This window comes from Myxocyprinus asiaticus, chromosome 19, assembly GCF_019703515.2.
Source record: "Myxocyprinus asiaticus isolate MX2 ecotype Aquarium Trade chromosome 19, UBuf_Myxa_2, whole genome shotgun sequence".
Taxonomy (NCBI): Eukaryota; Metazoa; Chordata; class Actinopteri; order Cypriniformes; family Catostomidae; genus Myxocyprinus; species Myxocyprinus asiaticus.
This window is the reverse complement of record NC_059362.1, coordinates 33476876-33613830: the sequence shown is the minus strand read 5'-3', so window position 1 is coordinate 33613830 and position 136955 is coordinate 33476876. Positions and strand designations below refer to the sequence as shown.

Below are 136955 nucleotides of genomic sequence, written 5' to 3'. Positions count from 1 at the left end.
AATCTGAAACGTGTTCTCTAAATCCTAGGGGGCAATTGTACCACTCACTATAGATTGTACTTTACTGTTACTGTAGACTGCGTAATCTGCGTATATAGAGTGGCGGAGCTGCAACTCTGTACATGTCGTAAATGGGTCATTCCTACAATTCGGTGACATTCCGGCTTTGAAACCTTTGAAAAATAAAACATACTTTTACAAGTTTCTTCATGTTTCATCATTACAGGGACATATTAAAGATTGTATTAGTCATACTGGTCAAGCTAAATTACTAAAAAATTCAGATGTCCATCCAGTTAAATGGGCAGCATCAGGGTGGACAATAACAGGGTGGACATTCAGTGGATAAATTAGCCACTACATGGTCTGTGATTGATATCTAGGAAACATATTTGTAAACTAATATTTACGATTTTATTTCCGTTAACATAAATACTGTATATTTAAATGTTACATATATCTTCCCATAACAAGGTGGACAGATTATGCTTGACCACATATGACTAACACCACAAAATAAAGGAAAACATAAATAAACAATAGAGTTATAAACTTCAAATAATACAAAGTAACACAAACCTCCAATGTGTGTGATGTAATTTCCTAACATAGAGTATATCTTCAATGAAAGGTCATAATATCATGACATAACAGGGTGCGCAATAAATCAAGGGACACCCAAAAATCTTCACAATCTGGGTTAAAATTACACATTTACCACAAATGTAATGGGGACTTAAATGACACAGATTTGCTTTACATTGAAAAACAGCTCAGACAGACGCAAAAACGCATTCAGTGCAAACGTCCCCTACTAAACTTAAATGAAAAATGCTGTAATACAACAACCAGGAAGAAGACAGATAGGGAGAGAAAAGGCTTAACGTGAAAATAGTGTATTTCTCCTTGGATTAGTGTTGTTGTTTTGGCAGTAAAGAGTGTTTATCACAAGGGAACTGTAAGAAAATCATGTTAAGTGTTTTAACTAAACCTGTACTACTGTACTTTTATTTTGAATTAATGCAGTAATGCAGTTTTCTTACCTCTCTCTCTCTCTCTCTCTCTACCAGAACGAGCTCTGACATATCAGAATCAGAATCAGCTTTATTGCCAGGTATGCTTACACATACAAGGAATTTGTCTTGGTGACAGCAGCCTCCAGTGCACAACAATAAAATACAGCAACAATACAGAGATAATAATAAGAAAAAATAATTAAAATGAATAAATAAATAAATAGAAATAGAATAAAAATAAAAATTGGATAGAAAATAAAGTATATATAGAATACTCAATAAGACTAAATATATATATATATATATATATATATATATATATATATATATATATATATATATATATACGTAGTGCAAATACAAATCTGTTATATACAGTGCAAGGGAATGTAATGGCAGAAGAGGTATGTAATAAAATGTAATGGCATGTCATGAATAGGTGCGTTTACCGGTGTTTTAAAATCCCAATGGTGGGAAATTATTAACATGCACTCCAATGCTATATTATTTTGACAATATCATTTTGCTTCTGACAGAAAACACGAGATGATTGTCACTGATTGTTTGTGTAAAGCAACATCTGATATCTCACACAACTCACGCGAAAGGTGTGTGTATTTCAGGTCAATTTCTCTCGATTTGTGAAACTTTCTCAGCGGTTTGGGTGTGTGACGCTAAAATATGGGGCAAACGGCAACCCAATTTTTTCCCTTAATTACGGGACGATTCCTTATTTTACAGGATGTTTGGCATATTTTGTTAATTATTTACCTGATACTGCTTAAGCATGAGGGTGACTCTCTCTCTCTCTCCACTCATTGTCATAAATTCCCTCAACTGATGATGGCGGCGTCAATGTTTGTCAGGGGTGGGGAATGGCAGAATTCAAGTGATAATGCACCAATTACAACAAAGAATCGCCCCTTTCACAAAACAGCATCCAACACAGTTAAAGGGAAACTAACGACAGTAGATTATGGACTTCTGAAGCAGCAAAACAAGTGGGTATACCAAGGGTATACGCAAATAAGTCATTATACGCAAACAGCCCTGGGAAAAAAAGTAAGCATACAGCATATGGCCCAGACTACATCACTGGTGTGAATAGCCCCTTACAGCACACATTCTTACATTCAAAAACAGCTAAAACAGCTTAAAGGTGAACTTCTTTTAACTTGACACATCTTAAAAAAGCAGAGCTAACGGCACGAGTCGCAACAGACAATGACATCATCAAATGCATGTTTACAAACTATCTAAAAATAGAGCAAACGGATGCAATAATTAATCTAGGGTGAATGGCCCCTATTCCCTCCTCTATTGCTTATGTTATGCTGCGTCATGCACTTCATAATGGACATGAACAGAGGCACAATTTCCAGCTTTCTCTCTGCTCTTGCCATACTAGCAGCTTGTTACCCTTGAGTTTTCGTAAAAAAAAAAAAGTCACTTGGCAACATGCTGACGTCATGTACTGTACATTAAAGCCATCCGAAAAATGGCTATATACTTCCAGAAAAAACAGTTCCAATATCTTCACTTGAAATTGATTTAATAACAGAAAGCCTATGTCTACCTCCCATCTAAGTCATTTCACATTGTTCTTACACACTCAGCTGTAGATATGTCAGGTCTAATAGGCAAACTGAACCAGTGACCTCACATCAAAGTGAGAGATGCATGGCACAGATCGTGGCCATGAGTAAAGCTTCTGACAAGAGGCATCCGATTAGGCTCTGTAATTGTCCGAGTGATTATTACTTTGCATTTGTGATCATCAATGGTCCTGCGGGGGCTCGGATTTTCCAAAGCTTTACTGTATAAGGTCCAACTAGCTCACTTCTGTGGGAGGACTCAGGGACAGTCTCCTATTCTCTGTAATTAATTGGCGTGAAATTGGCACAGCAGGCCAGAGAGGGGAAGATTGCGATGCGCATGTTTCCATTGCTTCAGTACAGACTGTCTTCTGTGATTGATAGTGTAGGCTGTTTTCCTCCCTGGTTACAGGACGTGTTGCTGAGAAAGCCTGTGTGGCCGTGAGCCTCGAGAGGAGATACGTGCCATCTCACAAGTGATGAGAATGAGGGGCAGTTGGACTCAGTCCCTGGTCAGTCCCAGTGTGAGAACTTGGCAGAGAGAAATAGATCCTGAGAAAGAGTACTAATCAACTGTCATTTTATTGTTAAATACAACAAACTGGGGGGATATATATATATATATATATATATATATATATATATATATATATATATATATATATAAAGAGAGAGTGAGAGAGTGTGAGAGAGAGAGAGAGAGAGAGAGAGCAAAGTCTTTCTAGCAAGTCAGTCCACCGGCGGCCATATTTGGAACGGTCCCGGGAAGCTATTTTCAGTCATGAAAGTGCAGCTCCTATCCACTTGTATGGGGAAAGACCGAAATCTCCAAAATGGTTGGTCAAGATTATGATCAAAGTACATATTTCAAATCAGCAGAAAATCTGACAACAATGGTAGCATAAATTGTGCTTCTTTACCTCAGTTTATGATTAAAAAAAAGGCAATTTTCCGGCTTGTATACCTAATGTACATCTGCGTTTTCAAGTTTATTGTCTCTAAAAGGTGACTGGCTATTTTACCAGTAAGGTGGGACTTCATTTCTACATCCGTTGACAATTCTTCTTATCACGTGGCTTGTTGAGCGCGTTACCGCGGAGACATAGTGCGTGTGGAGGCTTCACGCCATCCACCACGGAATCCACACACAACTCACCATGCACCCCACCGAGAGTGAACCACATTATGGTGACCACTAGGAGGTTACCCCATGTGACTCTACCCTTCCTAGCAACTGGGCCAGTTTAGTTGCTTAGGAGACCTGGCTGGAGTCACTCAGCACACCCTGGGATTTGAACTCGAGAACTCCAGGGGTGGTAGTCAGCGTCTTTACTCACTGAGCTACCCAGGCCCCTCTCCTCTCTACCCAGGTCTCCCATTCATTTTAAAGGAAGTGGCATATCTCTGCTACATAGTCTCTGGAGAGAGTGAGCAATTTGAAACAGATCAAAGACCATGTGTGGGGTTGTTTACATTTGAAATTTTTGACGGTTGGAGTTTGAATTAATGAGCATTCAGTTGGCCTGTTTGAACATTCCGTCAATGCAAGTCTACGGGATTGTTGTGAAAACCATAAATCCGATCAGTTAGAAAAGATATAGGACACTATAGAGTGGAACAGGCTGGTTCCGGAAGTAAAAATCCCATTCATTTATCCCATAGACAAATTGATTTTCAAAGATAACTTATAAACCTTTAAAGACAGACCTACCATGATCTCCGAGGTTGTTCATCGATGGTATATGCTTCCGTTGAAGTCATCTGTCTGCATCATCTCAACTTCTTTGTTTAAAAATCGAGTTTACTTGTGGAATTCATGGTAAACAACTACATTACCCATGGTACAGCAGAGAAAGAGCCACCAATCAGAGAACTGCATCCAACGAAACCCAAGAAAAGTGGCTCGGAGTGACCGCGTGCTCCCATGATGCACTGTGAATGACATAATCAAGACGGTCTACTTATATATTTGTACATATCGGGTTATTTTGCAATAAATGTAAAATATATTGTTTCTATACTTATAATCAACAACCTAAAATCAATAGATTTATAAACTTTCAGCAAAGTATCTGATCGAAAACATACTTGAGTAAAAATGTACACAGTGTTAATTGTACTTGAGTGTTTAGAAGCAAAAAGTAAAAATGTCACGCTACATTAAGGCACAGCTGACATTACTGTTATTTGACTTTAATATAATTGTTTATGATTTATCATAATTGGGCAGAATGACTCTGAAAGTGAATGGTGACTGGGACAAACATTTACCTTTCTCTGTATCAGGGCTGTGTATATGAGCATATTTGGAGAAAACTGTATACCTGTCACTGCTTGCCCTTATGTGTTTCATGGCAGCATCTCTCACACGCAGGCTACTTTCAATAGATTTGTGCGGGCAAAAAAGTGATTGAGGGGTTGGTCAAAATTTGGGCGGCTTTGGAATGATTTTGGCAGGTTTTTAAAATGATAAAATAAAAAATTTCCATTGCCCATGCAACTAAAATAAAGAAAATGTCTCCACACACAATCATTCACTCAAATAGCCAGAACACTGATTGACAGAAAATGTGTTTAATCCTGTTCAGAGGAGCTATGAGTTGCCACACCCACCAGTGAGTTCTGAATGTGCACGATTTGCAGGTGTTGCTCGTTCATTTTTGTGATAGAAATGAGACAATCTTAACAATGACAAAGTGGTAAAAATGTAAGAGAACATATCGAAAATGGGGGAATGACCCTGATATCAAATGGTGGTTAATGCCAGGACTTATCTGTGGAGTTTTTCTCCCATGACCAGGCCACTGATGCCTTTTGGCTAGAAGTTTAATGCTGTTGAGAACACTGTGGGATATATCCTGAAGTTGGCACTCATGGTGATCTTAGTAGTATAAAAAAATAACACAACTTAAAAGTGACTTTTGAATTTGCTGCTCTTCCTTGACTCATCGATGTTGTAGAAGAGAAACCCAACTCTGCCCTCTGAGTGACCCAGGTCTTGCTCATGCACTGATCACGCAGGAGATCAGCCAATGGGGATTCAGCATCGGGTGCAAGAGCTCTAGGTATGGAATAGGTGGGACTAAGCAGAGTTTTGGGATAGCCTCTCTTACTGATCATGCACTGATCACACGAAAGGACAGCCAATCAAAATGCAGCACTGGCCCAAGGATATTCTCAGTTAGTCAGAGTCCTGCAGAGAGTCAAAGCTAGATTTTCATGTCCATCCTTTCCATTCACTTTGTTTACTTGTGTGCGTTCATGATTGAAAGTAAGTGCTTATTCATCTTGTCTTTGATAGAGTCATTGTTGCTATTTATGTCTAGGATATATTTGTTGACTGTTAAATATCTAAATATAAGTTTAGGCGGAATAGCGGAAGATTAGTGGACTCGTGGTGCGCCAGTGTTTAACTAAAATAGGTGCTTATCAAGGAGACATAAATGTAACAGACATCATTCCATATTACTCAAAATAATACGTGGCTAATTGGGTTCAATTTCCGCCTATTTATCTGTGTGCTTTAGTTGTAATTTTCTGTTGAATGAAAAGTTTACTGTAATGTAAGTCTAAATGAATATTGTACACCATGTATACTCAGTTTTATGTTTACATGCCTGTAATTGCCTTTATATGCCTTTGCAAGCCTGGTAGTAAATATGTGTATAGCAACACAGTGTTATTTGGAAATAAGTGTAATATCTATCATGTTATTATGTTTATTGTAGTTTGTTAATCTTATATATATTTTCTCTTCTTTTAGACCACACACACACACACACACACACACCTTCAGATTTGTATGTAGCCTATACCCCTTATAAATACTTGAAGGACATTAAAGATTTAAGATTTTAGTGCTGCTACACAGCACTCCACGAGCATCACCCCAGTCGTCACGAGCGTCATCACGGCATCAGACACCTTGGACCCGGATCCTGCAATCAGTGGAGAGGAAACAGCCGAAACCTGATACTAGCCCAAGTGATGTCAGCTCAGACATTCCTCCCTGGCTGCAGTCTGCAAGACCCCAACCACCATTTGTTGAAGAATTGTCTGAGTGCTGAGGAAAACCAGAGAATTGGGCAGAGAATCGACCTTGTCCGAGCACCGGTATGCCTCATCATGCGGCACACTGGCGTCAGAGCCCTGGATGAAGCAAAACTGAGCCGACCCACACAGTTTCCTTGCTACCAAGAGCCACCACCAGATGCAACTCCAGCCCATAGCCAGTCTGTTTCAGAGACTGGGCCAATGCCACAGCCCTCACACCCAGTTATAAGCTCCCAGCTTAATGCTGATGCAGTGCCCTATTTTCCTCCTCACATCCCACCATACTGGCTTCCTGCAGTAGAGGGCCCCACTTTCCCAGACTTCATCAAAGAGGAGAGAGCCCAGTATGTGGAACTGCGAATGGCTCTGGGTAACTTGTTCCACCCCCATCTACCATTATAAATGGTAGATGAACATTATAAATACTTCATCCTTCTCAAACATGTGAAGGTGCCGAATGCCCACAGACTGGTATTAGCACATACTGAGTCAGCCATGCCTTACACCCATGCCTTACAAGCCCTTGACAGAAGGTATGGTCGACACTATCAGTTTGTGCTAAGGGAAATAGAGACTCTGGAGAACTTACCTCCCATCCGTGCTGGAGATGAGTGAGCATTTAATGATTCCTCCCTTAAAGTGCAAGCCATAGTCGGCATGCTCAAAGCCCTGAAGGAGGACAGGGTTGAGGAGCTGCACAGTGGGTTTAATGTAAAGCACCTCCTGAACAGACTGCCACATTCACAACAAACCCAATTCAGGAGGCATCACCTTAAGGGCAACCCCGACAAGGTGAAGTTTTCCCTCACTGAGTTTGTAGATTGGCTACAGCTGGAAGCCAACTGCATGGAGTTTGACCCGACTGATGGGACCAGAGATGCAAAGACGGATCAAAGGGCATCAATTAGGGGACAGGGCAAACAGACCACCATACTGCATGGAGCAGAGCAGGGGAAGGCCACAGCACCACCAGCCAAACCCAGTGTGGCCCGAATCAAAGCACCAACCAAGTTCAAAGCCATCTGCCCATACTGCAGTGCTGAACACTACCTCAGCCAGTGCACTGCATTTGCAGCACTAACTAAAACCAAGTAACTGGATGGATTAAAGACAATAAACGGTGCTAGAGGTGCACACAGCCCCATGTGGCAAAGGACTGTGACCTCAAGAAACCCTGTCATCTTTGCCAAGGTAAACACCTTTCTGCACTCCACAACATCAATCAGCGGAAAGGTGAGGTCACCAATGAAGGCAGCACCCTTTACAACTCAACCACGGAGACTCTTTACCTAGACCAACCTCGCTGTGGTGGCAAAGTGTTTCTGAAGGTTGTCAAAGTCACCCTCCATCACCAACAGAGGGCTTTGGAAACCTTTGCAATACTTGACAATGGCTCAGAGCACACCATTCTGCTTGCCACAGCTGCACAACGCCTCGGCTTATGGAGCAGCCCAGAGCAGCTGAAGTTACGATCTGTGCATCAAGATATTAGAACACTGCATGGTACCTCCGTAACCTTTCACTTATCCAACCCAAGTAACCCCCAGGAAAGGTTCACAATCCAGAGAGCCTTTACAGCAGACCAACTTGGACTAGCAGAGTACACCTACCCTGTGTATGCCCTCCAAGACAGATACAGGCACCTCAGAGGGATACCCATACCCCCTCTGGTTAAGGCACACCCTCTGCTCCTCATTGGTTCAGACCATACTGAACTCATCACCCCAATTGAGCCAGTGAGAATGGGTCCACCTGGAGGTCCAGCAGCTGTCAGGACCTGTCTTGGCTGGACTTTGCAGGGCCCATCCAAGCACCTGCAGGAACAACTCCCAGTTTCACAGTGTCTGTTCTCTTCCAGCTGCTCTCCATCAGCTGAACTGTGTCGCCAAGTCGAGAAGCTATGGCAGATGGACATCCTGCCTTACCGTAGTGAAAAGTTGGTGATAAGGTCACAACAAGACGAAGAAGCATTGAATATTCTGGAGATACAGACTGTACGGGTGAAAGTAGATGGAGTTGTTCGATATTCCACCCCCCTTTTGCAAGTCAAACCCATGCCTGTGTTACATGCTCCAAAGGAGGCTGTGATGTGCCATTTCCACAGCATTGAACGCAGACTAGCAAAGAACCCACTGTTAGCTAGCAAGTACCAAGAAGAGGTCCAGAAACTGAAGGAAGCTGGCTATGCCATTAAGATATCACCACAGGAAGCAGCCTTGTCTGAGGAATCATGGTATCTGCCTCACCATATCGTAATGCACAATGGGAAACACAGAGTGGTGTCCAATTGCTCATACACCTACAATGGGGTGAATCTCAATAAACTGTTGTTACCTGGACCTACATTGGGGCTTTCCCTCCTGGGAGTGTTAATCCGTTTCAGAGAACACCAAGTGGCCATAAGTGGAGACATTAAGGGGATGTTTCACAAGGTCCACCTCCTCCCCAAAGATAGACCACTTCTAAGGTTTTTATGGCGGGACCTAAAGACTGAGCAACCACCTGATGTATACGAGTGGCAAGTCCTTCCATTCACCATACAAAGACACGTCTTCACCCATTGTCAGAAGGGTGACAAAACACGGCAGTCAGTTGAATGCTGTTTTTATGTCAACAACTGTTTGCATAGCACTACATCTTCAGTTGAAGCTTGTGAGCTGATTGACAAACTAAGATCCCTGCTAACATCAGGTAGATTTGAAATCCATCAGTGGGCGAGCAATGAAGCTTCAGTTGTTAGCCATCTCCCTAAAGAGGCCATATCAGAGAGCACTGAGTTGTGGATCTCCCACAGTCAGGCAGACCCCCAAGAAATGACCCTTGGACTTATCTGGCACTGTGTACCTGACACCCTTCATTACCGCCATCGTCCACTATCCTACCAGGAGGTAACAATGAGAAACATATACCAGGTCCTCGCCAGTCAGTATGACACCTTAGGCTTCATACTTCCATTCACCACCAGAGCCAAGATCTTGGTGAGACAGTTGTGGGTAAAGGAATGAGAGTGGCATGATCCACTTCTCCCCTCTGAACTGCTCCAAGCTTGGAAAAGCTGGGAAGCCGAACTGGAGCACCTACCTCTGATCACCGTACCTCGGTGCTATGTGTCTGCTACACTAGATATGCCAGGAGTACAACAAGAACTCCACATCTTCTGCGACGCACCTGAAGCAGCCTATGGGTCAGTGGCATACCTCCGTACTGAGCATCAAGGAGGGGTGGAGCTGGCATTCATCCTGGCCAGACCCAGAGTGTCTCCCAAAAGGCAACAATCAATGCCTAGGCTGGAACTCTGTGCTGCACTCACTGGAGCACAGCTAGCCAAGCTACTCCATAGCGAAATCTCATTAGAGATTAGGAGCACATTCCTATGGAGTGACTCAACAACAGTACTCACCTGGCTGAAATCAGAGTCCTGCAGATTCAAAGTGTTTGTGGGAACAAGAGTAGCTGAGATCCAAGACCTTACTGAGGGTCACTGTTGGCGCTATGTGAATTCGGCAAACAATGCAGCAGATGACATCACACGTCCTGGAAAGGGTCTTTGCAGAAATTCGAAGAACTTACTAGATTCTTACTGGAAGAGAAGCCATACAACACCACCAGCATTCCTGCATTGAATGCCAAAAATGGAGGGCAAAATCTAAAATTCCAAAGATGGCAGAACTCCCTGCAGCTCGACTCCGTCTCATGAAACCAGCCTTCTATTCTACAGGAGTAGATTGCTTTGGCTCATTTCTGGTGAAACGAGGGAGGAGCTATGCATAGAGGTGGGGTATCATTTTCAAGTGCATGTCCACCTGCTGTGTCCATCTGGATCTGCTGAGTAATATGGATGCAGACTCCTTCCTGTTGGCTCCTAGACGGATGATTGCTCGAAGAGGAAGTCCCTTTGAAATTCTGGCTGATCAGGGCACCAATTTCCGAGGGGGAGATAGAGAGTTGCATGAAACCTTAAATGCCATGAATTCAGATCTCCGAAACCAACTAGCCAAACAGAAAATACGGTTCCATTATAACCCCCAAATGCTCCACATTTCTGAGGTATGTGGGAGCGTGAAATCCGCTCAGTAAAGGCTGCCCTTTATACCACAGTAGGGTCCCAGGTACTCACAAAGGAAGTCCTCAGAACACTTCTCATAGAGGTTGAGTCCATACTCAATGCAAAACTGCTGGGGTATGTCTCCTCTGAAGTGGCAGATCCAGATCCAGTGACTCCAAACTACCTGTTGATGGGGCAGCCAGATGCATCTCTACCGCAAGTAGTTTATCCAGAGTCAGAGATGCTTAGTCGGAGGAGATGGCACCAATCACAGGTTTTGGCAGATCAGTTTTGGACCAGCTTCATTAAGAATTACCTGCCCACCTTACAGCCATGGCAAAAGTGAACAAGTGACCCCAGTAACCTCAAAACTGGGACCACTGTAATGATAATGGACCACCAGCTTCCTCGAGCCCTATGGCCTGTGGGCAGAGTGACAGCTATATACCCTGGATCACATGGTTGTGTCCGCTCAGCAGAGATTCAAGTCAAGAATAAACACTACCATCGACCGGCAGCTTGTCTCATCAAACTACCAACCATACCGAAGGAGGATAGCCCTTCTTCACCCTCTACAAGGATTACAGAATGTACATTTGCGCAGCAAATGTAGGTGCGGCTGTAGAAGAGAAACCCAGCTCTGCCCTCTGAGTGACCCAGGTCTTGCTCATGTACTGATCACACAGGAGATCAGCCAATGGGGATTCAGCATCGGGTGCAAGAGCTCTAGGTATGGAATAGGTGGGACTAAGCAGAGTTTTGGGATAGCCTCTCTTACTGATCATGCACCGATCACACGAAAGGACAGCCAATCAAAAAGCAGCACTGGCCCAAGGATATTCTCAGTTAGTCAGAATTGTGCAGAGAGTCAAAGCTAGATTTTCCTGTCCATCCTTTCCATTCACTTTGTTTACTTGTGTGCGTTCATGATTGAAAGTAAGTGCTCATTCATCTTGTCTTTGATAGAGTCATTGTTGCTATTTATATCTCGGATGTATTTGCTGACTGTTAAATATCTAAATATAAGTTTAGGCGGAATAGCGGAAGATTAACGGACTCGTGGTGCGCCAGTGTTAATCTTATATATATTTTCTCTTCTTTTAGACCACACACACACACACACACACACCTTCAGATTTGTATGTAGCCTATACCCCTTGTAAATACTTGAAGGACATTAAAGATTTAAGTCTGAATTTCCGCCTCCGTATCCTTACCGACACTCCATGGTGATGACCACATTTGCCTAAGAATCAGTTTACCCTCACCTACAGATGTGCACACAGAAACACAGAATGATTGAAAATCAGCTGCGTTATGTCATGATGACAGCTGTATAGGAACTTTGACTGTTCTGTGTATTAGCGAATTCACCTTACTTAAATGACTACAAAGATTTACAGTTTTCTTGGAATTTGGAATGAGTCATAACAGCATAAAAAGGTAGGACGGAATATATATATATATATATATATATATATATATATATATATATATATATATATATATATATATATTTATGTAAAGGCAATGATGTAGTATTATGGTTAATGTGCATTTCATTTTCATATACACTATTTGGGAGGTTTTTTATGCGTTCATACGGGTTTTGAGCAATCTTTGGGCTGGAAAATGTCAAATGAATCTGGCAACACTGCTCACATGTATGAGGTAATGATTGCAAAGTTGCTTTCGGTTGGGTGCTGGCCATATGACGGAGAGTTAACTCATCAATGCTAAAACTTCACCGTGCCACACTAATTGTGAATCTCGATTTATTGCTATAAACATTCTCAGACCATAAAATGGGAGTAAAATGTAAACTATCCTCAGTAGGATGAGCCAGTTGCCTCAGGCCTCATCTGATCAAATGACACAATCTGTTGTCACTGACTGACTTGTCTTTTGTTGTTTTGATTTTGTAATATCTTTGTTTGAATATGGAGAGGAGGACAGTGAAGGACACACAGAGAGAACCCCTGTGAACATGTAATAATATACCTCTCACATTCAAATTGAATTTACTTTCCTCTAAGGAAGAATGGAAAATTACCAGTTCTTCATAAGCCCCTCTTTGTGTTTTTATTTATTTTATTTTATTTTTTACAATAATAATAAAACTTCTGTGTGTGGTCCATTGTACAGAAGATAAAGATTATCAGTATAATGAACAAAAACACATTAAGCCAGGGGCTTTAATTTATCTATGCCAAAAAGCTTCACTTGACCTAATAATGCAAAGTTTATTTAGTTTAGCTTGTTTTTTGTCATTTGATTTTGAACATACACTACCGTTCAAAAGTTCACTTGCCTGAAAAGTTTCTCATGATCTTAAAAACCTTTTGATCTGAAGGCGTATGCTTAAATGTTTGAAATTCGTTTTGTAGACAAAAATATAATTGTGCCAACATATTAATATACAGGTGCATCTCAATAAATTAAAATGTCGTGGAAAATTTCATTTATTTCAGTAATTCAACTCAAATTGTGAAACTCGTGTATTAAATAAATACAATGCACACAGACTGAAGTAGTTTAAGTCTTTTGTTCTTTTAATTGTGATGATTTTGGCTCACATTTAACAAAAACCCACCAATTCACTATCTCAAAAAATTAGAATATGGTGACATGCCAATCAGCTAATCAACTCAAAACACCTGCAAAGGTTTCCTGAGCCTTCAAAATGGTCTCTCAGTTTGGTTCACTAGGCTACACAATCATGGGGAACACTGCTGATCTGACAGTTGTCCAGAAGACAATCATTGACACCCTTCACAAGGAGGGTAAGCCACAAACATTCACTGCCAAAGAAGCTGGCTGTTCACAGAGTGCTGTATCCAAGCATGTTAACAGAAAGTTGAGTGGAAGGAAAAAGTGTGGAAGAAAAAGATGCACAACCAACCGAGAGAACCACAGCCTTATGATTGTCAAGCAAAATCGATTCAAGAATTTGGGTGAACTTCACAAGGAATAGACTGAGGCTGGGGTCAAGGCATCAAGAGCCACCACACACAGACATGTCAAGGAATTTGGCTACAGTTGTCGTATTCCTCTTGTTAAGCCACTCCTGAACCACAGACAACATCAGAGGCGTCTTACCTGGGCTAAGGAGAAGAAGAACTGGACTGTTGCCCAGTGTTCCAAAGTCCTCTTTTCAGATGAGAGCAAGTTTTGTATTTCATTTGGAAACCAAGGTCCTAGAGTCTGGAGGAAGGGTGGAGAAGCTCATAGCCCAAGTTGCTTGAAGTCCAGTGTTAAGTTTCCACAGTCTGTGATGATTTGGGGTGCAATGTCATCTGCTGGTGTTGGTCCATTGTGTTTTTTTGAAAACCAAAGTCACTGCACCCGTTTACCAAGAAAGTTTGGAGCACTTCATGCTTCCTTCTGCTGATTTTGGCACTTGCCCACACTGCCAAAAGCACCAAAAGTTGGTTAAATGACCATGGTGTTGGTGTGCTTGACTGGCCAGCAAACTCACCAGACCTGAACCCCATAGAGAATCTATGGGGTATTGTCAAGAGGAAAATGAGAAACAAGAGACCAAAAAATGCAGATGAGCTGAAGGCCACTGTCAAAGAAACCTGGGCTTCCATACCACCTCAGCAGTGCCACAAACTGATCACCTCCATGCCACGCCGAACTGAGGCAGTAATTAAAGCAAAAGGAGCCCCTACCAAGTATTGAGTACATATACAGTAAATGAACATACTTTCCAGAAGGCCAACAATTCACTAAAAATGTTTTTTTTATTGGTCTTATGATGTATTCTAATTTTTTGAGATAGTGAATTGGTGGGTTTTTGTTAAATGTGAGCCAAAATCATCACAATTAAAAGAACCAAAGATTTAAACTACTTCAGTCTGTGTGCATTGAATTTATTTAATACACGAGTTTCACAATTTGAGTTGAATTACTGAAATAAATGAACTTTTCCACGACATTCTAATTTATTGAGATGCACCTGTATTTAATTACAAAACAAAAATGAATAAAAACTTTTTTTTTTTTTTTTTTTTTTTTTAAATGGATGACTTGGACCGAATAATTAAGAAAAGCAGCCACTAAAAGCCCAGCATATAGATGGGAACTCCTTCAATACTGTTTAAAAAGCATCCCAGGGTGATACCTCAAGAAGTTGGTTGAGAAAATGCCAAGAGTACATTTCTGCAAAATCTAAGCAAAGGGTGGCCACTTTGAAGATGCTAAAATATAACATAGTTTGGATTTATTTTGGATTTTTTTAGTCACAACATATTTCCCATATTTCCATTTCTATTATTCCATAGTTGTGATAACTTTACTATTATTCTAAAATGTGAAAAAAATAAAGCATGAGTAAGTGACCCTAAACATTTGAATGGTAGTGTATACAAATATGCCATGGAATAAAAATTTCTTTGAAGATTACACTGTTAACATCTACAGAGTACACAAGACAAGAGGTCAAAGCTTCTCTTGTGAATTGTGATAAAATCATGTTTTGTGCATTGTGCACTGATTTATTAAATGGATAAGGAGAAAACTCTAAGAATGAGGATACTAGACTCTGGGGAAATCAAACCAAAAGCATAAATTATATGAGGGTTTCTTTGATAAATATCTTCCTCCATTCTGTAACATTATTTTTCTTTCTTTTCTTGTGTTTTCTCTCTTCCATTTTTTCTTTCACATGTTTCAACTTTTAACAAGTAGAATTTTAATGTATGCCATATTCTGCACTCTTCACCTTATTAATACCATGTGTCCTTTCATGTGGAGACATCAGTCCTAAGACCTGTGTAGCTTTATAGTTAGGACATCCAGATCCACAAGCATCAAGAACCACCTCTCAAGATCAACCCTCAGTTCTTCCACAACCATATAAGTCTACTGATGGACCTCCATTCAATATTCACTGTCAGAGCAACTGGGTAATGGCTGGACTGTGTTTACACTGCATCAACAGATGTACCAGTTTTACCACTCATCATACCACTGATGGCTAAGACAGTAACTATAGACAATGCGTGGCTCAGACTACATATGACTACAAATGAGTCATACTGGTAGTCCAACATGAATGTGATCAGGCTCTCATGAGTGGTAGAGAGAAAAAAAAATGCTGCCTATACAGTGCATCTGGAAAGTATTCACAGCGCTTCACTTTTTCCACATTTTGTTATGTTACAGCCTTATTCCAAAATGGATTAAATTCATTATTTTCATCAAAATTCTACAAACAATACCCCATAATGAGAACGTGAAAGAAGTTTGTTTGAAATCTTTGCAAATTTATAAAAAAATCAAAACAAAAAAAACCCCCACATGTACATAAGTATTCACAGCCTTTGCTCAATACTTTGTTGAAGCACCTTTGGCACCAGTTACAGCCTCAAGTCTTTTTGAGTATGATGCTACAAGCTTGGCACACCTATTTTTGGGCAGTTTCTCCCATTCTTCTTTGCAGGACCTCTCAAGCTCCATTAGGTTGAATGGGGAGCGTCGGTGCACAGCCATTTTCAGATCTCTCCAGAGATGTTCAATCGGGTTCAAGTCTGGGCTCTGGCTGGGCCACTCAAGGACATTCACAGAGTTGTCCCGGAGCCACTCCTCTGTTATCTTGGCTGTGTGCTTATGGTCATTGTCCTGTTGGAAGATGAACCTTCGCCCCAGTCTGAGGTCCAGAGGTTTTCATCAAGGATGTCTCTGTACATTGCTGCATTCATCTTTCCCTCGATCCTGACTAGTCTCCCATTTCCTGCTACTGAAAAACATCCCCACAGCATGATGCTGCCACCACCATGCTTCACTGTAGGGATGGTATTGGCCAGGTGATGAGCGGTGCCTGGTTTCCTCCAGACATGACACTTGTCATTCAGGCCAAAGAGTTCAATATTTGTTTCTCATGGTCTGAGAGTCCTTCAGGTGCCTTTTGGCAAACTCCAGGTGGGCTGTCATGTGCCTTTTACTGAGGAGTGGCTTCCGTCTGGCCACTCTACCATACAGGCCTGATTGGTGGAGTGCTGCAGAGATGGTTGTTCTTCTGGAAGTTTCTCCTCTCTTCACAGAGAAATGCTGGAGCTCTGTCAGAGTGACCATCGGGTTCTTGGTCACCTCCCTGACTAAGGCCCTTCTCCCCCAATCACTCAGTTTGGCTAGGTGGCCAGCTCTAGGAAGAGTCCTGGTGGTTCCAAACTTCTTCCATTTACGGATGATGGAGGCCACTGTGCTCATTGGGACCTTCAATGCTGCAGAAATTTTTCTGTACCCTTCCCCAGATCTGTGCCTCGATACAATCCTGTCTCGGAGGTCTACAGACAATTCCTTGGACTTCATGGCTTGGTTTGTGCTCTGACATGCACTGTTAACTGTGGGACCTTATATAGACAGGTGTGTGCCTTTCCAAATCATGTCCAATCAACTGAATTTACCACAGGTGGACTCCAATCAAGTTGTAGAAACATCTCAAGGATGATCAGTGGAAACAGGATGCACCTGAGCTCAATTTTGAGTGTCATGGCAAAGGCTGTGAATACTTATGTACATGTGATTTTTTCCCATTTTTTATTTTTAATAAATTTGCAAAGATTTCAAACAAACTTCTTTCACGTTGTCATTATGGGGTATTGTTTGTAGCATTTTGAGGAAAATAATTAATTTAATCAATTTTGGAATAAGGCTGTAACATAACAAAATGTGGAAAAAGTGAAGCGTTGTGAATACTTTCCGGATGCGCTGTGTGTGTGTATATATATATATATATATATATTCGCTATATATTTCAGTCTGTTTTTAAAGGTGCAGTATGTAACAATTTTCATGTAATATTCGCCTTTTTTTTTTTTTTGCCAATGTGTGAACGGCTTGTAACGCAACTTAAAAAATGAGCCCTTCCCGGACTTCCTAGGTTGCCTATTAAAGCCTGTAGACTGATTTTCATGCGAAGGGAGAGGGTCGGTTTTTATGCGCTCTCGAGTGCCTTGCCTCAGTGCTTCGCTTCCGCTATTCAACAGCGACAACAAAGCGCAAAACTAGGTAAAATTATCTTAGAGATGGAATCCAGCAAACGTCCGGCTCCCAGCACAACACCGACTCCTACACAAACTCAGAATAAGCCCCCCCAAAAAAATAAAAATAAAAATGTAGCAACTGAATCCCATCTGGCTAAGCGGGAACGTGATCGTGGTCGAGCGAAAACTAGAGTGAACATCGGCAGGGCATTTGATTCCTGGAGGGACCTTCGTTTGGTTTTGGGGATCAAAACCGACCCTGAATTGGCATTCTTCTTATTGGACAGGTAAGCTTACATAACTGCAAAGCATGTGAAATATAGTGCCATAAGGATTGATCTGTATAATTTTAGCTAACATGATCTTGCCTGCTAACGCTGATGAATTGCAAGCCACCTTGCTTCGTAACTTTCAAATAATTTCAACGATCTTCTCTTTATACTAAAAGTCAGGTATACAGGATAAATTTAAGCAAATACACTGGTTTCTTGATCATAGTACAACATATGACATACAAAACATACAATAGTGCAACAGTAAACTGTCTAGTATAGTTCAGTAGTATGTAGCTGTATGTGTGTATCAGTATGCTATGTTAGCTGATAAGTAGTTTTAGATTAGTCTCAAAGTTTGTAGTAAAACAATCATAACTGTGTAATTTTAATTATGCTACCTCATCGGTCAGCATGATGCCGGTGAATCATGTTCAGTCTCTTTGTACGTTAAGTCATTGTTTTGGCCAATGCTTGCTTGTTCACGTCCCTATGGAGCGTGTGCACGAGCTTGAGCACGAGCAACAAGTAGCTGGCTGCAGTTCACTTAATGGCCACAGGTGTCATTAATAACAAGGGTTTCTGAATCTTACATACTGCACCTTTAAGGTTTAATTTCAACTGTATGACAAATTTCCATCAAACTGAGTTCTTTAAATAGTGTGCATATATTATGAATTCAGAATAAATGTGAAGTATTTAATTAAAATTAATGATGAATCTGAACTTTGAAAACTTAAACAAAATTCCAAAGTTTTAAACAATACAATTTGGTAATGGCAACTATACTTTCTCTGGCATTAGTTGAAATAATTTTATATTTAGAAAAGTTACATTTTACTTTTGCCAGGAAAATATACAGACTCTCTCTCTCTCTCTCTCTCTCTCTCTCTCTCTCTCTCTCACACACACACACACACACACACACACACACACACACACACACACACAGTGCATTCAGAAAGCATTCAGACCCCTTCATTTTTTCACATTTTGTTATGTTGCAGTCTTATGCTAAAATGCTTTAAATAAAAAATCTACACTCCATACCATCATGAAAGGCAAAAACCAGATTTTTGATAACTTTGGAAATTTAAGAAAACCTGAAATATCACATTGACATAAGTAATCAGACCCTTAACTCAGTACTTAGTTGAAGCACTTTTGGCAGCAATTACAGCCTCAGGTCTTTTTGGGTATGATGTGACAAGCTTTGCAGACCTGGATTTTCTGCCATTTTTCTCTGCAGATCCTCTCAAACTCTGTCAGGTTGGATGGGGACCATCGGTGGACAGCCGTTTTCATAGGGTGACCATATTCTGGTTTTCCAAAAAAGAGGACACCATTTTTTTCGGGGTGATTGGGGTGGGGTGGAATAATAGGTTTCAAAAAAGTGTTACTATGAATGCAAACTTTAATACAGTGAAAAAGACACTCTATTAGCATAACATAAATATATATAAATAAAAATTTCCAACATTCTTTTGAATGTCCATGTACTAAAATATTACATAAATAAAATATTAACTGTGTGTGTTGTAATATGCATCAGTGCGTGGATGTTTATGCTCATTTTAAGCAAGAATAAATCTTTCTTTTACAAGATTTACCTCTGAAGAATCTTCTTTGCTTGACTTGATAGTTTCTGTCAACCTTCCTTTGTAATTTGTGATAACATTAAAAATTCACACACCTTGTCCGTATATTTTTTCAACTTGGGAAATTTCATTCAATGTCTGTCTTCTGAGTAGGTTGTAATGAGTGCCTGAGTCACCTTAATAGCTCCAAACTAAACTAGCTTTTATTATAATTTTCATTCTTAGTTGTTTCATGTTTAAAGCAAGGATCAATACCACTATTGCTCATACTTGGGGTAAGGGATTTAAATGACTCCCTATCCATCACTAGGACCATTACTGTGCTATACAGTGGTGGTTCTAGAGGGGGGCCCCACCATGTGGGGGCACGTGCGTCATATTCAAAGTCTGCTAAAGGCAGATGTATGGGAAGAATATAGTATCAAAATTCACACTTATCCATCAATTCGATAAATGTCATACATGCATCTTACTGTCCACACACATATGCCTTTCAACTTGTGTCTGTGAAATTATTAATTAAATGAATGTGCAGCTATTTGTACAAATAGAGACATATTTGTGAATACAGATGTTCCCTTTTGTATAAATGTAACACAATGTGCATGTCTAACCAAATGAAGATGTTCCAAATTAAACACAAAATGGCCTTGTGAAGCACTGAATGTGCATTTGTGGATCAAGTGACAAGCGTGCATTCATTGACAAGTTTTGTGTCTATTCTGTTTTATTTATTTGAGTTTTGAGACTTTTGTTTAGCTGTTTTCACCATGGCTGACCCACACACAAACTACTACCAATAAATAAGTCCTAAATTCATCCATAAGTGTGGTTACATCTACCCATCAATTTGGGAAAACTTCACAAATGCGTGTTATTAGCCTTATACAAATGTCTTTTTACTTGTGTCTGTATAATTTATTATTAAAGGAATAGTTCACCCAAAAATGAAAATTCGCTGATCATTTACTCACCCTCATGCCATCCAAGATGTATCAGAGTTTCTTTCTTCATCAAACAGAATTTAAGATTTTTAGGATTTCATTTCAGGCCTCCTCCTTTAAACAATGCAAGTTAATGTACTCCATTTTTTTGACGGTCCAAAATGCATATTTATGATGCATCAAAATAATCCACATGCCTCCAGTCGACAAATAAAGTTCTCCTGAACCCAAACGATTGATTATTTTTAGAAACAAAACAATACTTATTTTTACTAAGTACTTTTTAACTTCAAATATTCACTTCCGTACATCACTGTGACATGCGCTCATGAGAGAGATGACGTAAGCTCGTTGTAAGGTCACGCATCAAGGGAGGAGTCAGGAAGTGCATCATTGTTTACAAGAGAAACTTGCACATATTACAGACCAAGCGCCATTCACAAACCAAAACAGTCCAAAACAATTTCAAAACAATATAAAATAAAATAAAAAATAATTTCCAAATAATAATAAAAAAAACAATGTAAATGCGCTTCCTGACACCTCCTCCATGCGAAGCGTGACCTTACCAACGAGCTTACGTCATTCCTTTCAAGAGCGCACGTCACAGAGATGTATGGAAGCAAACATTTGTAGTTAAAAAGTATATAATATACAATACATTGTTTTGTTTCTAAAAATAATCAATCGTTTGCGTTCAGAAGAACTTTATTTGCCGACTGGAGTCATGTGGATTATTTTGGTGCACCCTAAATATGCATTTTGGACCGTCAAAAAATGGAGGACATTCACTTGCATTGTTTAGAGGAGGAGGCCTGAAAGTCTTAAATTCTGTTTTGAGAAGAAAGAAACTCAGATACATCTTGGATGGCCTGAGGGTGTCAATTATCAGCAAATTTTCATTTTTGGGTGAACTATTCCTTTAAATTGAGTTTATGTAATTTAAGATTATGTTGACTGTTCTACCGGTTCCCTCCTCCTCTTTGCCCATCCTTTACTCATTACGCATACATACATTTATATTAAGGTTTGTTCAAGATCTGCTGTTGTAAAAAAAAAAAAAATTAATGTTATGTAAATGTATTAAATTAAAAAGAAATTCCAATAAGGCTATAAAAATGAATTTCAAAAGCGTATCACGGTAATGGTATATATCACAATATAATATTTTTTCCTGAAAAAAAAAAAAAAGATTAAATAACCATGTGATGGGGTGGGCGATATAAGCAATAAAGTATATGGTAATAGTATTTAAATTTCTGGTCAATAATGATATGTATGATATGGAACATAGCCTACACATTTTGATGGAAGTGATTCAAAAACATATGAAAAAATAATAAGCTCCTTTTTTATTTAACATTATGCCCAATGTAGCTTAATGGAAGCCTGTCATGTCCATTACAATGAAAAACTTTATCAATAAATACATATTAAATATAATATTTGATCTTATTTATCTACTCTGCATCGCTTTTCAATACAAGCACAAATAGGCTTTTCTATTTGAATATAAGCATTTGCTTTGATTCTGAAGCAAAGCCCTCAATCACTGTTTTGTTTTGGATTTTGTCTTCCATTAGATACTGGAAACCGTTTTGGTAACTATATAGTTTACGTGATATAAATGCACTGTTGACAAAGGTGTTCTTTATTAATTCCTGATGTAATTGCGATTGCTTCTCTCTCCGTGCTTGCAGGAGAACAGTCGGTTGGAAAGCTTGAAGGTGTCAATGGTAAATAATTAACAGCAGGTGAGGCACGCTGTGTACACGTCATAAACAGGGCTCTCATCCAATAACGTGAGACCGCACCTTCTACTGACATGTATCACAAACGTATTGTCACCAGGACTTACACTCTAAAATGGGATTTTTTTCGCCTTTTACAATGTGCCAGGACATTATCCTTGGTTGTATATGAGAAACATTTAGACAAACTTTTGATTCTTTCTGCTGATCTCAGATGCTGTTTGTTTGAAGTGGCACTTGTAAACTGCACATGTGAGTGAACTTGTGAATAAACCAGCCCCGTCTGATAGTACATCTGTAAAATGAGACCGCCGCCTAGTGGTATCTGATTTTATTACACAAAGTTACGTGTGGATCGTGCAAAGCAAAACCAGCGGAAAGGAATCTCAAAATTCAAATGAATTAAACAGAAAACACACAAAAAGAGGTCAATGAATGCATGCATGTCACTTGATCCACAAATGCACATTCAGTAATTCACAAAACCATTTTGTGTTTCATTTGGAACACCTTCATTTGGTTGCATACACAAACGTGATTTATTTGTACAAAAGGGAACATTTATAGTCACAAATATGTCTCTATTTGTACAAATAGCTGCACATTCATTTAATAATAAATTACACAGACACAAGTTAAAAGACATTTGTATAAGGCTAACACACATTTGTCAAGTTTTCCCAAATTGATGGATAGATGTAACCACACTTGAATTTAGGAATTTAGGACTTATTCATTGGTAGTGTGGCTCGGCCATGGTGAAAACAGCTAAACAAAAGTCTCAAAATTCAAATAAATAAAACAGAATAGACACAAAAACCTGTCAATGAATGCACGCTTGTCACTTGATCCACAAATGCACATTCAATGCTTCACAAGGCCATTTTGTGTTTCATTTGGAACATCTTCATTTGGTTAGACACGCAAATTGTGTCACATTTATACAAAAGGGAACATTTGTATTCACAAATATGTCTCTATTAACAAATAGGTGCACATTCATTTAATTTGGAATTTCACAGACACAAGTTGAAAGGCATTTGTGTGTGGACAGTAAGATGCATGTGTGACATTTATTGAATTGATGGATAAATGTATACGCATTTGTGAAACATTTTGATACTATATTCTTCCCATACATATGATTTAAGTTTAAGAAATGCAAATCATTTTTTACACAAGCGGTAAAGCTTGTTCACAGTGGCTTGCATGTTCACCGGAGAACTTGTGTTGTTTAATGTTAAAAAAGAAATATAGAAGAACTGTTTGTAACTATTCCTTTAAAATAATGAATAAAGGTTAAAAGTTTGCTGCCTTTCACTAAACTAAACCCAGACATTTTTGTTACAATGATGAGAAAATGTTTCCTCTATGTAGCTAAATTTATCTCCCAGATATCAGCAAATGTATAAAAAGTTTAAGAAAAGTTTACATTTATGTCTACATGATAAAAGATAATGAGCAATGTCACTTGCTAGTCTCAGGTTGCATGGAGCAGAGAGATATAATGGTCAACTAAACCTTCTGACCTATTATTAACAGGTTGTGGGGTAATCATTAATTTTTTGGATTACGGTGCTTAAATATTTTTTGTCACCATTTTGTAACAGTTTCAATTAGGCTATGCAGATATATCCATAAAATTACTTTTACATTAAACATTAAACTTCTATTAAGTTAATCTTTAACCCTTACTTTTCCTGTACTTGCACTAGATTCTTTACATTAACATGATATTCTTATTAAATCCATTCAGCAGTCAATTAGCATATTTTTTTGGCATGAACTAACAGGACTTCTGTACAGAAAATAATTGTTAATTGGCATTCACATAACTACTGGGGTTTTCATCCAATTCGTTATACAAACACACCCACACGCACGTACGCACTGAGATATGTGTGTTTAATTACTGATAGTTGGCTGGCATCTCTGGTTTTGTGATCAGTCACCTGAAACTAGAATTCTACATCTCTAAACTAAAACAAAGAGAAGGAAATGCCCATTCATACATCAATTTGGAGGTCACTTTTGTTTGGAAGTCATTTTAGGTAAACACATACACTTGTGTAGACCTCAAAGCTTCTTTGATTTAACCCCATTGCCTTAGCAGAGTACACTGAGACATTTGTATGCACATACTTTTAGATTTGTTGTTTTATGTGACTAATGTAAAAGACTAACATGTAGGTCAAGTTTTCTCTATCTTATGTTCTCACTGATTTTCAATATATTGATCAAATGGATTAGTTAGTGGTGACAAGGTTGTGTTATGTCAACAATGCATTGATTGGATCATTTAACAATTCCATATTTGATTAGAAGTGTGTAGTAAAACATGGAACAGGTCGCCTTCATAGTCATTTGCAGTCATTATCATAATAAAGTAATCTGTGGGAATTTACTGCATGACTGCATCTCAAATACAACTGATGCATCTGACACAAGGTAAATTCTGAAACAAGGAGTCCTTGTTTGTGCCATCATCATTTAGTGATAATTCCTGCACTCTGTTTGTATAAGGGGGGGGGGTGCGGGGATGTTTCCATAACAATGAGCCATACACAGATCAACATGCCATCCTGACATATAGTCATAGCTTGAGCTGCAACATTATGTACATGCTAACTGCATAAACTTCCTCTAATCATCAGGTGTTTAAGTGTAAAAGAGTTAAGAGTACATATATGTTAGAAAATGATAAACCTACTGGACAATTTTTCCAACATTTCAGTTAAAGGGATAGTTCACCCAAAAAATGAACATTCTGTCAACATTTTAGACCACCTCCTGGGTCTTTATATTATAAGATTGGAAGGCTTACATTAATTTCTTCAGAACATTTTCACCTGAACCAGCTGGGCACCAAAAAGTAATAGTGAGCTGCATTCCTGAAAACTGAAATGAAAACAATTGTATGTGATTTGCATAAACATCATTCTTCATATGTTACAAATAACCAGGGTTGGGGAGTAACGGAATACATGTAACGGGAATACGTATTTAAAACACAAAATATAAGTAACTGTATTCCACTACAGTTACAATTTAAATAATTGGTAATTAGAATACAGTTACATTCCAAAAATGTTTTGATTACTGAAGAGATTACTTTGCATTTTATTGTCATTTGTTTCATTTAATATTTAGTCCTTTGAGATGGAAAACATTTATACATATAAATGATACGATCCAAAGTGCATTTGAACAGCGGTGAAACACTTTCTTATGATGTGATACATTCATACGAGCAGACAGAGAAGTAAGTATGAAGTAAGTTTGGAGCAGAAGAAATAGAAATAAACCTTGTGTAAATTGTCAGCTTTATGCTAACCTAAAATGCTATTTCTAGCCATTTCACATGCACATGTTACCAGGCACAAACATATTTATTTATCAAGAAAATTCACATTGGATCATAATTTTTTTTTTTCTAGTAAGACCTTTGATATTAGGGCAAAAATCTTATTCTTGATAATAATTTTTGTATTGTTTTCCTGTAAAAATATCTAAAAATCCTTAAAACAAGATCAATTTGATTTATTTTGTTTTAGAAACAACACTGCATGAGATATTTAGGTTTTTCAGAGAATGTATTTTTAACATGTGTATTTTGTCTTACTGTACTGGCAAAGTTTTTATAGTCAAAACAAGTGAAAAAAGTTACCAGAGCTGAAGAATCAATCCAAAGTATTTAGAATACGTTACTGATCTTGAGTAATCTAACAGAATACATTACAAATGACATTTTACAGCATGTATTCTGTAATCTGTAGTGGAATACATTTCAAAAGTAACCCTCCCAACCCTGCTAATAACCTATGAGTACTCAGATGCAAATAAATTAAGAAATAAAGGGAAAGAAGGAGGGATGAGAAAATAAATGGGATGTGATTTCTTATGGGCACAGAAAATAAAAAGAGCTAATCCTTCCAAACTGAATTTATTCAGGGACTTTTTAGGAGATGGAATTCATGTTTACTTGTATTAAAATAGTGTCCTTTTTGGTGCATAAATACAGTCTAGGCACAGCTCACATGTTTACAATAGGATTATACTGAATTACTGTATGTAAACATTTGTGGTTTTAGAGGAGATAATTTGTGTATTTTTAGCAGGCGGTGTGAATGCGAAAATTGTAGGAGAAGTAAATGGCTGGCCACTTCTGGCAAAACTGAATTTGATTAATTTAGTTTATTTATCATTGCAAACAGCCAAAGACATACACAAAAATACTAAAACCTTGACGTGAAGACTTCGGTAGGTCAGTGCACACACATATGCTCATGTAAACAAATGAACACATAAACAAAAAAGTAATAGTGTTCAATGGACGGCAAATAACTCACATACGATAACCTAACTGGAGAATAGCATAGTATTTATAGACAATTGGAAGAGTTTTTGGGCTAGACCTGACCTGCTAAAGAGAAATGAACTCCATCCCACCAGGGAAGGTGCCGCTCTCCTCTCTAGTAATTTGGCGCATAGTCTTAATAATAATAGTATTTGACTAACTGGGGCCCAGGTCAGGAAGCAGACAAACTGTTTAATCCAAACATCTGCTAGCTGCCTTGAGACGTCACACAGGTCACATAAACTACAACACATAGAGACTGTATCACTTAGATATCACATAGAGACTGTGTCTGTTCCCCGAACTACTAAAAATATAATTAAGGTCAAATTTGAAAAATAAATAAATATTGAAGATAAACATCATATAAAGGTAGGGCTACTAAACATTAGATCTCTTTCTACCAAAGCACTAACTGTAAATGAAATTTTGATGCATTCTTACTGAAACCTGGCTGTGGCAGCGGGGGCTTGGTCAAGCATCTCTCCGGAGAGAGAGAAAGCGGTAAGGGCGCTTACACCTGAGCTAAATTATGTCTAACACCTGTCTCTAATTTCAGTGAGCACGGGGAGAGTGGCATAAAGATGGCCACACAGCACTCAGATGAAAGAGAGAGCCTGGGCACTAGAGACCTCATTGTGAAGCCAAGAGCTTATTATTGCGAAGCTGAGAGTTTATTTTTCTGAAATAGTTGTTTATGTTTAGACTGAATTATTGAACACGGTGAAAGCCCTGAAAGAGAGCATTTGCTGCAGTAGGGAGAATAAAAGGCTTACCTGAACCACAAAATCTGCTTCTCGCCTCCTCCTTTAACCGAGAAGTGTTACGCTGGCTTAAACCATTTGAATATATTAGTTTAAATGAATCTACTCCCCCAGGTTTTTGTTATAAACATGAGCCTTGTCTGAAGGGTCGAGGAGGAGGTGTTGCTACAATTGACAGTGAAGTTTTTGGTATTACTCAGAGGACAGGATATAAGTTTAAGTCTTTTGAACTAATAATGCTTAATATGCACCGTCAGATATAAATAAAAAATCTCTGTCGTCTTTTGCCCTTGCTACAGTATATAGATCACTCGGGCCTTATTCTGATTTCCTTGGTGAATTTGCTAATTTTCTATCTGCTCTAGTAGTTAATGTAGATAGAGCTTTAATTGTTGGTGATTTCAACATTCACACTGATAATGAAAATGACACGTTGGGATTAGCATTTATCGATATTCTCAACTCTCTTGGAGTCAGACAAATGTGACAGGACGAACTCATCGTCATAATCATATGCTAGATTTAATTCTGTCTTATGGAGTTGATATTGATACTATAGAAATTCTATCACAGAGCGATGACATCTCAGATCATTACCTCGTCTCTTATATGCTGCGATCAGCTAATGTTACTCAATCTACACCATGCTATCGTTCAGGTAGAACTATTCTTTCGACCACTAAAGATAGCTTCACTAATAATCTTCCAGAATTGTCTCAAGCAGCTTGGAAAATGGAGCGCAAGTGGAAGAATACAAAATTAGAGGCATTTTGTGGTGCATGGAAGGATAGTGTCTGTAGCTACAGACAGGCACTAAAAGCTGCCAGGTCAGCATATTTTAGCAAACACATAGAAAATAACTACAACAATCCTAGGTGTTTATTCAGTACTGTGGCTAAATTGGTTAGGAATAAAGCATCGACTGAACCAGATATTCTGTCGCAGCACAATAGTAATGACTTCATGAATTTCTTTACTGATAAAATTGAAATAATCAGAAATGAAATTGGAACTATGCAATCAACTGTCACAGCACCTCATAAAACAGTGTCTCATAATTTTGCTCACCAGCAACTTCAATCCTTCGCTGTCATAGGTCAAAAGCCACAACATGTATGTTAGATCCAATACCAACTAAGCCCTTAAAAGAGGTATTCCCAGTAATCTCAGAACCTCTTCTTAATATTATTAACTCCTTGCACTGTTCAGGATGCAGACACACTCATTCAGTTTAAGTCTAGACTAAAGACTCATATATTTAGTCAGGCATACACCTATTTATCCTTCAACTCACAATTAGGCTGCTTTAGTTAGGTCTGCCGGAACCAGAAATATCCATCATGATCTATAACTGCATAAAATTGAATGGCATCTATACTAATATTATTTTTTTTATTTCCATGTCTCAACCTTGGGATTCATATCCCGAGGTAACCAGAGCCAGCCAGATCCAGCTCCATTCCTGCTTGGTGTCAGACTCCACTGCTACGTGCCGCTGAAAGATGCTGACAAACTACAGCCAGTGCCAGCCAGATATCACTTCAGTCTTTTGACTTCAGAGGATGAACTGATGCCAAATCCACCTGTAAGACATGGGATACTTCATATGCCACTGCCTGAACCTTGAATTTAGGATGGAGCCCACCGAACCTCACCAAAATGACCTGCAGGTTGAACTGTGATGCACCTCATTAATCTCTGCCTGCATCACTTTTGTCTATTGATGGACTACACTCTTGAAATGGAATACATAGACTATCATTTAATTGCCAACAAAAACCTTCATCAGCCAACTAACAAAGGACAATGCATCAATGTGAACTTCTGCAGTTAATCCAGGATGGACTTCAAAGACATTTGTTATTTATCTTAAAAATTTGATCCTTTTATTTATTTTTTTTTATTTTTTAAACAATGGACCTTAATGCTTGCTTAATTTACAAATTTAAAATCATGGCTTGCACTGCACATAAATAACTAATATTGGCATTATATTCATGTTGTTTAGCCAGATGGGAACTGGCCCCCACAGTGAGCCTGGTTTCTACCAAGGTTATTTTTCTCCATTAAACAACATCTTATGGAGTTTTGTGTTCCTTGCCACAGTCGCCTTCAGCTTGCTCACAGAGGTTCTAAATACAATATTATTAAATTATTTAATTTCTATACACAATTCACAATCCTATTTAATCAAACTACACAATGATCACTCTAAGACTTTATAGATATTACAGTATAATTTTTTGTTAATGCATGATTTCTTGTAAAGCTGCTTTGAAACGATGTGTGCTGTGAAAAGCGCTATACAAATAAACATGACTTGACTTGACCCTAACCTATCCTAACTGAACAGAACCAAACCCTAACCTAACTCACATCCAGAAATTTTATTTATTTTATTTTACTGTAAGTTCTGTAGGTACCAAGAAAGATGTTTCCGCGGACCGCGGTTGACCTTCATACATCATAGGTTAAAAAAACACATAGGTCACACCTGGTGCTCATAATTGTATATTGCACGTTAAATATATTTGGATTGGCTGTGATTGTGTAACGTCACACGGCAGTGTGGACAGAAAACTTGCTTGTGACTGGAAACTTGTTACCTGGTTAAGACACGGAGTGAGACCATGTCTTTTTCTATACGAGTAAAAACAGCATCTAAGGTGTAAGACAATCTACATTTTCCCATTAGTGTTACTGGCTCTCAATGCTAATAAAGGGGAACATTTGGCCTGTAGCATTAGGTTGTACTGCTCTAGATATGTGGGTGACAACTGTCTAAATGCTGGATTTTGTCACATCTCCACTGAAGGTGTGATGGAGGGGTGAGGGTTGTGACCATGCATAGGACACCTGTAAAGTACAGATGATTTTAAGCTGCATCATTCAATGTCATAATATATTCATGACAGTGACTCTGGGGTAGTTAAATGTTTTAAGATCTGGGCTGGTAAACAAAAAGGTTTGAAACCCACAAGGGGTGAGCCATGAGTTGTCACCATTGTGCCCTTGAGCATTTACACCTATGTTGCTTTGGATAAAGACATCTGATAAATGACAAACTACTTACAATGCCATAAAGTGTTTGTTTCCTTCAGTTTAGCAGAAAACAGGACATGGTTATAGTGGCCATATTTTTATGCCTATGTTAGGACTGGAATACTTGCTTACTACAGACTGAATCCTATGCAGTATACACTACATAATGCTTATTGTTTAAAAATAGTATTTAAACCAGTTGGCATATCCCACGATAAAAAGTTTTAAACCATGTCACATCACATGACCTGATCACGTTGCAAGTTTATTTCAGTGAGCGGCATCCGGTTTTAATCTTGGAAATAAAAACAGTTGTTTTGCCTTCATTATCCAATTTTTGTGTGAAAATGTCTTAAAATTGGGCAGTCCTATCAAAACTGAGTAAAGAAACAGATGTTAAAAATATATTGCTCAAGCCAAAGACTTGCTAAATTTGGATACAGTATTCTATGCATAAAAGGGAGAATTCACCCAAAAATGAAAATTCTCTCATCATTTACTCACCTTAATGTAATCCCAGATGTGTATGACTTTCTTTCTTCTGCTAAACACAAAGGTTTTTAGAAGAATATTTCAGCTCTGTAGGTCCTCACAATGCAAGTGAATGGGTACCAAAGTTCTGAAGCTCCAAAATGCACATAACCCCAACATAAAAGTAATCAATATGACTTCAGTGGTTAAATCTATATCTTCAGAAGTGATATGATAGGTGTGGCTGAGAAACAGATCAATAATTAAGTCAGTTTTTACTAAAAATCTCCTTACTGCCCAGTAGGTGGCAAGAACGCAAATCACCAAAAATAGGGGGGCCTGGGTATCTCAGCGAGCATTGACGCTAACTACCACCCCTGGAGACGCGAGTTCAAATCCAGGGTGTGCTGAGTGACTCCAGCCAGGTCTCCTAAGCAACCAAATAGGGGTACCCTCCTCGTGGTCGCGATTAGTGGTTCTCGCTCTCAATGGGGCACGTGGTAAGTTGTGCGTGGATCGCGGAGAGTAGCATGATCTGCCACATGCGGAGTCTCCGTGGTGTCATGCACAATGAGCCACGTGATAAGATGTGTGGATTGACGTACTCAGAAGTGGAGGTAACTGAGACTTGTACTCCGCCACCCGGATTGCGGTGAGTAACCGCGCCACCATGGGGACCTTCTAAGTAGTGGGAATTGGGCATTCCAAATTGGGAGAAAAGGGGATTAAAAAAAAAAGAAGAAGAATGTGAAAGTGGAGAGTAATAGTAAAAAAGGGCTTAAATATTGATCTGTTTCTCACCCACACCTATCATATCTCTTCTGAACATACGGATTTGACCACTGGAGTCTTATAGATTACTTTTATGCTGCCTTTATGTCCTTTTGGAGCTTCCACATTTTGGTACCCATTCACTTGTATTGTGAGGACATACAGAGCTGAAATATTCTTCTAAAAATCTTTGTTTGTGTTCAGCAGAAGAAATAAAGTCATACACATCTGGGATGATATGAGATAATTTTCCTTTTTTGGGTGAACTATCCCTTTAAGATCTGCTGTATACTGCTCATTTTGGCAAATGAAGGTCATCTGGGTCTTATATGCATATAGAGAATGTACATACTGTACACAGTATAAAAATTACTGTAGCAATAATTTTTTCGAACATAAGTTAAGAAAAACTGTGGAATAACTTATCTGATGAATACTTGGGTAGATTCTGGCCTTTTCGAGCATGTAGTGCCACCTGGTGGCAAAAAGGAGACAATCCATAAATAATGTATTTTTCCAAGAAGTGTGAGTAAAAGGGGGCCTCGGCCAAAACAAAGAAAAAAGCTTGTTTTATAAATGTGCATGAGTCATCATTGAGAGTAAGTGACTGAGATCAAGAAGTGAAAGGAAAGAGAAAAATCACGTCCCTTACGTAAGCACCCGCTAACTGACCACTGAGCCACTGGATTGAACAATACATGTGCACGTGCACACAAGCACTCAGACATGGCATTATTACACATAGACACAGAATCAGTACACTCAGACATAATATCACCAGTAGCATTGTTGTATGACTATGTGTTCACTGAATGGCAACGGCTTGTATTGAGGAGAAATAAAGGGTACAATGCCATGAAGCTTTAATGATGCGTGGGTTTACGTGTGTGTATGTATGCACGTGTAAGTATTTTCCTAGATTCAGCAAAACCTAAAGAAGTGTTCTTCCCATGACGTATCTTGTGATCTACTTCCTAAAGCCTTCCACTCTGGCTTAGTCACAGCATGTACACTATTTAACAAATGAATTATCTTGTAAAAAATATTAAGTGGAGACATAGGAAAAAGTGCGACACAAGGCAGGATTCGAACCCAAAACATCATCATGACAATTCTTATTAAGCCTTGTTACACCCTGAGCCACTACCGCAGAGGATACACATTGTCATAAACTCTTGTGTTTCCACCAGACTATTGGAGTGCAAATTGGAGTGGAGTCACTCCATTCTCTTAATCCACTAAACGTCTAACCAGTTCAACGCCTTTGCTCCATTGTGAAAAATTCAAATATGCCTTCTTCATTTGACCAGCAGTTGGCCCCAAAGAAATTTGTTGTGGCTGTCTTGAGCTTGGTCTCAGCATTGGTGGGCGGAGTTAGTGTAAATAGCCTTTGCCAACAAGATGGGCTATTTGCACTCAGTGTAAACAGACACTCCGTTATTTTTATTAACATGTAATGACGAAAATAACATTTCACAATTCTTTACAAGTTAACACACATAATTGTGCATTTCATTATAATTTAAAAGGTTAGTATTACTTAAAATATCAGGGGGTACTCCCAAGTAGGCCTAAATGGTTTTTAGGGTATAGGGGTTCAGCTAACAAAAAGGTTTGGAAGGCCTGCCCTACATGTCGATAACTGCTTTCTGCACCCTGTGTTCTTTAAAATCCCCTTTAATCTTTTAACCATACCAGAGTCTTCATTCGGTCACTTCATAATTCTTGTGTTTTGTCGGCATGTCTTTGAGCAATGAAAGATGCTGTATCACAGTTTTATTGCACATAGTTTCCTGGTAAAGATGAGACCGATTTGTGGAACTGGCTATAGGGAGCATGACTCTGTTGTTGGACAGTCCCTAGCAGAAATACGTGTGAACAAATGTTTTTTCAGTAGGGCCAGAGGAAATGAAAAGGCCTTGAGGAATTCACTTGCTATGTCTGCTTTGTTTTAATGCACTATCGGACTTACAGATAGGTCAACTACGACTTCCTCTTCACTGTTAATAAAGAAGTGGGTGTACAGTATGAGTGTACAGAGAGGTGTCTTTTTGGGCCATTATGATGCAGCTTCATTCATTTGAAAAGGTAAAAAAAATAAAAACTCCAGTGTAGACATCTGACTCTTTCTGAGTCAGTGGTTCTCAAAAAAAAAAAAATAAATAAATAAAAAAAAAAAAAGAAGAAGAAAAAAAGAAAAAAGGATGACCCATAAAGTGTATTGAAAATTTGCAAAACACTAAGCATATGTTTTGAAATATACCTGTATGTAGTGGCTTTCCTTTGATGTGTAGAAAGGCTAAGAGAGGGTATCTTTTTGATACCTGTCCAGTGGCAGCACTTTACAAAAGCCTACTCTATGGAACAAAAGTGTGACATGTGAAAGTAATAGAACCAAAACACATGAAATATAAAAAAGAGTTATATAAAGCTATTCATACCATAAGGACGCACAGACAGAATTTTAGATGACAGCAATAAGAAAAGCAATACAAACATCCACATATGTACCACAGGAATGCTTACTATTATAAATACTGCTATATTTAAATACTGCCTTTTTAAAGCTGCGGTGTGTAATTTCTGAAGCCAGAACAATTGAACGGCATTGCAAAAATCTTACTTTTCATAAACAGGTTGTAATCATTCCCCAACATTTAGGCGTTTACCATTTTTCAGCTAAACAGGTACATTTAAAAAAAAAAAAAAAAAAAAAAAACAACTTTAATTTACGATAAAATACCGGAAGCTGTGGTTGCCAGAAATTTGCTGTAAAATACAGTGACCAAAAAATACTGAGACTTTACAAGATGTCATTTTGATGCCCATATATTTTACGGTTCACTACCATTTACATTATTAAATGATATAAACTTAATATACTAACCTTCTGGAACAGTAAAAGACTGCTTTTCACTTACATATGTATTGTTAATCACCATAGTTACTACAAAAGGCCGTATGATAACTTAAAGATCATCAAGAGTGGCCCTTCCAGGAGCAATAATTAATGTAGAGATAGTGCACAGTGTCACTCAAATAAACACAAAACACCATCAGGGTGTGACACTAAAATAATGCAATAAACATAAAATGTTGCAATAAACTATACAACATAATAAACTAAACTACATCAAATGTAACACAGAACACCCTAATGTACTGAACATAACTGAATTTTAAAATAAAAGAAACATAACTATTCCCATAAAATATACAGTATTATATATATATTGTATATACGTACAGTGCTGTGAAAAAGTATTTGCCCCATCCTGATTTATTCTGTTTTTGTGTATATCTCATACTAAATTGTTTCAAAGGCAAAAAATGCAAATGTTTTGTAAACACAAAATACAGTTTTTAAATGATGATGTTATTTACTGAAGCAAAAAAGTTATCCAATACCAACTGGGCCTGTGCGAAAAAGTATTTGCCCCATTCATAATGGAGTTCAGCTGGACTAGACTCACCCAGGTCTGATTACTGACAGTCCTGTTCAATCAAATCAACACCTAAATAGAACTTTTGCAGCAGCATGAAGTTGGCTAAAAGGTCTCATCCAGTAGCACACTATGCCAAGGATGAGAAAAAAGGTGACTGAAATACATCAGTCTGGGAAGGGTTACAATGCTATTTCAAAGGCTCTGGGAAAAAAACACAGCCATTATATCCAAATGAAGAAAATTTGCACAGTAGTGAACCTGCCCAGAAGTGTCAGATGGTGTGGGGATGCTTTGCTGCCAGGGCATGCTGGGACAGCTTCATGCAGTAATTGAGGGAAACATTAATTCTGCTCTTTACCAGAAAATCCTAAAGGAAAACATCCGGTCACCAGTCCGTGAGTTGAAGCTCAAGCACAACTGGATTATGCAGCAAGACAATAATAAAAGAAGCTAAATTAAAGTTTTGGAGTGGCCTAGTCAAAGACTAGTCCTGACTTGAACCCGATTGAGATGCTGTGGCAGGACCTTAAATGAGCAGTTCATGCTCAAAAACCCTCCAATGTGGCTGAACTAAAGCAGTTCTGCAAAGAAGAGTGGGCCAAAATTCCACCACATCATTGTGAAAGACTGATCTCCAGTTATCAGAAGCGTTTGGTTGCAGTTGTTGCTGCTAAAGGTGGCACAACCAGCTATTAAGTTTAAGGGGGCAGTTAGTTTTTCACATGGATGATATAGCTGGTTGATAACTTTTTTGTATCAATAAAATATATTGAAAACTGTATTTTGTGTTTACTCAGGTTGCCTTTGTTTTATGTTATATCTCATTTGAAGATCTAAAAAAAATTGTATGAAAAATACACAAAAATAGAAGAAATCAGGATGGGGCAAATAATTTTTCATAGCACTGTATATATATATATATATATATATATATATATATATATATATATATATATATATATATATATATGTATATATACACTACCGGTCAAAAGTTTTGAAACACTTGACTGAAATGTTTCTCATGATCTTAAAAATCTTTTGATCTGAAGGCGTATGCTTAAATGTTTGAAATTAGTTTTGTAGACAAAAATATCATTGTGCCATCATATTAATTTATTTCATTATAAAACTAAAATGTAATTAAACATTTTTTTTTTTTGGACCAAATAATAAAGAAAAGCAGCCAATAAGTGCCCAACATAGATGGGAACTCCATCAATACTGTTTAAAAATAATTCCAGGGTGATACCTCAAGAAGTTGTTTGAGAAATTGTCAAGAGTACATGTCTGCAAATTCTAGGCAAAGGGTGACTACTTTGAAGATGCTAAAATATAACACAGTTTTGATTTATTTTGGATTTTGTTTAGTCACAACATAATTCCCATAGTTCCATTTATGTTATTCCATAGTTTTGATGACTTTACTATTATTCTAAAATGTGAAGAAAAAATTATAATAAAGAATGAGTGTTTCAAAACTTTTGACTGGTAGTGTATATATATATTACAGATTACAGAATACATGCTGTAAAATGTAACCTGTAAAGAATTCCGTTAGATTACTCAAGGTCAGTAACGTATTCTAAATACTTTGGATTACTTCTTCAGCACTGGTAGATTTTTTGTATCGATTAAGACAATGTATTTACATGCATTCTATAGTATTAAGACACTGACCATCTCATTTGCATATGCGTGTGCTGTGTGATTAAAGAGTTACTCAGTCTGTGTGCAGGTGCAGGAGGATGTTGAACGATATGCTCTCCCTGACCTTTATTATACTTTTATGTTTTGTGACACTAATGGTTTGTTAAATTTGTCATGTATGAGAAGAGCGTGCAGCCTGTGTATCTTGCATTAAATGTGTGGAATACAGACTTTTGCTGTTTGGCTCCGTGATTTGTCGGACTAAACCATTTATCTTTGGGGAAAAGCATTACAATGCCTGGTAACTTGTGCAAGTAAAATGGCTAGAAATAGCAACAATTTACAAGTTTATTTCTTCTGCTCCAAATTTACTTCAAACTTACTTCTCTGTCTGCTTGTATGAATGTAACACATCATAAGAAAGCGTTTCACCGCTGTTCAAATGCGCTTTGGATCACATCATATATATATGTATAAATGTTTTCCATCTGAAAGGACTAAATATTAAATGAAACAAATGACAATAAAATGCAAAGTAATCTCTTCAGTAATCAAAATACTTTTTGAATGTAATTGTATTCTAAATACCAATGATTTAAATTGTAACTGTAGTGGAATACAGTTACTTATATTTGTATTTTAAATACGTAATCCCGTTACATGTATTCCGTTACTCCCCAAAACTGTATATATATATATATATATATATATATATATATATATATATATATATATATATATATATATATATATATATATATATATATATATACACACACTGACGGCAAAAAGTTTGGAATAATGTACAGATTTTGCAGTTTTGGAAGGAAATTGGTACTTTAATTCACCAAAGTGGCATTCAACTGATCACAAAGTATAGTCAGGACATTACTGATATAAAAAAACAGCACCATCACTATTTGAAAAAAGTCATTTTTGATAAAATCTAGACAGGCCCCATTTCCAGCAGCCATCACTCCAACACCTTATCCTTGAGTAATCATGCTAAATTGCTAATTTGGTACTAGAAAATCACTTGCCATTATATCAAACACAGTTGAAAGCTATTAGGTTCGTTAAATGAAGCTTAACATTGTTTTTGTGTTTGCTTTTGTGTTGCCACAGTATGCAATAGACTGGCATGTCTTAAGGTCAATATTAGGACAAAAATGGCAAAAAAGAAACAGCTTTCCCTAGAAACTCATCAGTCAATCATTGTTTTGAGGAATGAAGGCTATACAATGCTTGAAATTGCCAAAAAACTGAAGATTTCATACAAAGGTGTACACTACAGTCTTCAAAGAGAAAGGACAACTGGCTCTAACAAGGACAGAAAGAGATGTGGAAGGCCAGATGTACAATTAAACAAGAGGATAAGTACATCAGGGTCTCTAGTTTGAGAAATAGACGCCTCACATGTCCTCAGCTGACAGCTTCATTTAATTCTACCCGCTCAACACCAGTTTCATGTACAACAGTAAAGAGAAGACTCAGGGGTGCAGGCTTTATGGGAAGAATTACAAAGAAAAAGCTACTTTTGGAACAGAAAAACAAAAAGAAAAGGTTAGAGTGAGCAAAGAAACAGACATTGGACAACAGATAATTGGAGTGTTATGGATCTTAACCCCATTGAGCTTTTGTGGGATCAGCTAGACTGTAAGGTGCATGAGAAGTGCCCGACAAGACAGCCACATCTATGCAAGTGCTACAGGAAGCGTGGGGTAAAATGTCACCTGAGTATCTGGACAAACTGACAGCTAGAATGCAAAGGATCTGCAAAGCTGTCATTGCTGCACGTGGAGGATTTTTTGATGAGAACTCTTTGAAGTAGTTTAAGAAGTTCTGAATTTTTTTTTTTTCAAATTGTTATAGTAATTGTTCATGTTATTAATGTCCTGACTATACATTGTGATCAGTTGAATGCCACTTTGGTGAATAAAATTACCAATTTCTTTCCAAAAGAGCAAAATTTGGCTGCCAGTGTGTGTGTGTGTGTATGTGTATATATATATATATATATATATATATATATATATATATATATATATATATATATATATATATATAAATTATTTTTTTAACTTTTATTTAAAACCACTCTTAAAATGCAGTGCACATCACCAGTGTTGTGTGAAAAGGCATCAATACGATCAAAGACATCCATATATAAAAAAGACCAACAATTAAAAAGCACAGATGCATTCCAGGACGGCTTCAAATAAGCACAACAGCATGACAGTGCAGCTGAATGAAACACAATGGGGGTCTCCATTTTAGAGTTATAACTTGACATTGTGTCCTTTAAAAGCAGCGCGAAATGTATGATAATGGTCAAAGCCATTTGTCTAGTGCACGTTTATGTAGAAAAACATTTAAATCCAGATAGGCACATTAAGGTGTCATGTGTATATCCACTTTGGATGAATCTCCCATGACAGGCCCAACTCTCACCTCTTCAGCTGAGTGACTGACTGAGCACCAGTAGGCGGGGCCAAGGGTACAAGGATGAAAAATAGGCACTGATATCTTGCTGAAGAGGCAGTCATATACAGATGTATCTGGTCCTTGTGACGGCACAAGTTCCACAAATTCCAAACAAGCCGTTTTTGCAGCCTAGTTTAAATAAATGCTCTTTTTCTATTAAAGAGGAAGTTTTCAGTTCTGAAACATTCAGTATTTTTTTATTGTACAATGACCTCTTATATGTCAAAAAATCAAGGAAAATTTGATGACCCCTTTAAAATTAAATGTATTGTCTTTTAAATATATTATTATTTTTTACCATGTATTGTATGTTAAGGTAACTTCCCGTTAACCAACATTCTCCGGCCATTTTTCACAGTGATAGTTTCACCCCAAACTCAAGCCATTGGTTGTGCCAAAAGTTCACAAGACATCCACTCAAGTAAACAGAGCAATGTTTTGATAGCAACATTTTTGTCTCTTAGAGGATATTCACAACAGAAGCATCCTTGCACCAAAAAAGCTAGACGCAGCGACACAAATGCAGGTGTCACAAAACATGTTTTAAAAATGTAAATGATTTTAAATTAGCATGGCTTCTTAAAACACAGCACTCCTGTATCAGACAGTGATGAAGAAGAAAAAACAGCGAGACATGGTGCAACGGTTCACAGAGATTCACAGAGAGCAGTGTGTGAAAATTGTAGTAACTACAAAATCCGCGCTAAAACCAAGCAACTTTAATGCCATTTTCCTCAGTTGCACAGCATTAGCACAGTACCTGGTTTTGCCTTTCTAGTGCAGTATAGTCCCATAACCTGGGCAATGTATTTAAACATCTAAAATTACTCATTCTTCCCAGTTTTTGAAGAGATCACCTGTATTTGCACATCTTATCATAATTTTTGCACAGGATCCTAGCTCAACTGGGATAGCTTCATGTAGTGGTTAGAATTCGCCATTTTTAATTTTGTTTAACCACTGATACTGCACACCCTGTAGAAGTACAAACCAATTTATAATAGCCATGTCTATTCTTAGCTGGTCTACACCATAATCCAATATTCCTAAATACTGTTTGGTCAAAGACACATTGACGAACAAACAAATGAATAAATTAATGACTCTCAGATGCTTTTCACACAGCAATGTCAACAACACACTCAGATTACAAGGATAATGTTGCAACATGAGGCATACCTCAACCACAACCTATAACAGAGCCGTAATTGCACTTTTGACATTACAGTGACCAAACAAAAAAAGAAGCCTAGAACAGCTTTCTAACTACACAACTCCCTGTTGTTATTGCGGTGCCATAGCAACCCCTGATAGGAATCCTGACAACACTGGGGTTTACCTACAATTGCACCACACCCAGTTACAATGAAGTGAAATACCTTTGAAGTGTTGGGTGGGGGGAGGGGGGGGGGGGGGTGAGTTTCACTCTCACACATGCTGACATGGGTGTGCCCTATACATGTAAGTCTCAATGAGCAGATAAATGCAGATAAAGACTTTTCAACTTCACATGAATAATAATAAAATTGACCCCATTGCCATGATTAAAATAGGTTTCTGGTTTTTGCCTGAGCAGATAATTTGACTCACGTTCTGTTGACCAGTCATGCTGTCCAGTTCAGTCATTTCAAAAACCCCATTCCTTCATGGAAAAATTCTGTGCAATTACATCAATAAGAAATATAGGAAACTACAAATGGCTAATTCCAGTAAGGCTTTCATCATAAACTATGATGTGTGTAAAAAGAATGAAGTGTTTTGATTGAAATGAAAAGCTGGAGCTGTGTAGTCATGTCTAAATGCATCAACATTTGTCATTTCCCACCTAATTTAAAAGAGGACTTTTATGGTGAATCAATCTACAAATGGCTTACTTACTGTAAAGTTCTCATATTATGCTGGAAAGTAATATAACATTGAAAAAATGACACTTATCATCTTTTTAAATCCCTTTTGTTTGTGATGTTAGTAGAAGGAAAGAAGCTTGGAGTAATAGTTAGTCTGTGAAGATGTGAGCATTTGCGCACTGATGAGGTCAATCCTATTTATGGACCATCTGTACGTTTACATTCTCACTGAACCAGAACTGTCAAAGATGTGATATCTCATCTCTTTCTTTCTTCCTCTTTCTCTCTGTCTCTCTTTCATTAACCCAGATTCTCCTCATTCATCTGTCAACTCATCCATCCAGCCAGTCCAAATATTTATCTTTATTCATTCATCCACTCTTTATGGGCAGAAACTGTACTGTCCATACCCTGCAAAAAAAAAACAAAAAAAAAAAAACGAGCTTAAACCAAGGTGGTTAGCTAGTCTTCCATCCTGACCAAGCTGGCAGGCTGGTCTTTTTTGCTGGTTTTACCATCTAACCATCCAAGACAAGCTCATCCTGGTTTGAGCTGGGGGTTCCCTATCTGTCACTCACTCGACGTTGTGTCGATGTAGTGACACTAGGGGTCACTCTTGGGAGCCCGAGACACCTCTGGTCTTTGATAAAAGGCCAATGAAAATTAGCGAGTGGTATTTGCATGCCACTCCCCCAGACATACGGGTATAAAAGGAGCTGGTATGCAACCACTCATTCAGATTTTCTCTTCGGAGCCGAATGGTCATGCTCACTGAATTCCCACGACTGTTCATTCACTCTGCTGGATCTGACGGCGCATTTCAGTGGCTTCTCCCTCCTCTGCACTGGTGCACTGTAGAGAATGCCCCTGGGCGCTTCGGCAGAAATAAGAGTATATTTCTCTAAAAGAGTATATTTCTCTAAAAGAGCGGCACACACGGAATGTCTTTTTAAAGACGTGTCTTTTTAAAGATGCCTTTCCTTTGTGTGTTATTCCTGGTTGCGCTCGTTATCTCTCGCCTTCTGACGGTCACGATCACTGTCTTTTTTGTCTGGGCACTGCTCACGCGGAGACAGCGTTCGTGGATGGTCATGTACTCACTGCGAGGACATGTCCATGGCAACAATGCGGTCGCGGCTCGTCTTCGTAAGAAAGCAAGCCACCCCAGAGGCTCCCCGCCTCGGTCCTTTTACCCACGGGTATGAGGCCAGCGCAGCTAGCACTGGGGGTGATTTGGGGACACCAATGGGACCGCCTCCGCCGGGTATCCCCCTACGGACCTCCTATTCCCCAGCACGCTCGTCTGCCCCGATCGGGCTTCCGGATGAGTCCGCCGGCTCGTCTCATGGCGCGTTGGACCTCTTATTTGGAGCCCGCGAAAGTGATGAGCTCTCGTGTGCAGCATTGGAGAGCGGGATCGTCCAGTCGGACGCGGAAGCCTCAGCTGGGATCCTCCCTTCGGGGACGATTGCCCAGTCACAGGCTGACGTGGAGATGACGACATGCTTTCCCGGGCAGCCGCGAGCGTCGGCAAGAGTGGAACCCTCCGCTCTTCCCTGAACCCTCACGGCACGATGATTGGTTCCTGGGCTCGCGGCGCCGCTCAAAGCCACGCCCTGCCCCCATTCCTTCCTTCCCGGAAGTGCATGAAGAGCTGACAAGGTCGTGGGAGGCACTTTTTACTGCCCGGTCCCGATCTTTTCAGCTTCCCCGCCCTTAGTACCCTCGATGGTGGGGCGGCCAAGGGCTATTCAGCAATCCCCCAATGGATAAAGATGCTCGCGGTGCACCTATGTCCGCAGAGCGCTGCCACCTGGCGCGGATGCCCAAAGCCCCCGTCCAAGGCCTGTAGGTTTACGTCGTCTCTGACGGCCAAGGCCTACGGAGCCGCTGGACAAGCCGCCTCTGCCCTGCACGCCATGGCTCTCCTGCAAGTCCGCCAAGGCGCTAAAGGAACTGCAAGAAGGTAGTTCCGCCCTGGGATTGATGCAGGAACTGCACTCGGCGACCGACCTCGCTCTCCGAGCAACGGAGGTCACGGCGCGGTCTCTCGGGCGGACGATGTCCACATTAGTGGTCTAGGAGCGCCACCTTTGGCTCAACCTGGTCGAGATGGGTGAGGCCGACAGAACACGGTTCCTTGCTGCCCCCATCTTCCAGGCTGGCCTATTCGGCGACACCATCAAGGACTTTGCCCAGCAGTTCTCGACGGTGGAGCAGCAGACGGAGGCTATCTGGCATATCCTGCCCCGGCGCGGCTCAAGATCCCGCACCCCGTCTGCTCGTCGCCAAGGGCGTCCTCCTGTGGTGACTGCACTGGCTCCGCCGCAGCCCGCCCCTTCGGCCCGGCCCCGGTGTGGAGCCCACTTCAGGAAGCAGACGCCACCCGTCTCGCGGCCGACAAGAACCCGTGAAAGGCTTCAAAGCGCCCTTGAGACGGGTGACCCAGGGACGACGAAACCCGCTGCTCTGGAACTGGTAAGCAGACCTCTCCATCCCCTGGTCGAAGGCCGGGAGGAGAATCTTTTTGTTACCTTTTCATTTAATTGCGCTGCATGCCCAAGTGGCTGCAGTACTCAAGAGTTCAGCAAGAGTGGTTTCTTTGTTCCCTGGGTCATGTATCCGGTGTGCACGGCCGTCATCACGGCCACCGCCCACCACTCCATTTGGCAGGTTTGGTGCTCCAGAGGCGGTCTCCCGCCCCTGAGCGCCCAGCTGTGGCACAAATCCACCCCCAGTGTGACAGTCTCCACGGGTCACGAGGACAGGCCTCTTCCTCCCCTGTCCCAGGCTGTTCCGGGGGTGGTCACAAGGAGCCAGGTAAGTGCTTCGATGTCCCTAGGCTCAGCACGGCCACAACATGGTGTGGCACCTCAAGCTCTGCCCCGCCGCGAGGCCCCACCTGCCGGTACATCCGACGACGTTGTCCCTGTGGTCCCCCTTGTGCGGAACTTGGACGTGTGGCTTGTGCTTTCCAATCTGGTCCGGACCGTCTGACCCGGCTACGCGATTCAGTTCGCCAGGCATCCACCCAGGTTCAGCGGTATCCACTTCACCTTGGTGAAGGACGAAAATGCTGCTACCTTGCGCGTGGAGATCGCTACCCTCCTACGGAAGGGTGCGATAGAACCTGTCCCTCTGGCCGAGATGAAGAAGGGGTTTTACAGACCCTACTTCATCGTACCGAAAAAAGGCAGTGGGTTGCGGCCAATCTTGGACCTGCGACTACTGAACCGGGCTTTACACAGACTCCCGTTCAAGATGCTGATGCAAAAACGCATTCTGGTGAGCATTCGGCATCAAGATTGGTTCGCGGCAGTAGACCTGAAGGACGCGTACTTCCACGTCTCGATTCTACCTCGACACAGACCCTTCCTGCGGTTTGCATTCGAGGGTCAGGCGTATCAGTACAAGGTCCTCCCTTTCGGCCTGTCCTTGTCTCCTCACGTCTTCACGAAAATCGCAGAGGCAGCCCTTGCCACATTAAGGGAAGTGGGCAATCTCGATGATTGGCTAATCCTAACTCACTCTCGGGATGTGTTGTGTGCACGCAGGGACTTGGTGCTCTCACACCTCAGCCGACTAGGGCTTCGGGTCAACTGGGAAAAGAGCAAGCTCCTCCCGGTTCAGAGCATCTCTTTCCTCAATTTGGAGTTGGATTCAGTCTCTTTGACAGCGCACCTCACGAACGAGCATGCACAGTTGGTGCTCTCCTGTTTGAAGGCGTTCAAACAGAAAACAGCGGTTCCACTGAAACACTTTCAGAGGCTCCTGGGGCATATGGCATCCTCAGCGGTGGCCACCCCGCTCGGGTTGATGCATATGAGACCGCTTCAGCACTGGCTTCATACTCGAGTCCCGAGATGGGCATGGCACCGCGGGACACATCGCGTGGTCATCACGCCGGTCTGTCACTGTCTTTTCAGCCCTTGGACCAACCTCTCGTTTCTATGGGCAGGTGTTCCCCTAGAACTGGTCTCCAGGCGCATTGTGGTCATGACGGATGCCTCCAAAACAGGCTGGGGCACTGTTTGCAACGGGCACACAGTCGCCAGCTTGTGGACGGGCCCGTGACTGCATTGGCACATCAACTGCCTCGAGTTGTTGGCAATTCTGCTCGCCCTGCGGAGGTTTCGGCCATTGATCCAGGGCAAGCACGTGTTAGTTCGGACAGACAACATGGCAACGGTAGCATATGTCAACTGCCAGGGCGGTCTGCGCTCTCATTGTATGTCACAACTCGCCCGCCGTCTCCTCCTCTGGGGTCAGCAGCACTTCAAGTCATTGCGAGCCACTCACATCCCGGGCAACCTCAACACTACAGTGGATGCGCTGTCACAGCAGGGTACCCTCAGGGGAGAGTAGAGACTCCACCTTCAGGTGGTCCAACTGATTTGGAGTCCATTCAGACAGGCACAGGTGCACCTGTTTGCCTCCCAAGAATCCTCCCACTGCCCACTCTGGTACGCCCTGACCGAGGCCCCCCTTGGCATAGACGCACTGGCACACAGCTGGCCCCCTGGCCTATGCGTTTCCCCCAGTGAGCCTATTTGCACAGACCCTGTCAGGGAGGACGAGGAGCAGGTCGTCCTGGTAGCACCCTACTGGCCCACCCAGACGTGGTTCTCAGACCTCACGCTCTTCACAACAGTACCCCCCCTCCCCTGGCGAATTCCCCTGAGGAAGGACCTTTTTTCTCAGGGACGGGGCACCATCTGGCACCCACGACTAGACCTCTGGAATCTCCATGTCTGGCCCTTGGATGGGACGTGGAAGACCTAAGCGGTCTACCACCCGCAGTGGTAGACATGATCACTCAGGCTAGGGCCCCCTCTACGAGGCGACTGTATGCCTTTAAGTGGCGTCTGTTCGCTAAGTGGTGTTCTTCCTGACGGGAAGACCCCCAGAGATGCGCAGTCGAATCAGTGCTTTCCTTCCTGCAGGAGAGGTTGGAAGGGTGCCTGTCCCCTTCCACCTTGCAGGGGACTGCCATAGCAGCACACCACGACACAGTCGACGGTAAGTCCTTAGGGAAGCACGACCTGATCATCATGTTCCTGAGAGGCACCAGGAGGCTGAATCCCTCCAGACCGTGCCTCCTTCCCTCATGGGACCTCTCTGTAGTTCTTCAGGATCTACAGAGAGCCCCCTTTGAGCCTTTGCAGTCAGCTGAGCTTAAGGCACTCTCCTTGAAGACTGCCCTCCTGACTGCGCTCACTTCCATCAAGAGGGTAGGAGACCTGCAAGCGTTCTCTGTCAGCGAAACATGCCTGGAGTTTGGTCCGGGCTACTCTCACGTGATCCTGAGACCCCGACCGGGCTATGTACCCAAGGTTCCCACGACCCCTTTTAGGGATCAGGTGGTGAACCTGTGAGTGCTGCCCCGGGAGGAGGCAGACCCAGCCCTATCGTTGCTGTGTCCGGTGCGTGCTTTACGCATCTATTTGGATCGCACGCAGAGCTTTAGAATCTCTGTGCAGCTCTTTGTCTGCTTTGGTGCACAGCGGAAAGGAAGCGCTGTCTCCAAGCAGAGGATTGCCCACTGGCTCATTGACGTCATAGCTATGGCATATCACGCCCAGGACATGCCGCCCCCGGTAAGGCTACGAGCCCATTCTACTACGGGTGTAGCGGCCTCCTGGGCCCTGGCCAGGGGTGCCTCTCTAACAGATATTTGCAGAGCAGCGGGCTGGGCAACACCCAACACCTTTGCAAGGTTCTACAACCTCCGGGTGGAACCGGTTTCGTCCCAGGTAGTGGCATGCAATACAAACGGATAAGCCCGGGATAGCCGGCCGGGTGTATCGCTTGCACATAGCGCCTTCCATCTCTTTTGAGCTGAAGACGTGCGCCATTAATTCCCAGTAGTGTTCACAAACTATGTTCCCTGGTTGACTTCCTCTGAGCCCTGTGGCAGTCGAGTTTTCGAAGAGACTCGCTGCCCGCCCAGTACACGTGCTAACTAAGAGCCCTGTTCTGGGGTAGGTGCTCCACATGTGGTGGTTCCCTGTAAGGCAAACCCCATGCGATGTATATCTTCCGCTAATTCGTTTCCCTGTTGGCAAACTGCGTCTTCCTTGGGCAGAGCTCCTCTGCCCCAGTCTCCATGTTTGTAGTAACTCCTCCCCCGTTGGGCAGGATCTACCTTGAAGACTCTCCACATGGTCGGCAAGATGTATTTTTCCACTTAAATATCCCCCCCTCTCTTTGGGCGAGGTGTGGTCTCTGTGGTGTCCTCCCCTTGGGAGGGACACCCCCGACTAGACCTGGCGGCCCAGTCAGATAATCCCCCTTCTTTTTTAGGGAGTGGAAAAAAATAAGGGGAAAAGAGGCCACGACTGGGTTAGCCTGTCTCTATCTTTTGGGTAGTCGACTTGTCCCCAAAGGGCCGTTCGACACTCATAACTATGTTGGGGGAGGTTACGTGTCGACCTGGTGTGCTGGCTACGAGGCACACAGTGGTCTGCCCATCAAACACCGCCAGTTCACGTAACACAGTTCAGCCAGTTGTGGCGTTTCGTATAGGGACTGCTAGTGTCACTACATCGACACAACGTTGAGTGAGTGACAGATAGGGAACGTCATGGTTACTTGCGTAACCTCCATTCCCTGATGGAGGGAACGAGACGTTGTGTCCCTCCTGCCACAATGCTGAACTACCCGCTGAGATGACCGGACCTTGTCTCGGCTCCTCAGCATAAAACCTGAATGAGTGGTTGCATACCAGCTCCTTTTATACCCGTATGTCCGGGGGAGTGGCATGCAAATACCACTCGCCAATTTTCACTGGCCTTTTATCAAAGACCAGAGGTGTCTCGGGCTCCCAAGTGTGACCCTTAGTGTCACTACATCGACACAACATCTTGTTCCCTCCATCAGGGAACGGAGGTTACGCAAGTAACCATGACGTTTTTTCAGCAGGGTAATTAATCGAATAAAAATTCAGTTCACATTTCACCTCCTGGATTTTTTTGTTTGTTTGTTTGTTTTTTTTGCGTACAATAAAGCACGTTTTTGACTGCTTCGTAATGGCTGTTTGAGATATGAAATGTTTAAGATTCTTGTACAGTATTTAGCAAGGGATGCTTTTTTCTGCTCCTGCCAAAAGCATGAGTGTTGCTATTAGTATAAGCAACACAACATGTGTTAGTAACGCAACAAGACATAAAGAATTGTCTGGTCACTAAACCGTTTTCACAATAATGTTTTACCCATTTTGTTGAAATGATCTGTTTTAGAACTCTGTTTTGCCTATTGTTCAAAATACTCACTCCACCTGCATTAAAACTGGTTCCTTTAATCTGTTAAGCCAATAAATGGCCAGAAATAGCATCAAGTAAAGCTATGAAAGTGACTTTGATGTAGAAAGTGGGAATGTTGTCTACAGTCTATACTTGTCTCTCTGAAGTATGCAAACTTTCATGCATTGTGTGTTCTGTTCTGCATGATTCAACAAGACGTAAATATTCAGATCATACTTTTGAAAAACAAGTCCTGAGCTTTTGTTTCAAATGTAGTTGTAAAGACACTGGGTTGTATCAGACCATCCCATATATGCAGTATTCGGTCACTAGCATATGTTGTGTTTTGGATGCTGGTATGTGATGCTAGTATGCTGGTGTTCCCACTAGGCTTCTGAGCTAGCTTTACCAGCAAGACCACCTTTGTTACTCGCACATGTCCATGAAGTTCCCAAGACCATAAGGTGTCATTTATGATTCAGAAGGGCACTCATGGGTGCCCCCTGTGTATTTGCAATGGACCCTTGATGCACTCTGTTGCAAAACCTGCACTGGTGCAAACTTCAGACCTTTTTTCCTTCCAGAGAGGTTTTCCTCCTTGCTGCTAGGACCTCTGTCTTAAAAGAATATTCCAGGTATAATACAAGTTAAGATCAATCAACAGCATTTGTGGCATAATATTGATTACCACTAGAATTTGACCTTCTTTAAAAAAAAAAAGTGTCTGGGTTACACTGAGGCACTTACAGTGGAAGTGAATGGGGCCAATCCATAAACATTAAAATACGGTTTAGTCAGAAGACGTAAACATTATGCATGTTAAGCTGATTTTAGTGTGATTAAATCACTTACTAAGGTTTTCTGTGTAAAGTTATATGCAATTTTACAACTTAAAAATGACAGTAAGAAATAAACAATTTAAACAAGCTCAAATAAGATACAAGTTTTAACTGAAGAATTACTGTAAGTGCTTTTATAAAATTATAAGCTTCACATTTCTGCTGATAAACCCTCCAAATGTTAGCCCCATTCACTTGCATTGTGCCTCACTGTAACCTCGATTTTTGCAGATTTTTTTAAAATAATGGATGAGTCCAAATAATTTTTTGTGGTAATCAACATTATTCCACAAATGCTGTCGATTGAGCTTAACCTGTACTGATCCCAGAATATTCTTTTTATAAAGGGAACATGGTGAGGCACAATGTTCCAATCAGAGCTCTTAACCAGTTTTCCTTTTTTTCAGTTTCCCCATCTCTGTTGCTTTTCATTATAAAACTGAAATCACCATGGTTTCAAAACAGATTAGATAGGATTGTATAGTTAGTATGTTTCTGTAATATGTCCTTTATAAATCAAGAAACGGGGCTAGGATCTACATGTGTTCTATTTATCTTGTTAAATAATAACTTAAAGAGATAGTTTACCCAAACATTATTTACTCAAATTCATTTTGTTCAGACAGCCTGTATGGCTTTCTTTCTTCCATGAAACACAAAAAGAGATGTTAGGCAGAATGTTTGTCTCATTCGCCATTTGCTTTTTCATTGCATTTTTTTTCAATGAAAGTGAATGAAGACAGAGACTAACTCCGAGAGATAGCCACATAGGTTTGGAACAACATGAGGGAGAGTAAATGATGACAGAATTTTCATTTTTGAAAATATTCTTTTAAGATAAGATGTTTAATACAACATTTGACAAATTACATTTATAAACTTTTGTTTAAATTAAGGAAAAACTAAAGAAAGACTCTGTTTTACATATTCACACATCCATATATTGCATATTATTGTGAGATATCCAGGGTTACCACAAAGTAAAATTCCTAAGAGGTTATTGTTCTCAATATCTTTCTTAACCTCTTGCACTCTTACCATTCCTTTGTCATTGGTTGTGTTCTAACCAGTGTCTAATTACTCACTTAAATCCTCTTAAGATCCTTGTGCTATTTCTGCTAAGGAGCACAGAGTTGTCTCTTGATTTAAGAAAGCTTCTTTGGGCCCACCCCATGCACACTCAAAAAGCATGAAGGAAAAGCTAATGAAGATAGTGACCACACAACTGCTCTTTCAAGGCTAGCTCACTGACGGGACGTACTTGTTTGGACGAAACAGGTGAGCAGGCAACTGTTTCCTTTTTAATAGGGACATTCAAGTTACAACAGTAGGTTATTGTGGATCCAAACTGATTTTACTCATTAACAGTAACTTGGTTTTTCAAAAAGCTTTTTAGAGAGTCACATTGTTTTTATTACATTATCGAAAGGCAGTGTAATCACGGGCCTGAATATACTTCTGACAAGCTAAGATGTAAAAGAGCCAAGTGGATTGTGTAAACCTCATGGTACTTAGTACCTGATTTACAGGTGAAAGTTACAAGAGAAATTCTTTTTCCAATGAATCTGAAGTAAGCCTTGGCAATGAAATATGAGCTGGCAAAATTTTTTATTTTTTTGTACATTTTTAAGAGATTAGTTTTGACTTATTGATGCAGATAGTGGGTATGTTGTCTATAGACATACATTTTCTCAGAAGTATGCAAACTTTCATGCAATGTGTACTCTGCACGATTCAACAAGACTTAAAGATTCAGCTCAGACTTTGAAGAAATCAGAGTTTTGAGGAAATTCAGGAAGACTGATAAGTAATAAAGATGCTTTATCAATGCATATGCATTATACTCACACTTGTTTTGGAGCATTTGTTATTATTATTTAATCAGATTTAATATGATAAAATTGCATAAGAATTCCATAATGTCAATTTCCAAGACACAATTTACAATTAGAAGTCTATTGGAGATGTCCTGCTTCTAAAAGAGTATTTTGTAATCCCGTACTGAAGCAACCTCCAAAGCTGTCACAGGATTCTAATTGTTGCCATCTGAGCTATGGCATTACATCAAAGCTCTAATCTCAATTAGTAATCAGTAGTTTACTGTGGTAGTGAAAGGTACAGGTGTAGGTGGGGGTGTGAGGTCAGAGGCTGGACAGAATGAAGACTCTGAGCTTTAGTATTAAGCTGGTAATCTGCTGCAGTGATGTCAATGCGTTTGTGCATGGGCTTTGTCTCAACCTCATATGAAAAAGATCAGCGCAGTGACAGCCTACTGCAGACAATTTACTGAGAATTACTGTAAATTATACTTGAGCAGCATTGAGGAAACAGCATTTAAACAGAGTAGGATTATGAAAAGCACAAAAAAAAAAAGTTTCAAGTGGTGTAATTTAAAAATATTATTTAAATACATTTGAAATTTTTTCAAACTTATTGTCACATTCATAATTCTGTAACATTTTAATGACTAACTTGAACACATCCAAATATGTTCTACAATGTGAATTATATTGTTGCCATTTAGATGTCATCTAATAAGATCTTTTCATCATAAATCGTATGGCTTGAGATGGCAGTGAGGCACATTGTATGAATTACTTACAAGGACAGTTCAGTTCATTTGTCATTCCATGACATCATAACGGCCACGGACACCTGTGCTAACGAAACCAACAAATTGGATCAAGGAGTAATCTAATCTTCTTATACCTGATAGACCTAATATCTTCCAAGAAAAAGTGATTGGGTCCACCGACACAGAAACACTGTGCATGTGCCAACATTTTATTGCAGAAATTTTTGTGCCATTTTAGCAAAATCAAACAAAGATTATTTGTATTTTCTAGGCCTGAAAATGACAGTTAATGTCTATTGTTTTTTGTCAGATAGGCTATAACAAGATCGGTTGCCATCAAGTCTGACCAGTTGGCCCTTAAAGAACTAATTTGTAGTTAAGAGACATAGAAGTAGAGTTTCAATGCAAACATTCAGAGAATTAATTTTTTTGTTGATTTGACTTTTTCCACAGATAATCAACAGATAAAAAAATGTCTGACAGAATCGTTGATGAGGATCCAGTGACTGTAACTCACACAGGTCATCATGGCTTTCATTCATTGGGAGACAGTAAATGAAATTCCCACTGTTTTGGATACCTGTTAAAGGATAGGGAAATTGATCTAATGACTCAGTTGCATTCTGAATGAGGACAGTAAAGTATTGCATAAACTAATGGCTGCCAACATCCTACCATGACTGACATTGCTCTTGCAGAGAAATGATAGAAGTCCTGAGAGGTCAAAATGTTGAACTTGTTGAATAAATTTGGAATAACTAGCCATAGTAAAGGTAAAAATATTCATGACTAATTAGTGACTTTTAAAAACAATGGGTTAAATGCAGGCTGCTCACAGACATGGAAAATCAAAGAAAAAAGTTTTTAAACTTGAGATTTCCAGGCCTAAAAAAAATGTATGGAAAGTAATAAAAATCTACAACTGAAAAAGTAAACGGACATGGCAAGGTCATGGGAATTAATTTGTCATGAAAAAGTGTGGGAATCCTGAAAACTTAAAAGTGAAATGTAAACACATAATAAGTAGAGATAACATCCTTACGTCACTGTTGGACAGACAAGCTAATCAGTTGAGTTCTGGATAAAGGTACTCACTGCTGTCTAATCCAGCAGTGACTGCAGTGGCGTCTGACCTACAGTAATTGTTATCATTTACCATCGGAAATTATGTTACATAGCTTGTCTTTTGAATTATGGCTAGCAGACTGGGAACTAATGCAATCAAATGGTGAATTAATCCAGCCATCTATCCATTAATTCATGCCATTTTCTTCTCCAACTATTTCTAGGACCAAAGGGTGTCATCAATGACTGGCGCAAATTTAAATTGGAGAGTATGGACCAGGAGGCTCTGCCTCCCAGCAAGAGAGAGCTACTAAGACAGATGTCCTCCCCGCAAAAACCTAAAGACATGTCTGTGAGTGGACTCAATCGCAAGGTTGCTTTCTGCTTTTGCTCCCTTTCTTACTCTTTTGACCATATTTGCAAAATAATAGTTATCACTTTATAATTAGGGATGGGATAATTACTTTGGAATTAATCCATGGGTTTCTGAATTAAAGGGATAGTTCACCCAAAAATGAAAATTCTCTCATCATTTAGTCACCTTAATGCCATCCCAGATGTATGACTTTCTTTCTTCTGTTGAACACAAACAAAGATTTTTAGAATAATATTTCAGCTCTGTAGGTACATACAATGCAAGAGAATGGTGGCCATAACTTTAAAGGTCCAAAATCATATAAAGGAAGCATATAAGTAATCCATATGAATCTAGTGGTTAAATCCATGTCTACTGAAGTGATATGATTAGTGTGGGTGAGAAACAGTTCAACATTTAAGTCATTTTTACTAGAAATTCTCCTCCCTGCCCAGTAGGTGGCAATATGCACAAAGAATGTGAATTGCCAAAAACAAAAGAAGAAGAATGTGAAAGTGGAGATTTATAGTAAAAAAGGACTTAAATATTGATCTGTTTCTCACCCACACCTATCATATCGCTTCTGAAGATATGGATTTAACGTATGGATTACTTTTATGCTGCCTTTATATGCTTTTTGGACCTTCAATGTTCTGGCCACCATTCACTTGTATTGTATGGACCTGCGTTGCTGAGATATTTTAAAAAAAAATCTTCGTTTGTGTTCAGCGGAATAAAGAAAGTCATATACATCACGGATGGCATCTGAAAGTGAGTAATGAGAAATGTTTTATTTTTTGGGTGATCTATTCCTTTTAGCTACAACTAGTTCATAAATCATTGGGAAAGTTGGTCTCACCCCAATCAAAATTTAATATTTGCTTTATGCTGCAAAGGCAGCACAGAAGCTACATCTGAAGCTGCATATATACCATAAAAAGATTAATTTACCAAGATAATTTAATGCTGTCGCAGAGGCAGCATTACTGCATTTACACAGAAATTACAATTGCAAAGCTGGCTTATGGCTTTACACACCACTGTGTTTGAACAAAGCCTGCTCAAGATGCCTTTAGAATTACCCCTTCTTCTTTTTCACTTCTCAGATGAGCGCCCAGGAGTATGAGCTAATAAAGGAAGATGATGAGAAAAGTCTGCGCAAGTACCGTAAGCACTGCATGCAGGAAATGCATGAGCGCCTGAGCTTCGGGCCCAAATTTGAGGGCGTGTATGAGCTTGACAGTGGCGAGGCCTTTCTGGAGGTGATTGAGAAAGAGCACCGGCTCACGGTGGTGGTGGTGCACATCTTCAAAGATGGAGTGCAAGGGTGTGAGGCACTTAACAATTGCCTGGATTGTATGGCCACTGAATATACAAGTGTTAAATTTTGCCGCATTAATGCAGCCGCCACTGGTGCTGGTGAGCGTTTCTCAGATGAAGTGCTGCCCGCTTTGTTGGTGTACAAATCTGGAGAGCTGCTGGGGAACTTCTTGGCTGTTACACAGCATTTTAATGAGGAGTTCTTTGCTACCGATGTAGAGGCTTTTCTCAGCGAGTATGGACTGCTTCCAGAGAAGGAGCTTACCACTGCAGCTGATGAGGATGAAGCAAATGTGGAGTGATGAAAGATGGCAGAGTAGGAATGGATGAAATGAAGATGTGAGAAAGGATGATGAGAATACGTTTCATTATTCTTCCAGCTAACAGGCGCTGATGAGTTGCATAAAGCTCAGCATAAACATCTCTTTGAGCATGATAGAGAAAACAAAAGTTTAAAGGCAACATGGAATGGCATTAAGTTACATCAATTGCACATCAATTCCAGTTTTCACATGTAAATAATTAGACAAGATGACAACAACTACATCAATAATGGTGAAATAGATAAAAATTAATTAGTGTCATGTAGAATACTTACAGTATGTACATAATGTACATGTGTGTTTGCATGTAGCGAAAGGTGATGTAAATATGAGGGTTACAGGATGGTCCATGATCGTATAACATTTGTTTTTTAGAGAGCTTACTTTTGAAAAAAAAAGAAAGAAAAAAAAGAAAAAGAATAACTTTATAAACATTATTTTCGGATGGCTTCAAAACTGTGTATCGCTCCACAAACTATGAATGCCCATTGTTCTGTGTCCAGAAATTCTGTGAGTTTACAGATATACAGTAACCCAAGTAAACTTTGGTACTAATCGTGTTGTGGTTAGTACAGTTTTCACCTATTTCTGATATACAGGTAGAAGTGCATGCACAAGCACAAGTCTTAAATTGGTTTGGCTGGAGTTTTCTATAAGTCAGGCCATTTTAATGTAAACCATTTTAGGCATTCTTCAATAAATGCTAAATGGAAACTTTGAACATTTCCCCTGCCTGTTCTTGATGTAGTCAATATGTTTGTAGACCTTAAACACATGCTTCACTTGCACACATATTGCATGTCACTTGGAAGAAACATTTAAATTAAACAATCAATCAGGGGAGCAATAAAGTGAAATCTTGCAGAAAATGTGCACCTTCACTTTATGTGGTTTGAGAAGCAAGACTGCACTGGCTAAAAACTCATCTCTGCTGCTGACTTGACTGTGACCTGCAGGTTCAAAAGTTCAATATAAAAAGAAGAGACCTACTTTGCAGACTTGCAAACTTTAAATAATTGTCTCATAATTTGATACAGTTATTAATTTATGTGAATCTTCCATTTGATGGATTTGACAGTTTATTTGTGTTACGCAGTGAAAGCCATGATCAGGATTTGGCTGAACTCCTGATGAACTGGTTATGAAGAAGAGAATTCAGAGCCAGTAGAACACACACATACTACTTTTTTAAAACATCTAGTATATTAAAGAAGCCATTCTTGGCTTTTCAAGGATATCCTATTTGTTGGGTTAGATTACAACGAAAACTGGCTATATTTTTAAATAGTTTGGTCTGTACTAGAATTTATAAACAAACAGTGTTCAATATACAGCATAATTTTATCTGCAAGGTTAATCAATGCTGTAAGTGGCAATACACCATACATTGTCATACTGTCTTTGATAGTTGTGATCTTTACTGGTCAGCTCAGCCTGGAATCTTCTTAGTGGATTTAAATTTAAGCTCTTGTTTTGATTAGTGGTAAAATAAAGGCTATGTGTAGAGCCTTTTTTTGTGTCCATTAATTATTGAATATTGACACTTTTCACTTTAATCCAAATAATCAAACAATCAGTGTTTTTGAAAGTGAAATAAATATTTAAAATAAACGACATAATTTGCACATGTAGTACTGAAAAAGATATTACTGTATGCTTGAATCCTATAATTTGTCTCTGATTGTACCTTACCCAAAACCTTTGACATTTGATGATTTCATGAGTTTTTAATTTCACTATAGTCCTAAAAAAAATTACTAATACAACAACAGCAATTGCAACACAATTGCATCAGCTTGTGGGGTCATGAAGCAATTTTTTTGTTTATTACATATTTGAAATAGACATGCAAACCAATTTGAAACTAGCATATTTTCTCTTGAGGGCCAAATCATGTAGACACACCTACAGAGGGCCTGCAGGCTTTGGAGATTTTGTGGTAATATTTTGCGTGTCTTACGCAATGAAATCGTGCGACGAAATTGTCTGCACTTCACGCGAACATGTTCTGACAGCATCTGCACCTGATATCACATTTAACACCATCCTCTCTGCATGTGTGAAGGAGTAGCCCTGTCTGGACTTAATTCCTCAGACATGTTGTCACGGGTTCACGGCTCAGGCACACACTTGAAGATCAAAGACTCAGCGGATACTGTAAGATAGTAGTACATTACCTCAACTTTGAAAAAGTTACACACAATATATATACTATATGTATATATAATACAAAAAAAGTAATTTCATTTTGACTGTAGTCAATGCACTAACAGTTTTAATAACTTATATTATTAATAACTTATATTATTATTATATAATAAAGCAAGATCATTAAATATAGCAATAATCATGAGTTAATCTTACACAGCAGCAGTGTTGGGTGTAATCCAATTAAAAAGTAATTATTTACTGTAATCTAACTGCTTTATATTACATTTTAAATTCTTGCAATCAGATTACAGTTACTGACTTTTAATTAATTTAATTATTTTAAGTAGCCTACATTATAGGGCTATGCTTATTTCATATACACTGGCGGCAAAAAGTTTGGAATAATGTACAGATTCTGCTCTTATGGAAAGAAATTTGTACTTTTATTCACCAAAGTGGCATTCAACTGATCACAATGTATAGTCAGGACATTAATAACGTGAAAAATTACTATTAAAATTTTGGGGGGAAAATTTTAACTACTTCAAAGAGTTCTCATCAAAAAAAATCCTCCATGTGCAGCAATTACAGCTTTGCAGATCCTTGCCATTCTAGCTGTCAGTTTGTCCAGATACTCAGGTGACATTTCACCCCACGCTTCCTGTAGCACTTGCCATAGATGTGGCTGTCTTGTCGGACACTTCTCACGCACTTACAGTCTAGCTGATCCCACAAAAGCTCAATGGGGTTAAGATCCATAACACTCTTTTCCAATTATCTGTGGTCCAATGTCTGTTTCTTTGCCCACTCTAACCATTTCTTTTTGTTTTTCTGTTTCAAAAGTGGCCTTTTTCTCTGCAATTCTTCCCATAAAGCCTGCACCCCTGAGTCTTCTCTTTACTGTTGTACATGAAACTGGTGTTGAGCGGGTAGAATTCAATGAAGCTGTCAGCTGAGGACATGTGAGGAGTCTATTTCTCAAAATAGAGTCTCTGATGTACTCTTGTTTAGTTGTACATCTGGCCTTCCACATCTCTTTATGTCCTTGTTAGAGCCAGTTGTCCTTTGTCTTTGAAGACTGTAGTGTACACCTTTGTATGAAATCTTCAGTTTTTTGTCAGTTTCAAGCATTGTATAGCCTTCATTCCTAAAAACAATGATTGACTCACGAGCTTCTAGAGAAAGCTGTTTTTTTTTGTTTTTGTTTTTTCTTTGCTATTTTTGCCCCAATATTGATCTTAAGACATGACAGTCTATTGCATACTGTGGCAACTCAAAAACAAACACAAAGACAATCTTAAGCTACATTTAACGAACCAATTAGCTTTCAAACTTAATTTAAAAACATGTCCATGCACGAAATGCCAGAACAAAGGAGGTCTAATACCAAGAAAAAGCTCTCTAATAATATCTGCGATTTAAATTTTGCTTTCAATAAATTTTGTTTCATCAGGGTACACGGTTACTTTTCAAAACTTGATCCGACACTGAATGCTCCAGCAGCCTAATTTTCACTTAGAAAATTTCTGATGTTGCTATAACAATGCAAAAAGCACTTACCAATTTGCTTGGAGTGAAAATCAGCCCTCCTTTCCTGTTTAATTAATCAATTGCACGATCATGCAGAACATCTTAGGTTTTTAAATCCATAAGGATCTCTTTCTCTACGGCAATACCAGCAGTGATGACAGCCGACTCGTCAGCAAGATCTTGCGATCTTCGCTTTCAAATTATATACATCACTTGAAGCGTGATTGCGTCACTCAAGGCCAGCTAGAAGGCCTGGACTGGGACATATCCTAAAGACCACACCCACCAAGAACAAATAAATCAATCTGATTTATTGGCTGATGAATATGACAATCTGACTTCAGTTGCTGATTTGTGAAACAGTTGTCACACTTTTCTTGTAAGCATCGAGGAATAAATTCTGATTGGATAAACTTTTTGTTTCTTGCTATTCGTTTGTAGATGAATTAGGAGTGGAAAGAGTTGAAAATACATCAAAAAGGTCAATGAGAATGAAAGGATGAACAAATACGTATTTATTAGGCAAATTACACCAGCAGATAAGGCTTTGCTGGCCCTGAGAAATCGCCACTGGTCCTGACTATACTTTGTGATCAGTTGAATGCCACTTTGGTGAATTGAAGTACCAATTTCCTTCCGAAACAGCAAAATCTATACATTTTTCCAAACATTATTTCATTATTCCAAACTTTTGGCCGCCAGTGTGTATTATTTATGTAGAATACATGAATTATGGCCCTGTAACGAGTCATTCTGCTGAGTTTATGACTTGTGTGAAACAAGGAACAAGAAAGAAATATAGACATTATTTTGAATTTGTTGAGTGGAAAAGTGTTTTAGAAAGTAACACAAATGTAAAGTAATTAGTAATGTTATAACTTTTTAATGAAGTAATTAGTTAAGTAATCTGATTACAATTTTAGAGAAATAATTAAGCAACTTAAGGAACTTACCCAACACTGCACAGCAGTATATAACATCTCATACTCAATAGTTTGCATGAAGTTTTATTGTATAGATTATATAGAGTATCTTTCTATTAGACTGCAGTGCTCACAAATCTAAAGCAAAATATTTACTCTATGCTGCTGGAAAGCAAGTGAGCTGTTCCTGGATGAGTTTACAGTCCAGTGCTGTTTACATTCTGCTGTATTCAGAAGGAACATCACATGGAAATGATTGCCATTTGTGATGCTCTGTTTCTCCTACACAAAGACCTCCTCCATTCAGCAGATAAGACAGCCTGATAATTATATTTGTCCCCAGAAAAATCTCAAATCATTGTAATATGAAAGCTGTGTTTTGTAGTATTTCATGATAAACACAGGGTCACAAACAGCCTAACATGTTATATGCTTTTTATGGGGTTTTCATTTGTGAATATGTCAGCAAAAGCTGATTTTACTTTAATAAACTTAAGATGTTGACCATGGCTTCAAATATCAATCATTTGTTTGCATCCATTATTTTTGAGTCATTCAATGATAAAATAATGAGGTAGTAATTCTTAAATCTATAGTGTAATCTGAGCAGGACAGAATATTTAATATGGCATATTCTTTAAAGAGCCAATCTATTCAAAATTTAGGTATGGACATCTCTCTGCAAACATTAATATAAAATAAATGACACTTTAATGCAGCCATTTGTAAAACTCAAATGTTATTTGTATTAACATTTTATTCCATCCATCCATTCCGAAAGTTCCATTTAAAATATATATATTTTTAGCAGAGGCATTTAGTCATTTTAAACACCAAAAAATACTTAGTGAACATGGGTGGGGGTAAAAATAGAGGGGCGTAATACACTTGAATTCATATGAGGTAAGTCTAACAGTTTTCATAACATCATTGTGGTCTAAATTATCACTTAAAACTTTGTGTAAGTAGCCACTGAGCTACTGTAAATATAGAACCACACAGTGAACGTAATGGTGGCAAAGGTCCTACTGGAGTGATGCAGGGGATGGGAGAGGAGGAGTAGGGGGTGGATAGATACTGTAGGTGAAGGGTTGGACAGAGGTGGGGGTATGGAGTTTGACATGCAGGGGATATGAGGTCACAGGGTTAAAACACTGTTTTGTGTGAAATTACCACAGCATTCGCACCCCCACAAACACATACTTGAAAACTTCCTACCCTCTTCTTACCCAACATCTCATGTAGCTTTGTCACGTAAAGGAGCAACAGTATTGAAGTTTATTTTCCCCATATTTTACTATGGAAACCAGGATTGGGGATAGAGAAAAAAACTATTTATGGCTGATTTATAGTTCAAAACACACATAAACATGTACTAGTCATGCCTTTCTGTGGATACTGAAAACAGGAAGCTATGCACTGTTCATACTCACCTACGTGCAGGGTTGGGGATTAACGGAATACATGTAACGGGATTACGTATTTAAAATACAAAATATAAGTAAATGTATTCCACTACAGTTACAATTTAAATCATTGGTAATTAGAATACAGTTACATTCAAAAAAGTATTTTGATTACTGAAGAGATTACTTTGCATTTTATTGTTATTTGTTTAATTTAATATTAATCCTTTCAGATGGAAAACATTTATACATATAAATGATGTGATCCAAAGTGCATTTGAACAGCGGTGAAACACTTTCTTATAAGGTGTTACATTCATACGAGCAGACAGAGAAGTACGTTTGAAGTAAGTTTGGAGCAGAAGAAATAGAAATAAACCTTGTGTAAATTGTCAGCTTTACGCTAAGCTAAAATGCTATTTCTAGCCATTTTACATGCACATGTTACCAGGCACGATCATATTTTTTTATCAAGAAAATTCACATTGGATCATAATTTCTTTTTTTCTAGTAAGACCTTTGATACTATTGCAAAAATCGTATTCTTGATAATAATTTTTTTATTGTTTTCCTGTAAAAAATATCTAAAAATCCTTAAAACAAGATCAATTTGATTTATCTTGTTTTAGAAACAACACTACATAAGATATTTAGGTTTTTCAGAGAATGTATTTTTAACATGTGTATTTTGTCTTACTGTACTGGCAGAGTTTTTATAGTCAAAACAAGTGAAAAAAGTTACCAGAGCTGAAGAAGTAATCCAAAGTATTTAGAATATGTTACTGACCTTGAGTAATCTAACAGAATACGTTACAAATTACATTTGACAGCATGTATTCTGTAATCTGTAGTGGAATACATTTCAAAAGTAACCCTCCCAACCCTGCCTACATATGAGTCTAAAACACTTGTTAGAATTAGAGATGGAACGATGTGAAAATGTTTGGCCGATACCAATATCGATTTTAACAAAAAACCTATAGGCGATAACGATACAGATATTTTGCCAGTTTATTTTGTCATCAGATTACTGTTGTACTAAGAAATGCTTCAAACATGTACAAAAGCTTTTTTACTGTTCTAACAATAAATAATTTCCACTGAACACTGGATCTGTTGAACACTTAAGCCAAAATTTTAAAGAGAACCACAATGAAAGATAAATTGAAGATAATAAGATTTTTAAAGATTAAAAAAAAAAAAAAAACTAAACTAAATGACAACATGATGATTGCTATGAAGAAAAGGTTATTTTGTACTTTTAAAACGTCTTTGAAGTTTAAAAAGAAGCCTTTTAAGGTTTACTAATCACATAATAACATATTGCATTTTCATTCTTAATTCAGTCAATCATGCAGCATTAATGGATATCATACCGATGTCTCAGAAGTCAAAGTCTGCTGGTTTCAAAGTGTTTTGGATGGTTTTCTTCATCATGTATCACATAGGTAAGTTTCACAACTGTCATGTCCGTTTATAGCATTTTTTTTCAACATTAACATGAACGAGTATAACAATGTTTATATTACATGTTCTTAGGAGTGCCAACCCTTCTACATATTGTGGCTATTATTATTTCTGGATTGTGCATTTGAATTCACAGAGTTTTAACAAAGTATGTTACTAATAAATTATAAATAAACCATCAGTTTTTCATATCTGCTTAGTACTGATATTCTGATGGTTTTACTTTGGTCAATAATTGGCCGAAAAATATCAGCAGCCGATACATTGGTGCATCCCTAGTTAGAATCATAAACTAGCAAGAAATCACAAACAAGAAGTGACTAGTGACTATTAACACATTGGCCTCCATACTTATTAGAGCCCGACCGATATAGGACTTTTGAGATCGATATTGATTTTAGAGGGGGTAAAATTCACTGATTACCGGTATGGTGGCCGATATAGCTAATTTTTGAGCTGGAATGAAAACAGACCTTTTCAATGTGGATTGTGCACCGATTTTGCACCGATATGACTAAGCAAAGGTACTCAGAAGGCTGCTTTCTTAAACAAATATTTTTATCAAAGAATATTTGACATTATTAGTATAGAAATGAACACAGAGAAAATAAAGAATAAAAATACAATAAATAAGCTAAATAAACATCAGTACTGTATGTTCAGTATTAGTCAATGGCTGACCATTTAAATAAAGAATAAATTAAAATTATAGCTAAATAAAAATCAGTACTGTATGTTCAATATTAGTCAGTTGCTGACCATTTACATTAAGAATAAATAAAAATAAAATAAATAGCTAAATAAACATCAGTAGTACTGTTTAGTATCAGTCAAATGTTGACTATTTTAATACTTTACAACCAGTCAATTAGGGGCAGGTTGTAAAACAAGAAGCATTTACACCTGCCGAGTCAAGAGATAAACAGTGGCAGTGGTGTTACAACGTATTCTGCTATACAAGTTCAGGGGAAACTTTCAAAGGTGGAAAACCAGACTTTTAAATATGACATTTTGTAAATGCAACGACTGGAATTGTTCGGTTGAATCCTGAACAAAACAGTTTGGTGAATACATGTTTACACATTAGCTTCCACTCAGCTGACAAGCAATGAAAGTTGCTACGTGGTTAGCTAGCTAGCTATAAGCTCGTTGTCACGGAGAGTAAAAGATGGACTTTATTTACTTTCCAGCATTGCATCTCACCAACTAGGTAACAACATAGCATGAAATCAACACTCAACAGACACAATCCACCACCGCATTGTTGTCTGCTGAGCTACAAAAATATGCTCTGACAAACAATAGCTGGCTAACATAGCAAACAGATGTGATAAACATAAGTGACATGGTTGTCATGGACAGGGTTAACTTTATATTAGTTATACTGAAAAGGGAAAATTATGGGGTCATTTTTTATTAACTTTCGAGCATGTATTTTACAAACTAGTTAGCAACTTACCGTGAAGACACCACTTAACTCTGCACTGTCTGCAAAACTGCCAAAACCTCAGCAAATAATGGAGTCAGATTGCGCTCTGGTGGACAAACTACATTATGACACCAATTCTAAAGCATTGTTTTCTGCATTATATGTTCTGAAAAAAAGTTTTCATATCTGCGCATATACCGATGAATCTGTGAAAGGCTAATATCGGCCGACCATTAAATTCCCATGGGTCTTTGTTTTCCAATGGTGTGAGAGTGTTGTTGCCTGACTCAAGGTTAAGGCTGCATAGCAAAGAGAGGCGAGGTAACACTATATCTCCAGTCTTACTGTAAATAATATCCACTGCCTGAGGGGCCACTCACTGAATTAGCAATCATTATATGCTTTTCTGCTTCCAATTGGGAATTCCATATTGATTAATCACATGTGGTCACAATGTGTTATGACTGGTCTAGACTGAAAGAGAATGGAAAACTGCAAAAGACAAAAAAATTAATAAATGGAAAGAGAAAGAGAGAGGGCAGAGACTATGGTGATGCTTCACAGAGAATAAAATAGAATAAAAAAAGGAACTCAATTAGATAAGAGAAATGTACTTTAATCACATACATGCAGACTGTCTGATGGATTACAAATATTTAATATATACAGTTGAAGTCAGAAGTTTACATACACTTAGGTTGAAGTCATTAAAACTCATTTTTTTAACCACTCCACAGATTTCATATTAGCAAACTATAGTTTTGGCAAGTCGTTTAGGACATCTACTTTGTGCATGACACCAGTAATTTTTCGAACAATTGTTTACAGACAGATTGTTTCACTTTTAATTGACTATATCACAATTCCAGTGGGTCAGAAGTTTACATACACTAAGTTAACTGTGCCTTTAAGCAGCTTGGAAAATTCCAGAAAATGATGTCAAGTCTTTAGACAGTTAGCCAATTAGCTTCTGATAGGAGGTGTACTTAATTGGAGGTGTAAGGCCTACCATCAAATGCAGTGCCTCTTTCCCTGACATCATGAGAAAATAAAAAGAAATCAGCCAAGACCTCAGAAAAAATAAAATTGTGGACCTCCAAAATTCTGGTTCATCCTTGGGAGCCATTTCCAAATGCCTGAAGGTACCACGTTCATCTGTACAAACAATAGTACGCAGGTAAAAACACCATGGGACCACGCAGCCATCATACCGCTCAGGAAGGAGACGCATTCTGTCTTCTAGAGATGAACGTAGTTTGGTGCGAAAAGTGCAAATCAATCCCAGAACGAGAGTAAAGGACCTTGTGAAGATGCTGGAGGAAACAGGCAGACAAGTATCTATATCCACAGTAAAACGAGTCCTATATCGATATAACCTGAAAGGCTGCTCAGCAAGGAAGAAGCCACTGCTCCAAAACCGCCATAAAAAAGCCAGACTACAGTTTGCAAGTGAACACGGGGACAAAGATCTTACTTTTTGGAGAAATGTCCTCTGGTCTGATGAAACAAAAATTGAACTGTTTGGCCATAATGAACATTGTTATGTTTGGAGGAAAAAGGGTGAGGCTTGCAAGCCAAAGAGCACCATCCGTGAAGCATGGGGGTGGCAGCATAATGTTGTGGGGGTACTTTGCAGCAGGAGGGACTGGTGCACTTCACAAAATAGATGGCATCATGAGGAAGGAAAATGATGTGGATATATTGAAGCAACATCTTAAGACATCAGCCAGAAAGTTAAATCTCAATCGCAAATGGGTCTTCCAAATGGACAATGACCCCAAGCATACCTAAATGTAAGAATGTAAACTTCTGACCCACTGGGAATGTGATGAAAGAAATAAAAGCTGAAATAAATAATTCTCTCTACTATTATTCTGACATTTCCCTAAGACAGGGAATGTTTTCTATGATTAAATGTCAAGAATTGTGAAAAACTGAGTTAAAATGTATTTGGCTAAAGTGTATGTAAACTTCTGACTTCAACTGTAACTTTTGAGAGAGAAAAAAGTGTTTTTAAAGATTCTGAACAATCAACTAAAGCAAAAGTTGCCTACGAGACTTTTCAGCAATCCAACCATCAAGACTGGCTAAACTTACCAAAACCACGGGTTATCTTGTCTCACTCTCTTCAACTAATTTCGTTACTGACCTCGATTGTGTAATATAGCTCTTTTATGACAAAAGGCTGTCTTTTTTTACAGACTAAAGGTTTGTGATGCAACATCACCCTCTTGTGTTCACTTCCATCAAAAACTAAAGGAAGTCCCGCCCTACAGGAAAAAGAGCCAATCACATTTTAGATACAAACATCGCCTGTCAGTCGACTCGTGAATACGCATGCGCATTAACTGGACCAGCCTGAAAAATAGCGTTTTTAATCGTTATCTGAGATAAAGAAACATAATTTATGATACTATTGTTGTCAGATCTTACTGCTGATTTGAAATCTTACAATCTTACAAAGATTTTCCTTTCGGATTTTCGGTATTTCCCCATTCAAGAAGATATGAGATGTACTTTTATGCTGACTGTTTCCATATAAAATAGCTGCCCGTCCAAAGATGGCCGCCGAGTGGAAGGACTTGCCTTGAAAGAGACTTTTCAAATGCATGAACGTCGCTTCAGCACTATGACGCCAGATGGTACCTGTTACTTTTCGCGCTGTTAGGCTGGACCAATCACAGTCGTTTGTGATAACTCCAAGGCATATTTTTAATCTTTTTACAGAAATTGCTTAATATTATGGTCTTTTGATTTCAATAAACTAATTATTTGACCATTGATTTATTGTACTGTTAAATAAGACACAAAACGAACCCGCGAAGCATTTGCCGCCCTCTTAACCGGAAGAGGAGGAGCCGTTGGAACGAAAAAATGGCGGCCGTGTTGCAGCAAATATTGGAAAGGTCTGAGATATCTAAACTACAAAAAACTGCTTTGACTAAATTGGAAAAGTATATTTCCGAACAGCAATGTGAAATTGATTGTCTGAAGGCACACCAGGAGCATTATCGAGTGGACAGTGGTAAGGTTATGTTGTTTTATAGTCACGACAGTAGTTTAATATAAAACAGTTATATTTCTAGTTAAATGTAACCGTACACTTGCTACATTTGTTAACTCGCTTGCTTGTTGGAGTTACATCTTAGAGTAAATGTTATTAGAAATATTTTCTATTTCCATTTATAAGCGTAAACTTATATGGAGGTTTTTATGTCCTGATTAGACTATCTTTTCGTGTTTCGTATAGAACAACAGTATTTTGACATCGAGAAAAAGTTAGCAGAGAGCCAAGCTCAGTTCTTGTCCCAGACTAAAGAGCACCAGATACTAAAAGAAGAGTACTGCAAACTGGGTAAGCACATGGGAATCAAATCGTTTTTTATACACACACACACACACACACACACACACACAATGGGGGACAAAAGTTTGGAATAATGTAAAGATTTTGCACTTATGGAAAGATATTGGTACTTTTATTCACCAAAGTGGCATTCAACTGATCACAATGTATTGTCAGGACATTAATAACGTGAAAAATTACTATTACAATTTGAAAAAAATGACTTCAAAGAGTTCTCATCAAAAAATTCTCCACGTGCAGCAATGACAGCTTTGCAGATCCTTGGCATTCTAGTTGTCAGTTTGTCCAGAACTCTTCCTGTAGCACTTGCCATAGATGTGGCTGTCTTGTCGGGCACTTCTCCCGCACCTTACAGTCTAGCTGATCCCACTAAAGCTCAATGGGGTTAAGATCCATAACACTCTTTTCCAATTATCTGTTGTCCAATGTCTGTGTTTCTTTGCCCACTCTAACCTTTTCTTTTTGTTTTTCTGTTTCAAAAGTGGCTTTTTCTTTGCAATTCTTCCCATAACGCCTGCATCCCTGAGTCTTCTCTTTACTGTTGTACATGAAACTGGTGTTGAGCAGGTAGAATTCAATGAAGCTGTCAGTTGAGCTCATGTGAGGCATCTATTTCTCAAACTAGAGACTCTGATGTACTTATCCTCTTGTTTAGTTGTACATCTGGCCTTCCACATCTCTTTCTGTTCTTGTTAGAGACAGTTGTCTTTTGTCTTTGAAGAGTGTAGTGTACACCTTTGTATGAAATCTTCAGTTTTTTGGCAATTTCAAGCATTGTATTGCCTTCATTCCTCAAAACACTGACGAGTTTCTAGAGAAAGCTTTTTTTTTTTTTTTTTTTTGCGCCATTTTTGACCAAATATTGACCTTAAGACATGCCAGTCTATTGCATACTGTGGCAACTCAAAAACAAACACAAAGACATTGTTAAGCTTCATTTAATGAACCAAAAAGCTTCAAATAGCTATGTTTGATGTAATGGCCAGTGATTTTCTGGTACCCAATTATCAATTTAGCATGATTACTCAAGGATAAGGTGTTGGAGTGATGGCTGCTGTCTAGATTTGATCAAAAGTGACTTTTTTCAAATAGTGATGGTGCTGTTTTTTACATCAGTAATGTACTGACTATACTTGGTCGAATGCCACTTGGTGAATTAAAGTACCAATTTCCTTCTAAAACAAAAAAATCTGTACTTTATTCCAAACTTTTGGCCCCCAGTGCATAAAAAATAAAGAATACTGGAATGTATTGGAATTAATTTTTATTTGTACTCTTTTCACAGCCGATGAGCTTAAACATCTACGGGAGAAAAACAAGGAGCAAGAGTCCTCATACACTAAACTGGAATCACAACAGGTATCAAAGGATCATCTTTTCATTGTGCATTAATGTTTTGAATGAGGAGAAATTCTGTGTCCATCAGTACTGAATCATGTGATGTTAAAGAAAAGTGTTACTGTACCCTATTTATGCAGAATGAACTTTCTAAAGCCAAAGATGAGCTTGAGTTGGAGAAGAAAGAGCTTGTGCGGACCTTGGAAAGAAGATCCCAGGAGATGGGAAACCAGAGTGGTATATGGTTTAAATAAGTTCTATCATAAGCATTAAAATCTAAAGAATCTGCATTACAAAGAAGTTATACAGAAGGTGCGGTTTTCTTTGGCATTGTTTGCTCACATAGAATTGTACTAAATTTTTAAGAGGATTTGAAGCACCTTAGTGATAGATTGGCAGAGGTCAATGCAGAGAAGATGCAGCTTCAGCTCAAATTGGATAAGTCAGAAGCCTCTGAGGTCTCGGTCAAGGTAAGAAATGAACATATATTTATTTATCATTCTAGGTAGATGCATTAATTGGAAGTCCTCAATTTCATTTCAACTCTTCTTGCCAGAATTTGAGCTTTGCACATTTTTAATACAGGCTGACATTTTTATACCAGACTTTTAATACTGGGTTTTGATGTGCTGACACTGTGTTTATCATTCAGTATAAAGAGAAGCGAATGGAACAGGAGAAAGATCTACTCCAAAGTCAAGTGACCTGGCTGAACACTGAACTTAAGGCCAAGAGTGAAGAGCTGCTGTCTCTCTCCCGGCAGAGGGGCAGTGAGATCCTGGAGCTGCAGTGCTCTCTTAACAACAAGGAGGATGAGGTACTACATGAGCCTCTCATGGGTTAACTAATTATAAGACTTGGGATCTATACCTTTTTTCACGCATCAATAATCAGAAAATTTTCCCTGTGATTATCAATATATATTGCGTTTTTTTCAGATATAAATATGGCTTCTCGTTACACAATAGTCTTGTCTCTTCAGACATTTTTCTCAACACAACTCTGGTAAAGTGTGAGCGGCAGGGTAAATTGAAGGGGGTCGCACACCAGACGCGTCTGACTGATGACATGGCGTGTTCTAAAATTCGAAACAATTATTTTCTAAGAAGTTACTCGCATAACTTACATAGTTTTCCATTAAATTAGACTCAAATCATTATCAAGGCACAAATATGATTTACACTAGACAACACTGGATATATTGAGTATAGGTATCTTTTATATAGCCTACACAATGTATTTTCAGTAACAAGTATGTCTTTGTAATTTGACTTTTTGAATGAAACCTATTCAAACCTACATACTGAGAAATTGCATAATTTCTAATCGTTCTTTTTGCGCAGTTACACCAGTTTCAAACATTATCGATGCTTCCTCGTTTATGATACTGTATCTGTGCCATGTCTGCTTCTCAGTAAATGCTATAACACCCTCTGGTGGTCTCCCAACGCTATTACGCCAGACTACATGTAACAAGGCCAACTGAGTGAATTTGAAAACACCAAATAAGTTTTCTAATTGAAATTTCGGCTAATGTTAATATATTGAAAAAATAACGTGCTGATCTATAATCGATATATCGATGTTTTGTGACATGCATACTAATTGTTATCAATTTATTAACTGAGCTGCTATGGAACGTATATTTAAATTGTTAGTCCACATGTTAATCTGCATGCCTGTTTAGATTACTCGACTCCAAGATCAGGTGACCAGTCTGAAGGTGTCCAATGAGAGCCTTCAGAGGCAAGCAGAGGAGATGTGTACCAAGCTGAGAGAGGTGAGACACTGCTAGTGGTCTGTGCTTTGATGCAGATTTCAACAGCAGAGGGATGGTGTTTCAGAATTCTTCATATTCTGCTGGACATTTTCTTTTTAGGCAAAGGAACTGCAAGCCAGTTTGGAGGAGAAGTTCAGCAATGAACTCAATGCAAACATCAAGATCTCAAATTTGTATAAGGTAAGTTTAATTTGTCTAAACTCTTGTCTTAGGAGAATGAAGATGCATGAGTGAAGGAATGCAGTTTTCTTTAGGATAGAACGTTTCATAATGTAGTTGTAAAAGACATTTATTTCTTAAAAATGGTATTGCTAAGAAGTAATCCTTTGACCTTCGTGCTGATAAATGACAGGGAGCAGCAGCTGATGCCGAGGCCAAGAGTGAGGAGCTCAATAGAGCTGTGGAGGAACTTAATAAGCTGCTTAAAGAGGCTGGAGAAGGTAAGAGACTTGACTCTTTGGATGTTTGATGATAGTGTTTTTTTTTTTTTTATTTTAATTTTGTGTGTGTTAATGGTAATGTCCTGTTTACTGTGGACAGCACATAAAGACCTGGAAGTGAAGATGGCAGAGCTGGAGAGTTGTAAGGATAAGGAAATCGCTGAACTGAAAGAGAAAATCAGTAGCCAGGAGAAAGAGCTGGACAATGCAAATGAGCTATTGTCTGACACCAAACACAGAGGTTAGAATTGGCAGTTTATCACCTGACTTTCTGACTGAAATCACTGCTGCTGCAGTTTACTTTTGGTTAAAAGTGTGGCTGGAAATAGTCTTTGTGAATATGTTGGTTTTAGGATGTGTTTATGACTTTCTAATTTTTTTCTGATTGTACACTGTTAGTTCTCTGTGCAGTGGCTTATGACTTATTAGAGAATGTCAATGGAGTTGACTCTGGTTGTTGCAGGTGCTGCTTCAGTTCTCACAGAGGAGCAGGTGACTACCATGTCCCCCACCGCAGCTGTAATCGCCAAAATCATAAAACCAGGCATGAAACTCACAGAGGTACTAAGCCACTCTTATTGTGTAATGCAAGTGTATAAGTTATTTTTTATTAAAAACTATAGATGTTATTAAAGGTGGTGTTTGTATGTTGTTTCGATGTCAATATACTTGACCTATCCCAGCGTAATATGCAGAGTACATTCCCATGAAACATGTTACCTCTGTGTTCAAAATATTGCTGTTTATTTGCACATTCCGGCCAGCCTGATATAGCAGTAGAAATAGAAATTGCGGGGAAATCTTTTTGTAAACTGTTTTTTTTTTGTTGTTGTTTTATTTTTTTTTATTTATTGTTTTTTTTTAATCTGCTATTTGCTCAGAAATGACCCACTTCACCTTTTAAAGTATACATTTTTGGATAGGAGTTTGGAAATATGTTGGTCAATGAACTTGAATATTATGCATGTAGAAAATGATCAGAAATGGTAGCTAAAAACACGTCAAAACCTAAGTTTAAAGGAATTGTTCTCCCAAAAATGAAAATTCTCTTATTTACTCATCCTCATGTTATCCTAGATGTGTGTGACTTTCTTTCTTCTGCAGACCACAAATTAAGATTTTTAGAAGAATATCTCAGCTCTGTAGGTCCATACAATGCAAGTGAATGGGGTTCAAAACAAAAGGCAGCATAAAACTAATCCATATATCTTCAGTGGTTTAATCCATGTCTTCAGAAGCGATCCAACCAGTTTTGGGTGAGAACAGACCTAAAAATAACTACATTTTCACTATAAATCTTGACATCTGCAGTCCCTTGGCAATCATGATTTCAAGCTCGATTACATGCGTCAAGCACTAGGAAGTGTAATTGAGCTTGAAATCATGACTGTGCCTTGAGACTGCAATGGCAAGTTGTACATTGAAAAAGGAATTACATTTTGGTCTGTTCTCTCCCAAAATGTATTGGATCATTCAGAAGACATTAAAGGAAGTATTAATCCACTGGAGTCATATGGATTATCTTTATGCTTTTTTGAGTTTCAGTGTTTTGGACCCATTAACTTGCATTGTATGGACCTACAGAGCTGAGATATTCTTCTAAAAATCTTTGTGTTCTGCAGATAAAGTTACACACATCTGAAATGACACAAGGGTGAGTAAATGATGAGAGAATTTTCATTTTTGGAAAATTTTTCACTATTCCTTAAAGCTATGAAGAGCAAAATACAAGAGGCTTAGATGGTCTCTGTCTGTTTTTGTAGATCTATTCAGCATATGTTGAGGGGCAAGAACAGCTGCAGCGGGAGAAGCTAGAGAACAAACGACTGCACAAGTACCTGGATGACATTGTGCAGGAGATGGATGCCAAGGCACCCTTCCTGAAGAGGCAGAGAGAGGAGAGTGAGCGCATGCAGAAGTCTGTTTCCAGTCTTTCTGCTAAACTAGAGCAAGCTGTCTTGGTGAGGATCCTCACAGAATAAAAAAAAGCTTTACTGCATGTCACACAGCCAAAATAGTCTGATAAGTTGCTGATTTAAAAATGACTATTCTTGGATTTTTCAGGAGGTCCACCGCTTGCAGAAAGAAGCAGATGAAGCCAACAAACGTTCCTCTGTGCTGGAGAGAGACAACCAGAGGTTTGAGGTGCAGCTGGCTGATATGGCTCAACAGGTGAGGCTTAATGGTAAACTCTTCTGCGCATTTTAAGACCTTGTCACACGAAAAAAGTGAAACAATTTTTTTTTTCCTTAAAAGGAATTGAATGTTTTAGGCATTAACTACCAAAAAATCAAGAAATTAATCAATTTATTTATTGGCATCTTCTGACTGCTCTTTTTATTTAATATTTTTTTTTAAATGCAAAGGCTATGAAAATATACAAAGGCAAGGTATGAGAATATACTTCTGTAACACACATATGTTGATATGGCAAATCGATGTTCAAAAAGGGGGCACGTGTAAATAGCCAGAATAGAGACAAGAATGTTGTATATTATGTCTCACAATGGCAAAAATGTAGATGTTTGTGAAATTAGCTAATCACTTTCAAATATACCTTAATTTTCTAACTTGCTGGAGGAACAAACAATGCCTACTTATGGAAGAAGAAAAATCTTCAGTTTGCCATTGGGTGAATGTGTGTTCCAGGTGTGAATAGCTTCATAGTAATGCATTGTTTCAATTAAAAATCTTGTTTACACTTATTTACACTTATTTACGTTTGCTTTTAACGTTGTCTCAGGTCCGGGTCCTCCTGATTGAGCTGGAGGAGGCACGTGGGAACCATGTGATGCGTGAGGAGGATGAAGTGTGTTCAGAAGATGTAAGCAGCACTTCTGAGGTGATCTCTCAGCACCTGGTTACCTTCCGCGGTGTTGAAGAGCTGCAGCAGCAGAACCAGCGTCTCCTAGTGGCCCTCAGAGACCTCAGCGAGGCTAAGGAGATGGATGAGTTGGAGGGAGATACCATGAAGTAAGTGTGGAAAAATCTAATTTTAGATTCCAAATGGTTTGGGTTAGATGGAGAGAGCAAAATGTTGAATGTTTTTGTTCAGACACAGTGAGGTGGAGCGGTATCTAGAGGAGCTGCAGCATGAGATGGAGCAGTTGAAGGAAAAGAGAGCTCAGGACCTACAGAAGGTCGATGCCGTTGTGCAACAGAGGGACATGTTCCGCATGCTTCTGACCCAGGCTACTGGAGTCGCCTACCCGCAGCTGGGTGAGTTCAGGCAGCATTCTTGTCTCTCTGCCTTATGAGACATTTTGATGGGAAAGTATCACGTTTATTGGCCCAAATTGTGTAAACAAATATTACTGTAACAGGTGCTATTACTGAGGAGCTTATGCTGACCTCCACCCCCCGCCGATCTCCAGCCGTCACACCCACTGCCGTTACTCCTACAGGACTGGTTACCACAGCAATTGAATCCACAGAGTCAGTAGAGGCCAAGGCTGCCCTAAAGCAGGTATGCCAATGAGAGCTGGACTTCTACTGGAAGCATTTATCGCTGGTATTTAGGGCTTTCAACAGGGCTGAGAAACTAAATTAAATGTTTTATTTGAAATATTACCAAAATGCAAATTAAAATACAATTTTAAAGGCACCAGATTTTGAAATTGACGTTGCTTCCTTAGTCCACAAGAGGGTGCAACAAAAACATAAGTCAAACAGCACTTTTAGATTTTTGCAAAGTACTGTACATTCTTGGCTGTTAAAGTGCATTCCATTTTAAACTAATGCATAAAATAAAAAACAAAATAAATTGAAATTAGATAAAAAAAATAAAGTTTTAGCTAGTTCATGTTCTCAAATGTTGAGTTAAAAGTAAAACAAGTGGAGGAAAAAGCTTCAAAAGATAGTTCTATTTCAACATGGTGTTGCACTGGTGCCACAGTACTACCCCAGACTCAAGCTTCAGTAAAACGGCGATACCACAGGCTTTTCATTTATTACAGATGTATGTACGGTAGTAATATTCCCAGACAGGGAACTTAAACTCTGACCCCAGGCTTGGGCTGTTTAAAAAGATGTATCACAACAGAATATAACAGAACGTGAGGATCTCGAGAAACATACATTTAATTTTAAATAAAACTCCTTTCCTGAAAGCGTTTAAAAACCCATTGTATAATCTGAGAAACGCTGATAAGAGAGCAGGATGCAGTGACCAAAGACCACCACTTAAGGGGCTGTTCACACTGAATGCTTATGTGTCCATATATGTAAACATGTGCTACACAGACGTTTTTGTCCATTTTGACACGTTTCGGATTTAGCGTCATGTGCAGGAGTGCTGTGTTTTTTAGATTTTGTGTTAAGTTAAAAAGTCTTCAGCCTTTTAAAGTGTGTCTTGAGACACCTGCTTTCTGTTCAAATTATTTAGTATTAGTATTTGTTGTACTGCATAAAGCCTTTTGTAGCACAAGAATGTGACTGGTCTGAAAACATTGTCAGTGCTTGACACACATCCAAAATTCAAATGCACAGTTTTAGCATTTGAATGTGCATTTTTATCTTAAATTCGACGAATATTCAAATTTTGAATTTAAATTTGACAGCCTTACTGGTATTATGGCATTAATAACATACAGCTATACAAAGTATCTTTATAGAGTCTTTAATTTTTCTGTACAGAATACTGAAAAGAATACTTACACAGAACATTAAAGAAAGATTAACTTGCTTTATGCCTTAGAACATTTGTGTTCTAAGAACTGTTTTTGCATGTAAGCAAAATATTTACTTTGGCTTGGTATGGCACTTGGGCTAGAATATGTAAAATATGTGCTGAGGGTTATTGACCCTTGAGAGCAGATTGTAATCTGTTGTAGTCACAGCGGAAAAAGGGTTACAGATGCAGTGAGACTAATTGCAAGATCTCATTATTGATAGGTGATATCAAGTAGTGACCTTCCAGTTATGCGAGTTAGAATTTTCTCTGTGGAGCATTAAAGTATAATCAAAGGTGTTTTGTGTGTGTGAGCAGCTTCAGGAAGTCTTTGTGGCCTACAAGAAGGAAAAAAATGAATCTGAGAAGGCCCTGACAGAGCAAAGTGAGAAGCTACAGGATCAAGTAACCGAACTGCGCTCTGAAAACACCAAGATCTCCACACAGCTGGAATTCACCTCCAAACGGTTTGTCCTGCGATATCAGACTATTCCTTTGGTCCTCTTAAATTTGTCTCGCATATAGAATCTTTCTTGCTTGTGTGATTTTATTATAAATGTTTTATGTGTGTGTGTGTGTCAGGTATGAGATGCTCCAGGATAATGTAGAGGGCTACCGTAAGGAGATTGCCTCTCTGAATGAGAAGAATCAGAAACAGGCTGCAGCCATTCAGAAGAGCGAACAGACCATACAGACCCTCACCCAGGACATGAGAGCAGCAGCAGAGAAACTCACCATTGCCGAGGTGTGTGTAACGTTCTATCAGTTGTGTAGTGGTGTTTTGGCATCCTAATTATTCTTTGTTCAGTCTGAATTCAAATGAATCACATAGATGTCTGTGTCAGTCTGAGGCAGGGAACCTGCGTAAAGAAAGAGACATGTTGAAGATGATTGAGACCAGACTGACCCAGGAGAAAGAGTCCAGCCAAGCTCAACAGCTCGGCCAGAATATGCTGATGACCAACCTCAAATCAATGCAGGTAACAAGCGCTGTTATGAAATCACTCCAAAAATGTGGTACAGATGAAACATCTGATATGTCTTCTAAATTCTGGTTCATTGAACATAAGTAAAGCCAGCTGTCCATTTACCAACTCAAAATGCTTTGATAATGGATGTCACAACTATCGACTATTGTGGAAGTCCTGCCACTTCTCAGTTGTGGGTCTGGCACACTTTTTAAAAATGGAAAAGGGCATTCTGTTGGTGATATTGCCATAGAAATTACACACTTCACCTTTTAATGATTGTGTTTGCAAATGTATTATGCAGTCAATTCTAGAGCGCTCTGAGACGGAGACTAGGCACCGGCTGAATGCCCAGATTGAGAAGCAGGAGAGAGAGATCACTCAGCTTCAAAAGAGACTTGAGAATGAGGTGGAACAGAAGCACCTGCTGGCACGCAGTCAAGACGTAAGCACCCCATCTCTCTTTCTGTCTTATTTCTCCTCACCTCTTTCTTCTGTTTCTTGGCTCATGATTCTGCTCTCTATCTTGCATCCTTCTTGCACACAGATAGAGTTGATGGATGCTAAAAGGCAGCTGGACACACAGACAGCCCAGCACCAGAGGAACAGAGAACAACTGAGTGCTGCCCAACAGGAGCTCAACAACCTGAGGCTGCAGATGAGCAGTGGTGAGAGTCGGCTAGCGTCCCCCACCACACACACAGGTGAGAGGCTTGACCCACATGGAATCCAGACTTGCTATGGAATGCATAGAATTTTGTGAATGACGGGTCTTCACATTCTGTGGAAATCTGCTAAGCTTTCTGGTTAACTAGCACACTCCTCAGATGCTCCATGAATGTAAAGCAGTTCACTTAAGTTACTTTAAGTTATTTGACAAAGTTTAACTTGGATTACCAACTTTATTAAGCTGTGAGTGACAGAACAGTGTTGGGTGAATGATGCTTTTTCTAAAAGAACATTTGCACTCTCTAGGCCTGCATAGCAGTGATGGAGACATGGAGGCTCTGTGTGCCCAGCTGAAGCAAGCTCAGAGCAGGGCAGAAGAGCTGGCTGAGCGCCTGAAAAACACCACTGCCAGTATGGAACAGTACAAGGCCATGAGTCTTAGCCTGGAGGAATCTCTGGATAAAGAGAAACAGGTGAGGAAGAATGCTGCATATGATGCTTTCCCATAATAAAAATGTATATACTGAATTAGACAATTGAAATGGCACTCGCAAATCATTTAACTTCCGTTATGTGAAGTGTTTCAGAGTGGAACAGAATACTCTGAAAAATTATGTAGGTTGAGACATTTAATCCATTAGGATTTAATTGGGACAGGAGGGGGTAAAATGTTAAGCTAATGATATTATTGGTTAATATTATTTTATTGAAAGATTATGATAAACAGTTTTTTTCTTTTGGATAATGTGCTCTGGTCAGTTGTACAAAATCAGACTGGGAATTTTTAAGTAAAGGGGGGTCAATTTTTATTGTTCTGATGTCTTTTAATAATTACATAAGTTTATGCTCTCTCTCTCCATCTCTCTCCTCTCTCAGGTGACTGAGCAGGTGTGCGCATCTGTTGAAACCCAGGTGGAGGCGGCTCAGGAGCGATACAAACAGCTGGAGCAGAAACTTCTGGAAGTGGACAAGGAGAAGCAGCATTTGCAGGAGGAGAACAACAGAGCTGTGTCTGCTGTGGAGCAGCAGGTAATGAATTCCTATCTCCTCAAAAAAGGTCTTTGACCTTTCAGATTTGAAGGGGCCATATTCTACACTTTTTCAAGCATTGTTTTTTTTTTTTCTTGAAGTCCAATTATATCAGGGTTTCTTGCATCAAGAAACCTGAGATTTAATTTTACTGAATGTTACTTGTTCTCGGTCCCTTAGAATTAAACAGGAAATTATTTTTTTGGGCTATTGTACCTTTTAAGACTTCATGTAAATAACCTCTGTTACAATGGGCTAACCTCTGCATACTAATGTAGTTCATCAGGATGGACCAATTCCATGAAAACTGAAACTAGGTGTTTATGTTGGCAGGCAATGTTAACATAACACATTGTTTACAACTTCAAAAGAGAAATCCTGTTATCCACAATATGTCACTTTTACCAATTTTAAGAGGATAGTTTTGTCTTTTTAAAGGCAAAATTTGACTCTTAACCGCTCTTGTGTCTTGGTCCATTATCCTGTAGTTGAGCGAGCTGAGGAAATCTCTGAGTAGCCTGCAGGCAGAGCATCAGAACGCACTGGATAGAGCCGCTGTTGCCACAGCCCAAGAGCAGCAAGCTATCCTGGACAGTCAGGAACAGGCCAAGCTGGCAGCTGAGGCGCAGGATAAGTATGAGAGGGAGATGTTGATGCATGTGGCTGATGTAGAGGCCCTTCAGGCAGCCAAAGCTCAGGCTCAGCAGGCAGTTCTTCTCCGACAACAGCTGGAGGAAAAAGCTCAGAGCACCAGTGCACAGCTTCTGGAGGCTCGCATCTCCTGGGAGGAACAAGAGAAGATTCTCAAGGTACACACTCTAATGCTAAAACAAACATCTGCCAGACAAATAAAGAAATGTAATTGTCTAATTGTTTTTTTTTTTTGTTGTTTTTTCTTTTTTTTTTTATAACTAGGGCTGTCAGTATATTTTGAATTGCTGAAATTTTCAGATATCATTTTTTTTTTTTTCTTGTAGTTTTGTGTTTGGGTTTAATGCCTTTTAGTTTCTCTTAAGGGAATAAAATGGATTATTCAAAGGTTTTGTTATTGCAGCAGTCCTATTGCGGTCTCCTTTTTAAAGTTAATTTTGATAGTTAAGTTGAATTTAATTTTAAATAGTTTCTCTCTCTCCACATCAGGAAGAGCAGCGTAAGTTAGTGTCTCGTTGTGAGGATCTGCAAAAGCAGAATGCTCTCCTTCATGAGCAGATTCAGAGTCTGAGTGGACAGATGGCCAGTCAGCTGCAGCAAGCAGCTAATGAGAGTCCACTCAACATCTCTCTGACTGAGGAGGGCAAGTCTCAGGAGCAGCTCCTTGAGATCCTCAGGTGAATTTCTGTCCTCTAGTCTCCAGCTCTACCCCGTCTCCTTTGTTATGATTTCAGTGATTTCACATAGAAAATGCGTAATAAAGGAGGGAAAGAAAAGATAAAATGGAAATGATAAAGTAGAAATGATAGGAAAAGGTGATAAACTAATGGCAAAACACAGGATATGGGTAGAAATGATACATTTGAAGTCAATTAACTTTTTTCACCCATGCTTCCTTTTTGAGATTTTTTTATTTATTTTTTTTTAGCTTCCTCATTCTTGAGCAATATCTCATTGCCAGTTTTTGTCCATTCATTTGCAGGTTTGTGCGACGGGAGAAGGAGATCGCAGAATCTCGGTTTGAGGTGGTTCAGGGGGAGAGTCTGAGACACAGGCTGAGAGTGGAGCATCTGGAGCGAGAGCTGAAGGACCTACAGGAGAGTCAGAGTGCAGAGAGAGGGAGGATGCAGGTTAGCATGGAGAACCTACTACAACAGTTTTGGTAGTAAATGGTTCTTATTACACCAAGAATTGTTAGAACCTTCCCTTTAGGAACATTATTATTTGTCTAAAGGTGACTGCAAAGACTCTGGCACAGCATGATGAGCTGATGAAGAAGACTGAAACCATGAACGTGCTTATGGAGACCAATAAGATGCTGAGAGAGGAGAAAGAAAAACTGCAGCAGGAGCTGCAGGAGACACAGACCAAGGCAAGACTAAGCTGATCAACTTACATAAAGCAGGGATGCAAACTGCTCAGTGAAATTTGCTGTTCTGAAACCAAGATGGGTCACCTTTGTGATTCATGCAGATCTGTAATTTTAGTTTGTTTTTGAAGGGGGGTGGGGGGGTTTAAATGTAAGCTTGATTCGAGATTGGCTATAGCAGTGTGTGCCACAGTTTCCATTTGCCGCTAAACGTGCTAATGTCCAAAATTGTCGGACACCATGTCCGGTGAAAATATTAACACGAAGCATCAGCAACCCCTTTAGTCGTTGCCAAAAGTGTACAGCGAGAAGCCATCCCAATGATGACAGCACTTTGCAGCCACGGAGGTTTAAACTTTCCTGAGAGCTTGTGAAGCCCTAATCCACGTATTCTGCACAATGGCAAAAGCAGCCTGCGTTTTTACTGTCTTGCATGCCCACAGTGAGGAGCTTCTCACTTCAGAGTCGCATTACACAGCATTGCGTTGCCGTCTTCTGGAGGAGAATGACACCAGGCTTCTCAAGCTTCAAAGAAGCTTTTTTTTTTTTATTATGGAAAAGCAGCTTTAATTTTTTTCATTTGACTTGATTGTGTCATTATTATATTGCATATTGTGCATAGTCCATCGCATTACAGTGCAAAATAAACAAATGAGATGACCGGATTTTTTCCAGTTTGTCCGCTGAACTTTATAACTCCCGGACCATAAATGTCTTAGCGGAAACCCAGGCGTGTGCACAGTGGTATTGCATCTGATAGGAATGGAGAGTTTACGCTGAAGGGCTATACTAAAATCATTTAAAATAGCTTGAAATGGGTGCTTTTTTTTTTTTAAATCCCCGAAAAACATGTTCTGTGATTTGTCTCACCTTTTTCGCATGAGTTTGCATCACTAAGAGGCTTTCTTGTGGAGTCAAGTTAGAGTAAATCAACACTAACATTTCATCCTTACTTGGCGCAACTACTGAGATTTCACTGTGGGCAGAGCTACCCAGCGTTACATAAATAGAAATCAACAACTGAGAAAATGTCTTGACAGTTGTGTCTGGTTGGGACATGCTATTGGATTTTTCCATATAGGCAGTATTAATGGTGTGTTTTGATTCACAGGTGTGTAAATTGGAGTCAGATATCTTGCCTATGCAAGAGTCCAGTGCAGAGCTGAGTGAGAAGAGTGGCATGTTGCAGGCAGAGAAAAAGCTTCTGGAAGAGGACATCAAACGCTGGAAAGCTCGCACTCAGGTCAGATCTTTACACTTTGAGTGGTGTTGCCTTCGTATGGAAAAAAAAATGTAATTGTCATTTCTGATGATTCCTGGATCTTGACCATTTGTTTTTTCTCTTTCTGTGTGCAGCAACTGGTGAGCCAGCAGAAAGACACTGACCCAGAGGAGTACAAGCGCCTGCGTTCTGAGAGGGAGGGACACCTCAAACGCATTCAGCAGCTCACAGAGGAGACAGGCCGACTCAAAACTGAGGCTACCAGGTTGGAGAATAATAATGTTTTATCAAGTGACTTTCACTCAGCTTAAGGTTGCTCTACAGTAGAATGAAAACAAAACAAAAAGAACATATACAATAAAGTGTGACAATAAAGTGATTTGATTTGATGTGCTGTTTGTATTTGGGCGGTTCACGTGTGAGATTTGCTTTGTTAAAATCCCCAATAATAATAATAACTGAGTCCGGGTATTGTTCCATGTCTGTGATTTGATCAGCCAGCTATTGCAGCGCTGTGTTCAAACACACGTTTGGTGCGATATACACACTCACCAGAATAAACGAGGAAAACTCCCGTGGCGAGTAGAAAGGCTTACAGTTAATAAAGAGCGCTTCCAAATTAGGACAGCACATCTCTTTAATGTTATTACATCTTTACACCAACTTTTATTGATATAAAAGCATGTTCCACTGCCTCTCGTTTTCCCCGTTAACTCCGCGATGCGATCCGCTCTGAACAGCTGAAAGCCTGGCAGATGTACCGCGCTGTCCGGAATGGCTTCACTCAGCCAGGTTTCTGTGAAGCACAAGGCAGCAGAGGTTGAAAAGTCCTTGTTTGTGCAGGTGAGGAGATGTAGAAGAGAGCGGAGATTCGCTAAGTGAATACTCGGCAGCGCTGTTCGAAATCCGTGCCGACGGAGTTTGACCAGCGCAGCGGCTCGTCTCCCTCGCCTGCGTCTCTTGAACAGCAGAGCTGCGCCTCCAACTAAAATGTCTAGCAAAACGTCTGAATATTTAAAAACCGGGAAAAGATTGTCTGGTACATGCTGTCGAATGTTCAGCAATCCGTCTCTGTTAAAACTGACTGGAAAAAGTTTACTAAACACAGGACAAACAAACAAAAACGACAAAAGAACTGAGGAGCTCCACACTGAGGCAGCCATCTGTGGTGCCATCATGATGAGAAATGTTACGAAGGTGAAAGAACACAGCCTTAACAAAAGAACCAATTTGAGCTTAATGTTAGGGAAGAGTCAAGATTGTCTTTTCCCCCCAGATTATGAATGGTTTGAGAGGCTTTGAAAAGAACCCTTTCTATGCCAATGCTCATGTCAAACTTTTTTTTTTTTTTTGTTCTTCTGCCTGCACTGGATATTTCTGTTGAAATTTCAAGTGCTTAAACATTTGTTTTCTTGCTTGCTTCAGGAGCAGTGGCTCATTGACTATGCTGCAGTCTCAGGTGCAGAACCTCAGGGAGACCCTGGGAAAGGTAATGGTGGAGAGAGACAGTTTAAAGAAGGACATGGAGGCCAAAAATCTGGACATCCAGGAGAAAATCAAAACTATCACACAGGTCAAGAAGATTGGCCGACGTTATAAAACCCAGTATGAGGAGCTTAAGGTTGAACATGACAAGGTGAGAAATCACTTGTTATTGCTAAGAAAATTGTGAATTCACAACAAGAGCTTGATTTGATTTGTTTTTTGTGCAGATGGTAGCTGCAGCAGCCTCAGCACCAGCTCAGGATCAGGAGGCCCAACAGGAATCAGCTCAGGAACTTCAGGGCCTCAGAGAGTCCCTAAGCCAGTCAGAGAACAGGACAAGGGAACTTGAAGGCCAGCTGGAGAATCTCAATAGAGTGTGTGCATTTCCTGGATGAATATCTGAACTGCTTATCAAATAATTGCCCTAATTTCTAATGATCTTATTTGTGCTCTTTAATAATTCTGTTGTATTTCTGTTGTGTGATGTGCAGACTGTTGGCGAGAGGGAAACGGAGGCACGTAGTGCACAGGAACAAGCCTCTCGTCTGCAGGGAGAGCTAATTCGCCTCAGACAGGAGCTTCAGGACAAATCCTCTCAGGAGGAGCGACTCAAACAGCAGCTGGCAGAAAAGGAGGAGAGGACCAAGAAGGCCATAGTAATGGCCAAGCAGAAAATCAGCCAGCTTTCTAGTAAGAATAACCCCAATCTGATGTTTTGTTTGGAGAGTGATTTGTTTTCTAATCCTTTGTGTTTTGAGACAGGAAGAAATATTTTTTGACAAAAATATTTTTGTATTGGATGGTTGGACACTGAGGTTCATATATTGTTCTTTTGCACATTTCACATTTACTTTGTGTTATGACGCTTTGACCCCTGCTGACAGATGTAAAGGGTCAGCTCCAGATGGAAAATGAGGAGCTGAAGCAACAAAAAGAGGAACTGGAGGTACGGGTGAGCGCTCTGAAGTCTCAGTATGAGGGGCGTCTGAGCAGACAGGAGAGAGAGCTGCGAGAACTCCGTGAGCAGCAGGAGAGACATGGAGAGCAGAGGGACGAGCCTCCGGAGCAGGGCTCCAGCAAGGTAACAAGGTCTTGCAAGTGCAAACTCACAGCTAAACAACTTCAAATACTTGGGTGTTTATCTAGTTTTTTTTCCTCTGTCTTCAGACCCAGGAACAGCAGAGGACAACTGAGCAGCGACAGATCTCTTTGAAGACCACACCAGTGGCAGACAGAGGAAGGTATGTTATTGTTGCAATATAACATTCACCTGCACCTGATTTCCAGGCCTGGAAAAGTCATGAGAATTAATTAAATACTGATCCTGAATAAGTTTTTATTATCTTAAAACTGTCTCATTTTTTCTTTGATATAGTGCAAGCACTTCAGAACCTCCAACTGCTAACATAAAGCCTACACCATTGGCGGCAACCCCCAGCAAACCTCCAGCCATCCCAGGGAACAAATCCACCCCAAGAGCCAGCATCAAACCAATGATCACTCCTGCCCCCATGCCCACCCCTACACCGACTGCTACAGTCATGCCCACCACACAAGTGGAGAGCCAGGAAGGTGAGAATTGAACAGTGCTGGATTTACATTTGTTCAGGGTAATCTTTCTGGAAGATCAAGAGGAAAAAATATTTAAAAACAAATCTATTAATCTTTCCCTTCACAGTTATGCAGTCATCTGAGGGCCCACTAGAGCATGTGACTGTGTACGGCAGTGCCAGCGGTTCAGTGCGGTCAACCAGCCCTAATGTTCAAACTACGATGGCACAACCTTTGCTGAATGTTCAACAGAGCCAAGCCACTGCATTCATCCAGCCTACCCAGCAGCAAACCCAGCACCTTGCTGAACCATCCAATCAGGAGTCAACAGCTGCTGTTATGATACCAGCCTCACAGTTAGATAGGCCTCTATCTACATCCACAAGCCTCTGGAGTGCCACTGCTAGCACTAGCAGTGCTAGTGCAGGTAATGTCAATTATCAATTAAAGGATCGTTCGCTCAAAAATGATCCACCCATTTGCTGACCCTTATGTTGTTCCAACCCCAAGTTAGTTACTTTTTTCTATGGAACACAAAAGGAGATGTTTGACAGAACAATGGCATCATTCAGCATTCACTTACATTTTAATTGGGGGGCGAGGGGAAATGGTCTCTGAGGCTGACATCTCTTTTTGTATTACATGGATGAAAGTTATGTGGTTTTGAAACAACATAAGGGTGATTGAATGATGACAATTTTAATTTGAGTAAACTATCCCTTTAAACAGTTGCACCCAAGCAAACTGCACTCTACAGACAAGCCCAGATCATTAACATGTGTGTGTCCTTTTCCTGCAGTGGCAGCTTCTCCTAGTAGTGCATTTACCAAACGCCCCCGTGAAGAGGAGCAAGAGAGCATGTCTGCAGACACGCAGTCGCAGGATGAGCCCAATGATGGTCCCATTTGCAAGAGGGTTTGCATCCATAGAGTGGGATTGGAGGTGTGCCTTCATCACTTTTTTTCCCCAACCTTTATTTAAATAAAGGATAACATTTAGGATGTGTGAGGTTTTTTCATAATATGAATATAACTCGACAAAAAATAAAAACAAGAATAGGTTATCAAAATCAGGTGAAATCACAGTATTATAATATTTAACAAAACATCCAGAACATATACAGATCTACCTGGTTTTGGCAAATAAATTATTAGTATTTAATTTTAAAAACACTCTTTACCCATGTTGAGATTTGCATTAGGCTACTTGTGGTGTGCTGTGCTTTTGGGAGTTTTTATGGCAGGCGTAGCACGGATGATGTTTTCATCTGTTGCAGGAAGAGATGCTGGGTGAGGACAGCACAGAGGCTGAGAGTGTTGTACCAGGGGAGAGCCAGGAGGCCCCTGATGCTGGTCAGGTAAGGGCAGTTTGAAAAGTCCTTTTCTGTCTCTTAAGGCTGGTTTATACTTTTGTCAAACCTATGCCGTAGGCTCTGTGTAGTGGCCAACGCGGTGGTTTGCATTTATAGTTCTGTGTTGGTGTGTGAATTTTTCTGTGAGTACACAGCCAAGTGTTAGTAGACTGGGAGAAAATGCTGAAATAACTGTACATTTCATAAATAAAAAAGGCAATGTAATTTGTGAATTCAGAAGTGTTTATTAAATTATTGTAGCATTAAAACGAGTTCATCAACGTATGTAGTATTTAGGTACATACAGTATTTAGTATACATGTTGCCTGCCATGCAGAGAAAATAAATCAGGAATGTACTGTATGCTTGCTTTTGAGTGGCTTAATAATAAATACATATTTTGGCATACTTGGCTCCGTGCTGAAAAAAAAAAAAATCATTAAATTAAAAAAATAACTTCTGCTTAACCAACACAAAATTAGTGTGGTATTAAAGCTTAGAAGCTGGACTTAACTATGTATATAGGCAATATAATTCTAACAGGTATTTTTTAATTAGCTGACAAGTTAGTGTTCTGTTTTTATAACTACACAATACTGTACTGTCAAACATACAGTCAAAACATACAGATTGGAAAGGTCTAGAGTAGAATACAACAATTATTGTCACATACCATATATATATATATATATATATATATATATATGAGGAAAAACCCAGAGGAAAAAGCAGTTTATACGTTGAAAACATATGTGACTTTGTCGCATTTTTGCATGTAACTTCATGTAACATAAACAGAATATTAAAAAAGCTGATGCTCTTAAAAAAAAACGAAACCAAAAAACAAGTTCAAGTATGACATGATCATGATTAGTGGGTACGATGCATAGATCTTAAAATCATTTTGGAGAAAAAGTGATGCTACCTCATATCATCTTTGTCATCCTGGAGGACAGTCGCATGTTACAAAGTGGACCAATCACAGATGTTGTGGTCTGTGTTGACACTACGCGTGGTTACATTTTTGGAGAGGTGCACGTCAAGGTAAAACGCTCAAGTCGTAGGTTTGATGCAGAAGTATAAATCGGCCTTTAAAGGGTAATTCAGAAAGTAGAAGACCAGGCAAGTATTAAACCAATAGAATCTGTTTTGTGTATCTGTGTGAAGGAGTTGGAGAGCTACTCTACTTTGGAGGTGATGGATGAGGAGCCTGGACCATCTCAGTCTGTCCCTGGGGATCGACTTCTGCTCCAGCCCTCTGAGACCCATCGAAGCCCGGAGGGGCCCGATCAACAAATCATAGTCATCGTTAGTGACACAGACAGCGAGGAAGACCATGAAGAAGAATCGGAGGAGGAGGAGCAGGAGGAAGAAGAGCAGGTATATGACCATGCCACAGTGGTTTGTTTTAATATACACTGCTGGTCAGATATTTGGACACACTTGACTGATATTAGTTTCTTCTAATCTTAACCTTTAGATAAAAAGGTTTTTATATATCTATGGCAGAGGACTGCTACTTTTAAGTAGCTAAAGATAGTTTTGAAGTTTTTTTTTTTTTTTTTTTTGTTTGCCTCTACATACATCCTATACTTCTTTTTTTTTTTTATTTTATAGTTGTTCACATAGTAGGTATGTCCGAACTTTTTACTGGTAGCTTAGTATTCAAAAAGACATATGCAAAATTACATCTCTGACCTCTTTTATAAAATTAAATAAACTGAGAGAAGCTTCCTTCATGAATGGTATTAGTTTAACTTTTTTTTTTCACCTCAGGATTATGAAGAAGAGGATGAGGAAGAAGAGGAAGATGATGATGAGGAGGAGGATGGTGGTATTGGAGAAGAGGGAGAAGACAGCAGAGATGGCAATGATGGCTACGAGGGAGATGACACAGAAGTACACCTACGCAAACACATTTCAAACCCAAGCGTACTGCATGAACGCCCATGTTTGGACTAGGGTGTGCAGGGAAGCCAATATCTGTAACTGTATCTGTTGCTATGGCAAAATTATCTGCATCTGTATTGGGATAGAACCGGATGTGGTTGGGGCTTAAACCGGAAATGCTTTAAAGCTAAATGAAAACTCAATTTTCAAATGTACCTCCAATACATGTATATTTCTATATATAAAATATGCCTTGTAAAGGCCTATTAATAAAATAATAATAGTAATTATTATTATCATCATTACTATTAATTATATTATTTTTATTTTATTTTTTTTTCTTGCCAGATGAAGCTGAATATGTAGGCTACATTAACTGTGGAATATGTTGTTAACCGGATCCCTTTGTTTTTCTGACACATTCTGTTTCAGCAGATATCATTTATATCTGTGCATGAACAACAATGTTATGGAGGCACAAGTTGTCAAGCAATTGAGAAATATCAAGCACACATTTTGCAGTGAACAAGACATATATAAACATTAAAAGAAATGAAAGTAAATCAATATAGCCTACAAACAGGTAAAAGCACAGAGTCTATCAGAAAGTTTTACGATAGTCTGGGGCTGATTTTGTGCACATATTTTAACAATGTGGACAGGGTTCGTGCTTGAAGTATTTTAATTTGGCTTTTTCAGATTTAAGTCCTGGAAAACCCTTGAAAATAGCCATTTTTACCAATAGGTACTTAGTTATTGAATTACAGAAAATCGTAAAATACATTGCTTAAATCATTTAATAAATGAAATGTATTTAAATTCGGAAAACACAATGACAGACCACTAGACCAGCGCATAGATGACGCTGTCACGTGGCACATGTTACTTTTGGCAGCACTGTTCTGAATGGGCCAATCACATTTAATTGTTACTAGAGGATTTAAAAAAATAGGTATTTTATAGATACTGCTGTGGTGGATTTAACAAGTATGAATCTTTGCAACTATCAGTTTTAATTAAAAATTACTCTCCAGAGTGAAAAAAAATTATGAGATGTGAAACGTTCTGAGATTTGAATGCAGATCAATAGAGAAATTAGTTTTGTGAGCCGTGTAGCACCCTCTTGTGTAAAGAAAGCTTTGTGTCTCACAAAATAGGTTATTTTTTGACAACATTTGGGTCAATATCAAAATATTTTGACAAATTTGTCCCTTGACTTTTTTAGTCACGAGAAAGCTTTCAAATAGCGAGGAAAAAATAAATAAATTAAAAGGGATCATTCTATAACCTAACTTTTAATGATATGAAATGGCTTCACTCTGTTTTGCAAATTTTTGAGGAAAATATATTTGAAATTGTCAATTGCCTGCAAAAAATCCTTGTCCCCTTCATCTGGTACACCACTTCTGTGACATGTAAATTTATGTATTTATTTTGTACTTATTTTTAATACAAGCATCAGTGCAAGGCAGAACAAGTGTACAAAAAAGCAAAACAAAATTATTATTAATAACTTAATTTAAAAAGAATGTTTGTCCCTTGATGTCATGGCATTGGTTTTATCAATGTTAAACCTTTTTTTATGTTTTAACATTTTTTTAAATACAAATTTCTGAGGCCAAAGTTCAGAGGCTGCTTAAATATGCATATAGTGATTTTCCCAGCATGTTAAAAGGTTATTAATTCACATTTTAACTAATATTTTCACACAAAAATATTTGGTGGTGTACCCCATTGAACCCTCAAAATGTGGTGGTGTAACCCATTTAACCCCCATTAGTGTTAACTTAGTGTTAACTTGCTTTGTTCGTGAAACAAAATTAAATAATAAAAGAACAACAGCCAAGTTGTCCTTTATGAATAATAATGTCAACGTGTTACAAAATGTTTACCCTTAGCGTTTATAGGCAAAAACTGAATGGAAAATTTCAATATTTTGTAAGTTGGAAAGTCCAAATGTTTTGAGAATGACCCATTTGCAGTTTTGCTCAGTTCCTCACATAAATCTGTTGTGTGACTTTAGAAAACATGGAACACAGCACACGAGTCATATGGACTACTGTTTACGGACCCAGTTATTCACTTTTGTTGGAAAGCGAAGTGCGTTTTAAGGGAGCACAATACACTTGCACATCAATTTTGTCATGAATGAACCAAGAATTGTTACTGAGAATATGTAGTTAAAGATGCTCATTGAGATATGTTGTACTTGTAATAAGTGGTGTATTATAAAAAATAAATTAACTGAATAAATAAAATATTTTTATTTTAAATGAACAAATAAAGAATTAGTTTTAGTGACATATTGAGCATAGTCCTTGAAAACAAATAAAAATGTGCTTGAAAGTCCTTGAATTTAACTTTGAACCATCTGTACGAACCCTGTGTGGTAACTAAATTACATGTGCAGAATTTGCGAAATGCAGTGGAATAAATGGCAGGAGCTAGAATTTTCATAAGAGAATAGCGGGGGAAAAAACAAACATGTTTTAGTTTCTCCATAATAATGTGTGCAGGAATAAATGAACACTATGGAGCATTTCAAATTTGTTGAAATAAAGGCTTAACCAGATAATTACCTTAATCTGTGATGTGGATATAAATGTGGACAGATGAGCTTCGCTTTGAAATCATCAGGTCAGGAATTCAACATCACTCGGGTTGGTTTGTGGAAGCAGGCATGTGAATCCTTGCGTATGAATCATGTGAAACAACAGACATTTAAAGAAATGGAAAATCTGTGTGATATAGTATCTTAGTTAATAACTCTTGACAGGATCAAATTTCTGAGATGCGCACAATAAACGGAGACTGCAACACGGCCATCCGATTTAAAATTGAAATCGGCACTGCACCTTTTCATTAAAGTTTAAACCTCAGTAATATTGGCTTCACAGTCTCACTATTGCATTGTCATTTTGGTAAGATATGTTTATTTAAAATCGCTCTATACCGGTGCTTGTTGTTGGATAATCAGTCTAGCTAATAATTTTTCTATTATTCAGTAGAATTCGTTTTGACATCATTAATTCATACCTTTCTGAAAAAGTGTTCTGCTTCAGGCACATCTCTAGCTTGGACTAAACATTAGAGGCCTCTGTGTAAGCATGTGTTTCCATTGGAAGCTGTCTCATGCTGTTTTTAATGATCTAAGCCCAACTTTCCATCATGCCATGTTTTATGAATAGATTATTAATAGTGCAACTGGCTCAATTTGACTGCCTAAGGGATCACCCTTTTCATTTGTCTGGAAAGATATTTTTCCAAGCACAACATCGGCAAGTCATTAATGCCCTCTGATATTTGGCTTCCAATCTCATGGGACAGACAATCTATGTGTACACAAATCGAAATGTTTATAAATGAGTCAATGTTTTCACTAATTTTTTTCTCCTCTACCTCTTTTCCTCAATCATTTCCAAGGGTCCTGATCCCACAGATCCAGGCACTGAGACCGAGGAAAGTCTTGGAGCGACAGACTCCACCCAATGTATGGCAGACTCTCAGAGCACTAGCTGTAAGTCAGAATAGCCTAACCTAACAATTCTTCTGTGAGGGCGTTTAGTAATATCTTCCTTTACATCTCACAAATTGTTCCATTTAACTCTACAGTAAAGCGTACTGAACACCAGGGATTAGAAATGAAATGTTTTTCCATTTTGGTTCATTCAGAGCAGAAACCATATTTACGTTCTGGTTCCGGCATTACGCTGCCTCCTTTTCAAATAGTAACCAGTTAGAATAAATAAAATGAAATAATGGTTACTAAAAATGTTAAAATACGTTTTCAAAAAAGAAATAATGACAACATCTTGATGTTATAATGGCACCTTTTTTCTTTTTCTTTGATGTCTCAGTTGAAACTGGTACATTGGAGGCCTTTGCAGATCCATCTGTCACCAGCTCTGTCCCCCGACCTCCACAATCACCCAGGAGACCACAGCACCCTCTGCCACCTCGACTTAACAACTTGACCCCATCTACCCAGGAGTTGGGGCCACCTGCTCAAGTCCAGGTGTGTGCAAAGGTCTTTGTGCACTGTGTGGCATAGCCTGAGGAACGTTTTCTGTTTGTTTTAGAATGAGGGGTCATATAGTGGTGTTCTGTTATGCATTGACTGGAGTGAGCATTCAACGCATAACTTGCATGTGTCTGCAGTACCTCCCAGTTCGATTGCAGTTAGTGGGACGAGGCCTTCAGCTTACCCCTGGAATGGCCAATAGTGCAGTGAGTTGCATGCTTGTCTTTCAATCCCGTGCATACTTGTTTCAATTCCTAAATCACAATTTCTCTTCTATTTGTCTCCCAGCAGCAGCATTTCTTTGAAGACAATGACAGGATGGTCCCCAGCTCCCCTGCACTGGTCGTTCCTCATCACTCCGACAGCTTTGCTGAAGCAATCCAGTATGTATCCATGTTTTTGGGCTAAAGATTTTAGACTAAAATGTATAGGAAATAATAAGGGAAAGTGTACATTATAGGTCACCATTTTCTTGTAGGTTTTTCTCTATTTTTAAACAACTTTTTGCCTTGTAAATTTTAAATGGTGCTCTGGTGTGATAAGTACAAATACTGCATGTTGTCTCTCAATTAATTTGAGCTTCTTTAAAGCTGCTTGTATAATAATTATAAAAGAATTGTCAAAATGATTTTAGACAAAGTATAGCATGTCACACCAGGACATGTCAACCCCAAAGTATTCATGACAACTACTTGGATGCAGTTTGCTTGATCTTGTTTCATGATTGGGTTCCTCTGTGGCATTGTGAAGTTCTCCACAGGTTGCAGGTGTAACACGGTTCCGTTTCGGGCTTTCAGATGATCTCCCACAGACCAGCTCCTCCCATTCAGACCTTGGCCAGCTACCATTACAAGGTAGTACCCTCTGCCTGACTCCCTTTTTACATGGTTTCTCAGAAATAATATTGTAAAACTACTATTCATAAAATGCTCTTTCTGTCACAGGTAATGGTTGGTTATTTTGAATGGTTTTCTGTGCATTTGTGTATGTTTGTGTGCGTGTGTGTGTATGTTCTGCAGGTTTAGGCATGTATGAGAGTTCAGTTTTCCTTGGAGATCATGAGGAGTCAGGCGGCCGCAGTGTGCCCACAGCCCCACTACAGATTGCTGCTCCTGGTACATACAAAAACACTGAGTTTTCTTATAATATTTGCACCATTCTGGCACATTGCTTTGGAACAACATAATCACCTGGTAATTTGGGAACATGTCTATTGTAAGCATTACTTGTTTTACAAAACTTGTAAAAGCTTGTTCCATCACAGAAAAAAATCATGGAAATTCTGTATTTGAGAAATTAATCAATCTGTAAAATTTTGGAGTATTAGGCAACTGCCTTTTCCATGTTTGGGATAGAATCTTTGTTGCCACACAGCTGCTAAATTCCACCCTCAGATCTTAAACCTATCATAATATTTTACATCAACATGTGGAATACTGAATGGGATCAACAAAGCATCACAAACAAACTACACAAAATCAACCCTCATTTTCCACTTCACGATTCTCTGGGACCAGATAATTTATACCCGCTGCTGAATTGGACACTCTAGGCTTACACAAGTTTTTAATATCAAGAGAAAATTCACCAGTATGTGCCTCATGCCGGAGTCCACTGTCTCTGAAGCATTTTGTATTGCATTGTGCTGATTTTAATTCCTTGAGGAAATTGTTAAAAATATTTTCAAATGTGAGGGCCTGGGTAGCTCAGCGAATATTGACGCTGACTACCACCCCTGGAGTCACGAGTTCGAATCCAGGGCATGCTGAGTGACTTCAGCCAGGTCTCCTAAGCAACTAAATTGGTCCGGTTGCTAGGGAGGGTAGAGTCATATGGGGTAACCTCCTCGTGGGTTCTCGCACCTCAGTGGGGCGCGTGGTAAGTTATGTGTGCATCACGGAGAGTAGCATGAGCCTCCACATGCTGTGAGTCTCCGGTGTCATGCACTGCGAGCCACGTGATAAGATGCACGGATTGACTGTCTCAGAAGCGGAGGCAACTGAGACTTGTCCTCCGCCACTCAGATTGTGGTGAGTAACCGCGCCACCACGAGGACCTACTAAGTAGTGGGAATTGGGCATTCCAAATTGAGAGAAAAGGGGATACAATTTTAAAATATTTATTTTCAAATGTGTCAGCCGAATAAAACAAAGTCAGGGAGATTTTAGTAAAAATAGATCTTAAACTTTCTTCAATGATAAACTTTAGCATTATAACTTTCATTGTATTTTAACTTGTTTTTTGCCATGAAAATTGACATGGAAGCTGGTATGGCATTAAACCACAAACAAATTGTCACACAGCTAGGGAATTTTCTACACAGTTTGTTGCACTTAATTTAGAGGCTTCTCCAAAATTGCTGACACCAAGAGTGTTAATACAGGCAAATTATTTCAGTGTCCCTTTTTTATATAATTCTTTCTGCTGTGCTATTTTTACATTGGAAACGTTTTTTGTCTTCATCCATTCAGTGACTATTTTATCAGAGACCGTGCCTTCCGACATGACTGAACATGCTTCTCAGTCGGTGCCCATGGTGAGCACCTCCACACCAGGGTTCAGTGCTCCAGTAGGCTCTAGTGAAGTGGAGGGGAGAGACGATATGTTTATGGAAGTAGTTGGAGAAAGGTAAGCGTGAGCCTGCACTGTACATTCACATTATAAAATTTCATGTCTCTGTTACGCCCTAAGGATCTTGTTGCTTTTTTATTATTATTTTATTACTTGAGGGACCACATGAGATGACATAGAGTCCATAATGGACATGGAAGGTGGTAGTATGTTGTGTATTTGAAGGTGTCCGTTTCTGATGTTCGATTCTGCAGTGCTGAAGATTCACTGGGGTCTGTGTCTCAGGCTGAGGGTGACGAATCAGCCCAGCCTTCAGATGAGGCCAATCTGCCCTGCACTAGCCAGGAGCCTTCCTCTAGTTCTGCAGGTACAACACAGTTCTGTAGGAAAGAATTAAAATGAAACCTCCTGCACTGTCTTACAAACATTTGTTCTCTCTCTGTCTCTGTCGCTCTCATTTTCTCAGACACAAGCAGTACTCAGCCTCTCAAAGCCAGAACAGGGTCTGTTAGACAGTGGACTGGTGGTCGTGGTACCAGGAGCTTTGTAAAGAGAGGTATGATGATGTTTTAGGCTCTCCAACTCTGGGAAGTTTATTTTTTCATAAATTTAGTTATCCAGTTACAAACAGAGCTGCATGTAATGTGCCATTAACACAATAGGATTGTGTGGATTTATCATGAGTTACAGGATTAAGTCTTCTCTCTCACTGTAGATGGACCAGGCATCATGGGAGTGAGGGGACGGTTTGCCAGGTGAAGCAATCTCTAACTGTGTTCATTGTTCCAGTCCCTGCAGCAACACAGTTCTAAAAGAACAGCCTGATCCTGATCTTTTCAAGGCTTCATTTATTGTATTATAATTGTTTTGTTAATGTTGAGCAACTCATTTATTTTAATGATTTTACAGTGGTACAATAAAAATAATTTTGTTTTGAAGAAACAAAGTTGGTCATTGGTCTCCGAATATGCAGTATTCCCATCATAGGCTTTTTTTCCAAAGTGCACATAAAACAAGTGATGTAAGAAGTGCATTGCATGGGGTCAAGAGATGGGGGACTCAGTTTTTCTGAGTTTCTGGACATTTGAAGAAGCTGTTTGCTGAGTTTTCCCTTGGGCCTTTAGCAGGTTTTAAGATAACTGGTTTTTCCCTTTCCATTTTCATGCTGTAGTACTTTTCTGTGAAAGACACGAACAGAAGTATAAGAGTGGTCTTTTTTTTTTTTTTTTTTTAAATTATTTCAATGGTGTTATGAATCTTGCATGCAGTACTTGATGTTGCGATTGCATTAGAAACATACAGTATACTTAATGTGGTCTGAAAAATATATAAACTTTGAGTGATACATTAGACAGGCATTCAGTTGTCCAGACAAATTAAAATGACAAATGTAGCTAGACAAGGAGAATTCTGACATAATACTCACTTTGAGAAAATACATAATATTTGTATCCCTCTTTCACCCTTGAGGGCACAGACACAGCCGAGGTTACCATTGTTGGAAATCCTCTCCAGCTCCTTGTGATACTAATTACTTTTCCCAGAGCATTGGCTGTAAAACAGAACTCTTGAAGTTAATCAAAATGCTCAGATTTCTGCTTTTTTTTTCATAAAGGATTAAATACATTCTGATAAATTACACATTCAATTGATAAATAAAACCACCAAACAGTAAGGAATTTTAAAAATGTTATTTCCAGGCTTGGAAAATGGAGTCAATCTATACTTTTCTAATTATGCTCAGCTCTAAAGTATTTCTTTTGGTTTTGTGAGTGCCGTCTCTATAAAACGATTTTTAGAAATCCTAATCCAGTAATCATGAACAATTAGGAAAGGCATGGAGAATTATTGTTCAAAAGCTGTGGAAACCCTGACCAATGCAATTAACAAAGTAGAGGTTTAATTTTTAAGGTAGATTTATCTGGTCTGTTAGGCCTCAAAGTAACAATCTCTTGTTTGAGGCTATCATGGAAAAACATCTATTCTAGGAAGTACTGAACATAGTGCTATTTTCACTTTTCTACAGAACATGTTTACACAAACGCTTATCTGCACACAAACCTTGCCCCCTCCCTTGTCTTATTTCCTAGTATTCTCTCATTTAAGTGTACCATTTCAAATGTTGTAAATTTGTGGACCTCAAACTTGTGATTCCTTACCAGCTTCTCTTCTGGCTCTTTTTGTCACTGTGAACACGGGAATCCTTGGCTTTTTCCCACATTTTGGAGTAACTTGGTAGGTGTACTTTTGGGCCATACCACCTGAAGAAATCGATTTGAAAGTCAAAAGGACTTTTGTGGTGCATGCCTTATATAAACTAGCACTGCATGATGTGTTTACAAAATTCATATGTATTTTAAAAGAAGTGTTTATTCAGTTCAGATGACCACAGATATTGTTAGTGTCACAGACCTCTTTTAAAGAAGATTACAGACTCCTTTCTGCTTCTGTACTCGGGTATAGATAGGGCAGCGGTGATATGACCAAGTCGTCCAAAGCCCTGACTGATGGGTTTAGGAAAGCCAGGATCCATTATATCATTTTCAAACCTCCAATAGTTATTTCCCTGTGAAATATGCACAGGCACATTTTTCTTAATTGTTTGTATTCCAAATATGTGGTGGAATGACATGTATTGCTCTGATGATGATGATCAGTGTATAAACCTTGAAGAAGTAGGTTTTGCCCTGGCAGTTGCATCGGGTGTAAAGAGTGTCGATGGGAGACGGTATTCCCCACACGCTTGTTATTAACTGAGCAGGTTCAGGATTTCTGTTTTTGTTCAGTGTCCAAAAATAGTGTCCTATGGAGGAGAAGAGAATGTGACATTCTTTCACATTTAACATTTGCTTTAGTTCCACAAATTAAAGAAAACATTTATGTATCTAGGATAGTGTAGGGTTCACAGTTTCCTACATTTCTGGATGTTTTCCTTTAAAATTCTAAAATGGTTCCGGGCAAGTTGTAAACAACCTGAATGTGCTGAATATCTACCATCTGGCACTGACCTCTGAACACCACAATGGTCCCATTTTTGAGTGTAGTCAGACCACTGACTGGACGCCCACTGCAGAGATTAGTGTCATAGTCATCTGTAAAAATAAAATAAAATTTGTTCATTTTACATCTGCTATCATGGTTTAAAAATACATGATTATAAAAGATGGGAAATAAATTACGTGAAATATTTATGCTAGCATCAAAAGTGTTGTAAAAGCACAGTGATCGGAAGTATAAGAGCACTGAGGTGGACACAACATTTTACACAATATTAAGCTTTAAAGACCTAAACCTGGTCTTACCAGCTTGATAATCTTTGGTGTCACCGGTATTTATTTTGTCATCCTTGTCTGTGCTAGGTTTAAAAGTTTTCTTTGTTGGTCTGATTGGAGCAGGAGTGGAGGTTGTCTTCTGTGGGAGAGGAGTAGCAATAGAATCCTTAAAAGATGAGGAGTCCTTTGGGTCTTCACCCTGTGCCTTTGTAGTCATTTCATTTACAAAATTTTTTTTTGGTACTGCACTTGTAGGACCATCTGTAGGAATTTCACTTTTTGGACCCTCTGTTGGTATGGCACTTGTAGGACCCTCTGTTGGTCCTGCGCTTGTAGGACCCTCTGTAGGTGCTGCACTTGTAGGACCCTCTGTTGGTGCTGCGCTTGTAGGACCCTCTGTTGGTGCTGCATTTATAGGACCCTCTGTTGGTGCTGCACTTGTAGGACCCTCTGTTGGTACTGCGCTTGTAGGACCCTCTGTTGGTACTGCACTTGTAGGACCCTCTGTTAGTACTGCACTTGTAAGACCCTCTGTTGGTACTGCACTTGTAAGACCCTCTGTTGGTGCTGCACTTGTAGAACCCTCTGTAGGTATTGTGTTTGTAGGATCTTCTGTTGGCACTGCACTTGTAGGACCTTCTGTTGTTGGTGCTGCACTTGAAGGACCCTCTGTTGGCACTGCACTTGAAGGACCCTCTGTTGGCACTGCACTTGAAGGACCCTCTGTTGGCACTACACTTGAAGGACCCTCTGTTGGCACTGCACTTGTAGAACCCTCTGTTGGTACTGCACTTGAAGGACCCTCTGTTGGTGCTGTGCTTGAATTGTCTTCAGATGGTGTGTTGCTGACTGGGGATGTTGTTTCTTCTTGGGACTGTTGGCTGGCGGAAGTGGTGTTCTCGTTTTGGGGCTCTGGGGTGGAGGGAACAGTGTCCTCTTGGAGCTGATGTGTGCTGGAAGTTGTCATCTCAGATGGCAGTTGGGTGGTAGACTGCTCAGGATTCTCATCAGCAGGGAGCATGCTGGTTGTGTCTGAAAATGACAACACTATTACAGTTATGATAGAATACCCATAGACTATAACATGATCACACAAGAAATCGGCATGTTGCTTCCGAAAATTCATTCTGATAGCACATTGCGCAAGCAACCTCCAAGACATTAGTTCTGGTCCCATGGGAACCAGGAAGTAATTACAATCACAGAAATAATGTTAAAATTGTACATTTTCACACCACTGACAGTTAGGTTTAGAGTTGGGGTTTGGGATAGGGGTAGAGTTAATAAAATATATGCTCTCATATGCAATCAAGTTCCGTGCTATGTGACTCAAAATATGTCTGTTACTAGCTATCAGCTTTCACCTACCAGTGATTGAGTTGTGACGTGGAGGAGAACTTTAGCGCTGAGATCCTTTTACTGTGTAACTTGTTAAATTATTTGGCTGTAGTGGGACCTGAGGTGTCACGGTGCTACCATCACTTTAGCTGAACCGTGATTTGTCATAGTAACATTAACATTCCAATTGATGAGGTCAACTATGGTTTTGGTTAAACTTTTTCACTGTCTGTTTTCACAGCATCCTCAGTTTTACAGCATCAACAGACCATTTTAACACACCTGTTGATTCCCATTTGAAGGTAAAATTGTTCCGAAACTCGAGAGCTTGTAAATTTGAGCATTTGTACTATAAATATTTGTACACGTAAGCAATGCACATTATGCAAGTAAAAATTTGGTTTGCCTTGCTCCGTGTTACATGTGTCCAAAGATGAGATCCACGCAATCCATTTCCGTTGATTAATGTTTCTTTTAATATTCTTTTTTTATTATTATTTTTTTTTTATCCCCTTTCCTCCCCAATTTGGAATGCCGAATTCCCACTACTTATTCCTCATGATGGTGCGGTTACTCACCTCAATCCAGGTGGCGGAGGAAAAGTCTCAGTTACCTCTGCTTCTGAGACAGTCAATCCGCACATCTTATCACATGGCTTGTTGTACATGACACCGCGGAGACTCCCAGCACGTGGAGGCTCATGCTACTCTCCGCGATCCACGCACAACTTACCATGCGTCCCGTTGAGCGCGAGAACCACTAATCGTGACCACGAGGAGGTTACCCCATGTGACTCTACCCTCCCTAGCAACCGGGCCAATTTGGTTGCTTAGGATACCTGGCTGGAGTCACTCTGCACACCCTGGATTCGAGCTCACAACTCCAGGGGTGGTAGTCAGCGTCAATACTGAGCTACCCAGGTCCCCCCTCTTTTAATATTCTTTGTTATTTACATAATTATAAAAAGATGGGATATAAGTGACATGAAATATTTATGCTAACATATAAGTACTATATTCTGTATATGTGAAGATTCCCCCTTCCTGGTTTGCTTAATAACTTTTTCAGTTGCATTACATACCATGTAAAAAAAAATATATTTGCCAGTGGAGGTTTTTTTCTCCAATATTGGAGAAAGAACCTCCTTTAGCTAATATATATATATATATATATGTATGTATATGTGTATATATATATGTATATGTATATGTATATATGTATATGTATATGTATATATGTATATGTATATATATGTATATGTATATATATATATATGTATATGTGTATATATATATATACATGTATATATATATATGTGTATATATACATGTATATATACATGTATATATATGTGTATATATACATGTATATATATATGTGTATATATACATGTATATATATGTATATATATATATGTATATGTATGTATGTATATATATATATATATGTATATATGTATATGTATATGTATTTTTATTTATTTTTTTATTTTTTACTCAGACTATTTACACATTGTAATCAGTCTGTTAAAGAAATGCAAAATAAAACTGCATGACCAGCAGTATTTTGTCAAACCCTGTTTAGACAGTACTGCAACACCATGAACCATTATGACAGCACAGGGAGATCATAAAATGTTATTTGATTTGCTGATCAGGCATCAGTTTGATCAAATAATGATTAATTATTCAATTTATGAACACACAATTGTCAACAAGTGAGCTGTTTTCCTATTTGACAAACAGAACTTTGATTTGATATTGCTCACCAGTGGCCTCAAAAGGTGTGGCCCCACTTTCCATTTCATCCTCAGGAATTTCTAACTCTTCTGCCCCTGAATAAGAAGACATTCATTTTAACTGAATATAATGATGCTGCCTGATGGTCAGGAACATGGGAAAAGGTTGCAAACATGATATTAAAGGAAACTGAGGTGTGACTTGCCAAACAAAAAAGTCTTAATTCAGGTACAATTCTAAAGAGCTAAAAAAAATAAAATAAAATAAAATTATAACATTGTAATAAAATGTGATGATGCAGATTACCATTATAATCATTGGCATACTTAAAGGGATAGTTCACCCAAAAATGAAAATTCTCTCATTTACTAGTTGGTACTGTCATCACGGATGTGTATGACTGACTGACTTCTGCTGAACATTTTTAGAAGACTATCTCTGCTCTGTTGGTCCTTACAATGCAAGTGAATGGGTACCAACATTTTTATGGTACAAAAAGCACCATATTGATTACTTTTATGCTGCCTTTATGTGCTTTTTGGAGCTTCAAAGTTTTGGTCAGTATTCACTTGCATTGTGAGGACCTACAGAGCTAAAATATTCTCAAAATCTTTGTGTTAATAAGGCAGAAAGTCATGCACATCTGTGATGGCATGAGGGTGAGTAAATAATGAGAGAATTTTCATTTTTGGGCGAACTATCCTTTTCATGTACTGTATGTGGTCTGCTTATTTAAGTTAACCACACTTTAATTTAATAATCATAATTAATCAAACCTGTTTTTACTCAATTTTAGATCTCAGTAATCATTAATGAAGGGGAAAAAAAAGTTTGACATTCTTAAACGAATTTTAATTTAAGTATTATTATGTTCATGAAGAGGTTTCTCCACTCTCACAGACAGCATCCATGAAAGTAGTTTATTAATACTATTTCAAGAAATGTCCTTAAGGAGAAAAAAAAAAAGATATGGACAGACAAAGAAACAGACTCACCTTCTATCCCTTCCTCGTTAGCCATCTCCTCATTGGAAGATTCTGCGAAAAATTTAAATCACAACTATACTTGCTCTAACTACAATAATTAACAGCACAGTCGGTGCACTTTGATTAGCAATAGTACAATCAGTACACTTTGATTTGGTTAATTGTTACAAAGCTACAGTAATTATACCTGTAGATTTGTTACTCTTTATGTTAAGGCATAAGTTAGAGGTCCTTTGTCCTTTGTTTCCTGGCTTTAAGGCAGTGTCTGTGACAGTCACAGAGATATTAAGTTAAGATCAGGGGAAGATTAAAGCAAGATTAACAGCATGCATGCATGCAAACCGATGGATACATCTGTGATGCCAACAGTATAATTAGTTGTTAATTATATTAATATAACAATAAAATATAATAACAACAAAGACAGGCCTATTATATTTATGTTTGTAATATTATCCTGTATATTATTTTTAAATATATATATATATATTTTGGCAAGCATCTGTTAGTAACATCAGCAAACAATAAATATTGTTAATATCAAATGTTGCAAATCTACTTACAATCACAAGTGTGTTTGAAAGGTTACCAAGGATAATTTATTTAACAATAATTTGCAAATATATTAACACTTTGTTACTCCACCCAAATACTCTATTTAGATTAGATTCTTACCTTCTACCAAGCACATGCTCTCATAATCAGGACAGCACTGGTTGAATGCGACACAGTCAATATCACAGTGGCATGGATTGCCTCTATTAAAAGGCTCCCCACATCGGCCTTTACATGAGTCCTCTGTGGACATAAATAGCAAATCTATCCACAAAATCATTCAAAATGTACACGTTTAGTAGAATATTACAAAGAATGTAAAGCAGATTTATGGCACCGTTTGTCGTATTCATACAAGAAGGACTTTTACGAATTGGCTTAACATAAGAGCTGTACCTATAGTTGGGAACATCTGGGAACACACTGATAATGAATAAGTTCATAAGAACCTTACTTGTAGTACACATGGCTTGAAAGTCTGTACAGCATTCATTGAGGCCCAGACATTCATAGTCACACTGGCATAAACTTCCTCTGTAGTACCCTTCTCCACAACGTCCCTCGCAGCTTTCTGACCAGAAAAGAATGTTGATTTTATACAAAACATTAAGAATAAAAAATATTGAGAAATATTTCATTCGTACATTTAGACTAAATAGGCCTACACTGAAAAGATGAAGATCTCTTAGAAATTAGTTAATTATTTACAGTGTCAACTAAAATCAATGCAGTTTTAGAGAAAACTAATCCTTTCCCTCATAATGCTGTTCATGTATTTATCACATAAATATATGCAAATAAACACACACATGAACAATTTTGACTTACTCAGATCTGCACAGCTTGTGAAAGTGGCATATGCAAACAGCAGAAGAAATGACATATATGTGGCCATCTCAGTTGTTTTCTGTTGGAGTCATCACAAAATTAGAAAAAACATTGCAATCAAAGCAAATATTTGACAAAATGAATGATAAAAGATACCATCTCACTCAGCCTCTGTTGTTTCACCTGCTATGAACACATTTGAATACAAACACACGTTTATATAGATGCAGAATGCGTTGGTGTTATTCAGTTGGGCCGGATCACACCCGGTCCAATTATACAGCTAGTGCAGAATTAGTAATCGTCTAGTTTGCAAGGGTGTGGTGATCCAGCGGTGTAGACAGACTTGAACATGACCCCCTCACAGTGTGTGCTCGACATGTGTCTGAAAACATTTATTTACAAAGTTCACTGGATGACATCACAGACTATTCCCACTTAAGGGGCCTCTGTTAACAAGAATATAAAAATAATGCAATGCTGCTTGTTTGAGGCTTTTTATTATCAAAATAATATGAGTTCCAATGGCTAATTATGTAATTAAATAGTTAATTATGAATTGTCATTGTTTCATTGTGACATATTTCTTTCTGGAAATAAGTATCAGGTAATAAAAACACATGGCAGGAGGGTTTGTGAGAGAATATTGTCTTTATGTAATAATATCTGTTAACCTTTACTAGAAGATTAGTATTTATTTGTTTATTTTGAGAATAATATTTTCAGTTTGAACCTCTACTAAGATAATCAGAATTTTTACAGAAATCAAATATTCTCACATTCTATTTTCAGTCTGTTTTTGCTACAGTCGGTGTATATTCGTATATTTATATTTTTATTATAAATATCATAGAATATCATTTTATGCTCTAATAAGTAGGTAAAAAAATTATATCTGCTTTTACCTTAGGAAGTTCTCTAAAAATGAGCTATTGTTTACTTGCCTTTGAGCTTGCTTGGCTGAATAATCCAATGTTATATCTTAGATGTTGAGAACAAAATATGCCATCCAGAAGGAAAAGAATGCAAAACAAATCATCAGAAAATATGTTTTCTACTTTTGATGATAAAATTCTCATCGCAAAGTGGAGGATCTCAGCTTTCTAATGACACCCAGATTGAGTTTATAGTCCACTCAGAGGCCGAAATATTAAGTGAAACAATAAGGGTGGTGCATAAACTGAAAATTAGACTGAATGTCTATGGATGAGCACATCTGTTAGTGCTAAAATGCATTAGAGCGCCACCTACATTTCAGATCTGTATAATATGATAGAGAAAAAATATTTTTTCTAGTGCTTTCTGCCACCTAGTGGAATAAAATGAGACTTTTCAAAGTGAGATTGAGTAAACAGAACCAGAATTACATGTTTACAAATTTAGGACAACAAAAAAAGTACAAATAAATAAATAATCTGTTTATCATAAGATTATAAACACATACACTATTATTTATGAATAATTGGATTCTTTTTATTTTTAATTGGGCGGTTCTCTGAAAAATGAGACCAGTTTTTGCAATTTGTTCAAAGTATGTTTGAATGGGGAACTTTTAAATTCGAGTGTAAAAAAATGCGGGCGGCTGCCCAAAAATGCACCAGAGTTTAAGGGGTTAAACAATAAACTCAATATACTCGTCCAGTCAACTTGCGTTATCTCACACCACCGAAGGTTAAACCATTAACGATATTTCGGTATACTAATCCGTTACATTTATGCACTTAACTTTCAAATACCTTCATATGCAAGCACGTGGAACAAAAAAAATATAGCTATATATTTTAAACGAATGTCGTTGCTTAAAATGTAAACCTAAAATGTAGTCTTGTAAAATTAACACCACCCCCCCCCCCCCCCCCCACACACACACACACACACACACACACACACACAGAGAGAGAGAAATGGTTTCGTCCAACTCTATAACAGGAAGAGCCGGTGTTTATGACTCGCGAACAGGAAGTAGTGTATCGTTCTTAGTTAAAAATACATGATCGATGCAGTATATCAAAACAACTAATTTGTTGAAGCAGACGCAAGTGGGGCTGTTGAGTTTTTTTATTTATTTTTTTTTATTTTTTTTTTTATTAAATAATTGTTTCTGCTGTAAAGGAAAACTGGTATTCCTAGTCAATTGGCTTCCTACTACCCCTACTAGGTGACACACCACCGTACAGGTAATCTGTTCGCTGTCCAGCTCTCACGTATTACATCCAAACACAAAATAAAAAGATCTCCCGATAGCTTGAGTACTATATAAATGTGTACTGAATTAGAACCAAGTATTAAACAGCCAGTTTGAGTCTGTCAGTGTAAATTCAGTATAAACGTGCTTTGTTTGTCCTGGCAGGAATTCCTGACATGATACGTTGATTGAAAAACTTAGTGTGGCGTAGGACACTTGACAGTATTGTCTATTTGTAAAGTGGAGATCGTATGCCTGTATACCATTGCAACCATATGCTAAACATTACAGTGACTGTCCACTTAGTGTGATCACTGATCAATCTCATATTATTTTCAGTGTGTCCTTGAAACCCAGCTTAGAGGACTGAATCATTGTTTGACTGCTTTATTTTATATGTATATATGTTTCTTGACATCTTGCATGGTGTTTATCATTTCAAGACACAGTATACTGTACACATTGTTGTAGACGAAAGGTTACTGTATTGTTACACAGTAACAGTACTATATAACTATGATATTGTCTGTCATCTGCATGGATATCAAGACTACAGAATATTCAAAATGTGCAATTTCTCTATATTACATGTTGTTTTATCCGTGTGACAGTGTGATAAGACGAAATTCCCTCACTGTAAGGATGGGTGCTGAGAGCAGTGCCCTGCCAAGTTGTGTGCTGGAAGAGCCATTGCTGACCCTGCCTTCTGGTCTTACCATGTACTCTGCCCTCCTTCGGGATGGCAAGCCTGCTTCAGTTTTTGTACATAAGCAAGACAATGAAGATAAAGTCAATAAAGCTGCCAAGGTATACGTGAACAGCTGACATATAACCTCAGCAATGGTGCACGCTACCAGTCAAAAGTTTGGACATACCCAGTCATTCCTGTTATTACTGTTTTGCACATTTTAGAACAATAGTCATCAAAACTAGGAAATAACTAATTCATCAATGTAGCCAACCTTTGCATAGATTAAAGCTCTGCAAAATTTCATGAGGTATCCACCTGGGATGCTCTTTAAACAGTATTGAAGGAGTTCCCATCCATTAAAAAAAAAAAGTTTTTTTACTTAACTTAAGAGAGTCATATGTTTGTGTACATTTCTAGCATTAAAGCAAAACCCTTTAAAAATTAAAAATAAGATCATGAGAAAAATAAATTCTGTTGACCGGTATTGTAGTAAGTGAGACTGCTGGCATGGACAAAAATAACAAGATCTGCAAGATTTAAGTTAGATGGAAAAAGTCACTCAGATGTCTCAGTTAAGGACACACAACCTGTCATGTGCATTGAATTTTTTTTTATTTGATTAATTCACCTTCCTTTACAGCACCTGAAGACATTAAGGCATCCATGTCTGCTTCGCTTCCTGTCGTGCTCAGTGCAGGATAGAGGTATTCATTTAGTGACAGAGCCAGTTCAGCCATTAGAACGGCTGTTAGAAAATCTTACGCCAGAGGAGATCTGTGCAGGCCTCTATGATCTGCTGCAAGCGCTAGTCTTTCTGCATGACAGGGTAACAATCCATTAATAGTTAAAATGAGGGTTTTTATTTAGACACTTGATTTATCAATGGCATAATATACACTTTGTTTATCCCTTTTCATTAAGGGCAAATCAAGTCACAACAACGTGTGCATGTCCTCAGTGTTTGTCAGTGAGGATGGTCATTGGAAGCTTGGGGGGATGGAAACTGTCTGCAAGTTTTCAGAGGCGACACCAGAGGTGAAATTATTGGCCCTGTACATACATACCTTAAAGGAATCATATATTTTTCCTACAAGTCAAATTTTTTTGCACCAAAACAGTCTACATTGATTTTATCTGCTGTGCCTTTAAGACGTCTGTCTTTGCATGTGAAATGAGCAACGCTGACTACGTTTACGTGTACGGTTTATTCAAGCATGTGCTTGACCAGACAGAATAACAAACGTCAAAGGATGGAGCCCAACAACAAGTCAATACAGCGGAAATAATTCATTTCTGGGAGTACAGTGGGAAAAGCACATACACTATAAACTATAACCATTTATACACACTAATGTAAAATATTGTCTGTCCCTCAAGTTAGCGTATATATGCGCTCGTACACTGGGAGAATCCCAGAGTTTTACATAAGAGGAAAACCCCACTAATGCAGCGCAGTTCCGCTGCAGATCACGATAGGAAGTTAAGGAAACAAAAACAGCAACAGTATCTTGAAATAAAGCGAAGCAATGGAGAATAAAATTGCCAAGTCTTCCTTGGATGCCATGTTTTGTTATTTACACAAGCATTGCAGGGAAATTACGTTGCTTTGGAGAAAGCTGCTTACTGACTGAGCAGCATGTATACAGGAGTAAAGACTACGCTGCTTATACAATACATGTAAACTTGAACGCTGCTTTCTCTCAATACGCCATTTTCTCTCAATAAGCCGCTTTCTGGTGTCCATTTAAACATAGTCAGTGTTTACTCACAGGCTGCAGGTTTGCAGTCGGACACTATATAGCTGCCATTGCCCCATCCTTCATTAACAGCCTCATTGTAAACCCTGAAATACATTGTGACAAATTCACAAAACAATGCAAAAAACGGGGGCCTGTGTAGCTCAGCGAGTATTGATGCTGACTACCACCCCTGGAGTCGTGAGTTCGAATCCAGGGCGTGCTGACTCCAGCCAGGTCTTCTAAGCAACCAAATTGGCCCGGTTGCTAGGGAGGGTAGAGTCACATGGGGTAAACTCCTTGTGGTCGCAATTAGTGGTTCTCGCTCTCAATGGGACACGTGGTAAGTTGTGCGTGGATTGTGGAGAGTAGCATGAGCCTCCAAATGCTGTGAGTCTCCACGGTGTCATGCACAGTAAGCCATGTGAAAAGAAGCGCGGATTGACTGTCTCAGAAGCGGAGGCAATTAAGACTTGTCCTCCACCACCCGGATTGTGGTGAGTAACCACGCCACCACGAGGACATAGTAGTGGAAATTGGGCATTCCAAATTGGGGAGAACATTGACATGTAAATTTGGGCGGTCATGAGTTAGTGTATTCAGGTTTCTGATGTCAAAAATCTAAATATTTCTGAATGAAGAATGAACCATTTTTGGTTGGTCTTTTTGGACTGGATAGCAAGTTTTTAATTTAGAACTTACAGTATTTTTAACTCTTTTATTTCAAAAGATGAAGGAACATATTATTTTTAATGGCCTTTAAAAATGGTTGTATTCTTTAAATAATGTCTTTGTACAAAGTTCTCTTTTCTAACTCTTTCTATGACTTCCTCTCCAGTTTCTCAAAAGTGTTCATAATGTACGAGAAAACAGTGCCGTTCCTCCTGAAGAAAAGGTTGGGAAATTCAGCATTTAATCTGTTGATTTTAATTGCATCATAGTGACTAGTAATAATATTTTGTTTTCTTTGTAGCTAGAAGGATTCAAAACACTTCCCGACAAGCAAGCCCACTCCCGAGATGCTTTTTCATTTGGTGTGATGGTGGAGGCTCTCCTTCCACTCCTGACGGGACATGGTTAGTAACACTCTTAATTCAACAGACCCATGTAAAGTAGGCTGAGCATGTCTACGATTCATCTGTGGTGGCAGTTGCTAAGCCCTTACTGCTATTGAATTACGACTCTTGAATAATTGTTTTTCTTAGACATTGTAACAGACTTGTTAATAGACTGACAAGAGCATTCAAGATGGTATTACACGTCAGCAGCAGTGTAAAGACAAGTTTTCCATACAGGGATGGTTATGAGGTCTTCATGTTCAAAGAACAAAATTATCCAGAGGAGCACTGACTGTAATGTTGATGCAACATTTTGGCTTTTATGTTGTTTTTCTTGGAGCGGAGTCGTAATGAAACCATATGTGCTGCTGTCTGTGTGCTATCGTTTTTTTCACTCACTATTACTTGCTAAATGGTGGTATGTTTTCCATTGCTTCTCTTTCTTATGTGTAACTTTTTGTTTTTCCATGTCTGTTCCCCATTTTCAAAACTGGGTCCTCCACCCAAACTTTCTGTCTCAGTCTCAGATGATTTGTTGGAGAGTCTAAAGAACACGCTGCAAGTCAGCCTCTTGACCCCTGACCCAATGTCTCGCCCGTCTCTCAGCAGTTTGCTGACTCATACATTTTTCAGGTTTGCCTCAAATTTCTTTTGAAAAATATACCTTATAAAATAAAAATGATCTGGTAATTCAAGGTAAAGACTGTTTTTTTTATTTTTTAATTTCTTTTTTTTAAAATCAACTTTCATTTGACAAAAGTTAATTTAATGCTGAAGTGTGTATTTCGATGTTAAGATTGTTCCTCCTTTCCCATCTTAATATGTAAACAACTTTATGTAAGCCAGGTGCTTGTTGATTTTCACGAAAAGTGTAAATACGAACCAGTTGCCTAAAATTGAGGCAGACACGGGCCGTGTTCATGAAACCGGTTTGAAAACAATCATTATTTTTGCGATTCCGTTAGTGTTGCAGAAATTACACACTTCACTTTTAACTTATATTAAGTGTAAACAGGGATGGAATACATATCATTAACTTTGCAATATTTAACTCTTATAGAAATGACTTCCTGGATATCATGAATTTTTTGAAGAGTTTGACCCTGAAAACAGAGGAAGAGAAAAATGAATTTTTTAAGTAAGCTTCCCTCTCAAATGCATATTTTTATTACTCTAGAAGGGTGACATGATGTAATTATAATACTTGTGCTGTCTGTTTGTGCAGGTTTCTTTTGGATAGAGTTCAGAACCTCCCAGAGGGATTAATTGCTACCCGTCTGGCTCCTAAACTGCTAAATTCTCTGGTGTTTGCCGAACCCATGGCTGTGAAAAGCTTCCTTCCTCATCTCTTACGGCCTAAACAAGGTAGAGCCAATCAGTAAACATTTAGAGCTGGACATTACAGCAAATAGAAAATATCTCAAGATATTTTTAGCTTTTTGACAACATTCAATACACATTATTGTGCAAAAGTCTTAGGCACATTAGATGTTTCAAAAACAAATTTGTCTTAAGATGGTTATTTATATCTTCAGCTTTAGTGGGTCAATAGGAATTATACATTGTAGACACCAAAACATTCCTTTTGCAAATAGAATAGAATGGAAGAACAGGGAGCCCTGGAGGAGTGTGACGAGGAGGCAGGAACCAGCTGAACAGTAAACATAAGGTTTTATGTCAAACTCAACATGAAACAAACATAAACAAACACACACACATGCAGCACAGCCACGTGTGTCCCACGCTCTCTCGAACCGGCGTCTCCGGCTCCCCTTTATCTTGCTCTCCCACTGATCAGCTGATTCAGCACCGGCCATGCACCCTTACGGCCCGGCTATGCCCTCCTCCTCGTCACAAAGGGAAATGCCCAGTAACAAACAACAATATGTGAATTGTTGAAACAGTTTGAACTGATTCATGGAAATGAGTCAAACTTAACCATCTGTGGTGTTTTGCTAATGATTTTAAATCAGACATGCTTACAAAAAGTCTTATAATCTTGACACACAATATAAGGAAAGATCATCAAATAAGTCTAATGACACCCTCTTTAGGAAACTTAAAGGAATAGTTCATCCAAAAATAAACATTTTCTCATAATTTACTCAACCTCATGCCATACGAGATGTGTATGACTTTCTTCTGTTGAACACAAAGATTTTTAGAAGAATATTTTAGCTCTGTAGGTCCATACAATACAAGTGAATAAAAAAAATAAAATAAAAAAGAAGCCCCAAAAAGCACAAAGGCAGCATAAAAGTAATCCATAAGCCTGCAAAAATGATTAAATCTATATTTACAGAAACAAAATGATAGATGTGTGTGTGAGAAACAGGTGAGTCCTTTTTTTAACTATAATTAACTTCTGTTCAGTTGGTAGCTATATGCACAAAGAATACGAATCTATAAAAATAAAACAAGAAGAATGTGAAAGTGGAGATTTATAGTAAAGGACTTAAATATTGATCTGTTTCTCACCTACACTTATATCGCTTCTGAAGCTATGGATTACTTTTATGCTGCCTTTGTGCTTTTGGAGCTTCAGAGTTTTGGTACCCATTCACTTGCATTGTGTGGACCTTCAGAGCTGAGAAATTCTTCTAAAAAAAATCATCATCTTCTTCAAATCTTTCTGTGTTGATGTGGTCTGTCCATTTTCTGATGGACAGATTCTGGTGTAAGCGCCGGTGAGGAGTGTCTGCTGTCTGTCTCTCTGTATCGGAGATACGTGGTTCCTCAGCTTCTTAAGCTCTATAAGGTGAACGAGGAGCATGTCAGGATTGTTCTCCTCTCCCACATTCACATCTACGCTGAGTTCTTTTCTCATGAAGAACTCAAAAACCAGATTCTTCCTCAGGTACTGTGAAAATTCTGTATTCTGATCAACTGCTTAGTAATACTGAATTCTTTCCACTAATGTTTAGTGAGTAAATGCAGAAAGTTTTTCAGTTGATAAATAAAATGTGATTGTTTCAGAGTTGTTTGCTTGCTTTGTCTTGCAGGTTTTACTGGGAATGAGAGATATGAATGACTCACTCGTTGCCATGACCCTACAAAGCCTGGCTGTGCTGGTTCCGTTGCTGGGTGCCCAAGTAGTTGTTGGTGGGGAGAGGACAAAAGTATTTAAACGGACTAAGCCAAACTTCACGAAGTCCACAGAAGTAACCCCAGAGAGTAAGACACTGTCTGTTAATGCATTATTATAGGAAGAGGCCCTGTTAGTTAGTTATATATATATATATATATATATATATATATATATATATATATATATATATATATATATATATATATATTACATATCAGTTTGGTGTGCTTTGTACAATTCTCACACATTTGTCTAAAAGTGGCAGATATTCAATAATGATCATAATAATTCACCTTGATTGACTTTGGCATATTTTAAAAATTATTTAATTTGCAATCCTCTTTGGAGATTTTTGATATTGTTATATTATTTGATTATTATGGAAGTTTGGCAATATTTGCCAGCCATATTTAACAGTAGAGTCATTCAGTTTAATGCAGTTAAACATGTTTATTGACAATAACTTTTTAACGTCATTTGACGAATGTTTTTTTCTGTTCTTTGTGATTTGTAAAGACTGGTCAAAATAATTCTTGGTCACTGATCAAATAGTAAATATTTGTGACACTGACCAAATACTGAGAAAAATTCCTGCATGTTTTTCAATTAAACTTTTGTCTCAAATTGTTATTCTGATAATATAATGTGTAATAAAAAAAATATTAAAATAAAAGTGGACTTATCGCACTGTTTATATGTACACACATAAAATGCAACTCTTTCCTCTGCAGCATCGCCTGTGCATATTGTTGGACCATCACACCCTCATATCTCGCAGCCACCAAAGATCCTGAATTTGTTCCCTAAGGGCCCAGAGGTCAAAAAAGTGGTTCTAGAGAACATGTCCTCTCTACAATCAACTGAAAAGACCACTTTCCAGCACACAATTGCAGAGAGAGCAGGTATTCTACAATAAAGATTTGCAGTGACAATTTGAAAATGTTGGATTCGTCTTGTCTCATACATTTATATGCACCTAAGTGGTATATTGTGGAATGTGCAATCCTTCTGAATCAAGTACTCTCCCCAGTCTTTGGCAGGACTTTTCCACTGAATGGCTTCAGTTTGGGCAAGCAGGCTGGTGACAGTACAAAGACCAACAGAGCGGTAAGACCCGATGAAGACTGGCCTAACTGGAGTGACACGGAAGAGGTGGAGAAAGATAGAAGTCAATCAGTCCAGATCAGCATTCAGACCGCAGACATCCCAGGGCAGAGCAACCCTGCAATACAAGCTGCCAATGGAGATGAGAGCGAGGAACCCTGGGATGATTTCGAGGACTCTGAAGTGATCTCAGACCAATCGCCCACCACTCCTGTACCAAAGACATCAACAAAAAGCACTGCATTATCTTTGTCTGAACCTAGTGCTGGACCTCAAAGACAATCTAAAGCAATGAAACTGAACTCTAGTGTGAAAAGTGCTCCAGAAAATAACCATACCTCATGGGACACAGGTTGGGACCAGGCAACTGACACCCTTAGCTTAGCATCAGAGCCCAAGCCAAAAACCACAATCCAAAGCAGTGGAGCTGGTGGTCTGGGGGAGGAGTTCACCATTGCAGTGAAAAAGAAACCAGAGCAAGATCCAGAGCTAGACTTCTTTGCAGACATGGTCCCAGATATAAAGATGTCTTTCTCATCTATTCTTCTCCCTGTGGAAAGCTTGGTCAGTGAACGCATCATGGATAGACCACTGGGACACGTGACACCAGACCCATCGATAGACACTCTGAGCCTCACTGCTAAGTTTGCTGCAGCTGATATGACTGAGGTTAGTTTGATCTGTCTGATTCACTACTCATTTGGTCTGCAGAGCAAAACTGAAGGATTGTCTTACAAATATTCAGGGTCGCCATGGTCATGAAAAATCTGGACATACAGCATCAGGGTATTTTAAAAAATGAATAACCTTAAAAGTCACGTAATTTCTGAAATGAAATTGAGCATATAAAGTTATGCTCCACTCTAAAGTATTGAATTGGCCAGAAATAGTTCTTTGTGCATGCAATCTGCTGAATGACTTAGTTCATTGGTCAAAAGGTTTGGGAATCCGTATTATTGAAAGAATGACTCATTTACTATTACCAACATCCATTCCTTCTTATGTACTCACTTTTATGCTGAATAATGGTTTAACTGAAGGATTAGCTGAACGTTTGTTTTGTTTTTCACAGACTGAAGCAAAAGGTTGGGGTGATGATGACCTCAATTGGGAAGATGAGAACAGCTGGTGATCAGTTTGTTCCTATACAGAAAGCTATGAGAGAATGCCTAGAATAACCCATACAAAATACACTGTTACATATGCCATCATGAAATTATGATGTACACATTTTTAGAGGGTAGTGTTTATTTTCAGAACCAATGCAATATGATAATCAAGTCACTGTTGCCATAAAAATGGTTCAGCTACTGTTGACAACCAAGTTGCCGTTTAGTTGTTTCAAGATAGCATGGTGGACTTAAACGTGTCAAATCCTATTAGGAATCCTTCAATCCTTTTGCACTGGTGGGCTACATAATTCTTTTTCCACCCAGTTTTTGTTAAATGAGAAGAAATATATAGACTCTAACTTGTGTTCACTAGATTTGGATGAGAGCCTAACATAATTTATTTGTATCAGCAGCTGCTAAAATAAAAAGGTTTTATGGTATTTGACCGACTTTGAGTCTGTAGGCTTAATGTGTCAAGATTAAATCAAACATTACATTCAAACTTTTTGCACTTTATTTTTGTTGCTAATGTTTTTTACACTTTTCAGAGTAATACCTGACATTCAACAAGAAAATAGGGACTTTAATCAATTGGACTGTGAAAATTGGCATCTACATTTATATGACAGGTGTTTGAAGGGGAGGACATTGAATTGTCAATGTTCAGCATTCAAAATCTAACCAACAGCGAATTACATCATGGTAATATTTGCATACTGAATTTTGACTGGACTTCTTTCTTGCATTTATTTCTATACTAAATTATGATTGGTCTTATTAGCATAGTGAGATGGTGGCCTAATTGGAGGAAAATCCCACAGATAGGTTCCCAAATGTTAATACTAACAGCCAAAAACACAAAAATAGCATTTGAACCTGTAAAATCTAAAGAACACTAATTATCTAAGTGGAATATGGGCTTGTAATTTCAAAGTTTAATAAACAATTACATGGTCTTTAAAAGTGACCCATTTCCATATAAACTTAAAAACAACTTTTGTACAAATGTCTTAAATTTTGTTACATGAACAAAACAAGGCAGTACGCTAAAAGTAACCAGGAGGTAGAGCTGATGTTGTGGTTATATCAGGGCTGCTCAGCTGTAGTGGTGTTTATTTGAGTTATCAGATTCTGCAGCTTGAGGTCTGGCCATGACCCACTGAGGAGGAAACGGCCCTTCTATTGACTGCAGGGCTTTCAAGGCACTTTCAGCTATCTGGAGGTGCCGCTCATACTCCTGCTTTGGTCTCCTGTCTTGCCCTTTTTGGACATGGCTGGCACAGGAAAAGAAAAGGCCAATCGTAGAATTACTAAAAATGAGTTCCACAGACATGTCTGATTTCTCTGGCCAAAATGACTTGAGGTTACTCACCTCCTCAGCAACAGGTGTGTGTGTGTACAGGTGAGCTGTTCTCTGTCCAGACGTTCAGTGTTTTTCTATTATATTCCTCCCCTCCTTCAGACACTCTCTCACTTCATGCTGTGAGACAGTCTGTAGAGAGTAATGCATTCATTTATATACGCAGCAAATATAAGACAAAATTATTCTTAATGTTCTATTTAAATCAGAAGTCTGCGTCTCGTATATCTTATTTCCTACCTTGCTGAGGAAGTTTACCACTTTGATTTTGGCCTCCTCTGATGTCAAGGTTTGGGAAATCACTTCCTCATAGTTGGTTGTCTTGAAGTTACAAAAGAGACATGCGAGCTGGTTTAAAACATTAACCTTGATCCTACAAGCTAAAAAAAAAAAAAACAACAACATTTAAATAGACTGAACTTTTGAGAATTTTACCAAATCAAAATTTCATAGAGACTTGGTTAGAAGAAATTATCACTTGAGTTTACATAACAGGATACACCTTGTTTCCACCTTGTTGTACCTACATGTTCAAATGGAAATACACCCTTATATTCAGAATTTCTGAGTTAGACCCTTTCAATGTTTGTTTCATATTCAGTGTTTTGTTTCATAGGACCTCATCCATGAAAATGTCGTAAATATACGAAAAAATTAAGAGTAATTTCTGAGGGGCCTGGGTAGCACAGCGAGTACTGGCGCTGACTACCACCCCTGGAGTCACGAGTTTGAATTCAGGGTGTGCTTAGTTTCTCCAGCCAGGTCTCCTAAGTAACCAAATTGGCCCGGTTGCTAGGAAGGGTAGAGTCATTTGGAGTAACCTCCTCGTGGTCGCGATTAGTGGTTCTCGCTCTCAATGGGGCACGTGGTAAGTTGTGCGTGGATCGCAGAGAGTAGCATGAGCATACACATGCGGAGTATCCGCGGTGTCATGCACAGCGAGCCACGAGATAAGATGTGTGGATTGACTGTCTCAGAAGCAGAGGTAACTGAGACTTGTCCTCTGCCACCCAGATTGAGGTGAGTAACCGCACCACCATGAGGACCTGCTAAGTAGTGGGAATTGGGCATTCCAAATTGGGAGAAAAGGGGATAAAATATACAGGTGCATCTCAATAAATTAGAATGTCGTGGAAAAGTTCATTTATTTCAGTAATTCAACTCAAATTGTGAGACTCGTGTATTAAATAAATTCAGTGCACATAGACTGAAGTAGTTTAAGTCTTTGGTTCTTTTAATTGTGATGATTTTGGCTCACATTTAACAAAAACCCACCAATTCACTATCTCAAAAAATTAGAATATGGTGACATGCCAATCAGCTAATCATCTCAAAACACCTGCAAAGGTTTCCTGAGCCTTCAAAATGGTCTCTCAGTTTGGTTCACTAGGCTTCACAATCATGGGGAAGACTGCTGATCTGACAGTTGCCCAAAAGACAATCATTGACACCCTTCACAAGGAGGGTAAGCCACAAACATTCATTGCCAAAGAAGCTGGCTGTTCACAGAGTGCTGTATCCAAGCATGTTAACAGAAAGTTGAGTGGAAGGAAAAAGTGTGGAAGAAAAAGATGCACAACCAACCGAGAGAACCGCAGCCTTATGAGGATTGTCAAGCAAAATCGATTCAAGAATTTGGGTGAACTTCACAAGGAATGGACTGAGGCTGGGGTCAAGGCATCAAGAGCCACCACACACAGACATGTCAAGGAATTTGGCTACAGTTGTTGTATTCCTCTTGTTAAGCCACTCCTGAACCACAGACAACGTCAGAGGCATCTTACCTGGGCTAAGGAGAAGAAGAACTGGACTGTTGCCCAGTGGTCCAAAGTCCTCTTTTCAGATGAGAGCAAGTTTTGTATTTCATTTGGAAACCAAGGTCCTAGAGTCTGGAGGAAGGGTGGAGAAGCTCATAGCCCAAGTTGCTTGAAGTCCAGTGTTAAGTTTCCACAGTCTGTGATGATTTGGGGTGCAATGTCATCTGCTGGTGTTGGTCCATTGTGTTTTTTGAAAACCAAAGTCACTGCACCCGTTTACCAAGAAATTTTGGAGCACTTCATGCTTCCTTCTGCTGACCAGCTTTTTAAAGATGCTGATTTCATTTTCCAGCAGGATTTGGCACCTGCCCAAATGACCATGGTGTTGGTGTGCTTGACTGGCCAGCAAACTCACCAGACCTGAACCCCATAGAGAATCTATGGGGTATTGTCAAGAGGAAAATGAGAAACAAGAGACCAAAAAATGCAGATGAGCTGAAGGCCACTGTCAAAGAAACCTGGGCTTCCATACCACCTCAGCAGTGCCACAAACTGATCACCTCCATGCCACGCCGAACTGAGGCAGTAATTAAAGCAAAAGGAGCCCCTACCAAGTATTGAGTACATATACAGTAAATGAACATACTTTCCAGAAGTCCAACAATTCACTAAAAATGTTTTTTTTATTGGTCTTATGATGTATTCTAATTTTTTGAGATAGTGAATTGGTGGGTTTTTGTTAAATGTGAGCCAAAATCATCACAATTAAAAGAACCAAAGACTTAAACTACTTCAGTCTGTGTGCACTGAATTTATTTAATACACGAGTTTCACAATTTGAGTTGAATTACTGAAATAAATGAACTTTTCCATGACATTCTAATTTATTGAGATGCACCTGTACTTCCCTTACAAAAGTAACAATCTACAAAGAAACTGATAGAGCGTTTCGGTCAAAGTCCTTCAGGCATTCTCAGATTACAGATTTAAAAGCTATACGACAGTGTTCAGGCTTTTTCTTTTTTCCCCTGTTGTATTGTTTATGCCTTTGCCCATGATGTGTTCATTTGTGGTTTTACCATACGTCAAATGAACGTGATTTACCGATGCCTATACTAAATTATGAAAATAACTGAGCTTATATCAAAAAAAAAAAAAAAAAAAATAATAATAATAATAATAATAATAATAATACAGCCAGTCATGTTAGAAGGCATTCTTTTTTTTTTTAAATCAAATGCAAACCCATGTCAAGAACTTCTGCTGGATATAAGCAGAGTTGGGAAAAAAAACTATACTTTGAAAAAATACAAGCAGCAAAGAAACATTTAAAATATTATTTGTTATTTTTTAAGGTTAATTTCACTCATTTAATATTTAATTTCATTACTTAATTTTACTTCTATCAAAATGTAGTCTTGGCAGTTTGTCTGAAAGAACACAAAACATTTATATGTCTTATGCACAATTTACACATGTTTGGGAGCAGGTGTAAATTTTGCTTGGACTTACTGTTTTGAAAATACTAAAAATGTAATGAATCCGAAAAGTTACGTCAGACCAGCTTTACAAACGTTTTACACAAAAATGAGATCTGCTCGTGTTTTATGAATGAGGCCCATTCCCAACGTATTATCACTTCTGATTTACTCAAATATAATTTTAGAATTAAGGATTTTGCCTGTTGTTTTTGTTTCTTTGGCCTGTGTTTAGTAATCTTTTTCCAGTCAGTTTTACCAGAGATGAACTGCTGAATTTTCGACAGCATATACCAGTAAATCTTTTCAGAGCGGATCGCATCGTGGAGTTAACGGGGAAAACGAGGCGGTTTAACATGCTTTTACATCAATGAAATTTGGTGTACAGATGTAACAACGTTAAAGAAGATGTGCTGTCCTAATTTGGAAGCGCTCTTTATTAACTGTAAGCCTTTCTACTCGCCGCGGGAGTTTTCCTGGGGAGTGTGTATATCGCGCTAAATGCGTGTTTGAATACAGCGCTGCAACAGCTGGCTGATCAAATCACAGACACAGAACAACAGTACCTGGACTCAGTTATTATTATTATTGGGGATTTTAACAAAGCAAACCTCACACGTGAACTGCCCAAATATAAACAGCACATTACATGACCAACCAGAGACAGAAATATACTGGATCATTGCTACACAACAATAAAGGATGCATATCGCTCTGTCCCTAGAGCAGCTTTGGGACTATCTGATCACTGTCTGGTTCATCTTCCAACCTACAGACAGAAATTAAAATCTGCTAAGCCTGTATTAAGGACTGTAAAGAGATGGACCAACGAAGCAGAGCTGGAACTACAAGCCTGCTTTGACTGCACTAATTGGAGTGTTTTTGAGGCTGCAACCACAGACCTGGACGAGCTCACAGATACGGTTACATCATATATCAGTTTCTGTGAGGATATGTGCATTCCTACTAGGACTTATTTAACAACGACAAACCATGGTTTACAGCAGAACACAGGCAGCTTCGTCAGGCCAAAGAGGATGCTTACAGAGTTGGGGATAAAGTCTTGTACAATCAGGCCAGGAATACACTGAATAAGGGAATCAGAGTGGCTAAAAGAAGATACTCTGAGAAGCTGAAAAACAAGTTTTCAGCTAATGACCCTGCATCAGTGTGGAGTGGCATGAAACAACTTACGAATTACAGGACTCCTACCCCCAAACTTGTGGTGGACCAACAACTAGCTGATGACCTGAATGTGTTCTACTGTAGATTTGAAAGGCCCAATCTACAAAAGGACAGTTTGGAGTGCTGAGAGGATTATTGGTTGCTCCCTGCCCCCCCTTCAAGAACTATACACTTCCAGAGTGAGGAAAAAGGCTGGGAAAAAAAAAAAAACACTCTGGACCCCACTCACCCTGCCCACTACCTTTTTGAACTGTTGCCTTCTGGCCAACACTTCAGAGCTCTGAGCACCAGAACCATCAGGCACAGGAACAGTTTTTTCCCCCAGGCTATCCATCTCATGAACAGTTAAAACTGCCCCTTTGAACAATAATTAATGTGCAATACACAGCTTAGTCTTTTTATATTATCCAACACATCCTACCTCTTCTGCCATTACATTCCCTTGCACTGTACATAACCGATTTGTATTTAGATTTGCACTACATCTTTGTATGTATGTGTGTATATATATATATATATATATATATATATATATACACATACATACATTATATATTTTCATATGTGTACATGTATGTATGTATGTATGTATATAATAATATATATATATTGTCTATTGTGTTCTATATATACTTTTTCAATATTTATCTTTTTTTTTTTTATTCAATTGTAATTATTTTTAAAAAGTCTTGGTGCTGTTTTTGTATTGTTGTGTACTGGAAGCTCCTGTCACCAAGACAAATTTCTTGTATGTGTAAGCATACTTAGCAATAAAGCTCATTCTGATTCTGATGTAAGATTCAGAAACTCTTGTTATTAATGACACCTGTGGCCATTAAGTGAACTGTAGCCTGTTACTCGTGATCGTGCACGAACATGACTCCATAGGGAAGCGAGACTGAATGTGATTCACCAGCATCATGATGACAGATGAGGTAGCATAAATTAAATTACACAGTTATGATTGTTTTACTACAAACTTTGAGACTGCATATTATATTTGAATATCCAGTGCTGGAATAGGGCTAAAACAAAGTGTGGATATAGGTCTGAATACGTGAGACTGTAGTTTGAAGTAATCACTTTGCATGATACATAGGCTATCGTATAAATGCAGTCAATGTCGGCGTTAGCTAGCTAGCCAGCTTTATCAATAGCTGTTAGCTAAATATGATGGATGACAGTAGCTGTTTATAAAATAGACTGTACATTATAAATATGTTGACACAATTCAGTATTGATGTGATTCCATCACAACTGTCATTTTGATATTGATACGCTATTGTTTTATAATAGATTGTATATATTTTCTGTATAACCAAGTTATGTTACACTAATGAATGGGTCTTTTTGCATTATCTTGAACATTGTCTAACATTCATTTCATGTGTTATTGTAGTTTACCTTGCTGAATAATTACAGATTAACATTATGTCAGTTACTGTGAAGGTAGCTTGCAATTCATCAGCGTTAGCAGGCAAGATCATGTTAGCTAAAATTATACAGATCAATCCTTATGGCACTATATTTCACATGCTTTGCAGTTATGTAAGCTTACCTGTCCAATAAGAAGAACGCCAATTCAAGGTCGGTTTTGAGCCCCAAAACCGAACGAAGGTCCCTCCAGGAATCAAATGTTCTGCCGAGTTTCACTCTAGTTTTCGCTCGACCACGATCACGTTCCCGCTTAGCCAGACGGGATTCAGTAAATGTTTTTTTGTTTTTTTTAGTTTGTGTAGGAGTCTGTGTTGTGCTGGGAGCCGGATGTTTGCTGGATTCCATCTCTAAGATAACGTTATCTAGTGTTGCAGTTTGTTGTCGCTGTTGAATAGTGGAAGAGAAGCACTGAGGCAAGGCTCTCGGGAGTACGCATAAACGTCACATCCTTTGGATTTTCCCGGCAGAAGCGACCCGCTCCCTTCGCATGAAAATCAGCCTACAGGCGTTAATAGGCAACCTAGGAAGTCCAGGAAGGGCTCATTTTTTAAGTTGTGTTACAAGCCGTTCACACATTGAAAAAAAAAAAAAAAAAAAAAAAAAGGTGAATATTACATGAAAAATGTTACATATTGCACCTTAAAAAATATATATATTACATAATGGGGAAATTCTGACCACTGCAAAAAGACCAAAGGCCTCCTGAACATGTTGGATTATCAGCCAGGATGGGTGAGTCAGGAGAACATTAAACAGAGCACTGATTCTGGGTAAAACTGGGCACTGATCATACACACAAACACGTATATGTTAATAAGCACACAAAATAAATAGACCAGATGACTAATTTTCTATCTTAAACTCCAACATTTCACTCCTGTTCCACTCATACCTGAATATTGGGATGAATAAATACTTTTCCCATGGAGGCTAGAAACTCCAAAGCAGCTAAGAGCAGGTCATCAGATTCAAACCACTCAAACAGAAAAGACCCTGCATTGTGCCAAAAAAAACAAAAAAAAAAAACAGTAAAGACAGAGAAACAGAAAGAAAATAGAGAACCACGAGGAAAGGTTAAACAAATACACGGAGGAAAAGGTAGAAAATTATCCAATGAATGTAAAGTTAGATCACCTGAATGATAACATGTGGGGTCTACACTTTTGATCAAAACAGCTGATATTGACAGGAGTAACTTCACAGAACACTGGAGAGGAGGATAAATCTGAACCTGTAAACAGAGATAAACAATGGAAGAAAAACAAACATAACTCCACTACAAAAGAATGATAACTAGACAAGCATCAACTTGACTTTCTCCAAAACATATCACCCATTTGAATTGAAGTGCTGAACACTTGTAAACTTAAACTTAGTTTGTGTAAAACTATGGGATCACCTGGTTGCTACACATGTGACTCCACAACTGAGAGATAATCTTCACAGAAGACCCCACACATTCAAGCTGCAGGTTACTCCCTCCCACCACAATCACCTGCACACAATCCAGTACCCTGTTCTGAATCACAGACAAAGTGGTTAAAATGGGTTTGGTTTAAGGGCACTTAAGATAGGGCAATGTGTCAGATATATCAGACACACTCTACATGTTATTCTAAAACACAATAAAATGCTTACGTGTTAAAAACATGATAAAAAAAGCCTGAGTTTTCCATGGTCAAAATGTTTAAGTGCAGGGTTTTGTTCAATGTCTATATCAAAACATTAATCCACTTAAAATTTATTCAGGGTCAGGGTGTGGTATAAAGCACATTTACAGCCTTGGACCTTAAATCTGGATCAGAGCTTTTCCGTTTCCTTCAACTGATTGACATGCAATTATGGTTGTCCTGTGTAATGCTACAGGAACCTTGTGAGAAGTCTGATTAAAGACTAAAATTTGTTCACTGATGCATCATGTTTCTTTGTCAAAAACATCTTGATTGGAACCTAATGTTTTTATTGAAAAATGATACAGAGCATAAAACATTACAGATACAAATATGTGTGATAAAATGGCACGGAAGGCGCATCTGAAGCGGCATTTATAACACAACAAAATACTTTTAATTAAAGTGGGTATAATAGCAACAAGCCAAATGTAGCCCACCAATGATTAGAGTTCCTTGCCTGCTGTCAAAAATATTATGCATTGAGAATCATTTTGGAATCAAACAGAAACTCTCCGTATCTAAACCGAATTTAATCGTGAGGTACATAAAGATTCCCACCTTTACAATAAACTGTGGAAAAGCTATTATATCTTAGCATTTTTGACCCCAAAGGTTTGCTGTGGTTGGTGGCAGCAGCGTTTCTCCAGTTCTCTCACCAGTCTTGGTACATCTCCCAGTCTGCAGCCACTGTTCTGCCATTCCTGTAGTACAACAGAGGCCCTGGAAATCATTACTTCCTCCACCCGCATATGTGCCTTTGCGCACAGATACCTCAGCAGAGTGTGATGCCACACACACAGGTTCTCCTCCTGAGAGGGACACAAGTACACCACAAAAAACACTTCATCACATATCAAAGATGCAAATTTACAACCGTTAAAACACAGAAAAAGAACTGTGGGTATAGAAACAATAATAGGAAACCAAAAACAAACTCAGTGTTCTGAGAATCAGGGTGATGTACAAAGGTGCGAAGGTGATGTTCTTTGCAGAGTTAGTGGTCTAATCATATGCTGTGGTGCCATATCTGGAAGGAAGAAAAACTGATACTGACCTGGTGTTTGGAGTCATGAGAAAAAGCAGGCGTCGAAGCAGCAAGGCCAGGTGGACCAGCTGATAACCCTCACCAGGACATGACCTTATCTGGACAGTACAACAACAATACAGGTCACAGAAGCCACTATTTTAGTACTAAAGTCCTTAAATTTGATGGAATGTTCTAACAAAATGTTTAGACTGAGAGGACTGAAAGACTAAAACATCAACTAAAATGCTCCCTGCCCAGTAGGTGGCAATATGCGCAAAGAATGCAAATCACAAAAAAAAGCAACAACAACAAAAGAGAACTCTTAGTAGAGAAGAGCACTTAGGAAAGCTGTTTGTAAGTGGAGATTTATAGTAAAAAGGACTTAAATATTGATCACTCACACCTATCATATAGCTTCTGAAGATAGTGGTTAAATCTATAGGGTTATTTGGATTACTTTTATCCTGCCTTTATATGCTTATTAGACCTTTACATTTCTGGCCACTATTCACTTGCGTTGTATGGATCAACAGAGCTGAGATATTCTTCTAAAAATCTGCATTTGTGTTCAGCAGAAGAAACAAAGTCAAACATCTGGGATGGCAGGAGGGTGAGTAAATGATCAGAGAATTTTCATTTCTGGATGAACTATTACTTTAAAAATATATGAATGTCACTGCATTATAACAAAGTCTAAAAACAAGTGGCATTTAATTTACAGAAAGATAGCAAAATCACATTTAAAAAAAAAAAAAAAAAAAGAAAAAGGTTGCATAGATAAAGTTCAAAGTTAAGAAAAGTATATGGATACTTTAGTTGTCAACATTTTTTTTCTTCTTTTTTCAGATGTCACTATGTTAGAAGTTCTGCCATCTAATCCTATGAAATTCACACATTTTTAAATGTGTATTAAGAGTCCAAAAACTTTTGGGGCCACCGCAGGGCTTTTCTTGGACACCTTTCCTGATGACTCAAGAATGAATCAGATCCACACATATAATATTTTTGTGTCATTCTAATCAATAATATTTTTCCCTGTAATAGCCAAACTGGTGGTCTTTGAACCATAGTGTGGGTTTAAACATTAAGGCCGAGCACAGGAGAGAAGAGCTAAAAGAGTGGTGTGACAGACAGGTGTGTTCTTCCCCCATGTTCATTTGACACCAATTATCAGCTCAGTTGGGGTGTAAAAGAGAAAGAGGGTTCCCTGTGGCCCCACAATCCAGACAGGTTTCCAGAAAACAACAAGAGGTCGGAGAAGGTCACATTCCAAACTGATTCCACACACCAGGTTAGCAATGAGGAGAACATTATGAAAACACAACTCAGCCATGCCATACATGAAGAGAGAGAGAAAACACAAGCATATTTTCGGGACATTTTCACGAATTGTTCATGTTCGCGTCTCTGTAACAGCTTTGTACATTTGTAGTCATTGGTTTACGCTCATGGGTGTGTCTGTATGCTCACCATGCCAGGAAGCACCAGACATCTGTGGCCAAGACAGCCGTCTGCGTGTCTGCCTGCAGTACGGCAGCTAACAGTGACTTCTCCTAAAAGAATGGACCATAGAGGTCAGCAAAATTATATGCCGTTTCCTTTTTCTGACATGTCTTAATGTGTGCCAGTTACTTCTGAACTAGAAAATGATCTCAGTGTTCAATATCTGACACCAGTTTGAGTAAAAATAGGAGAATTTATTGGATGATGATATACTTGTCTTTTACAGATAAAACGTATAGTACATTTTATGCATGCAGTAGGAAAAACAATCCTTAATTTCCGATTTATTGTCCTCACTTTATTGTCTGAGGCATGTCAACTTATCCAATGAGTGAAACATGAAGCTTTATTAGAATAACTGTACATGTTTAGTGCCTTAGAATGAGAGAGGGTTTTCAATTTATTCTCTATAGGAGCTGAGCAGTAGGCTTACACGAGGGATTGTGGAATCGACAGCAGAGCGGACCAAGCAGTGAGAGTGTCAAAAAGTTGTGAAATGTTCATCTTATGAAAATAAGAGGCAAAAAATGGTCGGCACCAGTGACGTCCAGCGTTTCTGGTGGATTTAGTGCTTAAATAACATTGTTACATATTACTATATTTCATTCAGATTTCAAAACTGTGCACACATTCATTGTGGCTAGGATGTGGCAGGTTTCACAAGTGTATTTAAATTACCACCATTTGAATACTTTAGGCTTTCATAAAGTTTACAGTTGGCCAACTGAAATCATGAATTTATGGTGTCTTGATGGTCAGGAAATTAGCATGAATTGATCATATAAAGTAACTTAGTATGGAATATTTTTTTTCCTTAGATGTCTTTAAATGTTTAAGCCTTGCGAGTAAACTTGCAGACAACTTTTTATAGAAAGAAGAGTCAGTGTTGTTCCACTCAATGTTGATGGCTTCAAACAGTTGATGAGTAGTTGAAAAACATTTCCCATTCAAATCTGGACTCTGACCAGGCCAAAACATGAGCCTGATGGACTTGTTCTCAAGCTGGTTTTGGTGGTCTTTGCAGTGTGGGCAGGAGTACTGTCTTGTTGAAAAATAACTTCTTATCGTTCCTCTTTAGAAAACAACTTTTCAATTGTGGGATGCAAGCCTTTCTGCAATATTCTCCTGTACTCCAAAGCATTAACTGACTTTTCACAGTGAAGCAGCTTTCTAGTCCCAGCAGCTGAAAAGGCCCCCACACCATGACACCTCTTCCTCCATGCTTTACTGTGGTAGAGATGCATTCACTATTGTAATTCTCACCAGATCTTCGAAAGCACATGGAGCATCACCATGCAACTTCAATCGTGATTCATCACTCCACACAACTCTGCTGAACCACTCTGAATCAAACTTTACATATTCTGCCAAAAACTGTCTTTGATGCAATGGCTTTTTAACACATCTTCTAAACACAAAACCTGCTCTAGATAGCCTTCTGATATTGTTCTTCTCCAAAGAGTCTTGTTTTCTGAGGTCTTAAATTCTGCTGACAGTTTTTGTAGGCTGTTTTCCTTGTCTTTGAGAACCGTAAATTTCAGCAGGTAGTCATCCCTGCATGAAGAGGATTTGGGCCTTCCAGATCCTTTCTTTCTGGCAACATCACATGTTGTTTTAAAGCGTTGACCTATTCTTTTAATAGCTGATAGAGAAATAAGGATTTTCTCTGCCTTCAGGATCTTGTAAACTTCAGAACAGCTACAGTTTGCCTGATGCAGACCCCCTATGGGGTTTCTGACAGCAACACCCCGCATGATATTGGAGTAGATTTTCTCACTCTACCTTGAGACTCGCAACACTGCATATTGTAGATCCCTGCTCTATCACTCCTGGTTCAATTTATGAGCTTATCAGGCCTTTGAAGGGCTGCATCAGGTATGGCAGATCACCAACTGATGACTAATCTTAAAAAAAAAATAAATAAATAAAATCCCAGAAGATATTTTTTTGAACATTTTGCACACCCCGACATGTGTTATTTTTTAATTTTATAGCAAACATTTTAATCATTATATTTTCTGTGAGCAAATGGTGCCAATGAAGTGCACCAGGAGTGCATTTGTTTAATTCTTGCTAATTTCCTGACCAATGATTTGTTATGAAGAGCATTAAAATCTTATTGTTTTGCTATTTTGGGCTTGGCTCATTTTGTTTTACCTATGAGTGTACAACATGAAAACCCCAATAGTATAAATCATAAAAAAAAACATTCAACAAATGTTAAAAAGAGAAGGAAGTGATGAGCAGGCAGCACAGCCACACATATGCAGGTGGAGACTGACCATACCCTGAGCCTGCCCTCCCAGCATTACCCCCGGCAACCACACTGGCACTGCACGCTCCAACATACACCAACGAAAACTCTGCAACACTGCCTCAAACACAGACCATCTGCGGAGAGAAAGAGGTCGTTATTATAATGTTCTTTCACCAGTAATACTAGGCTTAATCTACAGGAAACAAACTTAAAGTTATAATGCTTAGTTTTTCTTGTGTACCTGGGAGTTTCCTCTGAATTTCCTCTGAGAACTGTCTGCCATAACTCCATAACCGCAGCACCTCCTCTGGCTGGGTTTACCTTGTACATTCACCTGGAGCAGACACTGTGGAAGACAAAGCTCTGTGCTGCACTCTAAAACACACAAACACCCAAAAACATTTTGGCGCCCTTTGTAATTTTGTTTATGTTGCACAGGCTGACTTGGACTTTTATTGACTTGTACCAATTTACGTGGGTGCAGCATAAAACTAAAACAATAGTTTTCAGTTACAGATGCCATTGCAGAAATATACTATTCACAGACAGCCATGATTAGTTAATCCTACATACAAATAAAGTGTCCGATAACAGGAAGGTTAGTGAAATAAAGTGTAGTATTTGCCGGTCAGGTGATCTTAAAGGAATAGTTCACCTAAAAATTAAAATGATCTTATTTACTTACCCTTATGCCATCCCAGATATGTATGACTTTATTTTTTCTGCAGAACACAAAATAAGATTTTTAGAATATCTCAGCTCTGTAGGTCCAACTAATGCAAGTGAATGGTGACCAAAAACGTGCCAAAAAAACAAAACAACAACACATAATAGCAGCATAGAAGTAATCCATATGACTCCAGTGGTTTAATCCATGTCTTCTGAAGCTATCTGTTCAATTTTAGGTGAGAACTGACCAAAATATAACTCCTTTTTTACTGTCAATCTTGCCATTGCAGTCTCTAGGCACGATCATGATTTCAGGCTCAATTACACTTCCTAGCGCTCAACGCATGCTCAGAAATCATAATTGCCAGGAAGACTGCTGATGTCAAGGTTTATTGTGAAAAATGTTATTTTTTGGTCTGTTCTCACCTGAAGTCATTTGGATTGCTTTTATTCTGCCTTTGTACTTTTTGGAGCTTCAAAGGTTGGTCACCATTCACTTGCATTGTAAGGACCAACAGAGTGGAGATATTCTATTCTTCTCTTTGTTTATGTTCTGCAGAAGAAATAAAGTCATACACATCTTGGATGGCATGAGGGTAGGTAAATTATAAGAGAAATAAGTGTAAAAAAAAAAAACAGCTTTTATTAAGCTACTTATGAGTCTTCAATCCATGTGAGTACGTGATTTTAAACATTTTTCAAAAGTAATATTCATTTCTTGCCATTCTCATTTATAATGATGGAAAAATGAGCGAGTGCACTTAAAAAAAAAAAAATTATGGAAACCTTTGGAAATGGTAATAGTCTGTGGTAATTTTGGCAAACTGAAGGATTTCCCCACAACTACAAGCCTGTAATTAGTCTGAAAACATTCCATTACATACGATCTGCATTATTTACCTAATCACTGTATCTAATAATAGTACAATCTCTAAAATGGTTGCAGAGCTACAGAAGACATGATAGACACAAGCACTGCTCTACAATAACGAGAGGCCACAAGCACTCACTCACTTACGGTGACCTGGGATAATCACAGGATGTACACTCAGCAATGTGTCAGTGCAGTCCGTGGACAGTCAGTCTCTCTGCACTCATTATATAATCATGTCCTTGACATGGAAGTAATTAATCTCCCATTCTTTTCACTCTGCTGAGGCTTTTGGTTAAATGTGCAGTTTTTGCAGACAGTGACCCATCACTTACATTAAACAACAGACTAATGTTCATGACCAAGTTGAGTGATCTCTGTCCTTACAAAGGACAAGCCAAACAATTTTAGGAGGAAATGTTAGCATGCGGGCATGTCAGTTGAGGCCAGTGATGTCCTTGCCAAAAGTGTTTGTTAAGGCAGTTTTAAAGAGACTAGGGGAATTGATCATAAATCAGTAAATAATCAGAAATTATACACATTGATCTGCTATCTAGAAATATGCAAAAATGAATATATACATTTTTCAAACTTGATGCACTGGGCTTAGATTCAGCAGTATGTCAATGAGTGTCAGCAGAGGGGACAGAGGACAGGAAGTTATAGTTTTTTTAAAATAAGAAGCTCACGGTGGTCCGGGTTCAGGACAGACTCAGCAAAAGGCTGGAAGGACAACAGTTGTGTCATGGGAACCAGGACCGCCACTCTCAACTCTTCACTGAGGGCAGGGGGTACCAATGGGGCATACACAGAGGGGGGAAAACTTACTAATCAGAAAAAACAAAAAGACAAAACTGACAATTAATAACAATAATACAAATAAATAACAAAACAGATTTGACATGATTTTAAAATCAGTGGGCCTAATTCATGAAACATGAGCAGAAACTAGCACTAATTTCTGTGTCTTTCATAAATCCATAATTTTTTACATAAATTGCTGCACATTGAAATGAATGCAAAAATTTACATAGGAATATTTTTGCAAACAATTTACACAATTTGTTCTGCTTGTTTCCTGAATAAGGAACATTGCTGGTATAAAAAGTTTCTGTATTGATCTTATGAGAAATTATGTTGATTACCTTCGGATTTGGAGATACAATTGGTAAAAACGGCGCCAAGTCTTAGCAAGAAATGGTTTAAATTCCTGTCAAAAGATTCAAAATAAAACATATTATTCAGTTACTATTTCAGACTATATTAAAATTTACTTTTTTCTATCAGTTACCTTTGTGTAGTGGACTAATGTGTTGGCAAAAAAACCTACACATCTTTGTTGCTTTTTGGAAAAGCTTGTATTCTGGACAGTGCACAACTTCCTACAAGAAACAAAGGGAGGAAGGGAGGTATGACCTACAATTACAAAGAATTAAAGTGAAAACAGATATTACATTAAAACACTTTCTTATCATTACTATCCAACCATAGTAGTCTTTGATGCAAATTCTCCAGAGCAGAATGGTTAACCTTATTAATCAGTGGAAATTCCCAATTGAATATCCTGTGGAAATAGTAACATGCTTATTTCTAAGTAATCACTATAAGAATCGGCCAAATACAATGACCCATGAATAACAATCATCATCTTTAAAGGTCAGAAAATCCTACTGGATAAATAATGAAGACCCTGATCTTTTGAGAACTGCGGTAACTGCTGGTCTACTCTACCTGCTGACCTGCCTGTTGGATCTGTTTGCTCAGCTCAAGAGCGTTCTGGATGGACGAACACAGGTCTTCACACAATGAGTGTGGTTAAGCTGATCCTCTATGAGAGATTGGTACTTCACGCTCTGTGTGTTATCAGACACAAAATCTAGCAAAGTTTCACAATATAAAAATGTATACATACCAGTGTCTGAAATTACCTTTTTAATTAATGTTCTTTCATAAACTAACTGCAAATTAGCTGCAAATTCAACAACACTCACCTCTGAGACACTAAACCAATTCTTAACTCATAACTAGATTGCCCCAATAGAATACATAAAAATATATCAAATAGGCTTGGGATCAATGCCCTTTTCATGTATCGATAATCAGAAGATTTTCCCGATGATTAGCGATATATATAAGGGCTGGGTATTGCCTGGCACCTCATGATACGACATATTGCAATACACATGTCAATATATTGCGATACATCACAATATCATAATTTAATTCGATTATGAATCAATTTAAATTTCAATTCATTTGGGTACATTTCAGTTATTACTGATGTCTGACGAAGAGCATGTAGCTCGAAACATCACGTTTTTGTCTCTTGGTGAGCTCATTAAATTGATTTGGAAGTAACAGTGTGCCAACTTTGTTACGTTTACATGATATGGATACACAAATAGTTTAATATAAGTATCGATACAATATCATGATAAAAAAGTATCGCAATATTGATATTTGATTTTAACGACACAGCCCTACGATGTCTGGATTTTTTCAGCAATAAATAGGGCTGCCTGCTGCCCAGTAGTCTTTGTCTTTTAAACATATTTCTCAACACAACTTTGATAAAGTGTGAGCGGCAGGGTTAAAGTAGTCGCACACCGGACGAGTCTGGCGGAGGACATGGCGCATTCTAAAATTTGAAACTTATTTTTTAAATTATTTTCTATTAAGGTATGTACGCACACACAACATGGGTTTGACGTCTCCAGAGGTTGTTAAATTCTGCAGCACCACGGAGCTTAATTTGCATAGTTTTAAATTAAATTCGACCCAAATCATAATCGTAGGACATCGATTATTTACTCTAGTCATTACTAGATGATATATTGTGTACAAGAATCTTTCATATAGTCTACACAATGTATTTTCAGTTACAAGTATGACCTATTCAGTGCTACATACAGCAAAATTGCATAATAAACTGTCCCATTTCTAAACGTTCAGTTTGACCAGTTACACAGGTTTCATATACTAACATGCAAGCTCAATGTCAGTTTGTTAATTCTTGAAGTACAAAACCTTTCATAACTTAATGTGTGTGATGCCTTGTTCATGCTGTGACCTGTTTCAGTAAATGTTATGTCACCCCCCTTGTAGTCTCCCAAAGCTATTACATCAGACTACATTGAATGGAATGCAACTGACAGTGAATTGAAAGCACAAAAATTAGGCTTCTAATTTAAATGTAAATATCGATAAAATAATGTGTCAATCAATAATCAATATATTGATATTTTATGACATCCCTAATATCAAATGTTAGACTGCATATAAACAGGAATTTCGAATTTATATGGAACCTTGCTCTCCGTCATATATAAAGCACACACCTGTAATGATGTCTGATACCTCCACCTCAGATGCTGTGTCCTCCAAGTTAATTTTGTCCAACAGTTCCATCAGACCCTTCTGCAAAGAGTAGGCCTCTTTAAACAGGCCCTGAAGGAGATCGCCCACCATTGACAGCCTTCCACTGTACATGACCTCACTGTCCTATAAACATCCCCAACACACACAAAAACCTATACTGAAATATACAACGATGACAGTCCTACTCAATACCACTACAGCAGTAACTTTTGGGTAAAACTGATCGATTTACAGTCCACAGCTGACTAAGGGCTGGTTATCGCAAACTACCTCACAATATGAAACAAACTGCATTACAAATGTAACGTTTTGATACATTTTGTGATGCATACCAAAACCACAATTATTAGCAAAACTGAATGCAATATATCCATATATAATTTTACTGGAACATCCCTAGCTGACAGTCCCAAAATATGGCCAGTGTTTTAAATATATATATATTAAAAAATATCCTGTACCTTGCAGTGCTGGAAGGTTTCCTTTCAGATTCTGAGGGTGCAAGAGGGCAGAGAGCGGACGGTATCCAAGGAGACAGACTCTTTGAAGGAACAGACATGATGCACACAGTCAGAGAGAGACTCCAGCATCTGGACCATTATTTGACCACAAACACATCAGCAGAAAGTTTTACTGTACCACCAACAAATGAAGCAATATTGTGTGCTGTACATGAGCATAAAAATATGATCAAATATGACAGGGGTACACCTTTAGAATATTTCTTAAAAGGAATAGTTCACCCAAAAATGAAAATTTGCTGATAAATTTACTCAGGCCATCCAAGATGTATCTGAGTTTCTTTCTTCATCAAAACAGAATTTAAGACTTTCAGGATTTCATTTCAGGCCTCCTCCTCTAAACAACACAAGTGAATGTACTCCATTATTTGACGGTCCAAAATGCATATTAAGGATGCATCAAAATAATCCACAACTCCAGTCGACAAATAAAGTTCTTCTGAACCCAAACAATTGATTAGTTTGAGAAAGAAAAAAAAAAGAAAAAAACCAGTACTTATACTTTTTAACTACAAATGTTCGCTTCCATACATCTCTGTGATGCGCGCTCATGTGAGGGATGACATAAGCTCGTTGGAAAGGTCACACATCACGTGGAGGATTCAGGAAGCTCGTCATTGTTTACATTATTTTTTTTATTATTATTTGGAAATGTTTTATTTTATATTGTTTTGAAAAAAATTTGGTTTGTGAACGGCGCTTGGTCTGTGCTCTGTGCAAGTTTCTCTTGTAAACAATGACACGCTTCATGCCTCCTCCTTCACATGATGCGTGACCTTACCAACAAGCTTAGGTCATCCCTCTCATGAGTGCGCGTCACAGAGATGTACAGAAGCGAACGTTTGTAGTTAAAAAGTATATAAGTATTGTTTTGTTTCTCAAAATTATCAATAATTTGTTTTCAGAAGAACTTTTTGTCGACTGGAGTCGTGTGGATTATTTTGATGCACCCTAAATATGCATTTTGGGCAATCAAAAAATGGAGTACATTCACTTGCATTGTTTAGAGGAGGCCTGAAATGAAATCCTAAAAAAGTCTTAAATTCTGTTTTGAGGAAAAAACTCAGATACATCTTGACTACTTCAAACCTGCTCAGATTTCAGCTTTGCATATTATAAATACAATTCATTGCCATCCCTGCTTAAGGGAGAGAAAAAGCCCAGCTGGTTTTAGCTGGTGCTCTCCCAGTCAGACCAGCCAAGTAGTGTTCAAAAACCACTTTTTAACAGCCAACTGACCAGCCGTACCAGGGCACCCATCGGAAACCAACCATCCAGCTTTAGCTGTTCTTTTTCCCCCAAAGGGGAAAATGTAGTATCCTGAATGGAGACAGAACCAAAACATGAACTTTATGGATCAAGTCTGCCCCTTGAATTTACAGGGTCCCAGCTCCAATACACTCAGTATGAAGACCTATTTATTAGGGCCCCGTGATCACAGGGCCTGGGACAACGGTCTCAGTTGTCCCCCAAACCGCAACCCTGTTGTTATAGATCACTCGTGTCCCAAAACCACTGGATGCTTGCCCCCAGCCAAAAAAAAAAAATTACATTCAAGGAATAAAAGGGCACAGATTAGGCCTCGTCATAAAGAGCACATACCTGGAACTACTGGCGGCGACATGCTACCATCCCTTAATCCACAGCTTGTCACAGCAGCCACACACCTGGTCACTTCCATCTGGAGGTGAGAGGGGTGGGGTGAGGGAATCTTAGTCTTGCCGTGGTACAACAAAACAAAACCCCCACCCCAAAAACACTTCATCCATCCAGACTTAACCACTGGCTTTGAAAGAGCATGCCTTGTACTCCTCATCAAATGCAGATGAAGCTGCACTTGCTTTCAGGAGACTGAAATCTGCTGAGAAAGGCACATTTTTAGTTCAAAGGAAAAACAAAAATGCTAAAACATGAACCTTTATATAATATGTGCAAAACATACAGAACCAATGCTTTGCTGCTGGAACCTGAACGCCTCCAGTTGAAGTGGCAGCTTCTCGCACCGGGGCCAGGAAACTGGAGCCTGTATACTTTGCGTCAGTAAAGCAACTGAAAAATAAGAAGTCTTAGATTTTAACCCCTCAGTAAATTTAAAGTTCAAATGTAATATTTTATTACCTCTTGTTCTCAATGAAACAACATCTAGGGGCAGAGTTCACATCAGAACTTGCAGTGGCCACGCAGCAGACCACAAAAACACTGATGGGCACATGGTTGTACTGTTGTACGGATGTCTCAATATTAAAGACGTCCCCCAGAAAGTAAACGTTTGAAGGCCTCTCATCCGGTCAGCTACAAAATAACAAAACAAAAAAAACCTTGGCAAAGCAGACCATTTAGCAGGGGTTCCCAAGCTTTTGGATCATGTGAACTCCTATGACCCAAATTTATTCAAGTCATGCTAAACTCATAATTAAACCACATGTTTGTAAAAACTCAAAACCATTAATTTAACTGTTAAGATCATAAGATATTTACAGGCTCAAGTTTTGTTCAACTTAATTTGGTTTTCATTTCTACATAATCCTCATGCCAATGTAAGGGTTCTCAAACCCCAAGCTGGGAAACTGTGTAGTGCAAGGCAATACACATTAATCATGAGCTTCAGGGAGAAGACAAGGATGTCCTCTGCAGCTTTAGTGTCTATGTATAAAAACCAAGATAGCTTCAGGGCACTACTGCTCACACTTTGTCTCCTGTAATAAAAATAAAGTCTTATTTATACATCTTGCTGAGGGACTTGAAATTGCAAATGGCATGATAGAATACGTAAAACACTTACCTTGGGTAGTGGCATTCAATACCAATTGTAGCACCACTGGTCCTCAGATGGAGTGATCTGTGGTGCCTGTGGCCTATACTAAAGGGTAAAGACGTACACAAGCTCATCCTCAGTTATTAAAGCCACTGAATACAGCAGGACTGCATCCATCCAAGCAAAAGGTACAACACTTTAAATAGGCAACATAAAAACACACCACAAGCTGACTGCCACAATCCTGAAGTTTGGAATGAAAGACCAGGACTTGGGCAGCTGCATCTACATTTACTACACTACAGCACCCTAGAGATAGAAGTGAGGGCTCAATCAGCTGGCCAGTACCAAACACGTTGTGCTTCACTTCCACATGCACAAGGTCCTCCAAACATTGGGCTACTATACTGTTAGCAAGAGTAGGCTGCTGCAACTGAAAGTTAACATCTGGCTGTGCCACCTCTTCTAGGACCATTTGATATTTCCAGGTTAGTTCCATGACAGCGCCCTGTAAATCTTGCTTGGACTGAACACTTGAAGGTGCATTTGCTAGCCCTGGAGTCATAGGTGACAACTGGGGCCTCTGGAACTGTGAATCATGTGGGGCTTTAAACTGATCCCTCAATAGACATGGTTACATCAGTGTACGAGGATTAAAGGCCCAAGCCCTTACACTGCAGAAATCAACAAACACAACCAGCACTAAAGCCCATTGTTACAATGCCACACTGCAGTAATGTGTTTTTGGCACCAGTTTATAGTGTCATACCAACCCAGCCCACTCCAAAATAAGCTTAATTGTTCTCTGGACAATTCAAATGATTAAATCAACACCTCACTTTTGCTATGTGTTGATGTGGGGTGCATTTCATTCAGAAGTGATCATCCCTAAGACCTTTGATGACTTTACCATCCACTGCGAACTTTGGAGTGTTGAAAAGTGTGGAGCTTAAAAATACACATTTCAAGTCATTTTTATTGGAAATTCTGTTAGAAATGACCTTACAACCTGGCTATCATGATTGTTCTCTCTTTGAAATTCCACCCAAAGGTATCAGTTATGCTGTTTTGAATGCAGGGGTGTTCACTAAAAGGGGATTGGCTGGTAAATGCCATAACTGCTCCATCATTCAACCCAAAATCTTTTTCTTTCTTTCTTTCTTTTTTTTTTAAATTTTTTTTTTTAATAATAATTATTATCTTCTATGATCTTTAAAGTGTTACAAAGACTTAAGTATGTTGTTACCAATATACTGCAAGGAGTTCTCCATTGGGAACACTAACAGATAGCTCTCTCCTACT

General features: G+C 38.8%; 4 protein-coding genes and 1 pseudogene across 13 annotated transcripts; 3 read left to right on the top strand and 2 right to left on the bottom strand.

Moving 5' to 3' along the window:
- Positions 1-50318: 50318 nt before the first annotated feature.
- On the top strand, positions 50319-55551 carry LOC127456669 (phosducin-like). Of its 2 annotated transcripts, none has more exons than XM_051725133.1 (4): positions 50319-50453; positions 52204-52271; positions 53040-53167; positions 54277-55551. In XM_051725133.1, the coding sequence occupies exons 2-4, from the start codon at positions 52223-52225 to the stop codon at positions 54790-54792; spliced, it is 693 nt and encodes a 230-aa protein (XP_051581093.1). In that variant the 5' UTR covers positions 50319-50453; positions 52204-52222; the 3' UTR covers positions 54793-55551. The 2 variants fall into 2 exon arrangements, with proteins under 2 accessions (XP_051581093.1, XP_051581092.1); XM_051725132.1 differs by having other exon boundaries at positions 53040-53188; positions 54277-55550.
- Positions 55552-66496: 10945 nt separating this feature from the next.
- Positions 66497-94953, top strand: LOC127456657 (nucleoprotein TPR-like). 5 transcript variants are annotated; one of them, XM_051725086.1, is made up of 50 exons: positions 66502-66744; positions 66970-67074; positions 68372-68445; positions 68565-68661; positions 68791-68894; positions 69077-69241; positions 70112-70204; positions 70304-70384; positions 70557-70644; positions 70745-70885; positions 71108-71205; positions 72408-72605; positions 72709-72816; positions 73388-73617; positions 73700-73863; positions 73968-74110; positions 75632-75780; positions 75896-76058; positions 76159-76293; positions 76586-76726; positions 76829-76985; positions 77257-77423; positions 77827-77979; positions 78468-78788; positions 79120-79307; positions 79613-79760; positions 79865-80002; positions 81111-81242; positions 81356-81486; positions 82647-82857; positions 82934-83080; positions 83198-83396; positions 83591-83787; positions 83874-83947; positions 84082-84278; positions 84385-84684; positions 85057-85199; positions 85534-85614; positions 86776-86988; positions 87385-87507; positions 90922-91015; positions 91356-91513; positions 91657-91725; positions 91811-91902; positions 92270-92373; positions 92539-92634; positions 93991-94147; positions 94345-94457; positions 94557-94646; positions 94806-94953. In XM_051725086.1, exons 1-50 carry the CDS (start codon positions 66594-66596, stop codon positions 94847-94849), a joined length of 7065 nt encoding a protein of 2354 aa, XP_051581046.1. In that variant the 5' UTR covers positions 66502-66593; the 3' UTR covers positions 94850-94953. The 5 variants fall into 5 exon arrangements, 4 of the variants coding, with proteins under 4 accessions (XP_051581046.1, XP_051581049.1, XP_051581047.1 ...); XM_051725085.1 differs by having other exon boundaries at positions 66503-66744; positions 91808-91902; XM_051725089.1 differs by lacking the exon at positions 91657-91725.
- prg4b (proteoglycan 4b) lies at positions 94922-103169 on the bottom strand. 4 transcript variants are annotated; one of them, XM_051725121.1, is made up of 13 exons: positions 103023-103169; positions 102809-102887; positions 102435-102551; positions 102101-102223; positions 101435-101476; positions 100469-100534; positions 97393-98394; positions 97099-97182; positions 96757-96893; positions 96503-96656; positions 96250-96351; positions 95517-95642; positions 94922-95268 (listed from the first exon to the last, which is right to left on the bottom strand). In XM_051725121.1, the coding sequence occupies exons 2-13, from the start codon at positions 102873-102875 to the stop codon at positions 95150-95152; spliced, it is 2139 nt and encodes a 712-aa protein (XP_051581081.1). In that variant the 5' UTR covers positions 102876-102887; positions 103023-103169; the 3' UTR covers positions 94922-95149. The 4 variants fall into 4 exon arrangements, with proteins under 4 accessions (XP_051581081.1, XP_051581077.1, XP_051581080.1 ...); XM_051725117.1 differs by having other exon boundaries at positions 102965-103165; XM_051725120.1 differs by having other exon boundaries at positions 102973-103165.
- A 1579-nt stretch (positions 103170-104748) lies between these two features.
- scyl3 (SCY1-like, kinase-like 3) lies at positions 104749-114232 on the top strand. Of its 2 annotated transcripts, XM_051725113.1 has the most exons (14): positions 104749-104985; positions 105605-105800; positions 106325-106510; positions 106606-106719; positions 108259-108315; positions 108394-108496; positions 109000-109111; positions 109539-109616; positions 109704-109843; positions 111148-111335; positions 111481-111652; positions 112298-112468; positions 112597-113339; positions 113743-114231. In XM_051725113.1, exons 2-14 carry the CDS (start codon positions 105636-105638, stop codon positions 113800-113802), a joined length of 2289 nt encoding a protein of 762 aa, XP_051581073.1. In that variant the 5' UTR covers positions 104749-104985; positions 105605-105635; the 3' UTR covers positions 113803-114231. The 2 variants fall into 2 exon arrangements, with proteins under 2 accessions (XP_051581073.1, XP_051581072.1); XM_051725112.1 differs by having other exon boundaries at positions 104749-105800; positions 113743-114232.
- Positions 114233-114919: 687 nt separating this feature from the next.
- On the bottom strand, positions 114920-132976 carry LOC127409962 (uncharacterized protein C1orf112 homolog; annotated as a pseudogene).
- Positions 132977-136955: the final 3979 nt, after the last annotated feature.

What these genes read in the sequence shown, in the direction of transcription:
- scyl3 (XM_051725112.1), top strand. Translation starts at nt 105,510, where the DNA reads ATGATATTGTCTGTCATCTGCATGGATATCAAGACTACAGAATATTCA. An exon ending in AAGTCAATAAAGCTGCCAAG is followed by an intron (nt 105,801 to 106,324) that starts GTATACGTGAAC and finishes CTTCCTTTACAG; the next exon opens with CACCTGAAGACATTAAGGCA. An exon ending in CTGACTCATACATTTTTCAG is followed by an intron (nt 109,112 to 109,538) that starts GTTTGCCTCAAA and finishes TAACTCTTATAG; the next exon opens with AAATGACTTCCTGGATATCA.
- prg4b (XM_051725117.1), bottom strand. An exon ending in CACCAAAGATTATCAAGCTG is followed by an intron (nt 97,183 to 97,392) that starts GTAAGACCAGGT and finishes TTATTTTTACAG; the next exon opens with ATGACTATGACACTAATCTC. An exon ending in TGTAATCTTCTTTAAAAGAG is followed by an intron (nt 96,352 to 96,502) that starts GTCTGTGACACT and finishes CGATTTCTTCAG; the next exon opens with GTGGTATGGCCCAAAAGTAC.
- LOC127456657 (XM_051725085.1), top strand. Translation starts at nt 66,594, where the DNA reads ATGGCGGCCGTGTTGCAGCAAATATTGGAAAGGTCTGAGATATCTAAA. An exon ending in CAGAGAGAGGGAGGATGCAG is followed by an intron (nt 79,761 to 79,864) that starts GTTAGCATGGAG and finishes ATTTGTCTAAAG; the next exon opens with GTGACTGCAAAGACTCTGGC. An exon ending in ACAAGTGGAGAGCCAGGAAG is followed by an intron (nt 84,279 to 84,384) that starts GTGAGAATTGAA and finishes TTCCCTTCACAG; the next exon opens with TTATGCAGTCATCTGAGGGC.
- LOC127456669 (XM_051725132.1), top strand. Translation starts at nt 52,223, where the DNA reads ATGTCTGACAGAATCGTTGATGAGGATCCAGTGACTGTAACTCACACA. An exon ending in AGTGACTGTAACTCACACAG is followed by an intron (nt 52,272 to 53,039) that starts GTCATCATGGCT and finishes AACTATTTCTAG; the next exon opens with GACCAAAGGGTGTCATCAAT. An exon ending in TGAGTGGACTCAATCGCAAG is followed by an intron (nt 53,189 to 54,276) that starts GTTGCTTTCTGC and finishes TTCACTTCTCAG; the next exon opens with ATGAGCGCCCAGGAGTATGA.